Here is a 144,179-nt window from a genome sequence, read left to right as displayed (position 1 = left end):
TTAATATAAAGACTTACTTCTTGTTATACAAAAAATACAATAAATGTTTTACTGACCTATGGATATTATATGAAAAATGCTCCGTACAAAGTTATAATGAATTAGGTAATCATTTTCCGGAGATTTGGCTTGTTAAAAAGTGTCTTATTTTTTCTGGAACGCCTGTAAAAAGAACGTCCCTTACAATTTATTTACAATCTCGTCTACGATTGTGACTGAAACAGTTTACGAGAATACTTGACTATTGTTTTGAAAGGTTATTTTCTTAAGGAAAAAAGTTCAGTGATGACATGTGATCTTATCTTTCAAACTATTTGTTAAATTACTTCAAAATGCGTAGAATTTTGAGGTGACGTCATTTCGTTGGGCAGCCCTTCTCACACTTTTGCAGTGATGACTTTCATTGCGGAGCAAAGAGATATGCGAATGAGAGAGTTTGATAAAGACGATCACTGAGCTTGTAAACAAATCATCTTGTGTGTATATTTTTGTCCTGGATATAAGGTTTTTAAAAAAATATGACTTTTTTGAATAAGCCTCCTTTCAGATTGGCAAATCTTGTTGTTGGTTTATAACTACTGCAAAATCCGCCATTTTTGCGTCTGCGGACGTTGAATCAATGCAAAAATGAAGGATTTTCCTGTCAAATACTTAATATTTTGTAAACAATTTCGAAGACACAGCGACAACACTCTTTCTTATAAATATTGCATGATTCAAAACTAATGAAGACTCACATCGTGTTTAAAGAAATTGTCTTGTTTTAGAGATTCCTACTATACATGTGAATTTTCCTTGTTTTTATTTAATAAAGGTAAGCAAGCCCCTCTTACGAGCTAACAAAGCGCAAAGCGTTTATGAATTTCACTCGGAAATAGATGAAAATAATGTTTTCTTATTTGTTTTGCGAATAACAAAGAGACAGCGCAGAAAAGTGACTTTTTTCCAAGTGACCGATCCAGAAGTCAGAACGATGTTTAGGTCTAGTGATGCGCCAAAGAATGAATCATGCCCTATAAATTGCAAACATATCTTGTAGCTATGGTCTTTGAAAATGGCGGCAGTGTGGTTATTCAAACCTTTAACTTATTTTGAATTCATGACTATTAACAGGACAGTTTCAATTGTTTTTTAACTTCGGCAACAAAATGACTTTCCACTGACTTTAAACCACAAAACGCTTCAACTTAAATCATGGGACCAAATTATTGTACGACATCTTTTAAACGACGCACAACGTGACTACTAGCCTACTAACGCAACAAATAAGGCGAGGCTTTCCAGTCCTTATTCGACACCCGAATTAAGCTGGTTGTTGATGGACACTTCTATCCAGCGTGTAATAAATTGGGTAAACATGCAGTTGCGGAAAGAAAGGCATCAAAAAGAGCGTTCACCATGCTCTCGTTAACACCGATGATCAAGAAATTGTGTCTTTAAAAATATCCAACACACGTAGTTAGCAGAGTTTTTTTGAAGTAAATGATTAGATTAGATTATTATCTACTGAAATCCAGAGCTAGACAAATTCTAATTTTCAACTGTTTATTTCGTGGATTGGTTTTTTACTTTTCTGTGTAGACGAGTCAGGCGTCGTTGTGTATTATTAACTAATTAAGGGTCACCAAACTACGGACCTAAACCGACCCAAATGGTTTGTCCACCAAACTGTGCGAAGAATGTGATAGTAACTGAATAAAGACTTATTTAAAGTTAACGCTGTGTGAAGTGTATAAGTATTCAAATTTCAGTTTCCCGTTCTTACAGTATTTTTGTGTGATAAAATATTGAGCTTTTTTCTTTACAATCCTTTTGCCTGCAACAACTGAACGAGTGAACGTGTCATTGTCACTTACATCTGAGTAAATCACACCCACTCTGTTAAATCACCATCATGGCCACCTAAAGATACGGCCTAATTTGTCACATTTTGCAGAAATTTCCAGGTTTTTCTAACTTTGGGCGAACGTTTAAATACATTTTTCTAATAATTAGATTTTTTCGCTTTCTTTATTCTTTTCTACAGATGACACAATAGGTTTTAACATTCTCACATGTTGAAAAACAAAGAAAATTTGATTTCGAAGATTTTAGTCAGACTGTTAATTTTCAATAACAGTCTGATTTTGCGTTTTTCAACTTACTTTTTCTCATTTGCTACTGCTTCCCCAAGGCAACAAAAAAGTTTTATGTCATTAGGAAACCGCAAAAAGTAAAAACATCTCAAAAAATGTCAGTCAAGCACTGGCAGTAGCTGTAATCAAAATCTGCAAAATGTGACAAATCAGGCCGGATCTCCAGGTGGCCATGTCACCATCCATATCACCACCACAAGTTGCAGACTGTTGAACAGAATGATTATCCATCCACGAGTAGTCTATCTCTTTTTACAGTTATACCTGGCTCTTTTTCAAAAAAGTTTGTTGACTTCTTGTCATTGACTATTGTCATATTTTGTTAAACCAATTTAGAGCAATGCAAAAGTTTAGTTTTTAGACTATACTGTAGCTAAATTACTAAGCTCATGACTGAGCTTCAGAATTTGCAATGAACAGTAAAAATTTATATTAAATTACAGAAACAGCCACGTTTGCAGTTAACGTGCCTTAAGGTGACAGCCATTTAAGCTGTTGTATTTGTCTAATTTTGAAAGCATTGAAAACTCCTTCTCAATACGGCAACCATCAATCAGAGCAAAAACACAGGTCAAATCCGTGACGCTGATGAGTTTTGATGATAAGAATAATGCTGTTTGACATGTTTAAATTGACAACTTATACAAATGTTGCTACATTGTTGATTGCAACCTTACAACCTTTATTGATTGTAATAAAAAGTCAAAAAGGTGGGAAGCATTGATTTCCCAACAGGCTTTTTGTTGAAAACACACGCCATCTTGTTCTAGCCTGCATCTTGTTGACGGTTTTCTATTTTGTTAACCATAATGATTGAAGACAGGTTTGCAATTAGTAAAGTTCGTTTGGATCAATGGAATCGCGGAGCGCATACAAGTCAAAGATGATTTAAGCGGAGTTGTCATTCTTCATTTTGGATTCGTCATAACGCGTTCATTCAAGCAACAAAAGCGATGGTTTTTGTTGAGCACTTACTCTTGATAAAAGCACTCCAAGCAGCGAAAGGCTGTTGTTTTGCCAATGGATCAATGCTGAAAAAATATTTTAGCTTTACGGAGACGTTTATAAGAGCGTCAATTAGCCTACATACTTTCTAGGCCAGGGCTTCCCAAACTTTTTTGCTCGCGACCCCTTTTAATCTCCTAAAATGTTTCGCGGCCCCTTACGATTAAAACGACGAACAGTGCGAAATAGCCTATGCATTTGTGATATTTATTGAAAAGCCTAAATCAAACGAAAAACAAAAACAATTTACCGTTCTCAGTTCAGTTTGTTTTTATTTATTTCTGACCATAACAACGAAGCCTATGGGCAGCCTACTGGAAACAAAACAAAAAAGCAAACATATTTATTCAGTGTGAACAAAGCAAGTCCAGCCGTGGGTCAGTGTTTGTTAATGCAGGTCTCAAGGAGGTTTCAATGTTGTTTAGGTTGGAACGGTAGGCGAAGTGAGAACATTTCAGATACCGGTACCTAAATCATTTTAAAATATTAGTTTCCAGATGTTCCATTTTTTGATGAACGCACCAATTTTAGATTTCAATGCAAAATATTGATGTTTTCTCGTAGAAGGGACAAATTAAATTCGTTTAGTTTTTCAAGAAAATCTGACATTTGACATAATTTCGAAAGCTAGATGCGAAAATGGAGTACCAAGACCGAATTTTATTCTGTTGGAAAAGTCACGATTTTGGTTTTCAACTTTAATTTGCTAGCCATTTTAAAGCTTTGACTTTTGAAAGCCACCTCACTTCACAATGCAGTAAAATAGTTTTTAACTAATTTTTGATCTAACTTTGTCTATCTATGTAACACTGTACGGTCCTATGTTTTCCATAACTACGCTTTGGTATAAACCACCACCGTAAACAGCACTAATTGTGTTGCAAAATATTAAGTAAAATCAAATTCATACTTAAAAACAATGTTACGGCGCAACGTACAAGAGTTTGCTTTATCTAATTTCGTTTTACCGGTTTGACATTGTAAATGTATTGTATTTATTGACAATAAATGCACAGCAATAGACTGAATAGCCTAATTGTTTTCCAAATCGAAATTGAACACACTAAAAATTAAAAAAATAAATGTTGCTGAAAAGGACGGACTATATAAACATCTTACTGGACACTTTCGATCAAAATGTGGTCGTTTCAAGCAATGAATAAGTAGGCTAATGAAGTCACAAAAAGGAATATAGGTCAACATTTGTATGGAAATATCCACACAAAAAATATCTCTACTGGAAAATATCCTTGTTTTTTGAGAGAGAGGATATTTTACAAGTGGATGTTTTCCTGGTGGATATTTTGCAAGTGGGTATTTTTCAGTCGGTATTTTTTTCTGTATGCATATGTTTAGTCAGAATATTTTCCGCGTGGACATTTTCTAGTGTATATATTTTCCGTATGGATATTTTCTGTATGAATTTTTTCTGTGTAGATATTTTCCATATGGATTTTTATTGATTACCCACAAAAACGACCATCTAAGAAAGAACGTTTTACTGAGCAAATTTCAATATCTTGCTCGTCAGAGTGACGATTTATCAACACTGTTAATACATAGCTACTCTCTTGCTTGTAAAGCCACAATAATAGCCCACAGAAAATTTCCCATGCTAACGGCATATAAAGCTCTGGAATTAGCAGTCCGTCTAGTCCAATCTACTTAAAGAGTGAAGTTAGCAAGCACTTTGGTTTTGTTTTTATATAGCCTAATGAGCCTACTGCACAATAAGCTACATAACTCTTTGATGAATGAATTTGATATTTTACGGCAGTTGCGCTCACTTTGCTGCCAACAAATTAAAATCACGATTTCATAGATGTCCAACACTAAATAAGAATTTTGAGTTTCGACCTTGTAGTAGGCTATGTTATTTTATGCCTCGTAGTTGTTCCATAGGTGTATCTTCTTTTTGTCTTAAACGTCTTTGAGTGGCTTGTAATGACTCGTTTAGAATCCCGCACAAACTGCTTCGTTATATGAGCGCAGGTGTTCACCAAGTTGATTTGATATCATAAGTTTTTACGCCTAATTGAGAAAGAACATTTTTTCCTCCATACAACGTTGTATTAACTCTTACAACAGTCTGATAATGTACCCGACAACAACATTTCAACAAGTGAAACTTCTCTCTGTCAATCTTGGTGACTGGGCCTGCGTCAGTGGTTCAAAGCCTCTACACCAGTGATTCTCAAACTTTGTCTATTTGCGTACCATTTAGCAGCCTCATTCAATTTTCATTTAGCAGTTTCATCAGTATTCGCGTACCACCTGTATCCAGAAAATCTCCAAAATATACCATAAAAAGCAAGACATTTTAACGAATATCAGCACAGGGCTCCGAGACAAAACGACTATTAATATTGGACTAAATGTAATTAAGCTGTTTAGCTGTCGCATGAATAAAAGGTCAGTAAGTCAGCTGCACTTCGACTACCAGTACCATCAGTAGCAACATTGAAAACTGAAAAGTTTTGGGGCTTCTGTTGAACAACCTAAGTCAGAGGTTCCCAAACTATGCGTCGCGACCCCCTGGTACTACGTAGTTTCAATTTTTTTAAAGGCGTCCTGCAATGATTCCGCTTTGTATCTAAACTCAATTGCGGTAAGAAAACGCTTAGATATTATTATCTCTTAACATCTGTATTAGAATTCATTACTACAAAACTGTAGCAATCGGTTGTGATTTAACAATTACATAGCTCAATTCATAGTGAAATTCTATTCTAATCCACTTCGTTGCAAAACAAATGATACCTGGAGACATAAGCAAATAAATTAAATGACTGAAATTCTTATTGCTGGGTGCGTCGCAAGTCCAACAAACGTATCCTAAGGCGTCACAATGAAAAAAGTTTAAGAGCCACTGATCTAGATGCTGCGTCATAAACGCATGATTCCCTTCCACCTAATGTTAATTATGACACAGTAATAATACGTACACATTGTGTAATCTGAAAGTTCGTGCAAATTCTATTCTTTTGTTTTAATTATTGTCAACTGTGAGTTTCTCGAGTACCACCTGGAAGACCACATGCGGTACGCGTTCTACAGCTTGGGAACCACTGCTCTACAAGCACAGCATGCAAAACTGCTATGATCAAGCTCTCAAAGAAGCTTTCCCAGTCAGAAGATAAAGATCAAATCAATCAATCAAACTTCTAATTATTTTTACAGGTCTAAACATTTCATGTGTACGTGTGACAATGACGTATGGACAATGCTTGTCTACAAAAAAAATGTAATAATTAGGGCCATTTAAAGTCATTAAAGTCATATTTTTTTCTATGCATCAGTAAGTCGTGAAATCAATTTTAACGCAAAAACCGCATCCCTATGAGGTATATTAAGAAAGTTATGAAGTCATATAAAGTCATATTTTCCTGGTTAGGTCATAAATCAGCTTTTTAAGTTATATAGTCATATTTTTGAGTTATAAAGTCATACCGTTGTACACTTTAAATAAAAAGTACCAATTTAAGCGGTGAAGCAATTAAGCACTAAGAAAGTAAGGCAATTTCTGATTGAACGAAGGCAAACTGTAGGATTGGCCTACATAACCCTTACAGTCACAGACCTATATTTTATGAGGTCACACATTGCATTGTGTTGCAACACAATCTGTTCTACTTCTGTGCATTATTTATGTACAAATACAGTACAACTAGTAGCAAACTGAAGAATATAACAGTTAAATATATACAGAGACTTAGACATAGAGAGAATATCTGGTTCAGCATGCCAAAAGTGAAAGAATCAAATGCAGCGAAAGTCAAAGCGATTGTAAAACTTACTAAAGTCATTTTTACGTCCAAATCGTAACTTCAAAGACTCTAACATTCCACACTACATGAAACTGTACTACAACAGTGGTTTAAAATAAAAAATGGATGTGTATTACTGTTATGTTGCGTATGTTTTACTCTTTAGTTCCGTGAGTGACGTTGTTCGCATGTAAAAATAAACGATTTTCACATAAAGTTATATAAAGTCATATTTTCCAAAAAATAAAGTCATATTATTGATTTTTTAAGGTCATATAAAAATGGCCCTAGTAATAATAATAAATTTAGTGATACCTGCAAAGAAGTTAAATGAGGTAACCAGTATTTGAGTACAATAATTTTTGATACTTCACAGCACTGAGCATGCAATTTCAACTTTTTCGTGTGTGTAGCAGACGTCTGGTATATCACGTAAGATTGTTGACAAAAGAATGTAATAACTTTAATTTAGGACACACAGTATGTAATTGTAGCTGTTTTACAGTAGCAGCATAACAAAAGCGTTGTTGTAATTTTAGATGTAATGTTGTCAATGAGTGAAACAAAGCAACTGTACGCGATATCAATTGCTCCATCAATGGTTCTTTAACAATTCCTTTTAATTTTTTTCGAAACCAGAGGGACAGCCCACAACAAATGTTGAAATGCTGCTTTTGGTTGTATCACTCGCTTTGATGTGACGACAATACCAAACTTATATTCGATTTCTCGAAGCGATGTGTACATAAAGTATGTTTGCAAATTGATTTTTTTAATACGTGTGTTTCATGACAAGGTTATTTGATGTTACCCTTGTTATAACCAGCAGAATATGTTTACAAAACATACCATCACGCTTCTTTTGTTACGGTTCAGTGACGCTTTGGTGTCATTATGTTTCCGTTAACTTGTGTAATCTCGCCATACCTTCAAAGTGTCACAGTTGTAGCCGAAGCCTAGTGAAATCTGGAGTTCAAACTCAATGCAGACATTTTTCGCAGCGTGTCAAATCAGAAAAATGAGAACAAGTATATTTCGAAAGTTGCCACGCAGATTTGCTTTTGAACTTGGCAGCAAATTGTAAAGATGTTGAAATAGGAATATTTGTTTTTTTGCTCGACAGCGCTGAGGTAGGATACCTGAACGAGCCATTCTGTACTGTTTTGTCCGAAACCTATTTCAAATTGATCTGACTTCTCCCAGCAAACTATTGAGCATGAGTGTTCCTTTCTCAAGTTTCTTATGCAAAAATTTCTTCAACGGATTCTATGTTTGACAATGCGATGATCTATGATAGGAGCACAGCACCCGTAGTGTATGAACTAACTTTCAAGCATTAACCAGCGTAGGCCTAATGGTTGTGCCATGGCTGTAAGCTACAGCATGGCTGTAACATGTAAGCTACTGTTCAAAACAACAAGAGCGTACTCAGAGTGCAAGTTAAAGAGCGAGTTGAGATTTTTGTTTTAAGTGCCATGCAGTCAATGAGTGACTAAACTTATAACATGTTTGTTTCGCAGTAATAAGCAGCTGATTATGGTTTTATTCGTTTCAGCAAACAGAAGAGCATCAATGTTAAAAAGTTTATTCATAGTCTAACACTTTTCTTTTATCAAAAAAGCAAGCAAAAATCGGCTTTTCTGTGACGAAAGCGTTGGCTTTGCATGTCGCGCGATTCAACGTCATCCTACATAAATTATGTGCCTCATTTCAATAGTAATCGAATCATTTTAAACGTATAGTTTACAAAAAAACAAATTAGACAATTTTCTGTAAAGAAAAAACATGTGGTAGTTAGAAATGAAACTATTATTTACCAGCGTAATAATACATTTTGTAAGTATTATTTCAACTGTGTATTTGATCGGTAAGCCCAAAAGCGAAAGAGCGTATAAACTTTAAGTAAAAAAAGGCTATAATGTAAAGACAGAAATATTGTTGATTTTAAAAATTGAAGAAGAAAGGTAGCAATAATTCTCTGTGGGACATTATAATGGATGTTGTTTGAAACCCATAGAAAGATTACAATGGCCATTGTTTCATATAATTGGCTTGCACGGTTCAAATCTACTGAGAGGGTCTTCCATGTCTGAATCGCTTTGAGATAGCGGTTTCAATACAGAAATGGTATATTTGCTTTTTATGTTCAGCGAGCGTAAAATTCTTTTTAATTTGAGCAAAGCATTGTCTATAACAAAGTGAATCAAACATGTCTGCATCACTCGCTGTACAACCGGCGTACCGTGCAAGTAAAAGTGAGAAGACGACGGCAAATCCGGATAGAACGATTTTCGGCACAACTCTTGACAACTACGGAAAATGTTGGAATCTTTTGCAAGATTCTAAAGGTATGTTGCTGTAAACGTATAACATGTTTTTCCTGAGGTTCATATCGCTATAAATACTGAAATAAAGCTGCTTTAAAGATTATGTAAGATAAAGGGATTTGGTGTTGGATGGGTGGTATTCGGCTTTTGCACAAAAGCTTGCCAAAAAGTAAGATAAGAGTACAACAAAATTTTTCTCTCAAGCTAAAAGTTTTAAGGATATTTAGGTCACAGTATTAACACCGTTACGATGCTTTTACAATAATCCCCAAAAAATAAAGCCAGTAATTTCTTTCTTTACGTGCGCATGTTGCAGTATTCTTATTCTTGAAGTCAGGAAATACTTCACTTTTACAATTTTGTATTGACCTTTCATGACTTTGAAAAACCTTCTACTTATGTATAGGTCTAACTCAGGGGTTCCCAACCTTTTTTGCTGTTTGCACTCCTTTGTCAGGTCAAAGCATTCTTCGTACCCCCAAAAAATTATGTTTGAATTTTTCAGGCATATCTTGTTAAATTAAATTGCTTTTATAGCTCAATTAAACGTTAAACCGATATTTCACACAAAAATGCAATGATCGAAAAAAATTAAATGTCAGTTATTTTGTTTGTCACTTCTCGGTGAGATATTTGTTGCTGCTTCATTGATAAAATCCGCTCAAACGATGGTTCCATTTTACTCAAGGCGACATCTGCATTCAGTTGCAGACGATTTCTGTGCTTATTCTTGATATAAATCATGGTCGAAAAGCCACTTTCACAGTAATAAGTTGTTGAGAAGAGAATGAACACTGTCATGGCTTCTATAGCAAACTTGGGAAAGATTCATAGCAAAACACCAAAAATCTTTTAACTTTGATTTTTCAAATAGCAGTTTCAGTTTTTGGCAGCTTTTCATTTCGATGACGTTCTCCTTCAAATTATCCTCATCCGACAATCAAAAAGAAATGGATTTATCATACAATGCTGGAAATAATTAAATTCACCAGCAAAAAAGTAACTATCGAAAGAATCAACCAGCATCTTTAAATAGGAAATAATTTCATTTTTGACATTTTGCAGCAAAGAGTTATTTGCAATTTGATCAAGACAAGAAAAATTAGCAAGGTTTCGATTTTCATTTTCAGCAGCAGCAAGTAAAAAAACACATTGTTATGAGACAATGAGGCTTCTTAGCCTACTAAATAACAACCATGATTTGTAGATAATTTTTGTTTTCTTTTTTGAAGCAAAGACGGTAATGGCATGATATCATCTACAATTCCAAAATAAAACTGCACTTTGAAATCTGTTTGAAAAGCTGCTTTGTGGCATAAGAATCTTCGTACTCCTTGATGTTTAATCTCGTACCCCCAAGAGGTACGAGTACCCCCGGTTGGGAACTCCTGGTCTAACTTGAAGTAACTTTTAATTGTTTTATTTGAATAAATCAATAATTACAATTTATTTGAACAATTCGAGAACCTTTTTTTTGAAAATGTGTCTTGTTAACTAGGTCTACTGAATTTTTTTCGTTTGTGAAGTATTTTTGTTTTCCAGCCATTCAAGCAGCCTCGGACTTACGCAGCAGCAAGCTAAAGTGGAAAAAAAGGAGTCCCACTCCTCAACGTATGGTGGATAAAGCCTGGGGATTAAGAGATTATAGACAACCTGAGATAGGAGAAGAATTTGGAAGAGAATATTATAAATTTTCTGACAAATACCTTTCTGACAATTTTGATAAAAGCGCTGAAAAAAGATTACCATTGAAAGAAAGTGTGCATGAAATTGCCAGCAGAAGTGGCAGCAGGGCTTGTTTCTCAAATACTTCTGTAGAAGACCAAGAGAATCGATTTTGTAAAAGTGCACTCGCCAGTGCAGACGTTGAAAAGCCTATCCCTCAAAGGTTTTTTTCTGCCCAAACTAACTCTTCTATTTGCAACCACAACTCACTGAAGCAACGACCAATGTCGCAACCGCCTCAAGGTATTTTTTATCAAGTCTTTTTAGTTACAATAAATTCCCAGGCGTAAAACCAGTTATGTGACTAAATCGATATCTCAGTATAATTATTTTTTTAATTTAGCTATAAAAATCAATTATGACCTGTGAATTCAGCTACATCTCGCTGCATATTGCTTTACAATTTCACGATAAAAAAAAAAACAACCGAATTTTTTTACTTGTTGCTTGAAAACGTTTGATCTGGCAAAAAAAATTCTGTAATTTGTCACCTACCCATGTTGCTGCATTTTTTTTTTTGGTTTAACTGTTTGAAGGTTGGGGGGGGGCTGTCAATTCAACTTTTTTGCATCAACAGTTGTATCTCTAAAACCACTGAGGCTGCGACTATGAGATTTCTTGACTTTTCCTAACTTTCATTCACCTCTATTGAGCTGAAATTTTGAGCGAATAAAGGTTATAAATTGAGAGATATAAGGCATTTCTCAGCACATCCTCTGAAATATTTCATATTCTATTGTTCAAAATTTTCCCACCAGCTGGATGAAAGTAATTAATTTGGCCCATGTCTCGTTAATCCTAACTGCTTCACAGCGTGAAGGAAATTGACAGTATGCGTGGACCTTTTGTTCTCACCACGGCTTATAAGCGACGTCGATACAAGAAAAGCTTCAACTTTGATACGATGAGTTACCGTCGCTTGCGGTTGAAATTGCGTAAAATTAAACATAAGACTTGGTGCCAATGCATCTAGAGCGAGAATAGTTTTTCGCAGACAATTATGTCCTTTCAATCAAACAAAGCATAGGCTACAACGTTATTGCCTACTATAGAAGCTGCTCTGTAACATATTATGATTTTGGTTTCAAATCTTTCCTTTTGTCCGACACACTATCAAAAGCAGAAAAGGCGTCGATGTTCCCAAAGCTTCTCACATATACTTGTAAACATTTATTTCCAAGTCGACATGTAAAGATTTGAAATGCAATACGCTTCTCATTTGTGTAGGATAAACCAGAACATCACGCTTTTGTGAAAAGGACGATCGTTCCACCACGTTTATACGTGATGCAGCTTAGTTGAATCAATATATTCGAGGCTTCTTGTACCAGGTTCACTGTCACTGATAAACTAAACCGCGATGCAGTACCTCGCAAAGCAATTGTAGCGTAACATTTCCATGTGCTATAACTCGTCATAAATTGTGAAAACTTGTGTATTTACTTGTCAAGTTGTCTCATGTGAAGTGATAATTACAACTTGCCTGAGTAGGCCTACAGCAAGGGACAATCAAAATAGATGAAACCGCATTCATGGTAATATAGACGTTTTGCAAACTGCTCTTTTCGTTTTCAATATAATAACAAGAATGACAGCTTATTTTCACTAAACATATAAACAAATATCAAAAATTATGAATGAACAGCGCATCTATATTTTTCGGTTTAGGTTTAACAATGCATTCTAGCCGTCAAAATGATGGAATATTTGGTAATTTTGTTGAGACATACCATTGCCCAATCGTTGAATTTACATCAGAGATAATTTTATTAGATAGATTATCAGTTTCATGCACATGGTTTCATTCAGCGTTATAATGTTGTTTTTCAAGCCACGTGGCGTTCATGGTCATAACGCAACATTGCAGAAACAGCCAATATTGATACCAGGTAGGCCTACTAATTATTACGCCGCTTTCGTCGAATCTACGTCGCTAAACGACGATATTGTGCAAACGCCTGTTGGATTTCCCTTCTACGTGTAGTTTATCATAAACGTGAAGCATTGCTCAAAAAGCTAATCTGAATCACCATAGATAACCATAGCATTCATATAGTTTCATCATCAGTAAATATGTAAAGTGCACTTCACAATTTTTAACAACGGTCTGACAATTTATTATATTGCAAAGTTTTGATTTATTCTCGATTTTTATAATTCTGTGTAACAGTTTTTTTCTAACTAGTTTCTATGGGACTAACAATTTGTTTCATTATACATTTTCTTTAGTATTTCAACGCCATTATTAAAAAAATTACGTCCTTTTCACTTTTAAATAAAACATGGCAAGGCAAGGATTCAGTGCTGAAGAAATATTGCAACATGTTTTACTGGATTCTGACGACGAAAGCCAGGTGGATGATTTGGAGGATTTATGGCACTCCGATTCAGATGAAGAAGCGGATTCTTCTCCGTCAACTTCCGCAACAGCGATTCCGATCGAGATTGACGACCAGTTACCTTCCATGGGCGATGTTCAACCGGAGTTTGCGCCATCAGGACGGATTATAACATCGAAAAGACTGGTGAACAGCATAGATTCCTATCTCGACATGAACAACTACGATGCTGTTGAGTTTTCCTGACACACTGAAGTCTTATACAACTTTTGTAGAAAAGCCAAAGAACAGACAAGAGGGCGGCGTCAGCATTACTTGGTCTAATGCGAGACCGGTGCACAATGGGAGAAGGGGCCGGGCTAACATTATATCTGGCCCGATTGGTGTTAGAGGAGAAGCCAAAGAAGCCAAGACCCCTCGGCAAGCATGGGAACTATTTTTTTCTTTAAACATTTTGAACATTATTGTTCAAGAAACAAATAGAAAAATTGCCACATTCATTTCTCAATTGCCAGAGAGAATTTTAGATGACAGCAGGTACTGCTATTTTGGCCCAACCAACAACGAGGAGATGCTGGCCTTTGTTGAATTGGAGTATTTTCGGGGGCTTTTAGGACAGGCTGGTCATTCCACGGATGTATTGTTCAATCAACTGCAAGGACATCCCGTGTTTAGTGCAACAATGAGCAAGAACCGCTTTAAATTTTTATTTTCGAACATTTCGTTCGACGACCAAAATACTAGGCCGCATCGTTGGAAGAATGACCGGTTGGCCGCATTTCGAGTCGTTTTCGAAATGTTTAACGAAAACTGCGGCAAACATGTCATTCCAGGTGACTACTTGTCGTTGGACAAAACGCTATACCCCATGAGGACACAAATTGCCTTCAAGCAATATAATCCAAACAAGCCTGCGAAATATGGCCTTCTGTTCAAGTCGGTAAACGCCAGCAGATTCCCATACACATTTGCGGCATCGGTCTATTCAGGTAAACCGAAGGAAGAGCCATTTAATTTTTACGTTTGTGGAACAGAAGAACTGGTAAAAGGAATGGTGATGAGCCTGGAACAACACGGTGACCTTCAAGGTCGGAATATTTTGTATGACCGCTTTTACACCTCCATACCACTCGCGCAGTGGTTGCTTGACAGGGGTATAACGTCAGCTGGAACCCTCAACGCTATACGTAGAGGAATACCCCTGGAAGTGAAGCAAGTGAGTGGTAGGGAGAAATCTTCGTACGAAATTTATTGGCAGACGAGTGAGGCTGATCTCAGCCTACATTCTTATGTAGTAAAAACGAAGAACTCTGGCATGCGGAATGTGTTGATGTTGACGACCATGCAACCTCTATTGGGGATTACCAAGGATGACGGCAAAAAGAAGCCAGGCTTGTATAAGCTTTACGACTTCACAAAGGGTGGCACCGATATCATCGACCAAAGGATGGGTTGGTTCATTCACGTGCAAAGCGAAGTCCCCACGGTGGACAACTACTGCGTTTGCTTATTGAGAAGGTGCCAAAGCCACAAAAAATAAACTACCAAAAAACCGTGGCCAATGTCAATGCTGTGAAAAGCCTTTATGCCCTGCACATTCCATACGAGTATGTCAAGTTTGCTTTTGCGCAGAATAAACTATTTGAATGATTGCGGTTTTATAAACTTTGGCTTCAACCACAGCCTAAATAAAACGCGGAGCTCAATGAGAGATTTTCCTTTTTTCCTTTTATTAGACAGATAGCTATTTTTACGTTGATTCAACATATCAAGACGTTGAATACTTGTAAACATGTGCGGTTTTGCAATTAGATTGCTTATCAAAATCATCTATCCTTTTTTGTATAAAAAGTGGGTCATAAAACTAATCGTAATACTCGATGTAAAATTCAGCATTTTTATATGCTGAAACAGTATTGTATTCATATTTTATAAATCCATTTTATATTTAGAAAATATCAATATAATGCGGTTTGAGCATAGCTGAATTTTAGCACGGATACAACGACTGATTTTATGACTTTTATACAAACAAGGACAGAAGAGAAGTAATCTAATTGCAAACCCGCGCATGTTTACATCGTCTTGCAATGTTGAATCCACGTCGAAATGATTGTATTAGCGTTGTATTCAATTTCTCGTATTATCGAACTGTAAATGTGCAGCCACTTGTAATTTCAATGTGCCTCATTGCATATTCTTAAATATTTCTGAATTTGTGTGTACATAACCTGACAGAACACAGGTTGCTTTACCATTGAATCAAGTTGAAAAACGTTGCTGCAAGAGCCTTGTGCCAATTGCTGCAGTCCGGTATTGCTGTAACCAAATCAAAATACTTATCAATATTTTGCTGCCAAACTGACATTTTTATCGCATAAACGCCCATTAGGCAAAAAAAAAAGGCAGCTAATTCTTTGTAAAGTATTTCTCCAGGTTCACAATGATTTGACGCATAATAAATACTACTTTGAATAAATCTAAATATTGTTTGGATTTTAGTGTGTGGCATATGAATCTTAGAGAGCTTATTGAATCCACAAGAAAATGACCCGAGGCATTACAGATTTTCCTTTTGATGAAAAGCGTTGTGACGTTCTGTTAATTAATGAACCGTAACTGTTTTATTTTGAATTTCTTTCTGACTTCTGTTTATGTAAAGCATCATCGACTTTATCGGGTAATCTTACTCCTAGTACTAGCCTTGTATGTAGCCGAGTTCACATTGAACTTACATTGAGAGACGCTGTTGCAACTACAATACATTGCATTTAAACCGCTTTTTTTGTTGCATGATCTTCCATTCGTTTCGTGGATTACATAATAGTATTTGATAAACGCCACCCTGCTTCTTCAGCTGGTCTACATTTGTTAATAAAGCGTAGGAGTTGCTGTTCTTGGAACCGAGGTCACAAGATCATAATCCAAATTGGTGTGACACGCGTTCAGAAATCTCATTACTGCATGTAATTGATGAAGCATTGTTCTTTTAGTCAAGAAGCGAGCTTTATTTTGAGCGTGGGAAAAGTTATTATTTTGCATGAAAAATATAGATTCAAATTGAGATTATGTAAAAAAAATTTAATCACAACATGGCAATGCATGTTCTTCATTACTCTACCAAAAAATAATGTGTAAACTCACGCTACAATTGCTTTAATCGCAAAATAATCCAAAAGTCATAAGTCACCTCAACATTTCAACGTCTATGAGCAGTTCTAAAATTCACATAGGTTTAATTTTCGGATATGCTCAGCGTGAATAATTTTACAAAGTGAATCCCAAAGTTTGAAGCCGTACCTTAAAAAATAACAGAGATATCACTCCTAAAGCATAAGAAGAATCGACAGCCCCCCCCCAAACTGAGCAAGACTCCAGAGAGCCCAACCTCGTAAGGGTTAAACTAGGCCAATACAAATCATTGTACTATTTACACTATGCTTTGTTGACATCTTGTGGCAAAAATATTTTAGGAAACCGCGCGCAAGCAGGCGCTAGCAAAATTCAAGTCCCTAAGTTTCGTTTGCCACCTGGAACAACAAACTTTATGAAAGTAGCCAGCTTAAAGATCACCGAAACGGGAGCCAAAGATCTTCTAAATGCTGAACCAATGAATAAGGTGGTTTTTATAGTTTGTAACATTCGAATGATCTAAGACTTTAAACTCTATCTAATGCCAGTTTCAGTTCAATGTTTTCATACTTTCTTAGTGGTTTTGAAGTTAAGCCTAAATGTGCTTATACGATGAAAAGAATAAATCAGTTCTGTAGTCTGTATCATGAGGCAAGCAGTAATACTTCATGTAGTAGCCTAACTCACTGAAATTTTTATACCTTACTTCGTGGAGAAAATAAAGTGGTTGGGCATTACTCTACAATCTACATCTCATGCATTCAGCACTCAGCAGTGTCACAGTTCTCTCTATCTTTCACAAGTAAAGACACTTTGCAAAAATTGATAACGAAGTTTGTTGCGATATCAAATGTTAAACAGTCAGTTAAATTTCGAATAAGGTTAGTTTTACTTTTGAGATTGTAGAATGTAGATTGCTTCCAAGTTCCAGAAGTATAGCATACTTATTCGTCGACTTCAAAATAGATATACGCCACTACTTGCAACAGCAAGTTTACAATAATTGTCAATAACTGCCACTTTTACATTCTATTCAATATCGGCTAGAACTGTACAATCGTTTCCAACCTACTTTTCATTACAACTTCTCAACTTCTAATCCTGATAGCCTAATACACAACTCTGAAAATCATACTCAAATCACGCGTTATTTACAGCATAACAGGTTTTCTTTGACCAGAAGCTTCTAGAAACTATGGTAATATTATATCACAAAAACTCATTCTTCTGGTCATCAAGCCATAGACGTTTTCAGAATCGCACGAATACAAAATCTTCTAGAAGCAAGTTTCATAATAAAAGATTACGTAATTAATCTTCTGACAAGTGTCAAACCCACAACAATGCTTGGTATGAATCGGTTACATGTCTTGTGATACAAACGAATTTCTTTTCACACAAGTCAGTTCAATCATAAACAGCCAAAAAGCGATTTCGATCAGCTAGCAGCTAGCTCATCTTCAGTTAAGCTTATTCAAATAGAAACTTAAATAAAAAATAACATAAAAATGAAATAAAAAACAAAACAAAAATGGATTCTATTTGAATAAGCTTAAGTGATTTAGCTGCTAGCTGATCGATATCGATTTTTAGCTGGTTATGATTAAACTGACTTGTGTGAAAATAAACTCGTTTATAATATTCAAAACAAAACAAGTGTCAATTGTAATTGTAGGACTATTATCACAAAAAACATTTTATTTTTTCTATTTCTCTTCTAGGTTTGGTGGCTGTACAATTTTAAGATAGTGGTAGTTTAGCTAGGACTGTTTTATCGATGTATATTTTAAACTTTTGGGTTTTGCCATCTTTCCCTTTTGTTGGTGTCAAATTCGTATATTTACTTTGTCGTTCTGTACATATTTGCGCCAGCAGCAAAAAATAAAATTGATTGATTGATTGAAAACTTCGTTCCTAAATATTACGCTCGTTTATATTACTTTACTTTAAAATTATTAGGCTACATTATGTGCGTCAGTGTATCATAAACTTGCTTGTGACGTAATAGTTAATTTCATGTATAGATAGCCGCTAAAAATCTTGTTGCAATGAATCATAAAAAAGCTAAACTATCGATTTAGGTCGGACTCGGCGACACTTTACAATATGACTACCAAGCGTTTCAGCGACAACAGTCGCCACAGTTCTATAAACACAACGGTCACGTGTTACTACTTGGTCAGCGTTTCACGGACGACACAACAAACGGACAGGTCACAGCTCCGGGTGGTTTCTACAAGCTCAGCACTCCGCAGAGAAACTTTAACGAACGATTTCGTTATGTGCAAGACAGACAAGCTGAAACTACCATGACTCACCACTACAGAAAAAAGCAGAAAGGAAAACATCAAACGCACGAGAAAGTCAGTTTAAGTTGGCTAAAGTATTTCATTAATTAATCCTATCTCCAGTTGGCCTACAATCCTACATATAGTGAACTGTGCTTTTGCTTTGGGGGAGGTTTCATCAAGATATAAGCTGCAAACAAGAAATTTCTTTTGTTTGTTTTTTTATAATAATATTTTTTATACAGTACTTATGTGAAATAAACTTTAGATGGCCAAATCACCATCAAGTCAAAACCTAATATGCAAATTTTTTTAATGTTTAAGTTGCAAGCAGATAATTATTTAAAATTTTTCGCTTTGTTTTGAATTGCTTATATAAGACCTTTGCATTTTTTTTAGCATGAAAATATCTGGTCAGAAAAGTTCGATATTGCTGAGGAAGAAGTTCCTTTGAACATTCTACATAAATATGGAAAAGAAAGCGTTTCCAAAGTTTTAAAGGAGAACAAAAATGAAGTAAGGTTTAATTCGGTCAATTGATGCAATCAATCGATTTTTTTAATTTCATAGCAACGGTTGTTAAAAATGTGTTTCTTTTTCTATAGCATTTGATTGCCGGAACAAATTTAGGTAAAAGGAGCTCTTGGTCAAGTGGCCTAAAAAAATAAAAGAAAAACATGTTGTGTTTTCCCAATTTTCACTTGCTTAACAATATTACATTGACTTAGCGGGAGGGGGAGCGCAGGCCACGGGTGTTTTAAAATAATCAAATAATCAATTATAACTTATCTCATGTGTCTACCAAACGCTGACAGATGGTGCAATTCTCCAAAATGAAAACATTGCTCACCGGACTACGGGCTACATTATGTTATCAATTAGAATAACATTTTTCAGTGTTAGAAGCTATGGTACCCCCAAAAGTATCTTCAATATCCTTTTGTTTTTCATCTTGTGTTTCAAGAAATACATGTGTGAAGCATGCCTATTTCTATGTCAATCTGAATGTAATGTACTTTGATTTTCAGTTAATAGAAGCACTGAAAAAACCAACTGATCTGCGGAATACAGGTACAGTATACAAAATGATTGTAAAAACACAGCCGTGTCACCTCAGCTTGATATATAAAATACGGCATTAATCTTATATTTTGTAAACCTTTTGTAAAGTGTAAGTCATTTGTCACATTCGATGTAGCGATTCACTTTCTCATCCAGGCGATATCCTCCCCGGGGTAAACGCAGAACTATGTTTTAACCACATGCAATAATTTAACGCACAAGGTCCAAACTCCTTTTTTTTTGAATGATATTGTTGAAAGCTTCAGCGAAAATGCTCAGTAAGCTGCATTATCAAGCTATTCCACCAGATAGCGATATAGTGTCATTAAAAAACTCTCAAAAACAGAATTTTTGCTCCAATAAAAATAGAATAGACCCATGAATAGACCAAAACTTCATGGCTATGTTACTGTTAGCAAGGATATGAGACAACTTGGGCAATATCCTTTTCTTACATAATTTAATGAACTGGCCTTATGATGTGCTGCAGCATTAGTCCCACCACGAATGAATGTCAAAGAATTGAATCATCCGATCGATCCTCCACCATGCTACTTCACCCACTTTGGAGAGAATTTGAAGTACGACAAATTCGAAGGTAACTACCGTTGTATTAGCATACCTTACTTTACTTTCTTTGATATAATTTGCACGTATTACTTGTTCTGATCAACATGCTGCCATTAGGAATTTCAGATCATGAAAATGCGAAACTACAGTGTATCCGCTGTTGGCTTATCCGCAACATTACAAGGGTTACGTTTTTTTCTGATTGGCAAAAGAATGTACTTTTGATAGATTATACAAGAGGAGTGAAGTTGGTTTGAAAGTAATTTGTAGGTTTTTTGTTGAAAGCAAGCTACTGTAGTGGTGAGAGATAAAAAAAATTGTCAAATTGACCCTTCTAATGTTGTCGAAAAAGCGGAACTGCAAGTCCCGTAATGTAATGGTTGATTCAGGTTGGCTTTTGTATAGCTTGCTAGGCAATCCGCTATAGAGGTGCTATGCATCCGTAACGCAACATCATTCCAACAGTTTTTCTACATTGTTATTTTTCTTCATAAAATAACAAATCAGATTCTTGTTGTTTTTATTTCCAGGTGGCCTACATTTGTACATCAAGTGATGTCGATACAACGCTTCTATGTGTGACCTCCTTTGCATTTATGCCATAGTTAGAACAAATTAAGAGAACGGAATAGAAAATTGTTAATCACTGCAACTATCTAAGCGTACAACCGTTTTGTTTTTATCTGTTTGTAAGAGAATAAAAATGTTTTTCCACTTTGTTTGTACTGGCGACTACACGGTATCGTCTATTTGCAGTCCATAGTCTTTATTCAGTGTAGGCCTACTGCGTCAGAGTATGTAGATTGGTACCGCGAGATAATAATATTTGTAAAAATGAAAATCCAGTACCGTAACTATTCATCAAATTTGAAACGCCTATGTTGTTTTTAAGTTTTGGCATAACCTGCTGGTGCTGTTAGTCATCTATAGCTGCAATTCTATAAAGCATGTTTTCTTTTCAGCATTGTAGTCTATCAAACAATATTGAGCATAGCTTGAGTGTCTGACGCTTTAACTAAAGCAAAAATAGTAGGAAACTAACAACACTTGAAAACACAATCAAATCACTAAAATTCTTTTATTTTAGACCAAATCGATGCGCATAAAGGCCTAACCAACTAACAGATACAAGGATAGTAAAAAGTAATGAAAACAATGCAATTGCATAAAAACGCATAAGAAAGCAATACAAGGTCATTTGTAGCAAGACCACGCTCATGACACAAGTGTGATCGTTGTTTATTTATTTTTGTAAGAAGTGTTCAGGAATCAGCGTTGAACTTCTTATACGAGGCACAGTACAGCACAAAGGAACAACTAAAAATTAAGATTATATGAAAAGTAAGACAGAAAAAATGGCGTTGTAGTAATTAGTTCATTTATTGGTTTTTAAAAAGGAACTTTTTTACACAAAAACAACGTTTTCTAAACATTTGATGTTTGAACCCGTTGTTTTATTGGGCACTTTGACTAAAGCACGTACTGTACTCAATAAACTGATGTAGGCTATCATAATTACCTCGTAGTCTAACGATATTAAAATAATAACGCTCTATTATTTCTCTTGTTTTGTTAAAAAAAGTACTCCATCTTATATGCGATACCAGTTTTATTCACTTTGAGAATCCAATGAATCTCCATTATTCCAAGCGATTGGAAAACATCATTGACATTTACAGTAGTTTGCCGGGTGCTCGTTTACTAATACGCATCGTATCACCAAACCGTGGATGAAACAACAGAAAAAATAGCTGCAATGAAGGCTTTGATTTTTGAGTGTGGATAGTAACGTCAGTGGCACCCCAAACAGCAAACAAGTTGTTTTTACAATGATCTGCAGATGTTGAATCAATGTAAAAAACGACTGATTTTCTGTCTGGGACAAGTTCTATTGGGCCTGAAAAACACGAAGTTTAAAAACAACTCCGCAATCCATCCATCAATGCTAAAAATGGAATGTCAAGATAAAGCTCACTCTTGTACATCAATTCGATCAACTGTGATCATAGATATCTATACTTGGTTATACCACATTACTACAACATATTAGAATGTTTAAACTCATCAGGTAAACGAAGTAAAAAAATTGTTAGTGAGCCATCAAGTAATACACACAGGTAACACTTAATTGTACATTAGAATATTTAATGAGTTGTTGTTTGGCTTTTCACTTTTTGCTAGTGTATTCTACTTGCATCAACACCTCTGCATGATATGGGCTAAAATTCGTCATCACAAAATTTTTTTTAAGCATAATTGACTTCTTCATAAGCAGCTTTATTGAAACACTTTTTTAAATAGTTTAACCTTTTGTTTTTTTGGTCATCGGAACCTAAAGCCGACGATCACAGAGAACAAAGAAAGAAAAGCAGTGAGTCAGTGTTAAAAAATTTTGTGAAAAATAGCTTGCAGTAGAAAAAAAATAAAAATTTAAAACAGATAAATAAAGAGCAAACGCTACAGGTTACAATGACGGAGTTTGATCTATAGTGACAAGGGATTTAAAGAGCCGTAGCCTAGAGGCGGCAAATCGGTATTAAAAGATTGAAGCTGGTTAGTTTCAAAGTGCGGCGATGAATAGAGACGATGTTGATATTGACCAGCTGCAGCGCCACCGTAAGGAGACTGATGATTGTACTGATGGCTGGCCGGGGATTGTCTATGCATGTATGCTGCTGCCATTACAGACATTCCTTTGCCTGAAGACACCACAGGTTGGGGTAAAGAAGATGGATATCCGTTAGCTCCGTCGTAATGTTGTGTTTCCATCTTTAGATCCTTACTTCGAACCCTGAGCGATGTAGCAGACCTGTCCAAATTATGTGAGCTTCCGTATACGTGACTTCGCTGCGTATGTGTGGTTCCTGGGTATGCTGACATCATTGAGTTTTGTTGTTGAAGATTATGCAAAAATGGATTCAAGCCTTGCGCTTGCTGACTACGCGAATATTCCTCCGAATATTGCATGGCCCCGCAAACAGCCGTGTCTCTGTAAGGTTCAGAAATGGGAATAGTAGTGTCTCCGCTTGGTAAAGCGCTGAGGTCTTGTGGCTGAGGGATCATCGGCCGAAGGTGGTTGCTAGTTTGAGGAGGACTTAAAACGTCATCCTGAGGAGACAATTGACTACTGTTGGAAGATGACAAGTCCTCTATTTTTCTAGATGTTGTCATTGGTGGATTTGAAAATTGAGATTTTGTGGATGATGCCATCCAGCTGGAATAAGACATCATGCTAGCATCCGAATTGTATGGCTCACAAGCGGAAGACCCAAAGGAACGTTTGTAATGTTTTTGCAAAGAACTACTAGGTTGTTCGCTGAAAGTTTGTAAAACTGTTTCTTTGGAGTCCGATTTGGATTTATAATCTGTTGAAAGTTGAAGAGAAGGGTCTTCTGGTTTATTGGATGATCTTAAGGTTGCATCTTCAAACAATTCCTCATTGTCTTCTCGATGTGTTTCGTGCTTCTTTTTTGACTTTTTGCGCTTGCGCTTTTCTCCTGGTAGCTTATCACTTGTGACACATTTACCGCCTGCATCTGAAACTGTTCCATCTGTGCCATCACAAAACGTATCTTCGTTCATCTCTTTGGGTTTTATCACCCCATCATCGTTTGCGTTATCAAGAGGTTGGCCGTTGTTGTCATCATCAACTTTATCAGAGTTTGCTTTGTTTGATTTGCTCTGCATTTTCAACTGGCGACGAAGTTTTGCGCGACGATTTTGGAACCAAACCTGAAAACACAAAAAAATATTTTAGTAAATTGCCATTTAGGTTTTTGTAAGAAGCTTTAAAAAGTTGAGCAAATATCAAAACAAGCTCTAGATTTTCAAACTATCTTTGTTAAACCGCTCCAAGATTTACCTACTCGTGAAGAAGATTAGCTAAAGCAGCTTTAACTAAAGTTACCAGTCCAAATCTCAACTGAAGAAGGATCACCAGCAATTCCGATTAAATTACATAATAAGTAAAACTAAAACACAAGACAGTTTGATCCGCTTAGCGCTGGCTAGCCGTGAGAAGTAAAGAGTGTGATGCATTAGCTGTGGACTTTGGGACTCGGTGTCGCCATTCCTTCTCATCTCATTCTAGGTCTAAGGTTGAACTATTGACGAAAATTCAAAACTTTTTAAAGTAAAAACCCGTAAGTTAAAAAAATAATGCGTCTGTCCTAATTATGACCCAGAGCCCTTGCCAAAAACGTTATTTCGTAACCAAATAACGGTGCTCCGCATACCACTCAAATGCAAGATAAGCGCGTGTTGTTTTGTTAGAAGGAGATTGTGTTTGTGTTGGGTGATGAGACTAGTTTGATCTTATGTCTCCCGCTACAATTTAGCCAACAGTCGTGCTCACTGGGGTAGAAATATCAAAGCAGATGGTAATAGCTTTTTTTCATCCTTCGTTTACCACTTTCCTTTACAGATCGGTGAACAAAATCCCACAATTTTACAGCAAACCTCCTTATCTATAAACATTAACGAAACAACAGTTTACATCTTTCTTGCTGAACCCCATGTCAAGGATTGTTGCTTTTTTGTGTTTGCTTAGTAAAGGCCAATCCGTCAAAAAGTCTTTGGAGAGTTTTGTGTTTGCAAAGTAATTCATAAACCTAAGTGACTTAAGCCGACTGCTTCTCTGATAGCAGTTAACGATTATAAATTTGAACCCAAGTGAAGTTTTGGCAAAACGATACCTGCTTGAAAGGAGCCGTTTGTTTAGAAAACAGTTTGTATCAGCTAGAATGAAGTAACTCTTTAAATTAATCAAAACACAAAGGGAAAAAAATGTTTCCAAATGATGTTTGAAAAAACTAACAAAGGTTTGTAAGGGACTTTGCGCAAACTGCAAGACAAAATGCCGCGAAATTACTATGCACAAGTGAAAAAACTTATCCTCTTAACTATTTTTCAAACTTATTGTTTCGTAAATAAATTCATACTGGTGTAACAAAAACCAAAAATGAGGAAAGCTGCTGAATAAAAGTTTTTTTTCTCAACTTAAAAATATAGAAAAGTTGCAGACAACAAGTATAATAACAATAATAACAACAGTACAATAATAATAAGATGAGTTAAGTTCAAGTATAATAAAATCCTTTTTATTTTAGTCTATGTATATACCTTTTGCAGTAGTTATTGATACGTGTATTGGTAGAACAGTAAAGCTGATAAAAGGTTTAATAATAAACAAAAATACGCAAACTCAAATTTTAAGCTCGTGGATTGGGCAGTTTATATTTTTAAGTTCGGTTACTTTGAATCGTGAATTGTCTGAATAATGATCAATGTCTTGAAGTGTTGGACATTTATTAATACGAAAAGTTATTTTCGTTCTGCTTGTTCAATATGTGAATTGAATAAAGAGCCCTAAGTGTAGATACTAAACTCATGTTCAGCAAACATTTTAAAAACTTTACTGTCTTAATCTTTAGTGCAGTAAATGTAAGCTATCGCTAGTGCCCCCCAGTTTCAAATTAGGTTGCGGCTGACGTCACAAAGACAAAATGACTCAAAGCTTACAGTTATAGCACTGAAGATGAATACAGTAGCCTATAGCTTTATAACATGAGTTTAGCATCTACATTGAAGGCTTTTTACCTTTGATTACAAAAAAGCTTGTTTTACAAGATGAGAAAAAAAGGGAAATTCACCCTTTCATTTCTGACTATTGGAAGACTTCGTGTTTGTTTGTCTTATTTTATTCTTCTACATATTTTTACAATTAATTAAACAAACTACACTTGTGTAATTATAAAATGCTCAGTAGGGGTAGTTAATTAATTTGCCAGTTCATTTTTATAATACGTAGGTACACTCATACATTTGTTTTAGAATTAATTATTTTGCAACAATATTGCCAATAAATCGAAACGATGCAAAAAGCTACACAGTGAGCAATCATTGAAAAATCAATTTAGTACAAAAATTATTGTGATCTCTGTTCCTTTCCAAATGATCAAAAATTTGTTAAAATGAATAAAATTTATAAAAATGGCGGTAGACTATAATAATATATAAGCTTATTTTGTAATTGAAACTTTTTTTAGAGAGCGATTGAATGAAAAAGACTTAAAAATGGTATAAATTTACAAGTATTTAATTAAGTCTCTTCACAATTGATTTCTTTTTGATTAAGCAAAATCGGTAGCTTACAAACAACCTTCAATTGAACCAAGAAATATGAACTACCTATAATGTAAACTATTTGCCGTGGCCCGTACCAACAAGGGTCAAGTGACTGTGATAACAAGTAAATTATTTTGTTACAAAATCACCAGAAAGGTGTTTGCCGTGATCAAACCTAATCAAATTTAGAACGTGCTGCAGAAGTTGCTTAATTTAAAACCGTAACATTAACTCAAATTATCCAACACAAAATCAAGTTAGTTGACAAATCAGGATAATCTTGGCCTAATAGAATTTCTTTCAATTATGAAAGCTGTGAAAGAGATAATCTTGCCATCTTCTAAGCTAAAGCGCTGAATTGATTCAATGTTGCGTTTGTCATCAGTGTCTTATTCTTTAAATCAAACTGTGTAACCTGGTTGCTTTTCAATTAGTCCCAAATTTCGTCTTTAAAATTACACTTCATTGTACTGTATTGTCAAGTCATTTTCGCTACAGCGATTTTATGCGTGCAAAGATTTCTGTTGAGCCAAAATAGAAAGTAAACAGTGCCGGATATTGCGTTTAACCTTTTTTAAAGTACCTTTTCTTTCCAATAATAGATTAATTAAGTCAAATTAACGCGCTGAGATCTACAAGGGGAGAGAATCGTTTTAACAGTCAGCGACACGCAACGTTCCAGAACAATAGAAGTCGACCGAGAAGCGCAAGTAATCCTGAGGGGGTTGCCAGTCGCGTAGGAACGTCAGAGAGCAATACGCTACATTTGATATCTTAATCAATCAATTGTGATTACACAAAAAAATCGCATGAAACAAACCTGGTCTGTCATGCTAACCAAACTAAAGTTTCTGTTGAAAAAACGTCCGATTACGTTTGCAAGCCGTAAACAAAATTGTTCTGTAAAACTGCGACAATTTTTGAAAATATTCGTTGTTGGTTCCGCGGCAAACGGACATTTATTAGGTTTTTAAACAAAGGACACAAAAAACATTGGAATGAAAATTGATGTAGCAAATTAATCAGTGCAGAGTCACAGCTTGTTTCTCACAGTCCACAAGTCTCAAGGATTTTTTGTTCTTTAATTTTCAAATCAATTATGTCTCTTGAATTACAAAATTGAAAACGCTCTTGACATAAGACGAAGAAGGAAAGCAGCTTGAAGCAGATGATGTGCGATAAATTAAATTTGAAATTGCAATTTAAACTTTCAAATTACCAAATTATTTACAACTTTAATTCGGTTAACTCTCAATTAAGTTAAAGATTAACTAGTTGCTTCACAAAATTAGCAACTAACATCACACGCTTTCGAAAATAAACTCTTCTTATTTGGTTTCTGTTGAATTAGTTTCTCTCAAGTTAATGTGGCATTTGTTGTTTTGGCATGAAATAATAATGTTGGGTGTAGACTTTGGTTTTCAGATATTTATTTGTTTGGGAGGAAAAAACTAATGCTTGATGTAAAAGAAATGATATTGGGTATTACATCAACGTAAACATAATTTTACTTTACACGCTTGAATGAATAATGATTCTACAACGTCGACAACACTTCAGAAGCAGTCTGGATTGACACATCTCAATGGCGGCTCTAATAAAAGTGAAAAATATGTTTTGGCTGACAACAGTACTTAAAATTTTTCTTCTGTGTTTCAAAGGTTGTAATTTATGAATTGCATTGAATAAGACAAATTAGTCTTGTCAAAGTAGACCCCTATGAAAAGCAACCTTAGCTTACAATAACGTCGATAACAGCAACTAAAAAATCGCACATACTGAGAAGTCATTTGCTATCTCGACGAGATGAACACGAAAAAGATTCCTCTTTCTCAAGGACTTGACAGAAAATGTTAAATTAGTGTTTATAAAATAAATGAAGACGAGAAAAACGTTGAAACAGTGATAAAGGTTGTCGTTTTATTCTGGAAAACTTTAGAAAGGGCACAAATTTCTTCTAAAGGTATTCATTTTTGCATTCGTCGCTTTGGTTCTGACTGTTATTAAGCATTTGCACAAAATGTAATTCAACATGATTTGGAAAAGAAGCGATTTTGCTGCGGCCATATAGTTTTTCGGCTTGTAGAAGCGAAAATATTTGTTAAAAATTACAGGAGATGTGAAAAATTCAATTATTTTTAGTCAGAAATTGATGTTTAATTTGGGTTTATAGTCTCGCCAAATTTTGTCTGGCGAGTATGACGTAAAACAATTATACAAAAAGTGTTGTTGATTAACCTATAAACAGTACTTATCGTTAAAAAACAAAACGAATCCATACAATTAGACTCACGCTTACTTGCTTACAACCATAAAGTGACTACGAGTGTATGGGTTCTTTGCCAATAAAAATAAGAAAAAGTCAATGACCTTTGAGTCTGCGTCAATGCGGTAATCGGTGGGGCTCCATTTTAATGGTAAATTTTAAAGTGTTTTTGACAAAAAGTTACTTTGCATTTTGAAAAAGCAAAATGAGTGTCAGTAAATATTGATGAACATGTTAATGAGTTTTTGAAAGAAAGTACACCCAAACAATTAAACCAAAAAGTTTACAAAAAAGATAAGTGTAAATGCGGTCGACATCCAAGATTTTCTTGTGTTTATGAAACAAAAAACGACTTTAAAGAACAAGGAGCTCCAGTTTGAACGGCGACTCTGCTGGCGCCTTCTTGAGTTCAAGTTAGAAAGTTCAAAGAATCTTTAAAAGATCCAATGTTTGTGGACGTTTGTATGGGACCTAGTCAGGTGGAAATGGGTCCGTCTCCCGACGCCCATCTTTCCAGGCGGTTTCTCAACTGGAAACTCAACGAAACCTTCTAACATTGTTTCTACATTTTAAGATATCAAATTAGCAAAGAAATGATCTACTGTGCTCAATGAATTGTGAATTTTTTTCGGAGCCTCAATCACTTTTAACGGTTTCACCCTCACCTGAAATGAGTCAATGAACTTTTTATTTTTGAAGTCTTATGATATTTTGCTTGAAATTAATGAACGTGTCAACGTTTCCATTAGTGATAATGACGCTGATGATAAGTTTCACTGACATCATCTCACCACTAAGCTATTTTTGTAGTCTCTGTTTCAAAAATCAAAAGATGTCTCCGTGATTCATTATTTGAGCTGTGAAAATTTTATTTTAAAAGACTTTGTTGAATTTACCGCGTTATAATTAACACAAGCGACAGTGCGTTGCTGCTTTAAACAAAAATAGCAAAAATAAGCTCAATTATTTAAGCCAAAATAACAGGTTTTTATAGTTTCAAAATAACAATCTTATAGACTTCTTTGAAGTTTTAGGTAATTTTCAAGTTATGTATCTTTGTACTGCAATCATCGTTTTGGTGAACTCTGATGCCAAAATTAGTGCTATTGATAAACCTGCTTGTATTTGTTTGTTTTATTTAATTACTTGAACCCGCATACACATCTGATTAAGTTAAATCAAGTCAATATGTGAGATAATCAAATTTACATTACCTTTACAAACCAACACTGAAGTAAACCGCGGAAATCAAATTACAAGTGATTTAAGAGTAGAATATGCTGTGCCTAAACCCCACTTAACCTACAAATGTTATACATCCAAACAGCTAATCTGGCTATTGCTGCCTTTGCAAGGTATGGTAGTTGCGTGGAAAATCTTTTGCATTTCATTGACATTTAGGTAATATGATTAATGACATTTAGGTAATATCTCACTGAACAAACAATTAAAATTAAGATGGCGGATGCACCTAAAACCATAAATGCATGTTGCTGGAACCACGGTATTCAGCCGGCCAATCCCCCCAACTATCAAAGCCAACTGTGACGAACTTCAATTTTGTCATAAAAATCAACTTAACATTTGAACATGAGTACATACATTCGACCATAAATGAAAAATTTCATACCTTTTTTATGTAGTAAGCTAAAATATTGTCTAAATTCCACTTCTCTTATTTTGGTAGTGTCAAGGGCCAGAGTGCCTACACACCATCGCAAAGAATAAACATATAGGCTACTCGGCTGTGGTTACTTCAGTGATTTATTTCTTTTTTTTTTTCAACAATTTTAAATTTTGTTTACCTACGATTTTGCTTGTGCTTTTTGTCTTTCATGCACTATTGCTTGGATTTTTTAACAAAATTTTTTTTTATCAATTTAACAGAAGGAAACTTTTTTGAACTGCCGTGCTAGAATTTTTTTTTTCCCAAAAACAAGCGTCTAAACTTGGATTGTACTGAACTTAACATACTCCTAGGAAATTGTGGAATCAGCATTATTAATTAGTCAAAAGGCAATTTATAAACATAAAAGATTTTATGTTAGTGGCCTTTTAAAAGCTGTCCGCTTGGTCAACAAAATTAAATCCATCGGGCCACACCAGAATCACGTATTCTGTAGTGAACGAGCCAACACTGCGTCAGCATGAAGGAGTTGAATGCATTGCTATGAAAAATAGGCTCACTGGCGACATTTTTCAAAACAAATTTCGCTATTTTGAAGAAAGCTATAAAAAAGAGATTAACTTTTAGCCTACGTTTATTTGACCGAGTGGAGTTTTGGATTTTAAAAAGTCTAGAAAGATCGAAAAAAATGTTTTCTTCGTTTGGTAATAGTGGTGTTCGTGATTGGTTTTCTACCAAACTTGTTTTATTCTTCTGTCGCGCAATTCTTGTTTCCGAACTTCGCTTAAAAGGTTGTGCCATGATTTTTGACTTCTTATTGCATAGATGCTTTTATTTCTGCTTTTTCGTTTGTAAGCTACTGGTGTAAACCAAACAGGAACAACAGCTTGTTTTTAGTTGTGAGACATTAAACACTGTTACTTGCAGCAAGCGAAGGCCAATGCTTTCCTTTGTTCAAATTATAGCCTGATTATATCGACGAGTCCAGGCTATACCTTACAGAAGAAGAATCAAATTATGGATTACCTATAGGACCTAGGTCTAAGAATATTTTAAAAGCTTAGTTACTTGTATTCTTGCTTCAATCAAGTCCAACCGCAAAGCTAGAGCTTCTCTCATGAAAATGTCAGGATAATGCGTTGTGTGGAAGGCTCTTTCTAACTCTTCAAGCTGCCATTGACTGTAGTTTGCTCTTGCCCGTCGTTGTTTACTTGGTTTACTGTCATCTGAAAATACAATAATATCAATTTCTTTTAGCACACAAATTTTCGTTTCTAGTCATACATCATTGTGCCGAACATGTCCATGGACGGAGATGTCTAATTGTGCCCATTTCAGGCGCACATTTTGGAAGAAATTAAAATACTGAACTTCAGTCTTCTTTGTTCAGAAGGAGTGGTCAAATTTAAGTTATCAAACGAAGTACAACAGCACACATACTGTTGTAAGTTAGTTTATTATAAAAAAAAAAACTTTTATCAAGGTACTGGCCATTTGATACTAATTACTGTATACTGACACTGATATCATAATCGCGAGCAACATTTTGGTTAAGAAAAAATAAACATATACAATATACATTGATATAGTCAAATAAGCAACGGATTAGAGTGACAGAAACGTTTAGTTTTTATAACTAAAACATAGTTTCTCGTAGGTTTTTATCGGAAACTTTAAAAATTTCCAGTACCTGCGTTGGACTTTCACAGTAGATTTCATTAGGCCTAATTTTATGTTGGTGTCAATTTAATTTTGCACATCCAGTTCAAAGGATATTCACAAAAATTAATCCAAATAAACATAGGTGTCAAAATGAAGCAGCATTTAATAAAATCATTATAAAATGGAATGGTTACATTTTGTAAACAAATCATTTCATTTTGTACTTCCTTATATTTCGAACAAGAATAATAAGCTAATATGTTTTTTGTTAGTGCTGCATGTCTTCGCAGATATATATTGATCTCAGCTCTGTGCAAATCAAACAGCAATGAAAAAAGAATATTAAACATGTCTTCCCGGCTATACAGTATTGTAAATTTAAAAATACAAATAATGTAAAATTAAGAATCTTTATATCTAAAATATTCAGTACACTTCTAAGTACTGGTATAATTTTTTTTTCAAATGTTAGCACATGAAAGCAATCACTCCGTGACGGCTCTATTTTTACTCTTAAATTTTGCGCCTTTTCGAACAAAATGGCGGGTAATTATTTTAAGTCATGATAAAATCCTGCTGCGGTATTACAATCGTCTGCGATTTTGATTATTATTCATTGAGCATCATAAAAAGATTTCCGACTCCATTTTTGAATGTTGACAAAATAAAAACAATGAGTGGTACGTATTTGACTTAACAATTGAAGGAACATGTCCAACAGAGTGGCATTGTAATAAAATTGAAATTTTCTACCAAAAGGTGACATATTTTTGTCCTGGAAATTTTATGGCACAGGTAATTAAAATTGAAAAGGAGGATTTTTGCCTGAAATGATGTTGTCAAAATATGGACACGAAGTGGGACATTGCCCGAGATATATCTTTAAAAAAAAACTCTGTGTTCACATCCACTTTTTTATTGAATACTTTAAGACAATAGGCTCAATCAAACAAAGATACTTAGTTATTTACACAACGATTGAATAACCGAGTGGTGTGAAAGCCATGATACAATGCTCGAAGTGACGTCGGTTCGACACCGCTCAGGGGACTGTTTCTGTATCTTCGTCAGGACACTTAAATCGTGTCAGAAAACTGATACGAAGTTTGGCTTTCTTTTCTTCTCGTCAACTTAATCTGAATGTTCAACTCCGGGCGTAAGCCAGGATTCCACAAAATTACTTTTTGTCAAGTCTGTTTTATAGTATGTTTCATCATAATATTAAAAAGAAACCCCTCATAAGATTGCCAAAATATGTAACAGTTAGGTCATACCACAGTGCCTCACCGGGCACTGACTATACGTTTGATGAGGTGCAGCTGGCATTATGGGCCGGTTTGGGCGTTTGCCAGATGGAGGTGTGTTGTCTTCATTATACAACTAAAAGGCTTTGCCATATAGCCTAATAATGCTTGTTTCATTGTACACAAACTTTTGAGTAGGCCTATGCTAATCGTTTTATAAAAAAATGAATGAAACTGATCACAAGGCATTTAATCCAATAACATGATAGGTTACGCTCTTTTGGTGTAAACTAAGCTAAAACTGTCACAAAGTGTTTCAGTCAGAATAAATGCCAATTCTCTCTTGAAACACTTTGTCTACCAAGCTAGGCATAGTTTACACCAGAAGAGCATGTCATGTTATTGCGTCTTTTAAAAAGTTAAAAAAGAGTAAGTTTCTGCTGTGCTAATTTTTCAAGTTTAATCGCAAAACAAAGGTTTGCATTTCTGTACAGTAATTTTATAGCTACTGCATGCCTTAAAATTGCTGAAATTGTTCCTTTCACTTACTTTGTGATCGCGTGATTTCTGTACAACAGGTGTTGAGAAATTGACAATGGAGCCCCGAAAGCACCAGGTTGCTTTCAAGGACATTTTCACTGATTCTTAGATTTAGAACGTAGCAAAAGATTTAAGGTCGAAATATGTCACAAACACCTTGTGCTACTTAATGTTGCTCCAAATCTTGTCTTAATCAAACACAGTAGTTTTCAGCTTGGTCTTACGGACAGAAAAAAAAGTCTAGGGGACCTACGAATTTACATGTGTTTTGCGTAAAAGTGCTAACAGTGAAGCACAAAAACACATATGTTTGACACTACTGTATATTTTCAACATTTTCACACAAGGCTCCTTGCAGAAGGTTTGAGGTGTGCATGTCTGATAATTTTTGGAAGAACAATCTTGACTAAAAAAGTTGGGAACCACTGATGCACTATAAAGTGGTCTTCAAAATAAAAACAATTTCCGATAAAACGTGATACTGTAATACTAATAGTAAATTACTAAACCGTTTTAGTCACTTAGGCTTTACCCTTGTGACATTGTACTAGACATAAAAAAGCAAACAGGTTGTTGAAACAAATGAAACAGACAAAGCATCAGGATATCCACACAATAAACATCTCTTTAGATAGAGGTATATATATGAGTGTACGGTCTTTTTGTACCACCAACAATTTATTAATTAATAATAATAATAATTTTAGTTTTTATATAGCGCTGTATCCATCGCAGAATGCGTTGCTCCACAGCGCTTTACATAACAGACAGTGTCAATGCAGCCGTATAGAGGCGCAACTGAGTACATTATTACCCGAATCCACTCCATTGCTCAGTGCCAAGCAGAAATTAGATTCAGTACCATTTTTAAAAAGTCTTTGTATGACCCGACAAGGTATCGAACCCATGCCTACCGCTTCAGAGGCGGGCGCACTAACCACTAAGCCACTGATATTGCGTAAAAAAACTCAGCCCTAACGTAATTTCTAACGAGCAACTGGTAAAGTTAATGGTGATTTCAAGATTTCATTGAAACAAATGTCATATTTCCATAACCACAACAGAACATATTAAAACAATCATTTGCGGTAAGGGTAAATTAATCTAATTAAAAATATGTTGATATTTTTTGGTTCCCACGTTTTATCAATCAACACTTTGCTTCTTCAAGATAGAGGCAAAGTTACCAGGACTAGTCAAAACACCTTCCAACGCAGGTGACGACTGACATCTTTCAGCTAATCAGTGGAACAACTGTTGCTTAGAAATATGCGTGGCAAAACGTTTAAGCATTTCTCTTGGTTCGGCCATCAGTTGCAATTTTAGTGTTGCAGTTTTTTCTGGCATGCCTACGGTATTTAGATCCTTTATATTGTTGTAGCATCTACAGAAAACTGTTTTCGGATTGGTTGTTCTGCTTCGGGGTTGTTTTGGCCATCAACAAAATACCAAATAAATCCCAAAAATCAAAACATAAAATAGTAAAATGTTCAATGCATCATAACATTCATAAGACCATTGTGTAATTATAAAAAAACAACTTGAAAGTTCGTTTTTCTGCAAAAAGTAATCGTGATAATTTTTTTGTTCGGTCTCACCACTATGTTGGTACTGCTCAGTTGATGATTCAAAGCGTTCAATTTAAGCAAATTTTTAATGCAAACTACATGATAAACCGTACGTTATTTTATAAACTTTTCAACCTAAAACGAATTATTAACTATTATGCACTATTGATCTACTCTTGCGGGTAAACTAGCATCGTTTGTTTGAGTTTTTAACTCAAACCATTTCATAGCTGTTTTTTTCTTGAAAGATTGTTTTGAAATTTTTGAAATTAGTTTTTTATATTTAGATATACAAGCTACAGACGACTTCTGCATCTGTAAAGTCAAGTAACTATTGAAAATATTATTTTAAAGAGCAAGAGAGGGTGGTAAACCGAGAAGTATATTATGCTCAACAAGGACGCGAGTGAGTTTATACTTGTGGTGATAATACAGCTATAGTAGGCTATGCTTCTAACTTACCAAAATTGTATTCACCTCCAACACCAGTAAACCCAGCCGCTTGTGAGGCCATCATCAAGGCTTGCTTGCATGGATCAGACTGGACGTATCCTTGGAGAAAGCCATCGTACGTGCCGTACATAGCAGCCGCGGCCGCTCGGTGAGGATAATAATTTTGAGGGCATCCGGCAGTCCCAGATCCCGCTGATGGTGAAAGAGAGAACCGGCCTGGCCGATGATAAAGCGGTGGTGGATAAGTCATCATGGAAGACGGGACGAGTGATTGTGGTCCATACATTTTGGTTGTAAGATTTCAATACAGGCTGAGTGCTTTGATGAAGTTTCAAACTGACGAAAATACGTTTTTGCAATTTCTGAACAATACTTGTACAAATGTGGCCAAAATGGCGAAAAGAAAAACAAAACGTTTTTAGTTTTTAACACTATAATCAGCTGCCTAAAGAAACATAAAAAAAAAACAGTTTTAATTAATTATTATAAATATTTTTGACTGCGTTACAAATTGCACATCAATCACTTACTTATATCTTTGAATAATGATAGTAATCATTGTTAGCCGCCTCAACAATTAACATATCTTCTCCTGCATTGTAGTATTCGATGTCTCACAGCTGACATACCAATCAATGATGCAATGTCTTTTGACAACTACAGAGCATAACGTAACTGGTTTTAAAGAGTTTCACCTAGAAAAGAAAAAAGTGATACGTCATTCAACTAGGATCGCGTTTTCATAGTTAACTCGATTTGGAAAACGAGAAATCACTTGCACCTTTCTTTGTTTTTTATTGTCGAAGTGTGGTTGTGCTCAGGGCAATAACAAGTTTCAACAAAATTTAAAAAACATGGGACGACGATACGCTTTGCTTGTGTAAGATACGATAAACTGTCACAAGATGTTGATAGTGATAATGCGCATTTATTTCGACGTTTTCTCTAGTTAAAATATGTTTTACTGTAATCCACTGTGCATCGCAACAAATGATCGATTTAAACAAACTAAATTTATTAATAAACATACAGTATATACTGTATAAAAAAAAGGTATACAAATTTTCTTTCAGATCGAAAAAAAAAATGGTCAATTTGCAGAATTTGTTACTTTCGTTTTCTCAGCAAGCAAAAGTTTGACTTTTCACCAATTCTTTTATTGCAATACAGTAGGCTACTTGCATTTTTACGAAATACTTTAATGTTGATATATTAAACCATAGACATACATAGGACGAAGCCGAGCAACGTTATCAAGTTTAACATATTCAAGTATATCACGTTTACAGCAACACAAAACTACGCAACAAATTAAATATCGAATGTTTTTGACATCATAAGATGTCCTCTTCAGGAATAACATCTAGCCTACACAATTTAACTACGTACATCTGCATATAATACAGTGGTTTATTAAATCTATAAACAGGAAAAAACAAAAACTGCCCAGTACTTTTGACTAGCTCAAACTCAACGATATAGGCTCCACGAGAATCAAAGGTAACTGCATCAAAAAGTATTGAACAGATCACATGATGTGGTAGAAAGGCAAGGTGCGAAACTGATTTTAAAATACAGAGAGCAGCAAGACTTCTCATGTACAGAATGCAAAAACAACGTTTCTATCAAGCAATTTGAGATCATATCCAGAGGCAGGTCTGAGTATCAAACCAAGATCTTAGAAGCCTTGTACGTAAAACGTAACAATCAGTGCTGTATTCGTAAAAAAAGCACAGGGTATACTGTCAGATTTGCCAAAATGATAAATAATACACAACTTGTAAAATACTAATCTTTATTCTATTTCTACCATAACATGAATTACCAAAATTGGACGAGAGGAACAAAATTGTTTATTTTTCTATAAATACATTCCAATTAGTATACATCTTTAACCTCTTTACAAATTTGGGATCTAGTATTCTTAGCTTGTTGTTGTCGCATCCAGGCTTAGACCTGGTGGTTGAAAATTTAGGTTAAGTGGACGGGAAGACAAGGAAGCCAATCTTCGTGTCCACCTTCAAACATGCCTTAAATGTCCTGCCAAAGACACAGCCGCATGCTCGTAAGCGGTATCGAACCGGCGCCTTTCGAGTGCCGTTCTAGGGCTCTCACCACTCGGCAATGCAGCCAACTCAGCTATATATCGTTCGCTGATCAGTGGTTTAGCAGCCAGGATCTTACATATTTTTTAGCGCTAAATTGATAGCCACAGGTAGTTCATTGCAATTAATAAACATCAAACAGCTCACATTATTAATGGTCCTCAAAGGGTTAAGTAGTTGGTTAGTTAATAGTTGTCAAGAATTAAGGATAGCATACGCACTCTCTTTTGAAAACCAGAGGGTATACTCATAGTTGCTCGAAAAAGCAGAGAGTATAGGCTACTGCGTATACCGCCGTATACCCTCGAATACAGCACTGGTAACAATCCATCTTTGAACAGACAACTGTATGCTTGTGGCTCATTTTTCTTGCTCTCTGTATTTTAAAATTAGTTTTTTCGCACCTTGCCTTTCTACCACATCATGTGATCTGATCAACACTTTTTGATGCAGTTACTTTTGATTTTCGTACCAGCTCAGTGGCCGAGTGGCTTCGCCTTCGGCTCTGGTGCTGGTAGATCTGAGATCGATTCCAGGTCGGGTCAAACCGAAGACTTTAAAAACGGTACCGATTGTGTTCTATCCTGCATAGCGCAGTGAGAATGAGTCGGGTAATAATGTGATAACATCGTAAACCTGATATAAATTAAAAATGAGCCCTGTCGCTAAAAGACCTTAGCTGTTGTAGAGCGACAATAAATAAAACCATAACATTATTATTATTTTGATTTTCGTAGAGCCTATGTCGTTGAGTTTGAGATAGCCAGAAGTACTGTGCAGTTTTTTGGTTATTCCTGTTTATAGATTTAATAAACCATTGTATTTTATTCAGATATAGTTAAATTGTATGTATGTTATTCCTGAAGAGGACATCTTGTGATGCCGAAAACGTTCGATTTTTAATTTGTTGCGTAGTTCTGTGTTTCTGTAAATGTAGTAAACTTGAATATGTTAAACTTGAAAACGTTGCTCGGCTTCGTATGCCAATGGTTCAACAAGACAAACTCTCTACCGAAGCTCTATCATCTTATTGATATATTAAGTTGCAGAATCAATCAAGCGTGATTTATTGAAATAGATGTTTGTTTCACTTCTTGAAACAATTATCTCATCATTAAACACCAGGTTTCTCAATTGAATACTTTGCTAATTTCTTTTTGATGTTATCATTGCAAGTGTTAGCACTTTGGTTGGGGTATTCGTTGAGGTTGTAAAATTAACAAAAATTTTGAGACAAAATAAAATGTATTACTGTAGGCTACATTATGTTTGTTAATGTTACTCCAATTAAATTTTCCTTGCGAGAAAAAAACTTTTTGAATCGTTGGCGTAGCGTAAAATATTGCTTCTTTGCAATAAAAGTTGTTTCAAACGCACCAAGCTTGCACGACTATGAGAGACCGAGACTGATCTCTGCGTTATTGGGTTTTTAACGTGCTACAGAAACAACTCGAACAACAGAGCAGATCACTAAGCCTGTTGTGCAGAAAATCAGTTATGGAAAAAGTTTGGTCAATCATGTGTTGATAAAATAACGAGCGCTGAATAATGCATATCAGTGATTTTTTTCATAAAGGAAGTAAGGCTTTGTGAGAGATATTCTTGTAACTTTGATTTCTACTTGGTCTTGTCTCAAACCAAGTCAAATCATGTTTCAAAGGTGTCACTGTAAATTATGGAAATTATAAAAAAAAATTAATAAATTTTTTTTTTTCAGAAATAAGTCTTAGAATGCAAACAGGTTTCATTTGACTCCATTAGCTCGAAACAATAAGCACTGCTATCATGAAATGGTGATATCAAACAATTAAGTGACTTAGGCAGCCTGAGCACTGAGCAGGGCCAAGTAGATCATATACATTGACTCATTGACTGGCCTATAGATCATGAAACCTTGATTACAATCGATGATCTTGCAAGGTCCACCTTGGAACTAAAACAGATGTAAGCGGTTTAGAGCTTTTTTATTGTAAATATGCAAAATATTCAAAATTGAAGCTCTTGGATGAAGGATATTTTGGCTACCAATTAAACTTAAAACATAAAACTACAAAAGCACAGTAGCCTAAGCTTACCGGTACAACTAGTAAGTGGTATGTGCGAGGCGACAGGGACAAGCATAGAATTTGCTAAGTAAAAGCATAGATGGTAAAAGTGCGGTTGTAACTACTACATTGTAGTCGGAAGACGTGATGGATAATTAGACCTATAATGATGATGTACCTTTACACTGCAGTCTACAGTACAGGTATAATCGTATTTACAAAACTAGCATTTTTTTCAAAACAATTTAATAATTTTCGGCGGAAAAGTCCTAGAATTAATTGAAATTATTTGTGATTTTGTATGGAAGGCTTACCCATCTACAAAACTGTCTTTGTAGAAAAGTGCTAACCAAAGAAGAGATCTATCATTGGTGAGTGGTAAGCTAAGCTTGGGCGCCAACAAATAAAGAAGAAAAACTTGTGTTGTTCTGAAATCTTGATCAAAAAATCAGAAATCTAGCAAGGAGGTAAAATCAATGACGTAATGGTGTCTCCAACACCTCAACGATGCCACAATGGACAGGCGATTTGTCACAACAAATTCAATAAATTGTTACATTAGGTACTTAGACCATTAAGTACCCATTCAATAAGTCATCCCCGCCCAACCTCAGATTGAATTGCGGGATTTTTGTCACTTTCGTGAACAAACAAACAGACAAAGAAACGACACCTATTCACCATGTAGATGTTGTAATGTTCCATGTTAACCTGTAAAGTCTTGTTTCGTTTATTTACGCAAGTTAATCCGTAACTTGGCACTTTTCAATAACTTAGTCTTCCTAATTGACAACTTATGATGGGCTTGTATTATGTTTGTACAACGTAATATTGTGGCTAACTTGCAAAAGCAGTAAAACTTCATAAATTGCGCATGCGTGAGAAACCCCCAAAAAAGTCCGGTTTAAAGTTTCCGTTCAGATTTTTAGACACTTTTAATTTTAAATAAACAGACGTTTTTTTTTGTTTTCTTTTTTATAAAAATTTCCTATACTGTATAAACTTATCATTCGGCCATCTTGTTAAATGAATAATGTATTGCCACACTTTTTATCATTATTCATCTTTGCCATCAATATTTCTTCAAGTCGACAAAATTTGTTTGTATGGCTCATTTTAAAAATCTTAAACCATTAGTTTGTTTATTGTCTTCTCAGCTTTCCATAAATAAAATGCACATTCAATTTACTTTACTTATCAGTTTTTGCTACTTTAAGACCAAAACTAATGGATTTCTTTGATTTCTGCTTCCAGGTATCTTGTAGTTAACAACTGCAATATTATTGCACTTTACTAACCGGAAAAGCTTATTTTTTAACTGAATAATTCGTCACCTAAAATACTCAACAAATATATTTATTCTGACTAGAAGCAGCAAAAGTTCTCTAAATTACAACGAAGCGAGCAAATCAATCATTCTTTTCATTAAGTTGATGTCTGCAGATGTTGAACCAATCCAAAACAGGCTGGATTTCTTATAAGGTACCTTAACTAGAAATGCAATTCCACAAAAACTTCGAAGTTGACGGCCCGTTGTAAACACACAAACATCCACAACAGGCGTCTAAGTGGCTGCAAGCTAGCAGGATAATCTATCAGAGTGGGTGAAAAGTAGACGGGTGAAAGGGTCTTATCTTTTGCCCCCATGCTTGAACTCTGATGGGAAAAGTAGGTTATTTTCAGAGTAGATTAACGTTTTCGAACGTTGAAGTTACGCAAAGACCACAAAGTTGCTCCAGGCGAGAGCATAATGCAATAATTCATTTTCGAAGCTATGCTGAGATTGTAACGGATCAATGGGTTAAAAAAAACTAAACTGGATGGGATAAACGTCAAGCTTGGAAAATGTTTCAAGCCATGATAAATCAAAACGAGGGGCAAGAATTTAAAATTTCAAATTTTATTTGGTGTATATTTAAAATGTAGGCTCAAGTAGATTGAATCACTGTTATCAAAGTAACCTTTACAGCCTATATCACCCTTTGCAGGATCCTGCGGAAATCATGCACAGCCTAATGCTGAAGACTTAAAGTCTTTGACTTTTCAAAATAAAAACCGAATAATGTCTTGCGACATTCTTTCTGCAAAATTCTTTGGCATTTGCAAACGAATTGATTTCTTTTGTCGAGTTTTGATAAAAGTGTGAAAGGAAGGCTTGAGACAAACGTAATGATTTGAAATCAAGAGCGCCTGGTTTTATCCCAGAAAGCTAAATATTAACAAGCCCTATTAATGTCTATACGTGAATGACAATAATGTACTGTAATAAAATGATGATGAGAATGTTCAGTTGTTCACGAGTTTTACTATTTCCACAATAAAAATAAGTGCAAAATATATTGCCACGCTTTGCCAGGCAGTAGATCTACGCTTTAGGTGACGAGGGAACCTTATCTTTCACACCCAGGATCGTGTTGGGACGACCTTTACCCTTTGCGTTGCTGCAGGCGTTAAAAATGCCATTAACTCGATTGTGGTTCTTGCGTCATCTGCGCGTGTGATTGTCTCTTACCATACGACCCCACGTGTGTCATTGACGATCGATTTGTCCCCGTTTTATTGTTTTGGGGAAATGAGTAATTTGGTTGAAGAGTGCTTTCACATTGAAAAACTGCCATGCATTGTTCTATTTTGTGCTTGCTTTTTTTGTCAAAATGAAAAGGAACTTTTCATGATTTTTAAGTGAAATTATCTCACGAGATTAAGCCTAAAAACTCGCTCAGTACTTTCTATATTTAGAAAGCAGATAGTTTTCTTTTGAGCCTTAAATTACATCCTTTATATAACGCATAATAGCTGACATTTTAAACCTCACACCACTAAGTTTACTTTTAAAATATCAAGTTTGTTTGGTCAGATTCGCATTCAATCAATGAATGTAATTGCTAGTTTTTAGCAGAAGAACTTGAGATTTTGATGGGTTCACAGCCAAGGTCACCAAATGCAAACATTAGCGAAAACTAAACTTTAAATTGCAACGCATGGCGGCCAAGCGTTGACTGAAATTCTGTGATGTGCGCTTTTGGAGGCTTTGCAACGTTTGGCCAATCTTTGTTGGTACAAAATGCAACAAAAGTTTGAAGGTGTTTTGCCTCAAAAGCTAGTGATGACAAATGACGCACTATAAAATTGCATACTGCTTGAATATTTTGCCAGGCAAGTCAGTGAGAAAAGTGCTGAAGTTTGTATGTAGGTTATGCAAAACGCATAGCAGGCATTATTCAATTGCAAACAGCCCTGATTAATAGTCATGAGTGTCAACAGACAAAGGGTTTTTAACTGCAAATTACTTCACTAAGCCTCTAATCTGAGCCTGGAGTTCATTCGGATCATTACGTTTTAAAAGTGAAGTATTTTTATCTGGGCTTACTTTGGCTAAAAGCCACAACCTCAAGGTTACAGTTCAAGAAATTTCGAACATGAAAACAATAGTAAAGATGACAGATGGCTCTTTAGCGTTGCGCTAGATATGTAAACCTATTAGCCGATGATATATTAGACATACCAATCACTGTGTCTGGTTCATCTGAAAACAACGTTTTGTGTAGGCAGTGTTTAGCACCTTTCTTAAATTTTCCAACACCAATATAATGTTGCCATCCGATTAAAAGACTTCGTCTGGAGTTTTTTTCAAATATTTTATTAATTAAAATTTAAGTTGATGATTTATCTGCACTCTATGCAGAAGCAAATTGACAAGCAGCTTATTGCATTTTAATGCTTTGTTTTTGTTGAAAAAAGTTTCAAAAACGTACCAAAAAAGAAAATTAATATATGGAAAAGCATTGAATGCATGTCTAAATGTGATACATGTTGGCCATTCCCATTCTGTTTTTCGTAAAAATGTCATAGCAAGAAAACAAATAAATAAGTAAACTAACACGATAGCGGGTTCAAACGGGTCGGAAACAATACGTTCTCATGCTTCCAGACCATCTATTAGCTCCATGTTTCTACAATACGACACCAATATTTCAAAAAACTGTAAAGCTTTTGTTTGTTGGAGAGATTTTTGTGCATACCAGCCAGCTTATTTCAGTCATGTGTTAATTCATCATTATTTTTGGTTGAGCAATAATAATACTTTTGAAGTCAGAATTATTTTCAAAGCACGATGTCTAGTTGAATCCTTACGTTACTGAACGTTGAAAAAACGTTAATATTCAACTAAACTATTTAGTATGCTCATGAAAGTGCGATTTTATCTGTCCAATTCTTATGATTCCGTAAAATTATACGAGTGCTCGAGCGTATATTCGCAACCGCAACCTCATTAGAATCAATAATTGTCAAACAAGAACTCGAAACTCGGTTGAAAGCAACACTTAGTTATTGATGAAGTGTAACCAAATGTAATCTTACGCCATGCTGGCATCTTTCTCCTAAAAGAAGCAGAGAAAAATTTAGAAACAACTATGACCGAAATTTTGCTGACAACTATCTGAAGCTATCCAGAATTAAGAAGCTTGTTGCGCTGTAGGCCTAAACAAAAACTTACAGGACTTAGAGTCAAATTATGGACTATTGTAAGCTGGGTAGACCATGTTCGGATAGAATACGGTACTCCACTTTTCTCTTGTGTATAGCCTACTATTATGCCGCATTACATTATTGTTATGTATTTTAGTTTATTTGCATTGAAACGATGTACTTGGTTTTCGTTTCCCCAGGTCTTCTCTTTTGCTTTGTATTCATCCGCATGCTTTTGTTAATTGGCACTTCTCGTTTTGGGCTTACTTTGCAGGTTTCACACTCAGGGTTGCCATATTGGCCTTTTTACGGCCAAATGTCAGAAATTTGGCCTTTTTGAAAAGTGTTTGGCTGGACAATTTTTGTTTGGCCGCTTGGCCTTTTTTAGTTTCCCGATTGGCATTTGTTTGGCCTTTTTTTCTTTTGGTTTTCATAGTTCTTTTGGGTATCCCTAGCAACAGTGAAAAGTTTTGGTGTAGCGTTTTACATCATGCCCATTTCAAAGACCTTGCTAGCTATGCTTTAACATGTCTCTGCATCCCTGTCAGTAATGCAATAGTAGAGAGGATTTTTTCATTACTTACTGCAGTAAAAATAAACACGAAACAAAATGCAGACTGAGCTTTTGGAAACGATTTTGCGAATACAAACGGACATGCTGCTGAATGGAAAATGTTGCACAAACTTTGATGGCAGTGCCATAATAATAAGGCGTTTCACATCTGATATTGTTTATGGTGAAACTAGCAGTAACGAAATGGCAGAGGCGCTAGCTTTCCTAGAATAAGGAGTGTTCATTGTGGAAAGATGTTGGACTTAAATGCAATTGATTTCTCTGATTTTGCAGTGTTGGGTGTTTACTGTAGCCTACAAGTAATTATATTGGGTATAAATATTGTATATATATACTATTTCATATTGCATTAAGTGATATGCCAATATTAACTCCTTCTCACTAGTCACCTGGGTCTCACTGGTGGACGTTAATGGCTTTTTAGTCTACAGGATGATGCTTAGCCTAATGTTGTATGCATATTTCAGCTGTATTGTAATTGCAGTGATGTACGCGCATACAAAAAATATTGACGCCGTCAGCGCAAACGCAAACGTTCGAAAAACTATTCGCCGCATGCGTCAACGCAACTTGTAAAAAAAGTTGGCGGCGTCAGCGTTAGCGCATAGCCTACACTAGCGCAAACTCATTTTGTTTGTTAGGTGCCAAACATTCACACGGTATAAACCACTCGAAACAAATAAGTTTTATTTTGAATTTCCACGAAGAAACACAAGCATCTGAAAGTGTTCATCTGACATTTTGCTGCGTTTTGGTTTCAATATGTCTTTGCCCATTGAAAACATTCTTTCCACCGCAGCACTGGAAGGTATTGGCGTGTTGTAGCGAAAACAAGTATTTTGGAAATCTTTCGTTGGAAAAGCGCCCACGGTTAATGGTCCTTTGTGTGGCCTCGCTTCCAAGTACGTTTTTACAACCTCGTCTATGCTGTCTTCGCCAGTGTCCTCATAAAGAGCATGGAGTAGCCCACGGGGTTCGTTGTCGCTGGCTTCCTTCGTCTGGTTGCAGTGGCTCTCAGCCTCAGAGTTTTTTAACAACTTTGATATGTGGCGAGTGGCCATTTTTCGAATTTCCACTGGATTGACATCAGGCAACCAATCGAGCCACCGCGAAAGCCTGTAATTCGGATGTGTGGCGCTGGCGAGTATGGAATCCGCATCAGTAAACAACCGTCCAAACCTGTAAAGTCAATGGTAACTTTTTCACAAACGAAACTTGCTTACATTAATTTTACAGTACAGTGTAATTCTGTTTATGCAATTTAATTGTGGATTAAAACTATTGCTCAGTACTCACCTGTTTTTTATACCCTGCACAAGGCTTTTATGAAGCGGAGAACAGTGTTCGAGGCCACTTATTCCAGCAAACGCATTTAGCAGACTTGCTATTGTGGGCAGAAGAAGACCCATATATGCTCTTACTACGCTACATAGCCTACAACAAGAATAACCGGCAAAGGCAAAGTAATGTACTACATATAACATACAGAGTACAACATCATGCAAGCAATCACGGTCGGAGACCAAATATTTGAGTTTGTTTAGATACATAGGCTGCACTGCTCATTGCCTGAGAAGTTTCTGATTTGCCCCAAAATACAAGACTTAACTAATATAAATTAAAGTGCTCACGATTGCTTACAAACGCCTTCAACACTGCTTGACTAAAAATACTTCACACTACGAAGCCAAGTCATTGTTTACATTTTACATGGATGACATTACCAACCTACCTACTTGCTTGCTTACATTACATTCCTGTTCTGACCCGTAATTTACTAATTTCTCAGTAGGCCTAAGTTGTTTTAACTAATTCTTTCTTTTTTTCGGCAAGGCTTCAGTCTCCACGTGGGACTCTAGCGTCAAAGGCAGAAGTGCGATATACAAACAAACTCCAGCTGACTGAACAATAGATGACACTGTGACACAACACTAGAACAATGGGCAATTGCAAGAGTCAACATATCGCAGTTTGACAAAAAAAATTGCAAACAACAACCAAAACATTAAAAAGTATGCGTTGACGCTATGCGCTAAAAAACCGCGAAAACTATACGGCGCAGCCTCAAGCGCAAACTATCCAAAAAAATGTGGCCGCAAGCGTTAGCGCAAACAAAAAGTCTACGCCGCAAATATGCGGCGTAGAATTTGCGGCGCATACGTACATCTCTGTGTAATTGTTTCCATACCTATCTGTTTGTATTATATGGATTGCATTTTTTCAGGAATTTTACTAAGCGATTCTTCTTTAACAGATAACATGTAAGTTAGAACAATAGAAACTGGGTAAATATTATCTAATTTGTTGTTGAAAGTAAGTGCAAAAACACCACTGATTTCAACAAAGAGAACAAAACCTCAGGTTTGGCCTTTTTTTCTATAATTTGGCCTTTTTGGGGGATGCATTTGGCCTTTTTTGTTTTATCAATCTGGCAACCCTGTTCACACTATGTCTTGGTTGTGCAATTTTATAATAAAACAGAATTCCAGTATGACTCTGATTGAATGAGCTAAGTACACAACAATTATATTAATTATTTCAAAATTACACAACAAATCTATTCTGTTTCTCGGAAGCCGATTTGTCAATCGCAACTGCTCGCTGTACCAGTGAGTGCTCAGCCTTGTGCTGATAGCCGGGAAGCAGTGGCGTAGCCAAGGGGGGGGTTTTGGGGGTTACAACCCCCCCTTTGGCACGCGTGTGACGTCACGATATTGAGAATGATGCTTTCAGTCTAAAAAAAAATTGCCTAATTTTAAACAAAATTGCATTAAAAGAGCGAGTTTTGCCAATACCAAACATTCAAACATCTCAGCCAGGAATTAGCAACAAGAAAACACAGAGACTTAGCTTTTTTTTCCGAAAAATGCCGAAGAAAACATGATCTTATCCTTTTGCTATGCTACCGGACAGCACCATTTTACAGGAATATTCGTACCCACATTTTTCTTGAAAATGCTCTCAGAATGCACCAAATTCAAAGTAATTTTTTGAAATTTTCTGGGGGAGGCCCCCCAGACCCCCCGCCGTTGGGTGGTCAAAACCCCCCCTTTCAAAATTCCTGGCTACGCTACTGCCGGGAAGAACGCCCCTTTCTTCACAAATCTATTCTGTTAAGCTTTTACTGCAATTAAAGTTAAATAACTCAATTTAAAAAAGCATGTGATTTTTTCCTCATCAACAGTAAACCAACAAAATGGCAAAATTTTCCAAGATTTGCGGAACACTGATGCTCTAGGAGTCCACAGCTCAACCAAAAAGCCAACAGCGCTGTAGAGCAAAGGTTCTCAACCAAGGTTGATGTAGCCTACCCATGACGTACTCAACAGAGGCCAAGTCATCGTGCGTGCTGGAGTCTAAACTGGAGGCGAACATGTTTTCATGACTTTGACATACCATATTGAAAAGATATGTATAAAAAGTTAAAGTGAACGGTTTTCACCTTAAAATATTTACCTTATAAGAAAAAGTTTGCTAGAAAATCAATTTTTAATTGTATATTCATTCGCCATTGCGCAAGCATACTAAAACGATGCAGAGTTGCCAGGTGTGAAAACCTCAACATATATCTGTGTGCTTTAATCGGTACTGTCCCGTTGTTCTGTTTTTGAATTCGCACAATTGTTTTAACATACCCTTCTTTTAACAGGAAAAATCTACAAAAACTATCTTTACTTTTCAAAAACGCAGAAAAGTCTTAGTTTTTAAAATACTCTTTTTTTTTCTTTCAATTTTAATATAATTCCTATGTGATGGAACTTTACTAAACGTTTCATTTAGCAGCTTTGTCTGCGGTTTTTATAATTTATATATATTGAACAATTTTTGAATTTTACTCAGCTTTGTTTTGAAAATTGCTCTCCTTTTCATGACATTTCCTTTAAAAAGTTAATTGTTTTAAACTTTTGGCAACACTGATATTGTGCTGTTCAAAAATTGAATTTGGTTTTGCAGTAGTTTTTAAGGTGCTTGCTGTTGAAATATTACTTAGGGTTGGATACTTGGATAAATGAAATGTTGATTTATTGAAATACTAGCCATGCAAACACATATTGAGTACCAAGGCTGAAGGCTAGCTAGCGAATGCCGGTAGCCGCGTCGGTTTTGGTAAAATAATGTTAGGCTACTTGAGGGCACACCAAGAAGTGTTATGAAATTGTGTGAAAAGTAACTTACTGTATGGTACCTTTGAGAATGATGGGAATCGTTGAGGCTAGCTTTGTTTTTTTTCCAAATTGGTTTAGCTGTTTTTATTTTTAGTAGAGGTGTAGTATATTAAACGCACGATTGCAGGGTCAGCCTTCAGCTCTTGAGCCTAAAATTGCATGGTCAGTATTTCAAGGTCGCTATGGCTCAGACAAATCTAGAAATCCTATGTAGCATTTTGAAATTCTACTTTAGAAAAATAACTACTTAGTCTGGCTGGACTTGTGCAGGCTAATACTTTGCTGCACTGTAGAACAGTAGGCTACAGCAAAAGTGTGGCATGAAGGCACCCAGGAATTAAGAGACACTCTCATTTTCGAACCTGGTTTTAAAAATTTGTTGCAGTCTAAAATACCCGATTGTTCTATACTGTGCATGTAGTATAAATAGGAATAGTCTAATGTTGTATAAGAAGAAATAGTCTAACGAACGCTTTTAAGTTTGTGTGCATTAATAAAAATTTAGTCTCCAATTTTGAGACCAGCAAAGTTTTTTTTAAAAAAGCAAAACGTCAACATGTTTAGATTGTTCTTATAAAAACTATGCATTTAAATTGTGCTGCTTAAAGTTTGATAAGTTGAATTTGGTCAGTTCATGCGGTCTCAAAGCATCATTTGTGACCTTAATTTTGTCAAACTTGTGCCATTGCAAAGTGTAGCCTATAGTTAGTGCAGGCATAGTTTTCATTACATCTTCATTTTCATTTAGATTTCTAAGTATGTTAAGAGGTTATTTGATATATATTTAAATAAGATGGGTAGAAAATGTTGTGTGACTAATTGCCATGGAAATTATGATGAGGCAAACAAAGAACAACTTTTAAAAGTTTTAGAGTTTTGGAAAATTGTCAATGTTCACAGCCAGCATACTGATGTGCGAATGAGAGATCCTTTGAGATCTGCAATTTCCTCCTCATCAGATTTGAATCTTCAACGGCTGCTTGAATTTGGAAAAATGGCTGATCAAATGCGCATGTCTGGTACAAAGAGAGTGAAGTCATTAACCAGAGACACTGCATCGTGCTTGTCCCACACTTGTCAAGGCCTTGTGGAGCTTGGAAGGTATTTATTGGAGCATAAAAATTTTGAATACGTTTTGTTTGGAAATTTTACTTCAGATCCCATTGAGAAGGGGTTTAGTAACTTACGGCAAGGGTGTGGAGGTACCTATTTCATTACAGTACAATAGATTCTAGAAAAAGTTGAAATTTCAAAAACAAAGCTAGCCTACTACTCTAGTTAAATCCGGAAGTTGACTTGTCTGATTTTGAACCAGGTCATTTCTGCGCCAAATGTGACTTTACTATGACTGAAAACATGTGCAGTATTTTGGACAGCCTTCCTGATTTGGAAAAGTCTTTATCTGTTGATACAATGATGTCTTTGATTTACATTGCTGGTTATGTTATCAGAAAGGAAAGTGAAGTCTGCGACGACAGTAGATTGTACTACGATAAATTTGGAACTTTTTTGAAAGACATGAATCGAGGTGGACTGCATATACCAGGTGACACAGTTTGCCAATGGGTACTTTATGGTTATATCATGTTTCATGAAGTTGTTAACCACTGTTGCAGAACCTCGTTATGTCGTGTTTTTCACTCTATATCAGATCAATACCAGTTATCTGTCAACAGAAAGTATGCAGCTACATTGGCCAATAGTATGTTTAAAAATTATTGTTGTCTACTTTCACCTGTATCAGAAAAGGAAGTAAAACAAAAGATTTTAAAACTTGTGCATTAAAAACTTGTTTTTTGTTTAATTGTTTTTCTTTGTTGTTGAGACTTCTGTAAGGACTCCTATAGAACTTCTTTAAACGTCCATTTTCATTCCTGAGAAGTCTTTGCACTGATATTGTTTGAAGTTGTCGTAACAGATAATTTTTTCGTTCATTATCTGAACTAAAGTAGCACCACAGTAGTTGCGCAACTAGGGGGGCTTGGTTTAGCCCCCCCCCATTTTACCAAAATCCTGTTTGTGCCACTGGCCACAGTCCTTTCATGTAGTAGTTTTGACCATGTAGGTAGGCTACATTGTATTTTTGTGAGTCAGCTCTATGCAAAATAATAACTTCAAAGTTAAAACCTTACACATCTACTGCAATTGTTTTTATTATTGTAACACACACGGGAGCAACTATTTATCCGAATAGACTATGTCAAGCATATGAAATGCCATGGATGAAAATGTATTTTACATTTTGAAAGCAAAATTTTCATTATAAACGTTTTAGGTTTAAATATACTGTGTTTGCAATGCAATATGTCAATGAAAATGTTCGCCTCCAGTTTAGACTACAGCACGCACGTTGGTTTGGCCTCTGTTAAGTACGCCATGAGCCTACCCCATGGTATATTTTGTTTATAAAGAGGGTAGGCCTACATGTATGAAAAATGAAAAGATGGGCAACACGATCAATGCCCACAATCATCTGAAAGCTTAATGAAAAATTCGAAGTAAGTTTATTTTTAGACAATCTACAAGGGTTAAACGAAAATAAAAAGATTGAGAACCTTTGCTTACCAGAAACCACAAACGACTCGAGGGAGGTAGTGCTTCTGAAGTTTTGCAACCTTTTTGTCAAATTATTTGTAACATTCTTTAATATTTGGTACTAAAATAGTGTCAAGAAGCTTTCCAGCGTTACGGTACATTAAAATCAGCTTTACGTTACCGATACGTTAAAACTGCCAGGGTTAAGGTCTCAAAGAAGCTTTCTCTGTCCAAAAATAAGATTTCCACAACCACCATCAATCCACAGGCTAATAAAATCAAAATTTTTTTTTTATCTTTTGAATAAGTTTGTTCTGTCAATAAGTTAGTGAGTTACTTAAGATAGCAAAGTGTTGTTTTGAAATTTATTTGTTGCGTGAAATTGCATTAAACTTAAACCATAACCATGATAACACATATTTATTTTACGTCACAAACAAAAGTAGACCAATAATGGGTGGCAAAAGCCAATGATGGGTGACAAAAAGATCAATGATGGGTGACAAAAAGATCAATGATGGATTGATGGGTGACAAAAAGACCAATGATGGTTTTTCAAGCAAATATAATCCAGGTTAGCTCAGGGTTAGTTATCCGCCCGTTAGCTGAATGGTTAAGCGCCCGACATTTTACACGAAGAAATCTCAAGATGAAGTGGCGCTGGTTCGGCTCTCGGGGTGTGGCTTGAGCAACGCATTTCAAGACTGCTCTCAATTCAATGGCACCTAGTGGATGAAATAATTCTCAAAAAACAACTTTTTAATAATGAGAAACTTCACTCTGCCAATCTCGCTGACTGGCCCTGCGTCACTGATTCAAAACTATCATAATTATGCAAAATTGCCAGGAATAATAGGAATAATCTATGACAGGCTTTGTCAATCCGAGAATAAAAATTCAAAATCAACGATTACTTTTGGTTTAAAATTTTTGATGTTACAACAGTAAAATGCATGTTTCAGGTAAGCTATGAGCAGTGATGTACGCGCATACAAAAAATATTGACGCCGTCAGCGCAAACGCAAACGTTCGAAAAACTATTCGCCGCATGCGTCAACGCAACTTGTAAAAAAAGTTGGCGGCGTCAGCGTTAGCGCATAGCCTACACTAGCGCAAACTCATTTTGTTTGTTAGGTGCCAAACATTCACACGGTATAAACCACTCGAAACAAATAAGTTTTATTTTGAATTTCCACGAAGAAACACAAGCATCTGAAAGTGTTCATCTGACATTTTGCTGCGTTTTGGTTTCAATATGTCTTTGCCCATTGAAAACATTCTTTCCAACGCAGCACTGGAAGGTGTTGGCGTGTTGTAGCGAAAACAAGTATTTTGGAAATCTTTTGTTGGAAAAGCGCCCACGGTTAATGGTCCTTTGTGTGGCCTCTCTTCCAAGTACGTTTTTACAACCTCGTCTATGCTGTCTTCGCCAGTGTCCTCATAAAGAGCATGGAGTAGCCCACGGGGTTCGTTATCGCTGGCTTCCTTCGTCTGGTTGCAGTGGCTCTCAGCCTCAGAGTTTTTTAACAACTTTGATATGTGGCGAGTGGCCATTTTTCGAATTTCCACTGGATTGACATCAGGCAACCAATCGAGCCACCGCGAAAGCCTGTAATTCGGATGTGTGGCGCTGGCGAGTATGGAATCCGCATCAGTAAACAACCGTCCAAACCTGTAAAGTCAATGGTAACTTTTTCACAAACGAAACTTGCTTACATTAATTTTACAGTACAGTGTAATTCTGTTTATGCAATTTAATTGTGGATTAAAACTATTGCTCAGTACTCACCTGTTTTTTATACCCTGCACAAGGCTTTTATGAAGCGGAGAACAGTGTTCGAGGCCACTTATTCCAGCAAACGCATTTAGCAGACTTGCTATTGTGGGCAGAAGAAGACCCATATATGCTCTTACTACGCTACATAGCCTACAACAAGAATAACCGGCAAAGGCAAAGTAATGTACTACATATAACATACAGAGTACAACATCATGCAAGCAATCACGGTCGGAGACCAAATATTTGAGTTTGTTTAGATACATAGGCTGCACTGCTTATTGCCTGAGAAGTTTCTGATTTGCCCCAAAATACAAGACTTAACTAATATAAATTAAAGTGCTCACAATTGCTTACAAACGCCTTCAACACTGCTTGACTAAAAAAACTTCACACTACGAAGCCAAGTCATTGTTTACATTTTACATGGATGACATTACCAACCTACCTACTTGCTTGCTTACATTACATTCCTGTTCTGACCCGTAATTTACTAACTTCTCAGTAGGCCTAAGTTGTTTTAACTAATTCTTTCTTTTTTTCTGCAAGGCTTCAGTCTCCACGTGGGACTCTAGCGTCAAAGGCAGAAGTGCGATATACAAACAAACTCCAGCTGACTGAACAATAGATGACACTGTGACACAACACTAGAACAATGGGCAATTGCAAGAGTCAACATATCGCAGTTTGACAAAAAAAATTGCAAACAACAACCAAGACATTAAAAAGTATGCGTTGACGCTATGCGCTAAAAAACCGCGAAAACTATACGGCGCAGCCTCAAGCGCAAACTATCCAAAAAAATGTGGCCGCAAGCGTTAGCGCAAACAAAAAGTCTACGCCGCAAATATGCGGCGTAGAATTTGCGGCGCATACGTACATCTCTGGCTATGAGTGTAATGCACATGTAGTGGAATAAGTAGACGTTGTATAGAATGAGCTACCCGCTCATAGCAGGGCCGTCCCGAAGGACGACGACACCCCTGGACACTTTAGTGGCAAAGGGTGATCCGGGCACGGGATCGTCGTTCGATTATCGACAGTGCAACGTTTATTCAGATATCGCAAGGATACAGCCAGAACTGGTGATAAAGGAAATGCAAACGATCGGCAAAGCGGCAACTATATTTGCTCGACTCTCGGGGTGTGCGCTTGAGCAACGCACGTTAAGGGCTGCTCTCCATTCAGCGGCATCTAATGGATGGAATAATTCCCCGGCAACAAGCCTTCAACAATCGGAAACTCCACTCTGTCAATCTCGGTGACCGGGCCTGCGTCAGTGATTCAAAGCCTCTACAAGTATGCGAAACTGCCAGGATTAAGCTCTCCAAGAAGCTTTCCCAGTCCGAGGAATCGAGGATAAAGATTCAATCAATCAATCAATCAACTCAGTCACAATGAGAACGACACAACACGTCCAACTGAATCGGAAATCAGAAAGATGCAATCGTCTTCCACTGAGTAAAAATAAGAATGGAAAAATTCGTCTAGAAGCAGCCACTGAACTAAAAGGGCACGAACCGCATGTTTTAAAATCTGCGACTTTTTTTGTCTGGATCATGAAATGTAGGCTATAGCTCTCTAGCAACAATGCTGTTAAAAAATTAAAACGGTTTTGTCTTAAGCTGTCCAGTTTACTTCACCAAATAGGCTGGTTTGGTTTTGAATCTTTTTCTTCGGACGGACAAAGCCTTGATTAGTTATTCTTATTTCCTTGTAGTTTCGCATAGTTGTATAGGCTTTTGACGCCGAGCCGGTTTTCGAGATTGACAAAGTGACGTTTTCCAATTGTTGAAGTTTTGTTGCTAGAAAATTATTCCATCCGTTAGATGCCGCTGAATGGAGAGCAGTCCTTAACATGCGTTGCTCAAGCGCACACCTAAAATTCGAACCAACGCTGTTTGGTCTTGAATTTTTCTTCGTTCACGAAGTCACGTGCTATCCAACTGAAATATGGGGGCAATTAGCTGTGTCACAATCAATGTGCAAGGCCTCGCGTCGGGCTGCTTTGCGTCTTGACAGAATGTGCTGTTTTCATTGTGGAATTTTGAGTGATGTGTTATTATCGGGTATTGACCTGAAGTAACCTTTGAATGAGAAATCTGTATTATGTAACGTGTATTCTAAGTCATTCGATTGCTACGTGCAGTTCTAGAGTCTTCTTTAAACTTGCTTGTTTATGCCGCTCAATGCAACGTGACCGAACGATGAGTTCGAGTGATGCAACATTACGTAACCTTCTCGAAGTTACTAGACCGAACAAACCTTTTATAAATAGTGGTGTAATTTGCGTAATGATTTATTATGATGATTATTATGAGTTGATTATGAGAGTTGTGTTATGAGTTGCGGATTGGTAGTTGGTGCAGAAATTATTGTTGATTGAGAATTGAAGAAATCGAATACAAGTAGATGAGAATTGGTGCTGATATAAATTGTGTTCGAAATTAGAGTTATTTGAGAAGCCGTTCGTTAAAGTCCTTCAAGAAGTTAGATTATCATCTCACTAGTAGACCATTCGACATTTAATTGACTGCTTTTCGGTTTGACCCATTAAACTACGTCATTGAACCTTTCCAAGTCTTTTTCCTGGTAAGAGATAGAAAGAAATCGTGACAAGCTGCAATGAGCTTGTTAAGTTAGTCAGTTAGTTAGTTAGTTAGTTAGTTAGTTAGTTAGTTAGTTAGTTAGTTAGTTGGTTGGTTGGTTGGTTGGTTGGTTGGTTGGTTAGTTAGTTAACGCAAACAAGTCGTAACCTACTTGTTGCGTTTACCTTGAAGAATGCATGCTGAAACACATTTTAACAGTTGTTACTAGTTCAATAATTTGTACAAACAAGGAATTTTCCAATTCAACCAACCTCATGATGCACACTTGTTTTCAGCAGTAGATTTTTTGGGATAAAATTTGTGTATTCCAAAAACTGAGAAAAAATGCAATAATCTGAAGCAACACATTGATCACTCTACAACTCAAAAATTGAATTAACCAAGAAGAATTTGAGTGCTGATGAGGTATGGGATGAAATATGCTTCCTAAAAGTCCCCTATCGAAAATAAACGGAAAAAGGTGGGAACATCTTGGACGGGTTTTCAACTTTTTTTTAGGAGTTGAGACTATGTAGCATCATACAAAACTTCGTCAAAACGTTAATTTGATTTTTAGCTCCACTCTTGTTGGAGGATAATCATCATTTCACATTTTCTGTGGTTTTGAAACGTTTATAAATCTTAAATGTGGCAAACGAACCATAATTTGCTCCGCTTGAGTGCTCTCGTCTCGCCTGGACAGTAACGCATCTCTGGTCTCCACAGCTGAGTGACCACAAATAGCAACAAATCAAACGTCATGTTTCTGGGCAGCTGATTGTAGCAAGAATTGACGCGGTTAGACACCATGTTTCGCCCGAGTCTACTGCAAGTCAGCAGTTGTCAACTGAGCTAGCAACATTTCAGCAAGTGGCTGAAGTTGTTAAATGATGATACCGATTGATTGGGTTAGTAACAATTGAGCAAACCAAAACTTAGAATGTCACATTACAAGTCAGCAAAATGAGTTTGACAAGTTGTTCTTTCTTTCTGATAACAGCTATGTATGAACTGCTATCCAACCTGTCTTCTTCGTAACTTTCGACTCAAGTTCCACATGTGTTGAGTGAAGATTGATTGTATATTGTTAACAAGAGATGGGTTCAATTGTGATGTGGAATAGTCACTTCACACTCTTATTACGTCCGTCCGTTAGATTCACACATCGTAACAGAAAGACGAAACACCTTTGGAAAACACAAGTTAGAAAAAATAGAGAAAGCTTGACGAGAGATTGTCGCTCAAGCGTGACAGTGCATCGCAATGATGACATCACGATTGCGCGACAATCTATGTCACAATACGGAGACAGATAACTTGGCCATAATTTCGTGAACACAAGTGATGACCCAGCAAGTCTAAGTGAGCATGTAAATTTTATTTGCTGACTTGGCAGTAGCTGAAATGAACTTACTGAGTGGTCGTATGCTTAGTAGTCTGATGACCGTTTTACCCATGAGGCTGGGATCTACTGACAAACCCAGCTTCATGGGCAAAACATGGTGTCTATACAATTGACTGCCAAGAAACATGCAGTTGATTGGATGGTCTAAGTAGCTAGCATGGAAGCTACACCATTATGATTAGCAACTCGCAATTGCTCACTGTACTAGTGAGTGCTCAGTCTTGAGCTGATAGCCAAGAAGAACCAATAGCGTAGTTGATTAGCGCTTGACTTTGTGGACAAAGAAGCTTCAAGATCAAGTGGCGCTGGTTCGACTCTGGGGGTGTGCGCTTGAGCAACGCATTCTAAGAACTGCTCTCTATTCAGCCGCACCTAATGGATGGAATAATTCCTCGGTAACAAGACTTCAACAATTGGAAATTTCACTCTATCAATCTCAATAACTGGCCGTGCGTCAAAAGCCTCTACAAGTATGCGAAACTACCAGGAATAACCTATCAAGGCTTTGTCAGTTCGAGGATAAAGATTCAAAACCAACCAAAGAACGTCCCCTTGTTCACAAATCAAAACGCTGATGGCTGATTTTAGTTTCAGACACAGACTGCTGAGTGCAGCTGAAATTAATTGAAATCGAGCACAAGTTTTCAAATTCTTCATTCAAATGAAATAATATTTGAAACAATAAACTAATTTTTCTTATAACCTAGTCTAGGATATCCTTTTATTCGAAGCTAAATGATAGCTGAGTCATTCCATTATAATTCAACAGATTTTCTTCAAAAAGTCAACCCGCCCCTCTTGGAATTTTTTTGTTTTTAAATATGTTGATGTGCATGAAATTCTGAATGAAGCAGTCAGGTTAGGAAAGCAGTCAGGTTTAAAAGAGCAGCCATTTTGAACCTCAACTAACAGGCTGATTATTAAGAAATAATAACCATTATGATGTCATTGGTGTGCCTATTATTACATGACACAAGAGCAACAATGTAAGGCTTGGAAATGGACAAATTCTGTAAAAACCACACTTTACTTTAAAATGATATTAAAAAAAAAATAACAAAAATCACCTCTAATTTTTTTCTTTTTTGTAATAAAAGACATCTTTGATTATCTTGCAAAAAAAATTTTTTCACTCTACGTGGATTCCCACAAGGCTTTTTGGGCGTCTTTTTGCGACGACCTAAAAACAATAGAAGTTGCTATAACTTTTTTTGTGATAGAAATACACAGAAAACAGTTGCATTTTTGGAATTCTCACCCTTAAAAATAGTGAAATCGAATGTTTGATCACCTCTCTATCATCAGGGGGCGCAACAAATGACATTTTTATGTATAAGAACTCATTAGCACCACCAAGTGATCAATAAATTTCAAAATGGCATATCTAGTGAACCAGTTGATCAATTTTCATAATTTTTTTTTTGTTGCACTCAGAAATTCCTGCACATCAACATATTTAAAAACAAAAAAATTCCAAGAGGGGCGGGTTGCCTTCGCTTGTTGAATTATAATGGAATGACCCAGCTGCTTTTAAGTTAGAGGCCAAAAATTATATTTTAATGCCAATTGATAGCTACTTTGTGCAAGGTTTGGCATAACAAGTATGACTCAATCAAGCGGTGGTGCATTGGGTACTATACTGGGAAGGCTGCTGCATCTTATTTGCTAAATTAAAGATACATAGGCTAGATATGTTTCTTCAAATGAAATCGATGCCTTAGAACAGTGGTTCTTAACCGGGGGATCGCGCCCCCCAGAGGGGCGTGAAGCATCTCTCAGAGGGGGCGCAAGCTCTACAACAATTTCAATTTTTTTTTAATTGCTTTAATGTCCTAGGACCTATTATGCTGTTCGTCATATTTTGTATTTTATCTTATTTAATATTGTATTCAGTAATTCTTGCTTTATTACTATTAGTTAGACCAGAACTTTACAAAACTATTTTGCGCTGAAAGAGTCGAGATTGGAAGAGTCGAATTGAACAAGGAAATCCAGCGAGCTTCAGTAACTTGGATTCTGCTCTCAAAGATGGTAACTTTGAGTCTGAGTTGAAGAAACAAATAAAAACCCACCTTAAAGAATTGAAAGCGAAGTTCATCAAATACTTTCTGGATCTGGATGCGAAGCGTAAAACCTGGAAGTTCATCAGAAACCCGTTTCAATGCGAAGTAGTTGATATTTTCGAAGAAGGACAAGAGGAGTTTCTTGAGATGAAGTTCAACTCCAAAGCTAAAGAAGACTTCAAAGAACTGGAACTTGAGACGTTCTGGGCCAATTACCTTCCTGTTTACCCTCTTATCGCAACTCGGGCTCTTCGAATTCTAAGGATGTTTGGATCCACGTATCTTTGTGAAGCTGCATTTTCTGCTCTCGTTGCTTTTAAGACCAAGTACAGAAACAGACTGAGAGTTGAAGGAGACTAACGATGTTCACTCTCTGGAGTTAAACCTCGCATTAAAAATTTAGTCGCTAAGAAGCAGTGTCAAGTGTCTCACTGATGTGTACAATAAACAGACAAAAATGCAATTTTTTTGGTATGATACTTATTTAAAATCTAGGGGGGCGCGAGGCACATGACCATTATTGAGGAGGGGCTTGATAGAAAAAAGGTTAAGAACCACTGCCATAGAATATAACAAAGCTTAAAGTTAAAGAATTAACTTGGAAATAAGCATGAAATAAACTCTGGCTCTGGCAATTTCTTTAATTTTATGTACCGTACAAGCTGGGTGTGTGAGCAGCTTGTAAGATCTAGGCTAACTATATTTTTCTAATTATTTTAGTCGGCCCCAATTTTAGTGCATAGCTTGTTGTGTGAAGTGGCTTGCAGGTTGTTATAGTAACTAAAAAATGATCTTCAGGCTGTTGTTATTACTGCCTTTTCATTTTCTGTTGAAGACTTCCAATGCCATTGATTCTGGTAAGAGTAACCGAGGTTTGATTAAATTTTCTGTTAAGGCCAGTGCCTTCCAATATTTTTTCAGCTCACAATCCACTTATATTGAAACTTTTGGTTTGGGGTCCACTTTGTGAAATACTGTGATGTCTGAATTGACTTAAACAGGATAAAAATGATATTTTTTTCTTTTCTTGTTTGTAAATATTGTATATATATGATACTTTGTATAGTATACAATATACCGGTATACAGTTAACCCTGCTTAATCGGGCAAAACTGGTCTGATTAGGCGGGGAGAACAAATTTCTATGAATTCTGTTTAAAAATTTTACAATTTTTTAGTAATTAAGTAATTGATAACCTTCTAATGACAGCTAACTTCATTTTTGAAGTTTATGAAGGTTGGATTTTTACTATTACAAATTTTCTACTTTTTTAAGTGCTCAGTCTACAGGACTTTCTGCAGTCATTTTTATTCAGACGCCAAAACCAGTTGTTCATTTTACTGCATGGTACAGGTACTGGGTACTGCAACAGTTTTTGTGATGCATTATTATGCACTAGTGTTAAATTGCACTGTTAGCATTCGATATACTAGCAGTCACTGCCTAATTGATGCATAGGCCCATGAATATTGCTTTACACCGATAAATATTTGGTTTTATTTTTGTGTGTCTTTTTACCTACACACACTGATATTACATAACTATTTACTTTTGCGTGTGTATGTGTATGCTGCATGTGATTGAAAGATGAATAAGCTCTCTGCTTTGCAACATCTCATATGTTATTATTATTATAACTACAGTAGGCCTATTCACTAGGCCTATATAACAATTCATTATAACTTATATGTAACTATTCTCCTTAAGATGCATTTCTTTCATTGCCTTCAATTGGGGGATTTTGATTCGTTTAATGTGGTAGTGGTCCAATTTAGTGGGAAAAATTGGACTGAAAAAAAGATTTTGATTCAGGACTTAAAAAATGGTCTGAATAAGTGAGTGAGCCAATTAATTTGAGGAGACTGTACTGCCTTTTTTGAGCACTGAGAGTCTGGTTATGGAGATTGGCAGAATAAAGTTTCTGGTTGTTAAAGCGTTGTTGTTTGTGAATTATTTCATCCACTAGGTACCACTGAATCTTAGCATTTATCATGTAAATATTTGTGTTATCAGCTGTGGATGTGGATTTGTTATATGTCCATCAGCAATTAGTGCGTGCTTATTTTGCAAGTATTGACATTGCAGTGTAAAGTTTTTTGCTTATCTCAGCATAAAAAAAGGTTGCCAGATTAGGAATTATTTTTCTGTCAAATATTTTAAAAATTTGCTAAAACAATTTTTTAATTTTTTAATCAAACATTTTTTAGCCTTACATACAATGGCATAGTCAAAACCCATTTTATTTAGGTAAATCAAAGCAATATCACTTCCTAAGCATCTTGTCAAAACAAATCAATTATTGGTGAGAACAAAAGAAAATTGTGTTTGAATAGCTGCATCAGAAAACCATATTTTTTGGATTTGCCACTCTGTGATGCTAAGTAATTCGGATTAAGTTGTACGGTAGGCCTACATACGTATTTGCAATCTGAGGCAATTAAAAGTTATATAAAACAAGACAGAACGCAATTTCAAATGTATATAATACATAATGCTTTTAATAGATAAATTGAAGGTATCTGAACAGTTATTAAAACATTATCAGCTTCATTTGCCGAGTACATCAATCCATTAAACCACCGACTGTTGCAACAGTCGGAATCGTGGCATCGTTGGAATCCTTGAAAAAAGAATTTCATATGACACTTTTCTAGCACACACATTTTGTAAACTGGATGAATATAAGATAAGAACTGTGATGGCACTTTTACAACTTTAAATCTTAAAATATTCTGCTCTAAAACCTCTGCAAATACGTGACAGGCGAAAAAATATGAATTGTTATATTGTGTAATTATATTCTTGTCTACAATATATATGTCATCCATGATGTCATAATGAATGACACGCACATTAAAAGTTCGCTCTATTCTTGCGCAGGTTCTGCTTCTCATCAGGTTTTGGTTCAGTTTGATCTTGTTCAGTTAAACGACTGGCCCGATCATGTCGTTAGAGAGTTACAGACATCCATTGCTCAATTTGTCGGTGAATTTTGTGAGTCGCATTTGACTGAATGTAACATGGCCAACTTCAGGTAAGAGCATGGGCGCCGATCGCTCTCTAAAATTGGTGGGGACATTTACTAGGAAAGGTAGGAAGGGGCGACGAGCAAAGCGAGCTAGAAAGATCGGGGGTCTGTTCTGACAAACATACTAATACAGTAGGTACAAGTCTGATGCGATGTGTGTAGGCCTATATTTTAATTGGCAGTGTCAGCATTGCAGCAGACGTCCCAACACTCGGCAACGAGTTTCCGGCAAATTAAAAACGAAATCCTTGGAGAGGTCATGAAGGTTGATCGAATTCAAAACCTTGTTGTGCCATTGCATGATTTAGTCGTTTCTTTCTGTGTCATGGTAGATCGTAACCAAGTTTTGACACGTCGCAAAGTTGAAAATGACCGTTCAGCTAAACACAAGCTGGCTGGTGAAATGAGCAAAAGTCGCACAAACAGTTCCACTTTCGGAAACATTTTGCCGACCAGCGGATGGCATCTTCTTGAATAGCCTATCATTCAAAAATCTTCCACCCACTTTCCATTGTACTGCTTTCGAAAGAAGCATAACTTAGTTCTTGTGCAAGGGATTCTGTGTCAGAGAACTCAGAATAATCGTCTACCACATGTGATTGTATCTTTCCACTAAAGAGTGATTCTTGTAGAGTTTTGTAGTGCTCTAGAACGGTCGACTTGAAACAGTCAATAAGATTTTGCTGGGCGCTGTCAATGACTGCAAAATACTCTGACCGATATTTCGTCTCTGGTGTTTGTAAGTTGAGGAGGTCAACCATGTCCATGATGAACACGATTTGGGAGCTTTTTGGGACGTGACAGTTTCAATGACGCAGGGTTGCAATCTTCCATTAGCCTCTCAGCATTTACAAAGACACGATGAAATTCTTCTTCATTGCGTAGATGGCGGAGCAGTACTAAAAAGTTCAGCACCTTCAAGCATGCCAGCCACAGTCACCGTGCAACCCTGCAAGGCTTTGTTAAAACGTTCCATACACTGAATGACAGACAAATGCTGCTAATAACCTATAAGCACACTTGACCCACGAGAAAAAGGTTTCAAAAGCCAAATAGCAGTTGTTGCTACATTTGAATCAAATTGACTCACGGCTGCTTCCAAGGCTTCCAATACTGACTTATTATTATACTGACGTTAGAATCATCAAGCACTGCTTTTACAGCAGCTGCACGTGTGAGCAATCTGGTTGGACAAATTGGTTTCAGTTTTGATGCAGCCTGAGGCAAAGACTCTTTAGAATAAAGATTCAGGTACATATGCTTGAATTTCCCAGAAACCTTTTAGCCTATATAGGCCTAGCTTTCCAAGTTCTTGTGTGGAACTAGGAGCATCTCCAATAAACGGCGAAGCTACAACAGCTTTTGATACAATTAGATTAGTAAATATGTGCCCCACAATGCACATATTTAGCAAGAGGTTGAGATTTTTTATTTTAGCTGGACAGCTACGGGGTTTACTTGGTCGGGGTTTCCTCCCATAGAACAAAAATGTTGTCCCCTCCTTTCAATAGATTTTAAACGTCTGACTAATAAAATTGTGACATTCGATTAATATTTTCCCTTTTACGTTATAAAAATAATGAAAAAAGATGGTGGGGACATGTAAAAAGATGGTGGGGACATGTCCTTGTTAAGTACATCCTTGTTAAGTTCTTATTAAATCGTTAAAATCGTTCAGTTAAATTATTTTATCTCATGTAACCTCGTATTTGTGTTCTAAAACGATATGACTCATTATATGCTCGTATTTTCCCAGCTGGTCTTGATTCAATATTCTACAAAACCTTATATATTCAATTCGATTTCGAAGCTACTGTTCCATCCATCATTATGTTTTATTGATACAGTTATAATGTCTGATGCTGCAATGTAAGATGACTGATGACAGGCAGCACCTTGACTGGTTAACCGCAAGGTTGTTCGGTGCTGCCAGACCTTTCTATTGCCATATTTTGATTTGTATGTAATTGTGTTTCTTTATATCGAGTCGTATTAGAAAGGCAAATAAAAACAATATCTCTCTCTCTCTCTCTCCTATAGGGATCGGCGCCCATGGGTAAGAGTAGTATGATGCTTGCTATGCATTTGTTTCCGATACATCTAAGTTAGGTTGAAATATAAACTTAGCATTAAAGTATATTTTAAATTTAGTATCTCCACCAAAAACTGGGTTTGAATAATTCCATTAATATCTTCATCAGTTTTTTATATCAATAACCTTAAGCAAGCAATTGTTTTCCTCATATATCTGTTGACTGGCAAGTATTAGTGGTGAATTCAGTGATAATACCCTGAATTCAGTGATATGAATTCAGGGATGGACGACAAGTGGCTCCTCGTGCCCCATCCTGTGAGTAACATCTGCACCCAAGCAGATGCCAAACGAAACTTGTCAACCAAGAGCCTCCACCCGGACGGCACAGCTGCAAGGGGCAATGGACAAGTTCAGACGCCCCACCATTCTGCAGCTCAACATAGAAGGCTACACAACAAGCAAGATCAAAGTTGTGGAGCAGCTTGCCCATACCAACCGGGCACTCGTCATCCTCTACGAACCATCTTGCCCTCCTATTCAACCCAAAGGAACCAGCCAGTTTCCACTCCGGCCGCTGGGGAACAGGGACAAACCCTGACTTGGCCTTCGCGAGTGTCGACAGCTCTCTTCCAGACAGACGTGTGCTTGAGAAGTTCTCGCGGTCCCAACACCGGCCGTCCCTCATCATCGCCCCAAAACTTGTGGCTCCTGTCCCGAGTTCACCGGTGAAGCGATGGAACTTCAAAAAAGCCGATTGGAATCAATACAGCCTCCTGACCAATGAGTCTGCTGCAAAGTTACCATCACCTGAAACATGCAACGCAGACGAGGCATACCAGGACTTCTGCAATGCCATAATAACTGCGGCAAAGGCCACAATACCACGTGGCCATCGAACCAGCTATACACCATGCTGGGACTCCGAGTGGGAAGCTCTTTATCGCTCATACCTAGCCGCCACAAGTGGTGCTGCTTCTAACATGGCCGCCACCAGACTACTTGAGCGGCTGGACACAAAGAAGCTTGAGCGATGGAACGAAGCTGTCCAAACCATCGACTTCTCACACTCAAGCCGCAAAGCATGTAGCATCATCAACAACCTCACTGTGCGCTCAGCAAACTCCCCTCGTCAGTGCCCCGTTTCTGAAAATGCCATCGCTTCCCAGCTAGTGCAGAACGGGGTCTACAAGACAAAGGACCGCAAGGCATCCCGCCTTGTTGCCAAGGAAGTATCTGCCCTTTGGCGAGTGGAAACACCACAAGAAGAACCAATCTCTGGAGACTTCACCCCAGAGGAATTCGCCACCGCCATCAGCCTAGTGAAACCACACAAGTCTCCAGGGCCGGATAAGATCTGCCCTGAGCTTGTGCTCCATGCTGGCCATGCCCTAAGTCCTGGTTACGTAGATTCCTCTCTTCCTGCCTGCACCACCTCACAATCCCAAAAATCTGGAGAAGAGCTTTAGTAGTTGCGATCCCTAAGCCTCACAAGCCACCAGAGGACCCAAGGAGTTATCGTCCGATATCCCTTCTCTGTGTTCCTTTCAAGATCCTCGAAAGACTGATCTACGCACGCGTCAACCCAATCATCAACCCGCTCCTTCCAAAAGAGCAAGCTGGGTTTCTGCGCGGAAAATCCACCGTAGATCAGGTCACACTCTTAACCCAAGACATCGAGGATTGCCTTGAGGCAAAAAACAAGGTCGGCGCTGTCTATCTAGATCTTACAGCTGCCTATGACACCGTATGGCATCGCGGTCTTACTTGCAAGTTGCTTCGCCTGCTTCCTGACCGACATATGATTCATATGACTATGGAACTTGTCAGGAATCGAAGCTTCACCCTCACCACCGGTAGCTCACGGCGAAGCAGACCGAGACACCTGAAAAACGGCGTCCCACAGGGATCGGTCCTGGCTCCACTTCTTTTCAACATCTACACCCACGACCTGCCAACTACGGTCTCCGCAAAATATGCTTATGCGGACGACCTGGCAATTCTCCACTCCACAAAGTCGTGGGAAAATGTAGAAGACACCTTGAGCCAGGACATGAAAACTCTCTCAGCCTATCTCCAGAACTGGCGACTGAAACTCAGTGAAACCAAAACTGTGGCAGCAGCTTTCCACCTCCATAATCGGGAAGCTGATCGTGAGCTACACGTCCTGAACAACGGAAAATCTCTCCTTCTGCCCCGAACCAAGATATCTTGGGGTGACACTGGATAGATTGCTCACATACCGCCACCATTTGGTGTCACTGCGCAAGAAACTCACATCCCGCGCTGCGCTACTCAAGCACCTGGCAGGCTCTAGCTGGGGGGCGAGGGCTGACACTTTGCGTATAGCAGCCTTAGCCCTTGTCTACTCTTCAGCAGAGTACTGTGCACCTGTTTGGTGCCGCAGTGCTCACTGCCATAACATCGACACTGCCATAAACAGCACACTGCGCACAGTGACCGGATGCCTGCGTCCCACACCCTTGGACAATCTCTCCATTCTCGCTGGCATCCAACCCGCTGAGCTTCGTCGCAAAGAACCCACTCTGTCCCTCGGTCGACGGGCATTGGGGCCTAACCACCTTCTCCACCACAAGATCTCTGCTCTCCCAAACGAGCACCCCCGTCGACTGAAATCAAGACACACATTCGTGCCAGCCGCTCAACTTCTTATCAACGAAGCTGATGTACAAGACATCTCTGCGGCTGCTTGGGCGGACCATAAATGGAGTTCTGAATGGAAGTCAACAGCCACCAGACTCTATTCGTTCATCCCCGACGCCGACACACGCCCCATCGGTCTAACACCACCAAGACAGGCATGGGTGCGCCTCAACCGTCTCCGTACGGGTGTCGGGCTTTTCCGCTCAACCATGCACCAATTGGGAATGTCCTCTTCCTCCTCCTGTGAATGTGGTGCCGAGGAACAGACCTCAGACCACATCATCAATGACTGCTTCATCTTCAAGCCACCTAATGGAGTGGAAGGTCTGCGTGTCATGGATGATGAAACCAAAGACTGGCTGCTCTCTAGTAGCCTTCCAGTGTAGTCCGGGAACATCGTGAATCTTGGGTAGTAAAAGGATAGACCCTCGGCCCCAGACGCTCACACAACGACGACGACGAGTGATAATACGGCTCAATCATGGCCTTCATAATATAGTTTTTACTATACATAATAAACTGAAATTGTCGGAGTGCGAGAAGTGTCTACACAAAACACTTCAATTCTCTCTCTTTCTCTCTTAATCTTTCGCATCTTGATTTATTTTTCAGCGACTTTTCCCCGAATGACGTCATTATTGCGAACGGTTATCCTAAAATCCAGGATGTCAATTCATTGATGTTATTCCATGTCAATCTCCCTCGATTCTCTTCTGTCATTGTTGGAAACTCTTCAGTTTTGAGACGTTCTTTGCTGTCTGGTAATCAGCTGACAAACATGTGGTTAATTTTGAATTTTTATTTCTTGTCATTATAGTTTAATCATTCAAACAATGTGCAATTTCAAGACAGCCTAGCTCCCAAGTACAACGCGTCGTGATGGCCTTCATTTTTAAAAGAAGGATTTTTTTAACTATATTTGTCATTGAATGTGGAAAACTTATAAAAGTTGTTTCAACAGCGCAAACAAGAAGGGTTTCTTGCATTTCCTGCTTCTCTTATTTAAATTTGATGAACAACTTTCTGTTTTGAACCAAAAATGACGATTGTTAATTTCTACTGATCCAATTCCAACAAGAATTTGAGCCTAACTTTTGGATCTACCTTTTCAGAGATAGTTCTTGTCAACCGTGCTACCATTCAACGAGCACTTCTATCTGCTCATGAAGAAAACTATGACACTTCTTTCAGAGTCTCCTATATTGATAATGTTTTAGTTTTGGAGATGCCAGATCAAACACTGAACCAAATAATAATTCCAATCACTTGCGCTGCTGTGGTGGTGTTGTGTTTGGTGGTTATTGGACTGGAAATTCACAAGTACGTTATTGTTGAATTTTTACACAAGCAGAATAACTGTGATAGTTAGCTGAGGTTTATAACGTAATCTAAAAAATGTTGCCGGATGTTAACTACTTTCTCAACAAGATCCCAATTTAATTTTACCAATTTACATTAAATTTAAACAAACAAAGAACATGTTCAATTTTCGATCCGAGGTGCTTAACGAATAAATTAGGAATTAAAAAATTGAAAAAATGCATAGTTGGCCAGGAGTCACGTATGAGTGATAATTTCACAGTCCGTTAAATGCTTCAATTTTAGAAATTTAGTGTATTTTTGCTGTCTGGCAACACTAATGTCAGAAGAACGAGGAAATTAATTAATCAACGATTGAAAAGGCTCTCAAACTTTTTTTTTATTAAGTTGATATTTTTTGATAGACAAAAAATATAAATGACTGTGCAGTGCAACAATACCTACAAAATGCGCACAATATAAAAAAAAAATGAAAAAATGTAGCAACACTGAAGCCGAAGTCGGCCAGTTATAAACCGATGAGTCGGAGTCGTATATTTACCGCCTGACTTCACAGCCCTGTGTTTAACTTCGTACAAGTTCAACTCAGGATGTATTTAAGATAAAAAGTAATGGGAATTGCACAAAAACGTTAATGCAACATACATGCGCATTCAGCTGCGAAAGCCAGTAGGCCAACAAAATTGTTTATACTTTGTGATTCCATTACCACGCTTGGATAAGATTTTTTTTATTTTGGATTGAGTATTCATTGGGTAGTTTCTCATCAGTGAATACAAAGCTTGAAGTTTATTGCAAGTTATTGAACACGTGACCTTGATCATTGATTTTAGACGAAGGTCAAGAAACGCTGCCGTGAAGAATTTACAAAAAGAACGAAACCAAACAAACAAGTCCGATCTGGTTTTATTCGGTGTCAACGATTCCTCTCGTCTATAAACGTTCTGTCAAGTTTCCTGTTCTGTCTTGAGATGTTGCTGTGAAGCTATTAAAATATATTTTAGCTGCAATAAAAAACTCATGTGCTATTAAATGTTTGCACGGTGAAATGTTTGCAATATTAATTAATTGTTATTAGTTGCATGTCGACTGTTGATCATACCAACCAAGACAGAAAAATCCGTCATGTTTACATTGATATAACGTCTACAGACGTTGAATCAATGTAAAAATGACAAGTTTTGCTATTTGGAATGCTTTTTCAACTCCTGTGCCACACCAGCATGGATTAGGGAAGCGGTATCGTAACTCTCACAGCATCTTTTAGTGGACTATAACACACTTCACGTCGGTAATTTTGAACAACGTTGTTCAGGTTGAAAGCGCTTAAAATCTTAAATCACGAGTGTTTTGAAGCCAATCTTATAGTGATATGCATTTTTGGTATGCATTGTTCATAAGTATATTGTTTATAAGTACATGCATTGGCAAAAATGATATTAAAATTCGCTGGATATGTTCGCTATATGCTAGAAGCTTGACTGCAGCGCAGAGACATAACAACCAGGCTGTATGTTCCAGGATGATCATCTTACTTGCTCGCTTCAGGATTCACAATTTTTGTGCACTTCAAGCTCAATTACGATACGAAGTGTTTCAAGATTTTTATAGTTGTTTCTTGTTGCTTGGAATATCGAGGAGTTCATTTTATGTTATTTGTGAACTTGCGTATGGGGGTTGTTAGCTTTATGGCGACATTCAATCAAAACGGCTTGGGAGCTTCACCATAGACAAACGGAAAATCTTTGTTCCTTTATTATGATGTTCAATCTCAGCCCAGACAGCAAATAAACCGTTTTTTACATTGCTTCAACGTCTGCAGACGTTGAATCAATGTAAAAAAACGGCTGATTTGCTGTCTGGTAGGTTGAATCTAAAGAAAACGTATCCTATTTATTGACACATTATATCAATGCTTAACTTCGTTGGCTCAACGTTAAACGCCACATTTTGGATTGGGATTTATTTAAAGCAACTTCATTGCTTAAAATTTCTCATTTATATTTTGTATAGTTTATTTTAAGTGTTTTACACATTAATATTCATGTAGCCTAACGTTGATGCTCTGTTTTATATATCGATCATCCGCTAATTTTATATCTATTGATCTGATATGGCAGTGTGCGTTCTTCAACGTTGTTATTTATCTTTTGCAATATTTTATTAGTTTTACCTTTTCGTGTAGAGATTAGTATCCTTAGAGAGTAATATTGCAGCTATTTTTTATATATTGTATGTTGCACCTAATGAATGCTTGTTTATTTTATTGCTTCTCTGCAAAAATGAGTTATTTTATAGTGCAATGCTTTCTAAGATTTCATACCTGCGTGACTGTCAATTAGGCTTCATGTTTATGTGTCAAGAACCTTTAAACTAAATCAACGCCTTGACTTAGCTTGTTATCGTTCGTGAATGCTGTGTTTAAAGGACACAAAAAGACCTGCACCATTTCACGGAATGTGTTTCGGTTTCATATACAGGTAGAGCTTAGTCGTTTTGTCCCATTAGCATACATAGGTGATACCATACATCTTGTAAGACATTGTTTTCATGTGATCTTGCGCTGCCCCTGCCGGGTTGTAGCTTTACAATGGTTGGTAGGTACGTCGGAGTACATTGCATGCGTCATCGTAGATGTTATGTTGCAATCGTATAGTGGACGGTTTTAGTTGTCTGCTAAACTTGCAATTTAAATCAATAAGTAAGTAGTGATTTTAACAGAGTAGCTGGCTCATTTTTAACTTGCAAAGAAAAACCATTCGACTTGAATTTTTGTTAGAATCGTACAACCGATATAGGAATTTGTTTCTTCTCGTCTTCACATGTTTTGTGTATGTTGAACAGCTGAGGTGACTGATAAAAAGTGTGCGATATGTTCACAACAACAACTCAAGCAATTAAAAATGCGGTTGTTTTCCCGGAACTCGGTTTGTCACTAACTGTGTTTGTTCATTGCACATCAGATTCGTACAAAGCACATTAAAAATTTCAGTTATTTTTTTCTGATCCCGGTGCTGGTAAGCATTCGATACCCATGCTGCAGCTATCAAAGTATATATGTTTGACATTGATTGGATATCTGCAAACGTTGCAGTATAAAAAAAGAACAATTTTGAGGGTTATCATGGTTTGACCACTTTCGTGACTGGAAATCGCAAGACCACTCATCTTTTGCATAACTTCGTTTGGCTTTTCCTCCGCGAGTTATTCCCTTTCTCCGCCAATCCGGGCTCACCTACTCATGTCGCATTTCATTTGTCGTTTTAACAATTTCCTGGATTTTTCGAACGCTGTGCACCACCTTGTTGCCAGCCAGCTCAGTTCAATGGAATTTCAAAAAAGCGAAAATTGTGAAAAAATATAGGGCAAACCGGGGCGTGTTGTCCCAATTTTTACAAATCAGCTTGTAACTCGTACTGTATCAATGGTATCAAGATGTTAAATGGTGCAATTAAAAGAGATATCATTCGACCTATTTTAGCTTTTTCTAGGCTATTTCGTTTTTTCATAAATGCATGCTAATGCAGATGGATGGTCTGTGACAACACGCCTCACCCGGGGCGGGTTGTCACAAAACTTGTGTACATGATTAATGATTAAAATATGACAGAAACCAACAAAAAATGGCTTAATACAAGTTGAACGGAATTTAAAGAATACGCGGAACGCAAAAAAATAATTTAGAACCTATTGGTAAAGAGTCTACGCTCATTGTCCAACACAACAAAATGTCATCCTGAGAAGTATGTGTCACTATCGAATATATGTGTCTATCACTATTTAATACTAATTTTTATTTCCTAAAAAGCGCTGTATATTAACAAATACGCATATCACCTTTTTGTATAGGCTAACCAGGGGTTCTTAACCGGGGTAAATTTACCCCCTGGGGGTAAATTTCACCTACCGAGGGGGTAAATTTATTGAATCATAAATTAAAGCAAACTTTATTTGTTCAGTTATTCAAAAACTGGTGGTGTTGCACTCGAAAGTTTAGAGACGTATACCAAAGCGGTTAATGTTCTGGAAAAAATGGATAATTTCTTTTAACAAAATAAGATATCCTGGAATCATGTGGGTTCACTTTGCACAGGCGGTGCCCCTTCTATGCTCGGTGCTAAGTCTGGCTTTACAACTCTGGTGAAAAAACGCGCACCGCACATCATTTCTACACACTGTGCCCTTTATCGACATGCACTGGCAAGTGAAACCCTTCCAGTAGGGTTGCCAGAGGTTAATATAAAAAAGAGCCCAAGCTTATGCAAAAAGTAGCCCAAAAGTAGCCCAATTTTTTTGGGGGTTCTAAAATGGAGCCCAAGCAAATAGATAGGCTAATATACAAATTTATTCTGGAGCGCTTGATCATCAGTCCCAAATTTTAAGTGTTTTTCCAGTTCTTCACATCTTTCAAACAGATTGGCAACCATGCATTCACCTGATAGCCCAGTTAATTGGTACTTTACTTGGTTAGCGCATAGCGCGTGACTTCAAGAACAAAGAAGCTTCAAGATCAAGCGGCACTGGTTCGACTCTGGGGGCGTGCGCTTGAGCAACTCATTTTCAGGACTGCTCTCCATTCAATGGCACCTAATGGATAGGATAATTCCCCGATACTTCACTCTGTCAATCTCGGTGACCGGGCCTGCGTCAGTAATTTAAAGCCTCTACAAGCATACGAAACTGCCAAGATTAAGCTATTCAAGAAGCTTTCCCAGTCCGCTGATAAAGATTCAATCAATCAACTGTTTGTTAAAATAACTACAATCAGGTAGGTACCTAAACACAAAAAATGCCTTCCCTAGCCCTTTTTTTCTCATCTTTCTACATTTTGTAAAAACTTTATTAAGGTGTTGCGACCATGCCATAACTGATTGTCCTGCTTTGGCATCATGCATGTTATACTGTCCGTGTTTTGTCGCTTCTACCTTTTTCTAGACCCCTGCTATGTTTGACATACATTGCTTTTCGTTGCGATGGTCAGAAATAAAAACAAATCTGAACTGATGTCCACTCACTGCATTTTCATGAAAACCTGGATGACTTAAGTTGCCAGGATTGCCAGATATTAAAGCCTAAACATGCACATTTTTGAAAATTGGCATGTTTAATGTTTATAGCCTACCAAATTGGTAACCCTGCCTGACCGAGGCCTCCAAAAATGCTCCTCCTCAATGAAATAACTACGAATTAGGTAAAAATCTTAAACATAACACAATTTTTACATAAAAAGTTATTTTATACTTTAAAAAAAAGTAGCCCAATTGGGCGCCATCTAAAAAAACGCGCCCAACGCGAATTTTTGGCGCCTGGAGAAATCAAAAGTAGCCCAATTGGGCGTAAAAGCGCCCAATCTGGCAACCCTACCTTCCAGAATATTTGAAAGCAGTATTGAAGCATGTGGTTGAATGTGAGAATTTTATCAGGGCACGTGCTCTTAATCATGGTCTTTTCAAAGTGGTTTGTGAACAGATGGGATCAGAACACTTTGTTCTCTTTTATCACACCGAAGTTCGGTGGCTCTATAGCAGGGGTGGGCAAACTTTTTATCTCGAGGGCCGCATTCAGAATCTGAATTTGTTCGAGGGCCGCAGTATAGTACAATTAAGATTATAAACCAAAACATCAAATCTAAACTAGTCAAAACACAAGCTTTTATTTATTTTTAAAGTGACGAAAGAAAAGGAGATTTTATATACAGATAGCCTACATGTATTACATAAAAGATCTAAAAAAAATGTTTGTCTCAGTTATTTATTTGAATACAACCCACATCAAGATAACACTTCGCCAGACGCACTTTGAGCGAATTAAACAGAATACATCTGTGAGCGAATTTACATAATCAGAAAAACTATCTCAATCGCCGCTTTTCTCTCTACCAGCACCAAGAGTCTTGGCCTTGATCCAAGACTAAAACGACAAAGAAAGTTTCATGATGCGACAGGCTGAAGTCAGAAACTTCGATTGTGACGTAGGCCTCATCGACTGTTTAGCAATGGCTGCTTTGACACTAATAATAGCCATGCATTCATGCAAGATCACTATGTGGCTGGGGAAACAAACCACTACAATGTGACAAAAAGACTATAATTTATCTATCAAGACGAAATTTATAAAGAAAAAGTTTAATTAAGTCATTGTAGTAATTAAAATTTTCAAGCAATTTTAGGATTATTTTTTTATATAATTGCTTCAGGTTTTCGCGGGCCGTACAGAAAGTTGTTGCGGGCCGCATGCGGCCCGCGGGCCGTAGTTTGCCCACCTCTGCTCTATAGGGTTTTGTTTTGTCTCGAGTTTTTGAACTACATGGTAAAATCGAGATTTTTCTTCGAGAACGCAAATCCCCGTTGAGTAGAAGAGTTTAAAAAGGAATTTACGCAAATTTTCCAACATTTGATGATTGAAAAGTCAGTAGAAGTCGCAACGAGATTTCTGACCTCGAAGTCGAAATATGCCAGCACCTTGCCGTCTTAAAAAAGAACTTTGACGGTTACTTTGAAGGTGAAAGTTTTAACTGTAGCCTACTGCTCTTTGGATAACTCATCCAGGGACAGTAGAATACCGGGACGACTCACTTTAATGATTTTTCCTACGAAATGGACAGCTGGAGGGTCACTAAGAAGTTCAAAAATTAGCAGAACTGCACAACGTTTTCTTTGCTTTTAGGTGAATTTATTCTCAGCAAATGAATTGCTATATTTAGTTAAAATTTTGGGTGCTACAAAATCTGCAAAACCTCACTACAGCAGTTTGAGGCTACCTACCGTTACCGGTGTTGCGTGAAGTCTACCCCTGCATTATCATGACACGAATACTATTAAATAAACATATCACATATTAATCAACATATCACATATTTCCTACATTTATTTTGGTGATACACACTTTGTACACACGTGGGCAGGTCATATAAACTGCACCTGAGTATGCGACATATGGCAGTAGACCTCAAGCTGTAGTTGCATCGAATTTTGTCATAACATTGTGACTCTCCAGTTGTCCACCTCACTTTTGAGTGAGCAATCCCCTACTTCTACCATCCCTAACTCATCCCTTCGAAGCCAATTTAGAAAGTATTGCTGACGATGATCTTTGCAAAGATGAATTGATTGATCTTCAATGTTCAACAACGCTTTGTTTCAAATGCTTATCGTGCAATGGTGACTAAGTTATTCCAAGTTTTGGTGTGGATTATTCGAAGAGTTTTCTACCCTGACTAAGCATGTATTTGAAGCTATTATGCCTTTTCCAACTACTTATCTGTGTGAAGCATGGTTGACTGGACACGATGACATCACAAGGGGCCACAAAAACGGTGGGGGTAAATTTTACTTTGTTTATTCGGCGAGGGGTAAACGAGACAAAAAAGGTTAAGAACCCCTGGGCTAAGCATAAGTGAATTTTTATGTTTCTTAATAACAAAAATATATACCACGGGGCGTGTTGTCACGGCTGTTTAAAACTAACGAATGGCATCTTTCCTGATCAGTTATGACCTAACATTAGTTTGCCAGACCATTTTTTTGTTTAGTTAGAAAACCTAACTTTGCCTAAAATTCAATGGCAGCCTACTCTTCATGATTTCTGCTATGGTGACAAATTTATTAGCCTTCACTGCTTGTACAAAAGAGAACTGAAAACTATGCCTTCTACTGAAAACTCGTGGTTATACGTTTAGGTTATCACGTGGAAATCGTGCTGTGACAACACGCCCCGGTTTTCCCTACATGTAAAAGTCCAAAAAAAATTAAGTATTTCAGGTAGAGGTCTGGAGAACTTATCCGCCAAAAGTTTCAAAACAACTTTTACCTTATTTTGGTAGCTTTTTGCTCCACTGCTGTTAAAAAGCAGGCGCCTTAGCCTATCCCCTTTTCCAGCCCCATATGTAGCCTAAAAATCAGTGTGATAGAAATAGACGGAAGTTCATTACTTTATTCTTCAGCGTTCTCAGCTTTCATAAATAAACCCACGAACGTTTGCAGAGTCTTTGATTTTGCGTTGTTATATCAGGTCACGCAGCACGACCTGGCGTAGTCTGTTCATAGTAAGGTTACATCTAGCCTACGTATTATTGCTTGTGTTCAATTGTTTTTTTTTATGAAATCGAAAAGATTGATTTTGGAAATTTTTTAACTTATAGGCTACTTTTAGAACCTTGGAAACTATTGACATAGTGCACCGAGATAGATAGAGTGATAACTTTGATTGTTGAACCTTTGTTAGATAATTTTCCAAACGCTTAATTAATTGAAGGAGACGTCGTCGACTAGGTATCAATTTCGGACACCGCGACCAAGCATTTTCTGATGACACTTCTTTGTCACAGAGAAGTCTGTCCATCTTTCTTTGGTGGTCTGGTGTAGGCCTTAGTCTACGCGATACTTTCTCTTATTTGGGTAGGTGACCTAGCCTGTACCAGTAACAGCTAAAAACTTTGGGGTGCGATTTCCCTCCCACCCGTGGCTGCGACCTGGCCTCTGCTCCATGCGAATGAACACGTGTCGGGTTGCTGAGGTCTTCGGACATGGGCACGAGGATCTCAACTTGACCTCTTTACCCTTTTATTTTTAGGTAAGTTGGTCTTGTGTTGGTGCATCTTTAGATTAGAAAGGTGTTCTAGTGGGCGAGCAACGAAGCACCCAGACCGTACGATTTGTTCTCTAGTGTTGTTTTCTGTAAATTGTTTTATCCACTAGATGCCGTTGAATGGAAATCTGTTGTTGCGAATTGTGATACGTTGCTCAATGGCACACTTGGTGGGTTGATCGCTTGCTAAACCAAATGAGGGAAATACAAAATTGTTAAATAAATTTCTTATTATACATTTGAAAGTTAAGCTTATTGCCTGTAGTCTACTACCTACTACGGTATCTATAGTAGGCCTATCTCAATAAAGACATTCATTATTAACAAAAGGGTAGACTACTTGTATAGCACAGTTAGCAGATAACATTGAACAAGTATTAATAAGTAAGACTGCAGTGTAATGGCCCCGTGTAAGTGCCAATTGCTCTGCAGTCCTAAGTTGTTTTTTTTTGTCAGTGTCATTCATTTTTTCATAGGGTTACTACAGAAAAGGGAAGTTGAATTGAAAGATATTAAAAGATTACGATTTTGAGAAGCTTGGCGGTCATGAATTAAATGCGGAAAAGTGTTAAAGCAAGATCAACTTCAGATTTAAATAAAGAAAATAGATTTTTCGTGATTGAAACAGACGCAAATGAAAGTTTCACGTGATAGGCCTAGCTATTTCAGATTAAAATTTTAATCTGAAAGACAGCAAGATTGATTTATTTCTTCCAAAAACGCAATTGAGTTCAACCATTTGGCTGTGCACAAGGGGAAAATGAAATCGTGTCTTTGTTTCTAAAATACGATTTTCCAAAATGTTAGCCCATGTAAGATATATCAGACGTAGGTAATTGTATTGAATCACGCTACCATTTTCATGATTGATTGATTCCAGAACTATTTCTCCTTAGACTAAGAAAGCTTTTTGGAAACTTAACCCTGGCAGTTTCGCATAGGGTACTTATAAAAGGCTTTGAACCACTGACGCAGGTCAGGTCACCCCAAGACTGAGAGTGTAAAGTTTCCGCTTGTTAGTGTTTGTGAATGTTTTCCATCCACTAGTTGACGCTAACAGTCAAGCAATCCTTGAACTAGTTTGCTCAAGCACATCCGGAGAGTTGAACTTGATGACATGAACTGGCAGTTTCCTCCTCTCCGGTTTCCTCGTTCAAAGAGTCGGTCGCTAATGCAAGCGAGTTATTTCTTGGGCAAACACTGAAGGCATGTTCATACTACTAATGCAGCTAAATGATTCTCTACGCGTTCTCTCGGTGTAGATTCTTTTGTGTAAACCGTGGGTGCAAAAACTGAGAACCTCCCGAGCTACGAGCCTGATTAGGCTTACGTGTATTCAAAAGAAATTTATAATAGTAATGCTGTTGTAAACACAGTAGTGTTGTTTCACCTTAAAAATTTCGTTTCATTTTTTTACAAAACCTTGTTTTGTTTCGTTAGGTTCCAGCTTACGTTTCTTAGTGAATAATTTCATACGATAAACAGACATACCTCAGCAACAACACTACATTCAACATTATAAAAACAAAAAACAATCAGCGAACGTTTTCGGCTAGTCATGCAGCCCTTTTCAAGACAATTACATTTACTCTGATTGTTTGTTAATATATGGCGCTGTTGAAACAAAATAAATTGACTTGACTTCTATAAGAAAAATAGCCAAAAACGTTCGCTTATTGTTTTTGTTTTTATAATGTTAAATGTAGTGTTGTTGCTGAGTTATGCCTGTTTATGGTTTAAAAAAGTTACCTCTCTACCCAAATTGATTTTCATATGAGGCTTAGTAGCTTACAAATGCAAAACTGTTTCCCCTAAATAAAATGAGATTCGAACAGCCCTTGTGTTGTATTTCCAGACGTTTAATATAAAATAAGCAATAACAACAGTAGTAGCCAACCAAGTGAGAAAACCATTTACCTCTTGTTACTTACTGATTCAGTGTATCAAAACAACGCAATAAATAGTATGAAAGAAACGCAAAACAATCAACTAAGGAACGTGGTACAGAACGCTTAATTGATTACACGCGTTGTGCGGTGGTAATCAATTCCAGCGTCTGTACCAGAAAACGCTGAATGTTATTATGTAGTGAGGCAGGTCACAAGTTACATACAATCAACGTAAATAAAATGACGACTATAACACCTCGCAAAAAGGCGACATCGTCTACACTACAATCTACAATGTCTACATTGTTTCTGATGGCTAGTGGGTTTGCCCACAAAGCCCTGATCTTTACCAAAGATGTTATGCATCGTTGCTTCAAAAGCATTGTGAGAATATGCCAGATGTATTGAGGCGTCGCAAAGCTAGCATTGAACAGTTTGAGATTACAAAACTCCCTAGCCTATTACCTTAATGCCAGAAGAACGAATAAATAAAAAAAATTTGACGTTGAATTTACTAAAAAAAAAAATTCACTAACGTTAGTGTTGATGTGGCTGCATCTTTACTTAATGGCGAGTAAGTATTTACTTTCGTTTCACTGCGTCAAAGTAACAGCTTCCAGGGACATCACTGTGACTGATACATTCTCGAAAACACTATGCTGGGTCATGTTGGACACTTTTGTTTGAAAATAAACAGAAAAAAAAAGAAATTTTCATTCTGACGAAGTAAATAAATACTTTAACAAGGATGACGTCTGGTTTGATGAACTCTAAACGATTGTCTGCTGTTACAGGTAGGCTATTGAAGCCAATAAATAGATAGTAAATAATTAACAGTGCAAGGAAAGATAAACGTATTTTAGTTGACAGTTGCGCAACTGCAGGCTACGTGTTAGATTTGACAACAACTTAATCATTTATACATAGGCTACAATTCAGAAGCTAGATAAGAAACGAGGTAACGAAAAAGCAGTTAAGATTTTCCATACAATCATGTTAGTTAGCAATTCGTAAACAAACTGAAAAATGAACTGATTTCATCAACAATATAGCCTAATACTCTTGGAGAAGATTAACTGAATTTGAAGGCACCATTTTGTGATTTGAGGTGCAGAAAGCAATTAATTAAAACAATCAGAAGTGTGTGTCAAATTATATATTTATTGAACATAGCAGTCATAAACTAAGAATAACAAGCCCCAAAATATGGAAGCTACGCACATGTTTCAACAAGCATTTTGAAACGTAGCCGACCTTGAGGATAAACTGCTGTTTATTTTCAGTGCTACTAAAATTCGATCATTACTAAAGCGCAAGTTTAGCTTTTCAGTCTTAGGCTACATTAGTTTTACGCTGACAATGCTTTTTAATCTAATATAGATACGAGACAGCTATAGATTTTGTGACACGTCTTCTATGAGATTTCTAATGAAAGCCCACTTTGCCAATACAGTTCAAGGTTTTCATGCCAAAATGCTAGTTTATGACATGTCAATATTCACAAACTGCCAACCTGAAGGTGGTTGTGCAAACAACTGCACAACAAAGTTAGTCATACAAATGCAGACAAACTACATGAAACTGAATCATGATCATAGGACCAACAATACACTATGATTGTTGAAGCAAGACACATGTCACCGAAGTTTACTGATTGTAGCCTACACAAGTTAGGATAGATTATGCAGTTTTAACTTACTGTCATTTGTTCAAACCGAACTTGTTTAGTTACCACTCATAGCTAGCCTAGGTAACCTATGTTTGGTCTAAAAATTATATTGAAATAATTAATTAAACTACCATTCAACGTTTTATAGGCAGAGAAAACTTTTTCTCAAACCGTAGAAAATTTCATTATCAGATCACCGCTTCAAGTTTTCTCTGCCTATAAAACGTTGAATGGTAGTTTAATTAATTATTTCTGAAAGTTCCTTGGTTTCATATTATCTAAATTATATTGAGTAGCTTACCTTTAATCATACAGGTCTACCTTTTTCGTTTCAGGAATATTAGCTTTAAAATTTATAGGTTTAATAAGCCACTTCCAATGATTGAAAATGTTTTTTCAGCATCGCATAGTAGCCAACCCCCCCAGTCCAATTGTGAGGCTGCAAAATATCTTTTGGTAGTTTATGTATTTTTTAGTTGTTTATTTAATGAAGAATAGCGATAAGAACGTTTACTTAGTATCGCCGACAGAAGAGAGCAATCGATTTTTTTACTCTGGTGAACCATAAAAATGAGCTCTTGCGTGAACGCTTGGAAATCATCCAACAGATAAGCTATGTTATAAACAGCCTACAACAAATAATTTAGAAAACACATATATAAACTATGCATATTCCAAAATAATTCCAAAGATTTGAGTTTTTACAGCATTCCCGCTTGAAATGATGTTGCTTTACTACTGCACAAAAAGTAAATGAATTTTATCAGCAGGTATTTCATTTTAGATCGTGTGAATAAAGAATCAATAGCTTAGCACTCTCTTCGAATTTTACAATCAGTCGTGGCGTTCCCTTGCGTCGTTTCCGACAGCATTCCTTAAAAGTGATCGTGTGTTGTAATTCGAGATTTAATTGACAAAGGCATTATGTAAATGATAGCCCACATTTTTCATTTACCTTCGCTATTCAACCATATAGGTTTATCTCTTCGGTCTTAAGGATTTAAGTCAACCTGTGCTGCTGGGACAGCTCTTGACAACAATTTTCAACATATTCCTTGCATTTAACAACCACGAGTGTCCTAACTTTCACCCTTTTAAATCTAACCTTAGATGCTTGATATTGCACAGTATGGTATGCAAGGTTGCCTGAGGTTCTTTTGGATAGTGATAAATGGTTATGTTTTTATTACAGAATATTTTGTTTTGCTTCGGTAAAATACTGCACCTACACGAAAAGTTTATGTCTATGATAAGCTACAGTTAGAATTTTGGCAATATCTATCACCACCTTGGCCTGTCGGATTGTGGTTTTTATATAAGTTATTTGGCTGCAATATGCTGCAATATGCTTGATTTAATTCTTTCTGAGTAACAACAGAAAATTGGCATGCCAAACCGTGACGGTCTATTAGTTTATTTTTATAAAGATCACGTCATTCACTCTTAGAAAACTGTTTTCTGTGGGCTTAGAGATACAGTCCTATCGAGTGTTTAGGTCTTAATGGGGCTCTGGACAATCAATTATGATCAAATGAACGTAAAATTTCCGCAAAAAAAATGAATTTAAAAGTTTTGTTTTAAAACTAAATGTAACTTCAACAGTAGTTTCCATCTTTGATTTTTGCAAGCAGTTAACTCAAATACAGATGAATTTGTTACTTATGACAAAGTTTTTAAAAGCAGCCGCTTGTAGATTTGGTACTTCCTTGTTGAATTGTTAGTATTCCTCCGCCAATTGTAATGAAGAAAGAGTCTATTCCGTCTCCATGTAAACAGAATTGTTTCAAGCGCTCTTCTCGTTGATTGAAAAAACAATGTTCCAGTGATTTCTTAACAAAGGCTTCTCAATCGAAAAACGTAGGCCACTGTTTGTATAATTTACTGGTGTAACAAAAGCTTGAATACTCACTCTGAAAGACTGGAACATCGCAAGGCAACAAATGCTGTTCACCAAGCGTTGTAATTGCGAAATTTTCGTTTCATCTGTGTGTGAGAAAGTTCAAAATGAAGTGTAATAAAATAACCTTGCAGTAATATGCTTCGCAGCTTTCTGTTGAAGATTTTTTTTTGCTTTTCTGCCTATAGTTCATAACAAGTAATAAGGAAAGACAAGTCATCGCACCAAGATTGTTTGATGTCTTTTCATTTAATACGCACTTGCTCCGATTGTGTGTGAACAAGCTGGCGAGAAATTTGTTTCTCTCCTTTGAAAAATTTGCATTTTTATCTGCTTTTTGAGGGGCACGATGGCACGGGACCAAGTTCCGTCAATCTAGTGTGCTTCTTGTATGCAGTTGCAAAATCAGCATTAGGCTAATAGTACGATTTGAACAAGCTATTATAAACGAGATTGTGAAGAAAAAGTGAAAACTTGTTGAATTCTGCCTCTTGTCTGAGCTGATTGTACTTAAACAGTCCAACTAGTTATTTGGTGGAGATTGTAAGTCATGGGGATGCGAAACTTTATCCGCTTTTAAATTCTCCGCTACGACGTAGAAGATTTATGTTTTTTTTTCTGATTTACAAAGTATTGTACCTTTTATAGATTATAAAGAAGAAGTGAGGTTAATTCACAAGTAGTTTGAGGTTTTTTGTTGAAAACGAGCATGTAGCGAGACATAAGTTGTCAGATCAAGATTCTCGTTTCATCAAGTGCACCGAGAGAAAATAAAAACTACAGTGCCTGATAATTATCATCACCGTAATCTCTTACCTGTTTTTGTTGACAAACATGAGTCCAACTAAAGTGGATACATTTTACAAGTTTTGCTTGTCGTATTTACACGATTGCACAAAATAACGATGATAGCTTGTTTTCGAGTGTATACTGTGTAGCCTACTGTAAGTGCAAACACGTGTATATGATAGTATTCTCAGATTGTAGCCTTTCGTCTAATACAAAATGCGTTTCTCGTATAGCGCAAGTTGTTACCAATCATGTAAGCTTGTTAGTTTATTTTGTCTGCAAACTATTGCCAATAATTGTGGTTTTCCTCTTTATTCTTCAACTACAAGCTGGTATGGTGGATTTTTGTCGCTTTACTTAGGTTTTTGGCTACAGGGCTCACTTTCAATTTTTGCACGGTATATCTCATTATTGCTTGATTTATTCTCACTGCGTTATCCAAGAAAGAACTCAATTTGTACTGTTTTTGAAGTTTTAGTGCCTGTGAGTGACCAGACGTGAAGAAATCAAACCCAGATCTACCAGCACTAGAACTGGAGGCGATAACTGCTACTGGTAACTTTAAGCTTTCAAAACCTGCTTATTGTAAGTTGGATTTTATTTCGGTTCAACGTAAACTAATGTAAAAAATACAACGCTATGTTTTGCTTGAGTGCATTGTGGAGGTTGAAAACTACATTATAGCTCACACGCGCGTGAGCAGTGTACCTTGGTGCGTACAAAAATGTGAAATTATTACTTGGATCAACTACTTCGGGACTTTTCGCTTCAATGACACAAACGTAATGTGACCTTTTGGTTCGACAGGGTAAGCTTTCTTTGTATGAAAAATACTAAAAGCACAAGCTTCTTTAGCCACCAAACTGCAAAAGCATGATTTTTTCTTAGCAATGTTCTAATATTGATTAGCCCCCATGCAAAGGACACTGTTTTGTCTATTTCAGATATAGACAAATATCGAATGTAAATATGTTTGTTGGTTGTGGTGAATAAACCAACAGAGAAGCACATTGTTTACCATAGTGCTCAGCAGTAAGCTCATTTTTGAATTGCTACTACAAACTCCGAAGTGCAGCTAAACAATAGTTGTGTTCTTCTTCTTCTTTCGTATGAGAGGTTGTTTTTGGACTACATTTTATTGGGGTCAAATGTCCGGGCATTCTTCGAGCAGCCACTTGATTGTAGAGTCCTCCAGCGTTGACAGGCCAACTGCCCTTGGAAGAGTAAACGTCGGGCAGTGGTAGAGGATGTGATCTGCTGTCTGTTCCTCTGCACCACAGTTGCATGCCGCAGATGTTGATAGGCCCCATTTGTGCATCAAGGAAGCGAAGCGCCCAACAGTCGTGCGGAGGCGATTCAGCCGTACCCAGGCAGGTCGTCTGAGCTCCTTTCCTGGTGGCATGGAAAGGAGCTCAGACGACCTGCCTGGGTAAGTATAGTACATAATAATAGTTGTGTTGATTGGCCTAGACAAAATCTGCAAAGGTTTACCATATTTCATTGGTTTAAAAAACGTTCTGATTTCATAAAATTCATTCACAATGTAAAAATGGGACTGGTCTTTTTCAATACTGGCCATTTAACGAACATTTTAGAGTTTGCTTCCAAAATTCATTGTAAAGTGGCACATGAGTGGCATAACCTACGATATTTTTAAAGCAAACATTTTTAGAAGTCCCATTTTTTGACCACACATAGTTTTGCAAGAAAGGTTAGCGATCCAGACAAGTTTCAATACGTCGTTGATTTACAAGTATTCTAGGTATCAAATATGTGAAGCCTTTAAAGAAAAAAATTTTTTTAGGCACATAGTAGCCTATAGCATAGCCAATAGCCATGTCTACAAGCAGTAATAATAATAATGTTATGGTTTTATTTATTGTCGCTCTACAACAGCTAAGGTCTTTTAGCGACAGGGATCATTTTTAATTTATTTCAGGTTTACGATGTTATCACATTATCACCCTACTCATTCTCACTGCGCTATGCAGGATAGAACACAATCGGTACCGTTTTTAAAGTCTTCGGTGCAGTATGATTGGCTTCAGTGCTTCCACTTTTACAAAGCTAGATTACCACTTGTATTACCACATTTGTCCTCAGATTACCACATTTTTTACTGTGATTTTTTACCCGATCTTAACTGTATTTCGACTTACTTTTACATTAACACAGTGGCTATTTTTACCCACTTGTTGCCATAGTTACTATCAGGTGTTGTCAGAGTTAGGATTAAAGTTAGTAAGGGTTAAGGTAAGACTTAGGAATAAGGTTAGGGTTTTGATCTTTACCCAGAACTAAAAAAATTTCTAAAATGCAAGTTTTTGCTTTCAACAGCTTTAAACTTTTCTCAAATTACGACAGAATTCCTTATCCGGCAACGCTATTATTTGGTTATATTTACACTATATAGTGTAAAATAAGGCCTAAAACAACTACCGTACTCAGTTTATTAACAGAACGTCCGAATTAAGAAAGCAAAGTACCAGTAGCTAAGCCAGGAATTTTGAAAGGGGGGGTTTTGACGCCCGCCGGCCTCTTCGCCAAAGGCGACACCCAGCGGCGGGGGGTCTGGGGGCCTCTCCAGAAAATTTTGAAAAATTACTTTAAATTTGGTGCATTCTGAGAGCATTTTCAACAAAAATGTGGGTATAAATATTCCTGTAAAATGGTGCTGTCTGGTGGCATAGCAAAAGAATAAGATCATGTTTTCTTCAGCATTTTTCGGTAATAAAGCTAAGTCTCTATGTTTTCTTGTTGCTAATTCCTGGCTGAGATATTTGAATGTTTAGCATTCGAAAAACTCGCTCTTTTAATGCAGTTTCGTTTAAAATTAGGCAAACTTTGTTTTAGAGACATAGAGACTGAAAGCATCATTCTCAATATCTTGACGTCACACGCGTGCCAAAGGGGGGTTGTAACCTCACCCCTGGCTACGCCACTGCAAAGTACTGTACTTGACACCGCAGCTAGAATCTGAAAGACATATTGACTATGAATATGATCACATGGTCACCCTACCTTCAAAGTTAAAAGTCAGGACGCATTCCAAAATCAAACCGAAAACAGCGGAACATGCTAGTCACATGCAATTATAAGTAGTTTTTTGCATATCTGTTCGATTTTGGAGGACAACAGTTTAAATGCTCTTATTTATTGATAGTATTTTATGTCAAATTTTCAAAATTTATAATTTCCACATTTTGGCAACACTTCCACACAAAATTTCCATATTACCACATTTTTACCACAAATTTTTCATTACCACATTTTTACCACAAGCATGATGAAAATTCCACAATTGTGGTAATTACCACAAAAGTGGAAGCGCTGATTGGCTTCTGATTGACACTGCAAAGGTCATCTTATCCTGAAAAGTGATCAGTGAAAGCGTAGAGCAAAAGAAAGCGCAGTGTGCTACGTTTTCAATATTACAGTCCAAAGTCTAAAATTCCAAAATATGAACAAACTTTTTCTAGATTTCTGCAGGCTACCACTTGTAAAAAAAATGTAGGCTTACACTGTAAATCTGAAAATGTTTTAAAATGTCTGAATAAAGTTATGCAATGAGCAAAGAACAAAATATGAAAGTAAAGTAGCTGCTTGGGGTGTGCATGCAATTTAACTTTAACTTTTTTAAACTTGTTTATTAATGCTGCCTTATCATTTTGGCTCATCAAAAACTGTTCATATGATTAACTTAACTGAAAGTAATGATAAATATCGAAGTCTTGTATTTTGCAACGAGAACTGCTAATCACAACCGATCAAAATATCATGTTTTTATTCATTTCTTGAGTTTCGAATAAAAATAGGCTGCGATACCAAAGCAGGTAGGCTGCGATGCGCAGTTTCATGGGCGCATTGCAGTCGCTATTTTCTTCATTGAAATAATGTTTGTAAGCTGTAGCCTAATGCAGCAGCATAGTCGGGCCAGAAGATTTGCTGGATTGTCAGCGCCGAATGACATAGTTAGTTATAGTAACACTTATATGTGTAACCGTGACGTATCGAGCAAGGCACGACTAAGTAAAGACATAGGCCTATACTCATAGTTTTTTTTTCTTGACATAACACAATACATATGATTACGTGAATTTAAGAAGGGCCCAATTCCAACCAAGGTGTTGTGATAAATGCGTTTTAATTGTTTTGATCATTTGCTTTTGTAGTGGAATTTCGATAGTGATTATTATGCTTATTTGGATACTGGTAAAAAGTAGCCTGTTATGCCTGAAAATTTCACTCGGTGAAGATTCTGTGGAAAAACTATAAAAAAGTTGAAAGCTCAATAGCTGGAGTTGGGCATTTCTTAAAATCAATGAAAATATGTATTTTTCATGCGTAAGCTTGACAAATTTGGGCGTTTTTTCAGGTATAATTTAAAAAACACTGAAGAGAATCGTAAAACCACAAAAAGTGAAATTTAAAAAAGTGGAGTTTGCCGTTTTTGAATTCACGTGACTGTTCATATATTTTTAATGATTGCAATCCCATAAAATGTTCGCTATTCTTCAGACCAATTTTTTGTGTATTCTCAGGTTGCAATTTTGATTAGGTTTGCGATAAAACTTCAACTGAATGATAGCTTGGCTGACTTTAAATTTGTTGTAAACAGAATTTTGTACCTTTGGCTCTACACCATTTTCAAGTAAATCTTCTTCAGAATGAGCTTTAGGCGATTTCTTTGCTGTATCCATAAAAGCATGCCGTTTTCGAAACTCACATGCGTGTAAGTATATCTTTATTTTGTTTTTGTAGTGACTAGGCATATGCCTGATGGGTAAAAATTTAAATTAAGTGGATTGGATGGCAAAAAGCCAATCCTTATGTCATCTTTCAGTAATCGATAGAATCAAACAGAATCAAAAATTAGTAATCTACTGTATTTACTGATTTAATGTTTTTTTATAAATTTTTCTAAAATTAATAAGAGTTTTTGTGATAGGCCTTCTATAGTTTCGGGAGAGAGTTTGCATTTTTTTTTCTTTCTTCATTTGCAGTTAATATTTCGTTGTAATCACAGTCATGACAAAACTGTGAGTTCTGATAGACTGTCGACCAACGTTTGCATTTCTGAATTAAGCATTGATCTATAATATGTTTCAAAAAAATTAAGCTGAACATACAGTGCGTTGTCTTATAAAAAAAATTAAACTATTTTACACAAAAGTTGTTTGGTTAAAAAGCCGAACTTTTGTTCGACGCATTTTGAAATTTTAGAGGAGGCATCATCGCGTAGCGACGCACAGTGGAAAACACATAAATAATGCACAAAAAAATGCTTAATTGTCGTAATTTATCAATTATGCTGCAACTTCGCAAACTTTCACGGACCCTCTGAAAACGCTTTGTGGACCCCGGTTGAGAACCGCTGTTTTAAGCGGATGTGGCTATCGGTTCATCATCATCATCATCATCGGCCATGTCTGAATAAGGCGTCGACTACCGTGAATCTCCACAACGATCCATTGTGCATAGTTTTTATTAGGTTTTCAAAATTTTGGTTTGTCCAGGCCATCGGTTGCGCATGTTAATTAGACAATAGCCTTGAACTTATTTTTAAAAGCTAGTTTTAAAGTAATCTTTGAAAATGAAAAATGATATTTCAAATGACATGAATACATCACCTGTGTGAGTAGGCTTTGGGCACCATTGGTATGGACTAACCAGTACAGCGTAACTTCAGAGTCACGTACCGGAAAATAATAGGCCTGTACTAGCAGTATTACGTCAGAACTTTGTGGTAATCTATACTTTTAGCATTATTTTCAGATGTTTTGTGTCTTCTGTAGCGCACAATTTTCAAAAATACACTTTACATTTCAATTATTGTTACCAAAGCGACAAAACAAATCTAGTTCAATTTTAAAATTACTTTGCTTCTCATTTTTGACTCATTTTGGATAATGTTCAATTTTAGGCTAATTCTAAAACATAAACGTATTTCATTAGTATAATCTGCAACAATAATAAAGAATGAAATACTATTAAGATGATCATAAAATTTAGTGAAAGTGTTAAAAAAGTAGGTAATATTGTGTGAAAGAATAAAAAAGATCAAATATTATACATATGGTAACTATAAGACTTTAGGTCAATAAATCAGATAATAAGATGATAATAAACATGTAAAAATCAAATCTATTAAAATTGTAATTAAAGAGAACTTTTAACTATAAAACTAATTTCTACGTATTATAGCTCCTATCATTTGTCTGACTTACATGACTTCTAACGATGACATAGCCTACACTATTTTTCATCGTGATAGTAAGGAATAAAAATAAACTGAACCCCTAATTTAAACAGAATTAAATTCTAAGAATGTTGAGATGCATTGACATTGGCATAGCAACGATATGTTAAGTTAACCTATCGTTGCTTGTGTGGCGAAAGCTCTGTATTTAAATAAACTGATTCTTCTGATTTGGTGTGATATTGTTTACTTTATTTAAAATGTTTTGTCACACCCAGCATCCCAGTGGATCATCAGTTAAATTACAGGAAAATTTGATAAAAAGTTTAGAAACGAAGTTTTATTTTGGTATTTCATTAAGTTGCTTATAACTATAAATTATCACTTATTAGCATTTTTATAGTGCAAGTTAGAAATGGATTTTAATATTGATGCGTAATATTTCCCGTCAAACAATTAACCATAACCTATAAAAAAAAAAAAAATTTAACCTACCTGGTTGACATTTTGGTCTTTTGCTGCCATTCCACATTGCAAATTTGTCATTTGTGTTTATTGCGTTTGTATAATTTTGTTTTATCGCCAACAAAACTAATAAACTGAAATGAAGTTTATGCCCCAATGAGTTAGCCTAAACTCTAAAGTCATTGAGGATACGAGGTGCAGTAGACCTATGTTTGTTGACAACCTAACCAATCGTTTTTTAGCCAGTCCGCCACGGAAGGTGTCCAGATGCGCGGCAGGAAAATGGAGAAACATACATTATTTTATTTGAAATTATTGCAATATTAACAGCTTAAAAATTATTTGTCTTTCGGCTTTAAAGATTATGCCAATTGTGTAGTAACAATATGAAAGCAATTCAAGAGAAATACCGGTAGCATAAAGCCAAAAAATTTTACGCTTGTTCCGCTCGCTCAATGCGCGATTACCAGGGCCTCAGAGAAGTTTTCACTAAGGGTACGAAGAGTCATTCCAGGCCCCCCTCTCACTCCGGGCCCCTTCGTCGGCAAAGCGCGTGATGTTTGCTTAGGCGTATTTCACACCATACAACATTTTACTGCAGAATTAGACATCTGTGCGAAATAATGGTATCAGGCTGCAATAACACTATTATTTAATTTTAATAGGCTATGCACAATTATATTGAGTGAGAGAGAGAGAGAAACTAAATATGTCACCTACCTCATATGATATAGGCCTACCCTGCTCTGCTGCCAGATAAGATAAGACTGAACATCACAAAATACAAGTTTATAAGAACAGAGAATGGGATTGGCCTATTCTAAATTAAATTGGTACAACAAGTCAAGCTCTCTACCAAGGCTCAAACATAACATCTAGTTAAAACATAATCAAATTAATCATCTGACCAATAACCTTTCTTCAATAACTTTTGCATTCACCACATGCTTAGCAGAGGTGCATGAAGTCACTTTTTTTACTTCGGCTCCGCTCCTGCTCTGACAGTATTGACTCCGGTTCCTGCTACAACTCTTAAATTCATTTTGAAGTGAAATAAGCGTGAAACTATCTTTTTCAAACAGTTTTTAAAAAACACAAAAAAGCCCGAAAACACCCGGGCATTTAAAAAAAAATCTGGTGGTTTAGGCAATCTCAACCCTGCTTTTGCTACACTATGCCCCCCGGACATGAGAATAACCAACTTTTATGATTTAATTTAAGGTGCTTTTAACAAAACATTTTTGCACGTAAAGCATTAGATCACCACTTTGGGCACCTAATTGACGCGCAATGCACTTAGTTACCTTTCCGGGCCCTCTTTCTACATTACGCTTCCCCCCCTCCCCATGACTAAAGAATAACAACTTTTATGCTTGAATTTAGTCGTTTAGGATGGTTTTAACCAAACATTTTTGCGCGTAAACTATAAAATCACAATTCCGGGCCCCCTAACAATCACAGGCTTGGACCCTCAAGGGTACGCCGTACCCTCCGTATCCCCCTCTCATAGGCCCTGGCGATTACATATTTAAAAGTCTGCAGGTGGCATCGAGATAAAAAAAAAAACGTTAAGAAATACTGCCCTAACTACTTGTAGGCTATGTTGTATATGCTGTGGCTCGTCCATGTTTTGTTTAGTTATTGGCAATGCTAAAAAGATCCAGAAAGTTCTTTTTTATCAGGTAGGTTTGAGAGTTAAAAATGCCACTGGACTAAAAATGCAATATTAGAAAATCGACTGAGGGTCTTTTCAGATTTTTTTTCTTTGCGTTGCAACTAGTTCTAGTCTACTTGTGTTAACCAAATGAGAATAACCATTTTATACAACATGACATAAGGCATCAGTTTGAACCAATTTTGCACCTTTTAAAAGCATTTATGTTTGGTGTTATAGCCTAGCTTACAGTACATTGACACTAACTTTTGGCAGCCTTTAGTCAAATCAGTTCTTGACAATTTCGACTTTTATTCTGTGAAACATATTTTACTTAAAATGTACGTTTTTGATTGTTGCAAATAGCTTATTGAATGTTGTTTGACTTTCGTCTTGTGCCGTCTTCCGGTCCAGTGCCCTCCTATAGCAAAGTTTGTTTTGGGTAATACCAGAGATGGTTATACATCTGAACGGTGATTCAAACTGGAGGTTTTGACGTGGAATTTGACATAGTCCACTGCGTAGGCCGATGTCAAATTTGACGTTGCAATTTTGAAGCCATGTTTGAAGGCAAGCGAACTTATCAGCTCAAGAAGCTTTGAGCTAGCTCATAAAATAAGTTAATGGCGCTTCATGAATGAAGTGTTTCAGCACAAAGCGAAAAAATGCAGTGCCGAAAGTAGTTAGAAAGTCTTGACCAATTTCATTGAAAAGATAAATGATGTGACGAACAAATTCGCTATAAACATTTATGATGTACAGTACACAATGAACTTTAGATTCACAGTGTTTACAGTTAAGAATATTAAAGTTTTATCGTTTTTGCCCCCACCTAATACAAAGAAGAATTCAAAGTTTGGATTTTCCGATACGGCGAATTGTGCTTTGTCTCACGTTATCATTGTTATTTAGTGACGCAGCTAGGAAGAAAGTTTCAGAGAGGAAAAGGCAACTGTTGGAGAGGCAAACAATTTAATATCTGAAATAAAAAGTTTGTCTGCATTCGGTAGCTATATTTTTAAACAAACATTTATGAAACGTCGTTCAACAAGTAATGCAATGTCATTAAAACATTGTAATAGCATTAAACCCAGTTTTGTTTCTCGGCAGCCGATTTGTAGCAAGAATTGACAGCGATAGACACGTGTTTCGCCCATGAGGCTGGGCTCATCAGTATCGCACCGACCGTATTCTAGCCACAAAGTATTCGACCGCCGGTTTACCAGTCAGTTTAACTCTTGTTTTTGTGGAAAGAAAAGCCACCAAAACCAGCAGGCGCCAAGGGAGGACATTTCTTCACAAAACCAGTTTTGTGAAGAAAATGTCCTTTTCTTCACAAACCCAGTTTTGTTGGGTGCAAGAAAAGAAGAAAAATGTTGAGAGGATGATTGCTTCTTTAAAGCCTCCCTTGGCTACCTCCCTGTTGCTGTTGTGACTACCCAACTGCTCTCTCGTATTCAGACTTACGCTAGGTGGATGAAGATTTGATTTCAGATTTAAATGAGCAGAGACAAAAAAGTCAATTGTCGTTTCCACCTTATAAATGTCTTTCTAAAGACACCGCCGCATGTTCTTGAGCAGTATCGAAACTGACGCCCTTTCGAGCGTCAGTGGTGCCATGGCTCTCACTGACCGGCCGTGCAGTCGATCAACCTGAGAATTTTCTAAAGCAACATACTCTTCGTTTTTTAGAGTAATGTGTTTTTAAATGGATAAGTTCAATTTCCGCTTCCATTTCAATATGTACAAGTGAGTTTGGCTCCCTCATCGGCCTGCAAATGCGGCGCAGAGGAACAAACTGCTGATCATGTCATTCTTGAATGTCCCGTTTACAAGACACCAAGTGGAATGCATGGTATAGCAGCACTATACGAAGCGACACTCACCTGGCTTGCCATCACCTGCCCTGAAATCTAAACAATCCTGTCTCACACAAAAGAAAACGACAGATGATGTCATTTTTAAGAATTAAACGGCTGGATACGGTTGACGCTGTGCACTCTTCCATAATAACATAACAACACGTTGCCCAACAATTCAATGTTTTCCCTATTGTTCGTCAATGATTTGTAGCAGTCCTCTCGTCATTAGCCTATATTGGGAGAAACTATGCCAGAGCTAAACATGAACACTTTTACGAATAGACGTTGAATATTATTAAGTTAAAACTAGCCTTTTACGCTAATATTTTGGAGTCATATTTTGACAAGGTCACATTTTGACAAGTTTCGGAGACTAACTGTGTTTGCGGTTATATTATGAAACAGCTGCAGTGCGAGAATTATTGTATTTATTTTACATTATCTAGCAAATTTGTATTTAGTTTTTTCATTCGATTACGCAAATGATTATTCCACCGTGCATGTAGTTTAGTTTTAGCTTTTAGTTTTATGAGCAGATATCGCTGTTAGTTAACTCTCGTAGGAAGTCAAGTGTTGTGTGGTAGAGAAGTTCAACTGAGTCAATAGCTTATTCTGCAGCTGAGCGCATGATACTACAACAGAATGTATTTCAAGGTGATAATCTGCAGTTATGCCGACGTTTCGTCAATCAAACACGGCTGACTTCTTCATAGGGATAATATCATGTAATGGCACACACAGCCATGTTAGTAAAACAACTAGCCTAAACATGCAAAATGAAATAGCCTACTTGATATACTGTGTGGTAGTTTAACTTATTTTACACCAGAAGCACGTAATCTATCATATTTTTAAATCATACGCGTGATGAACAGTCCTATTGGGTTTTTACTTTTTAACTCATCGATGTTTTTGTTGCACTATAAAATGAAACTTAATAATTAGCCGAGAGAGTGTTGTTGAAAGTGAAGCCAAAGATGGAGAATGTCAAGGTTTACAACTACACGTTAAAGTAATACTACTTTATTTACAGTACATTCATTCAATCAGTCAACTTTTATAGTCCGTTAATAACAATTGGAAAAATTACATTCATAGAATTCAAGTCAGTCATTCCTTCACGGCTAAGTAGAAATGCTGGCTGATTTGCCACACAACTAGACTTTTCTAATTTAGCCAGCTATTTCTGACAATCTGACTGGGACTTTTCTTATTTGTCACTGCCAGAAAATGTAACAAGCTGTGTCGTCGTTTAGAAAGACTAAAAGATGCGGAACTATAATTTTTAGAACCTTTTGGTTAGGCTTGTAGCAACAATCAGTAAAATTAAATTTGCATATAAGACAAATCAGGTAACAGGTTGCATCTCGGTGTTCATAACTGTAACTTTACACCTTCTCTCTTGATCAATACAATTCTGGGAATTTTTTCTTTCTATTGTCAATATTCTCATAACTCAACTTCCGTTATTATCCTAACCTTTCAGGTCAAGTAGTACAATTTATGCTTAAAAGAATTTTATTTATTTATATCAACTATTTTGTGCCACTGCTTGAGTCGACTAATCACTGTTTGGAGCTACCACATTGTTTGATAAAAGTTTTTGCATTTTATCAACCACGCTTGAATTTATTTCAGGTTGATTGCTGGAGTCGTGTTGGGGTTTTTGATTGGTTATTCGTGTCCACCTTATCTGCTTTCCAAAGCTTTCAGTCGTACCTGCGCAAGGCATGTCAGACCACTTCCACCGATCAAACCAAAATACGCATTGAGACCGACTGAACAGCTTTCCAGCAAAAATATGATTTTGATCAGTAAGTGTTGGTTCCGTAGCCTACGGTATGTAGCCTACGGTATGTATCCTACTCTACAGCGGATAGAAAAGATTAAAGGAACAGTAGACATTTTGCTCCAATGTTAGTGATGTCTTAAATGTTTTTATTCAGATTTTGTTACGAGATTCTGCATCCTTTAAAAATAAGTCTATCAACTTGGTTGAAGTGGATTGGTTGGAAAGGGGGTTGAAATCAAGAATTTGTACTACATTACTGTAGTAGAGCTGTGCAAAAGACAAAAAAAAAACAATTTCATATAGTCTTGAACGCAGCGAGTGTTTCAACTGTTTTAGTAGAACTCATGTGCGTAGTACGCGGTGTAACTACTTAACATTTATCTTGTACGGATTTGATTTACATGAGTGGGCACTCCTCCATGCTTCTTTCAAGTATCTCTTTTAGAATCTAGCCAAGACACAGACAAGTTCAGTGGGTGCCAAAACGGTAGGCTACGTTTCTGCACAGAGCATCAGGCAGACACTTTTTCCACACGACTGTATGTAGGCCTACTGTAGGTCTCTTTTAAAAAAAGATTCAGCAAATAATGAGTGAAACAAGAAGTTTTGAAGAAGAATATTAATGCAAAAAATACGATTGTGGGTTTGAAATTAAGAAAAGTTCTGTTTGTATGCATATATCCCAAAAAAAATCTTTCTCCGCTGTATTTTAGGTATCCTTGTTGCGGAAAATAACATGGGACCACAAATTGAAGCGATAATCAACACTTGGACAAAGCCATCAAACGTTAAAGTATTAATTTTTGCCGAGAATAATGGGAAATTTAATGACGACCAAATTTATTCTGCTGAATCAACCTCCATGGCTGGTATCAATGTTGTCGAGTTGCCAGAACTCGCAGAAAGTAACTTTCCTCTGCATAAGAAAACGTATCTTGTTATGAAGTATGTTCGAGACAAGTACTTGAACACGTGAGTATCAAATTTGTTCAGTGAGAAATCTATGTAGGGTACGTTATGAACGTATCCGATGTTTGACTTTCTAAACAGATTAATTGCAAAATGTTACTAAATTTAACGTACTTATTACGTTTAGATTGTAACAAGTTTTTCTTTAAGCATTTTATAAATTCAAAAATTTACCAAACAAAGCTTTCGCAATTTTAAATTTTTTCAGAATTAAAGATATGTTTATTTGTGATTGATAGCAGTAAATAGCTTTCTTGACTTCCTGACAACGGTTTACTACCTTCATTCTATTGTTAGATATGTGCATACATTCAACATTCTATAGTGACATGTTATAATATCGTAAATTTTCTTTAACAACAAGTTGTCAACATAGCCTACTGTAAAAAAACAGACATTCCTCCGGTCATGCTTCATTGCTTCAATCGCTTACAAGAATCTTTCATCAATCACGTCGAGAGAGCTTTGAATTGTATTTAAAGCAGGAAAGACTTATTTTTAAACATGCTTGGCAAGTGTATAAATGAAAATATCGGTATCTAGCCATGACCAATTGACCATATACATCTACTGATGAATTTATTTAACGTAGGTTATGTATGTGAAGAGAGGGGCGTTCTTCCCGGCTATCAGCACAAGGCTGAGCACTCGCTAGTACAGCGAGCAGCTGCGATTCGCTAACCATAACGGTGTAGCTTCCACGCAAGCCATTCAGACTTTCCAATCAACGAAACGTAGGCTATGTATAGTGTGTTAACTTAAATATGCTTTGTTTTAAGAAGCATTTTAAAATTTCTGAAGCTAAATTTTATGACACACTTATTGATTGAAATTGAACTTCTTTCGTGCATTTTTTAGCTTCGGCTGGTTCATCTTTTTAAAAGACAATATTTACGTGGATATCGACAAACTGAAATGCGTACTAAGCAGAATCAATGCCTCAAAGTTGGTCTACTTGGAAAGCACTAGGTCAAAGAATGAAGATGTTAAAAAAGATGGAAGCCAATGTGTGGTAAAATAATTTTCTTGCTAATGATGTTGAATAGCTTGACGAAGTAAATCAATTTTGGAGTCTCTATCTTGCACTGAGCCACAGTTGGCTATGCTGTTTCTGTTTATCGTTTGATAATTTTGCTTTCACTTGAGCGAGATGAGAAGATGACTGAGTAGGCTATACATCAACGTTTAGTTTCCAACCAAGACTTTATCTCAGCTAGAACTAGCCACATCCCAGTCAGATACATTGACTTTGTGACAGGAATTTTGATAAAAAGTGTTGTTGAAACTGATAATTAACGTTCTACACGTATAGCTAATGTTCTGTAATTCTAAACTCCGAACCTGATCTTTGATTGAGATCCTGTGGATAATGTAGAGAGGCTTTATTGAACTCACAAGATTGGCGACTGACCAGAACGCTAAAATTTATGCTTTAAAAACTAACTACCGTATCATTGGCTACTGCTGTGATAAATTGGCTTGTTTTACTGAATATAAAGAAATCACCGCAATTAAAGATGGCTGGGATTGTTTGGACTAACTTTAGTTTAAAAGGATCCTAGAATTAATTCCCCTTTTTAACTGACCTTCATTATTTTAAATGCCTAACGCTTCATTTTCACGCTACACGACATCTGGGCGATACCTACTAGGGCGAAACCAAGTTTCGGTACACGACAACCGTCATTTTCACGTTGTTGAAATTCCAAATCGTTTTAAAAAGCATTTTTACATTAGCAGGTCTGGCTGCTTGAAAGCGTAGCTTGCAAACTAACATGCACTTGCACATCATTGCCACGTATACATTGGAAGTAATAATGCAATTGTCTTGTTAGATTTACAACTATTTTGGATGCAGAAAAATTTTAAATTTAACCACAACTTAGTAGAGGAATTTTTAGTGCAAAAACTGTTGAAGGTCCATTGTCAACTTTATGTGGAAGAAATCAATTTGTTTTATTTTAGAGTGGTGATGGAGTTGTACTGTCTCAACAACTGCTTGAAGAGACATTGATTGATGCAGAGAGTACAATGTCTATAAACAAGGATTTTGAATCTAGTCCTTGCGCAAAGGCTGCATCAGGGAGCATGTGGACCTTCGATTTTTCTAAATTCTTTCTCAACCGCCCTATAGAACCGGATACCAAGCGTTTAACTACAAAAAGTCAGGTTACATTTGGTAATATGATTTATGAATTTTAAACAAGTTCCATGAAATCTTTATTGCAGTTTACACTTTGGTTTCAATTAGTCTTGTTTTTGTTTGTACTTTTGTTTTCTTTGTTTGGGCATTTGAGATTGAGAACTATCCTTTTACCACGTCATGCTTCTAAAAACAATCTATATCATGCATATCGGTGGAGGACTATAGAAGATGTCAAAGTAGCAAACAGCTGTTTCAGAAAATTGGTACTTACTGTACTTTACTACATTACAGTGCTACTCAAACTGTGGTACGCGCACGCGGTAGCGTAGACAGGGGGGGGGTCCAGAAGGTACTTTTAGATTCTGGCCTGGGATGATGTTAAGGGCCTGAAACCTTTCCAAAAGGCCCGGAAACTTGAAGTAGCCATCGTTATTTATAGGGTATAGTGCGTTTTTCTTAAAAGTGTTATGATTTAGGCCCAACAATTGGTACCGGGCCCAAAAATCTTCTCAACGGCCGTGCGGGTACCGGTGCCGGTGCGCAAGCACTTGACTGCCGGTACGCTAATAGTTTAAAATAATTTATTGAGTATTGGTTTGTTTTAATCTGGATGTGTTTTTCACCATGCTCAGGTTGTTTTTTCTCGGCATAATTTCCGTACTTCCTTATGCAGTTAAAGCTTAGCCCTACAGCCTATCGTAACAGGAATGGTAAACCACTGACCCGTTAGTTACGAAGTGCTTATCACAAATTTTCAGCGACCAGCTTGTTTTTAAAAAATGACGTTAAAATATTTTGCAAAAGAAAAAATACTTTAACGAATATTTGAAATAAGATCACCCTATTTTCATCTAATATAGCTTGCAAAATTGTCATATAGCAGTCTGACGCAACTAACGCCTTTAGTGGTACATTATTCTATCAAGTAACTTGGTGCTTACAACGCGATGAAGCTATTGTGCTCTTGGTCGTTAGAAGATCATTTTACAGTGACTACATATAGTACTTCTGTATGTACAGTACATACGATACACTCTCATATAAGTGTCTAATCTTTACAGTCTATCCCATGAAGCAGCGCTGACGATTATAAAACCTGGAAAACCATACAACGTTAGCGAAATGTTAATGAAAAACTGTGTATTTGTTCATTGTAGGCCTGTAAAGTGTAAAACCAAGATTGAACTTGTTAACGTCAGATTTTTTTGTTTTATTTTTTAAATGTGCGACTGGTACGCCGAATCACAATCATACCTCTTCAATACGCAAAATTAAAAATTTTGAGTAGCACTGCTATAATGGTAACCAACCAACTAATATTTAGCTTTCTGTTAGCCTCGCTAAGAGAAGCGCTCTATACAGAAACAACAAAGTTATATTATATCACTGCATGACTTACGACGTACAAATCTTCCCATCCTGTGCCCATTTTTGCTCAAAACAATTTATTGCAATATAAATTTTGAAAATTCCTTATTATAGTCAAAATTAAGAATAATCGAAAAAATGTTGTGATTTGACTAGTTAACTATTATTTGCAAGGTCTGGCTTTTAATGCCAAGAAAAACTTTTATTGATTAAAGAATAAAATTTAAACCATGATCAAAAGAACTTGAACAAACATTCAATTTTTTAGTCTGCATTGCAGATCAACAGCTCTGAATATGAAAATCGTTTATCTTTCAGAACGTTTGATGAGTGTTAATGAGTTCAATAACCACATTTGGACCTTTATTTTTTATCAGGCTGACGGGCTATTCCAATAATTTGGAAATTTGCTTTCAAGTTTTATTTCATTACAGTATTGTTAAATTGATGCCATTGCAGATGAAGCAATCACTTTTCAAGCCAGCGCTACTGCGGAACAACAATACAATTTCCATATCACGCAACTCAAACAAAAGATTAAGAAGCTAATATTTGATGTAACTCAAATTGAGAAAGAAATCCGACAGAGTACCGCGACCGAGGAAAGCCATTTGGATTTGGTGAGCCACGTGGTCAAGCACTGCAATGTTTTAACTCTGAAACAAATTTTTACTTGATGTTTTTCTTTTCCCTATTAATTCTTAACTTAGTGCAGTGGTTCTTAACCTTTTTGATTTGGCACACCCCTTTAGCTGCGTTCCAAGCGGTCGCGGACCCCTAAAAAATTTCTAAATTTTTGATATATCGAGTCTCCTCATGGAAACAAAGGTTTCATAAGCTTTAAACCAACACACTTAGAAGAATTTGCTGAAATTGTGACTCACTTATGACGTTTGGTAAAGTTATGTTATTATTGGTAATGAGAGATTTTTTGTTATCTGTTCTTTATTTTAGTAACGGCTTATTGCAGTCCTGCTATCCTCACCTCACAGACAAACCAAAAATAACAACATGAGTGGTTTAATGGTATTGTCCGATTGAAATCATAAAGTATGCGATCATGACTTCTAATTACTGGCTGATTTGATGAGGGTTTGTTTGTCGTAACCAGGCTTACGCTCGGTGATTAAGGATTTAGATTAAGTGGACGGGAAGGCAAGGAAACCAATCTTGGTGACCACCTTCAGGAATGCCTTTAAGTGTCTTGCCAAAGACACAGTCGCATGCTCTTGAGCGGTGTCGAACCGACACTCTTTCGAACATCGTTCCAGGGCTCTCACCACTCGGCAATGTAGCCGACTTGGTGAGGGTAATATATCCCACTACCAAATAAGATATATTACCCTCACCAATATACTATTGGTGAGTGTAGTATATCTTATTTGGTAGTAGGACCTTGGACTACCGTCTGCACTTAACCGTCATACAAATTTACATTACAACGGTACCACGAAAAACCGTTCTGACAGCAGCTCATTCTAACGAATACTTATGAAATAGTGGTTTCGTGTTTTAATGCAAAAACAAACTTGTTCGGACTCCTTGCTACGACAAATATTTACACAGGGCATGTAATTAATTTAACTATTAAATGAAACTTTATCATCTCATTGAGTACCTATATCAACCGGATCAGTTTACAAAGGAAGAATGTAGCCTCATCACGTAAATAGCAGTTTAGCCAATGTTTGCCTTTAGGGAAGTCATTAAAATAGAAGGATTAAAAAAAACGATTATAAACTTGAATGTAGGTTTATGAACTATCTCTTAGTTTACACTGTCTGATATAAATTTGATCTTCATGCATGTTGCATGCATCTTTATGCAAGAAAAAGTAAATACATGTTGTGGCTTTTATACATACATTTATTTTACTTCTATTTGACGTGCGTCAATGTTGCGTCAATTTTTACGTGGCATGTTGAAAACACTTGCTCCATCCAACTAGCAAAGTTTGTCCTTTTCACTGTGTTTAATCATCATCTATATACAGTACAAAGACGGATTTTGTTATACTGGCTGGTATTTGGTATTACGTTGTGCAGACTAAAAAAAACTTAGGAACAAAAGCTAGGTATCGTTTTTACATTTCCTTGTGAGATTGCCCATTATCAACAGAAAAACATCAAAAAATACAAAACATGTTATTCCATTTACTTCAGTTGTTTGCGTTTTCCATCGGGTTAAAGTCGTTCTATTGATTGGTAAACATTTATCAGTATTGATTAATGATTATACCACTGTAAAGACAATTTTCAAGCTAAAAAAATCCAAGCAATGGTTGAAAAACGCTACCATTAGATCAAGCTCCTTCACACTTTTGACTTTTCAATAATGCCTGAGTAGCCTAATCAACGAAGGCACTTGTCTTGTGCACTCATAGCGAGCGATTTCATCAGAATATTTATTGCCAAACAAGAGTAGTGTTGTTTTTGCTTCACTAATGGGTACTTTTTGAATGAACTAGCTTTCGGAAAGTAACTAAAACACACGGCAGCTTAAGAAATCGAATAATGGAATAAAAATACCTTTTCTTAACAAGATGAATTACTTTAAAGTAAAAAGCTTTATTTATATGACTTATTGAAACACTCAGTGAATGAACACCACCCCCATCGGATTTCTGTTGGCTTTGTAATCAATTTTTATTCTTTCTTTTTTTTCTTGTATATTAGTAACAGTGAAAACTAAAAGTAACTATTCAACCTACACCGTTTTGCCTTTTGCTAAAACTGCAAAAAAGTTCAAAATGCGCAATAAGTAGTTCCGTCTGTTTCTCGGCAGTCGAGTGAAGCAAGAATTGACAGCGATAGACAAGTGTTTCGCCCATGAGGCTGGGCTTATCAGTATCGCACCACTGATTCATGCCACATAGTTCTCAACCACTGCTTTTGTCAGTCAATTGAATCTTTCTTACCTTTGTGGAAAAAAAAACAACTAAACTAGCTGTTGCCAAGGTTATGCACAGTTGAGAAGAAGCGATTTTCCTGGCGTTAGCACTACCTGACTACTCACGACAGAACAGCAAGCATTGTGTTTCGCTAACCATACCGGTGTAGCCTCCACACGAGCCATCAAGACTTTTTCCAAGTATGTGTTACACTCGACTGCCGAGAAACACATGTCTATTGTATAGTGGGTAGTCGGGTAGTGCTGATGCCAGGAACATCGCTCCTTCTCAACAAGGAGTTTCGTCCATGCTTTTTAACTACTCGGAAGCAATCTTTTCCTTTTGTACACGTTTTAAACAACCCACTAGGAAAGTATAGCTGGATATCGAATTTGAAAAACATTAAACGATGCTCACCAAGAAATATAATCTGATTGGTATGTTTGGTTATACTTGGCTGTTGAGTGTTGATGCCTTCTGTAAGTTGCCAGTTGACGATCCATGACTTAAGTGATTCTACAAACTACTGTATATGTTTGTGTGTGTAGTAGTCTAGAATCTTTAGACTGCGCAGTAGGCCTACTATTGAAAACAGCTTCTTTTTTCAGGGAACAAATTCACGTTCGGAATTTCAATGGAAAACTATTCTTCATCCTAGTTTGTTCAAACCCGACGAAGGATGGAAAATCAAAACAAAAATTCATCTTACTATGAGCGAAGCGTTCAAAGAAACCTTAAAGAAATATGTCCGACAAGGAAAACTTGTAGATGAATTTCATCTAAAGCAATTTAGAAGCGTTGCTTTGATGTCCAGTTATTACGTTTTAAATCCTATCTTTTCAGTAGACGCTATTTCCAAAATTATCTCCACACATGACCCTGTCAATTTGAACTTAGACCTGAAAAAGCAAAAGACAAAAACGCCAATTACTGAAGAAAAATACATTCATCAAAGACAGTCTTTTCCGACTAGTCTACAGTTTTTCCGTGAGGTCACGGACATCAACTTGAATTTTATCAAAAGTGGCAGTTTGGAGAAAGACAATATGCAGAATCGGGTTACAGTCAATTTTTTGGTTGCTCTCAGCGGAAGACCTAACAATTTCGTGCGTTTTTTAAACAACTTTGAATTGATGTTTTTAGCTCGAAACGAAAAAGTGAATCTGATTGTTGTGTTCTTCCCCCAAGCAAGTAATTTAACTGAATCGGGTAACGACGCTAGCTTCATCACGCAGCAGATGGAATGGGTGGCTAAACGTTTCCCTGAAACCCTAATCAAGCTTGTTGTTCAAAAAACGGGAACTGAATTCTCGCGAGGCGTCGGCTTACAGGTTGCAAGTGAGCAGGTCAAAAATCCAGATGAAATTATTTTCTTTTGTGATGTAGATTTGGTTTTCGGTCCTTCTATAATAACCCATATGAGAAGAAACACTGTCAAAGGAAAGAGAGTCTACTATCCAGTCTTTTTTAGTCAGTATGATCCAAATATTGTGTACTCAAATAGGCCTAAACCAAATACACCTTTTCACTTTGAAACTGACGATGGATTTTGGAGGTATTTCAGCTATGGAATGCTATCGATATACAAAAGCGACTTTCTCAGAACAAAAGGATTTAACACTAACATCCACGGGTGGGGATTAGAAGATCAACAAATGGTAAAAAAAAATCTTTCTTTTTGTTTACTGTAGCTAGTACGGTAATGCAAGTCTGACAAAAAAGCGATTGATAAAAGCTTAATTTTTTGTGAGCTCAATATTTTTTTGGCACTTTTGTCTGTCTTTCATGAACTTGTAATCAAGATTCTTACAGTAAAAGTACTAAAAACTTATTTGATTCTTGGTATGATGAAATGGTATAACGAAACTTTTTGTGTACCGGTAAACTTAAATAATATTTATCAGTTTCATCATCAAGTGTAGGCTATTGTGCCAATGTCACTTATTTGGTCATCTTAACAAGATCATTTTCAATGTTTAGTTTGATGCTGTGGTCAAAGCAAAGTTGGACGCTTTTCAATGCAATGAGCCTGCTCAAGTCCATATTTACCATGACAAGTACTGCGATCCAAGTACAACTAAAGAACAATACAAAAACTGCTTGGGTTCCAGAGCCTCTCATTTTGGTTCCAAGTCATATCTGTACCGATTGTATCAAACTAAAGCAGAAGAAATGAAAAAAGAAGCAGAACTGAAACGAAGGAGTTCTTGATATTAACTCACCAAAAACGCTTTTATCAAATAGGCTTTATGCCGCTTTGCAGTTGTCTTACCTAAAAAGTTTTACGTTTGATGCAACGATTTGCTATGCATTTTAACTTATTCAATTTCTTTTTTGATTTATAGGCCTAAGCTACTCCTCTTTTTGTGATTATCGTTTTTATTTTATAAAGATAACTAACGATTTACGTAGCCTACACATTACTGACAAAGAAAGACAGCTTTTAGTAAAATCGCGAAGTTTTATTGCTTTTCATCTTAAAATCTTGTGCTGCGGAAAGATTTATAGAAATATATGGAATTCAGGTGCTGGAAACCCCAGGGTTAAGTAATTTTTTCGACTTTTTTAAGTTTTACAAATAACGTTTTTTTAGGAATTTTCTATAAAACTTTCCCTATGATTTAAGTAAAATGCGCAAAACTTGTTAAATTTTGAATTTGCAAGCACAATGCAAAGTGAAAAATCTACCAATGAATAACTTAGAAAAACAAGTTTATTGGTGCTTTGCTTGTATGCAGTCGTTTAACGACAAATGAGTAAAGCAAGCCTGGCTGCATGCATGTATTTTTACTGAGTTGAATTTTTAGGTGTAAACTTTGCCATTTATTTCTCATACATATCATTGTATTTGTGTCTTTCTCCTGAAAATTTTTGGCCATGAAAATGCACCTTTTCCGTTTTTATGAAGTGTCTTGAAAATAGGAAACTTCAAGGTGGAATATTTTCCTCGAACCGTATTTTTCGCTTGAGGTTATGCATTGAGCCAGTTTTATATAGCTATAAGAGCTTCACACAAGCATTACAAAGCCTGCGTTCCGTCTACCTATAGTTTGCTTATCTTGTAATTTCTTTGAAATGAAATTCAAGTTTTGAAAAAAGCGCACACAATTAATTCTGACAAATTTAACTCAACGGATAACTGAGCAACTATTTATCTCACCTCATAAGCAGCCACCAAAATTGAGACGCTTAATGCTACGAATGAAACCATTTTCTTTGGAAATCAATATCAGTGTACTGTCATGCTGATAATGTTAAACTTTTCAGCTTTTAATCAGAAATCATTCATGAGAAGTTGGTAATAGCTTTTGTCCTTGAGTTAAGTGAGACAAGAAAAACAGTAATACTGTACAGAAGAGATGTAACTTAAATCGCATTTGGCAACACGATTATTTGTCATGATTTTTTTGATATTTTTAATTTTGTCTAAAGTTGTCAGCAATTTTTTGGAAGTACTTCTATGCTTCGAGTGCTGTAGATTTTAGATTTTTATGCAATTAGTCACACAGTGAACTCGGCAAAACGTTCGAGATTTTTTTACCCAATAAACGCACTTCATTTACTTTCACTTTGCTTTCAAAAAGTCAACATTGAAAACAGGCAAATATAGCTTTCTCAAGTTTCAACAGTTTTTGACAAAGATGTTTGGACACGTTAAGGAGGTCAAACAACACTTTTGAGGTGTAGGTTTATTAAAGGGCGTGCTCGTATTATAAATTGTTAAGAGAATGCAGTGTTTTCTTACCGTTAATGCTGTAATTGTTTCTTACTCACTGGTTGGTTTTGAATCTGTATTCTTTATCCTCGGGCTGACAAAGCTTTTAGTTACTTATTCCTGATAGTTTCGCATACTTGTAGAGGCTTTTGACACATAGCCGGTTATTGAGATCGGCATGGTTAAACTTTTCAATAGTACAAATGTTTCTGATCACTGTATTTCAATGTGGAGATTTGTGATATTGCAGTAACTAAAAATCGAACTGTTTTCAGCAGTGAGCTACTTTGCAGTAATTCTTAGAAAGCTGAAGTTACTAAACATTATCTACAATAATTGGTTGCCGGGTGACTTCAAAATGAGTGAAAGTATCCACCTAAGTTTGAGCTCGACATTCACGCCTTAAAAGTTTACACTGTGGAGATTGTTTGCACTTCGTGACTACCAAACCATTTTTAATGAGTTACCGTTTTCAATAAAAACTTCAGAAGCCTTCGTACTAATAAGCCTATCACCAAACTTTTTTACCTATTCTATTGCCAACCGTAAATCTTTAAAATAATTTGATGACGTTAAATGAAGAGATTTTATTAGGAAGCAGTTTGTAGCATATTTTCTTGACTGATTCTCAATTTTTGAAGTCACGAGACCAAGAAACCACTCTCCTATATTCGCCACAGTAGTAGTAGTAGTCCAGTTTTAATCCACAGCTACTAAGAAAATAAGCATTTGGTGCATTTTGACTGCAAGGTTGGAGCGAACATGCAAATTGTGAATGGTTCTTTTTTTTAATGCTGTGCTTTTGGCAGCTACACAACCGTGACAAATTTAACCATGACCACTCAGCCACAACACCAATCTTTCTTACATTGATTTAACATCTGTAAAAGTAATGTCACTGCAAAAAAACGGATTGCTAACTGGAAGGCGATTACTTCAGGTCAAAATTTTGTAAAACGACGAATCATAATGTCCAGGTGATGCTGGTCAGTTTAACTTATTTCTTTAAACGGTTAAAAACTTTAAGACTTAAAAACCTAAAACATTTCTGACAATGAATACAATAGTTGATAGGGTCAGAAAATATAATCGAATATTTACAGTGCACTACTTAAATACGCGAACACCTTATCTGAACTGGCCTTAAAAGTTTATAGTTGCAAATAACGAAATAAGCAAACAATAGCCAAAGCGTTCATGAAATTCCCCAGACTTTCTCATCAAAGAAATCCTTGCAATCCCTAGCCATAAAACATCAAAAGATGTTTGATGAGCAGTGAGCACAATCATGTACTTTTATTAGTTTTGCTTTAACATGAAGGCAAAATTTTCTGAATATGCTTACTTGGATCGAATGTGTCCAACCAGTTAGCAGCAGTTTATCGGCTGGATTAAGAAATATATTTTTTGATTCTTTATTGACGTTTATTTGTCTGAAAATGTGTTTTGTACTAAAAAAGTGAGTATCAAAGTTGTAAATCGACTGTTTTCGCAGGTGACACGTTTTTAATTTAACACAACCCTGTATTTTCGTTAACAAGAAATGTTTTTGTCAGCCCTTCTAATAGCTGAAGGTCACGGTGTTTAAGCATTCTAAAAAGTTAATATGGTTAAGAGAAAACTAATAAAGACCTACTCTTTTCATCCTCAATAAAAATAAAATGGAAATATTTTCGTGATCATGTAACTGAAAATTTCATTGTGTGCACACATCTTTTGCTTCACATAGTCGTGAAGTGGTTAAAACGATGATGACTTTTAGCCAGATTTAAGGAGTGGTTTTCTAAAACCATCATGGGCTGTCTGAAACTTTCAAAGCGCGTGGATTACTATCTAATCTGGGGAATCACCAGGAGGTTTGGCAATACTAGCAGATGGCCTCGAGAGGTTGGGTATTTGAAAAGTAGACTTTAGGTCAAAAAAGGTTGGGAACACTTGAATTAGAATATTCCAGTTTATAAGCTACATGTAATTCATGGCTGATACGAAAAAGTTGTTCATATGCTATCCCATCCTGTGACTGCTGGGTGATAGGTACGAAGTAGACAAATGTTTTTTCCCGATTGAGGTTGAAAACGACTTTTTTTTTATCATAGCCCGTGGAGTGTAGACTATCCTACGCAATGTGTTCAAGACACTTCGTGTTTACTGTTTTCTTAATTCACGTAGCCTATATGCTCATTTGCTTTCAAAGGCCCAATGGCCTCCATTTGCGTACTTCTCTGAATATGAGGTTATTCCAGCTTAGGCTACCAGAAATGATTGCTGAGCAAACAGATCTTATACACAAATAAACAAATGAGCAATCACGTGATATGTCACGTGTTTGGTTCCTGGGAAGTGTTTGCTGTTTGCAGTATAATTTATTTAAAGTAAACGTCTTTGTTTACCGCAACTCCAATAAATTTTAAAATTTGATCAACTCTCCAAGGTCCAAAACTTTTCTTTAAGTATTTATCAAGTTTACCTTTGTTTAATATTTTATTTCCGACCATCAAAGGCATAATCCATAAGCTTCTTGCCATAAATAACAGGTTTCTAGAGAAGATGGAAACATCAAAGCGTGCTCGAAACCGAAATGACTTACGTAACGTTTGACTTTGGCACAATTGCTACATATTCTAATCAAAATCACACAAAAAAAATTACGAAACTTGCAATATTCTGTTTAGATGGAAGGCGACTGTAAACGATCATCGTTTCTGCATTGCGTTTTACAAACGTACAAAGCCTACTGTAGCCTACGTATGTTCGAACATTTTACTATATAGCGAGCGTAAGGTTGGTGACAGATTATATTTTAAGGAGATAAAGTAGAAGATGCAAACACAAATGTTGTGAGCAGTGAATAATGTAATTCCTGAGGTTCGGTTAGTCAATGATTTCATTGCAGTCTGTGTTCAGTGACGGTAAGGATTGCATTTGTGACTAGGGTTAAAAAAAAATGAGGCTATCAAGAGGCGAGACTTTCTTTGACGAAAAGTTCTTTAAATTAGAATACATTTTTTTGTATTATGACATTTCCCGTTCTGTTTTAATTGAGGGTTTTTCCCTTTTGTTATGCAATCTTGATCATTTAAATAACAACAACGAATCATCATGCGTGTAGTCGGAGATCCTTACAACAAGCGTTTTTAAACGACAGCCATATTTGATAAGGAAACAAAACGGAAACTGCCAAATGAATGCAAAACTGATGCTAATGTTTTGGCTGACGACTTCTGTCCAAAAATAGGCAACAACAGTCATATACGCTTTCACGCGACAGTGATTAGTTTATTGACGACATTTCTTACATTTTAAAGAAAAAATTGTGGCATTTAAATTAAGTGTAGTTTTAATTGGTTTCTTGAATTGTACATAAAAATACTTCTGGCACTATTGTGATTCTACTTTCCAATTACAACAGAAAGGAAAGATAACACTCTTGCTTGATTTGGAATTATCGACTAATTCAAAGCTAAAGAATTACTTACAAAACATGATCAGCGATAACAGTTTGGGGTTTAAAACTTAATTGATTTGTGAATACAAAAAGATAAATTGAATTAGAAATAAATTTGGCTACAAGAAGCAACCGTCATTTTATGAGGGACGCTTTTCAGTCATCAAATCATTTTTTTTGCTTTAATTGAACTTCTCAAAGTTGAAACAATGTAAAAAAGATTAATGAATGACTTGGCTAATTGTACAAGAACAAGCTGAGCTGCTGTGTCCAATTATAGACATTAAGCTACAGTATTACTTGTTTTCAAAACCGATATTACAGTCTAGATAGCATAAAAAGCCAGATAAATAACGACTGAACCTACTGTATTTCATTGTAGACCTAAGCTTATGCGTAAGCAGCAATAAATATACGTAGATGATAAATAATAATAATGAAAGTAGCAAGAGTAGATCAGTGGTAGCTGGTACTTGATCGTAAAAATCAGTTTATCACCACCTCCTCTTTAATGGAAACAAGTTAACAAACCTGTTGGTTTTATGAAATTTATCAAAATCTAACCAGAACCAGGTCAACAGTACAGAAAAAAAATTAATAAAATTTTCAATAAATTATAAAACTTAAAAAAAAAACTAAAAATTTATGTTCGTTTTCGGGTTTCCATCTTGAAGTGCTTGAGACCTAAAAAATAATTTTGTAAATGCAAAATAGTCAAAAAAATAAAAAAAAATATTTCAGAAATATAATGTAGGCCTATAGTTACATCTCGACTTTAGTAAAGAGCTAAAAGACACAGAAGAGCTTACAACTATGCACAGACATTTTTTTTATAAGTTTAATACCGTTTGCTTTGGTTTTAAACACACATTTATTTACAGAAAGCTATTGCTTTTGACAACCCCGCCACGAAGCTTTCAATATCTTTAGGAAAATTACTATTTCGTTTTGTTAAGAGTCTTCGTGGTGTAGACTAGTATATATTTCTCAGTGATCTACCGTGACAACACATTTCGCGCTTTTACAAACTACTCTGATAAAATTGAATTGCGGCCTGTAGAATTGAAACTGTTTCATCCCCTACAAGTTAACTTCGACAAACACGCGCATAGCTGGTTGCGCTTATTCAGCGTCCTGCCAGTGTGGTGAGAAAAATCAAACTTTTGAATGCCCCACTCTTACTGGATACTCTTTTTACGACAAACCAAATAAAATCTATGCTTCAAAAGCATCGAATAAAACATTTCTGATCTGAGTTGACACAAGTCTTCCTGGAATGAATGCGATACAAAATGTTTTTCACGCCTCATCATCATCGATTTCTCACCTGCAAGAGCTCCTTGGAATCCTGCGTTGTAATCCGTGGCGACCTCGTTCGAAACGTAATCTCCGCGATTGTCAACAAAAGTGCCATCCTTGGAAGGTCCAGCAATGAGAGCTCCGTACAAAATCTTTGGGTTGTCTGCTGGGCTGTGAAAACCTTCAGTACCCCAGGAGCATTCACTTGGTGGAGAACGGCATGAGCTTAAAAATACAAAATAAAATAATACGAGACCTTTTGCAAAATTACAACTATGGTTCTTCGACACTATAGATTTCGTTTCAGAAAACTCCATTGTCTTGCTTTAACACTTTGCTCCTCAAAGGGAGGCCAGATTTGGCCCCCCCCTCATATTTCCTTTAATTATTTGAAGCACAGTAACGCCATGCACTTGGTTTTTCTTGACTTTTCCTAAAATTGCCAGGCGGATCTGATGATATTAAATTTGATGCTAAAAGTTGTGTAGTTTTCTTGTAAATTCAAGATTTTGGTGAATTTTTGCTATTTCTAGCTCACTTCCAGCAAAGCGTGAAATGGATTACATTGCGATGACAAGCCATAAGCTCATAATTGCTTCGTGCATCGATATGCGCGAGCAGAGAGAAGCATCCTCTTGCTTTCCTTTGTTTGGTTTGACCTCAATAATACAAAGCGCGTTATTTCTTATGCTACAAAGAAAAGCCAGTGATCGTAAAGCTGTTAATTAGAAACAATAATAGCAAACGTTTTTTGCGTTATCAGCTCTACAAAGAAGAATAGCAATCCACGATCAAAATAGGAGGCTATGGAGGCCACAAACTATTCAAAACAGTTGTTTCAAGCAGATAATATTCATTGACGAATAAAAAACGTTACAATAAGAAATCTTCTCTTGGATAAAGACACGAAAACCTGGTTTCGAAATAAACGTTCTATGGAAATGCTCTCATTGACAAAACTTGCAATTGAGGAAATGTATCACTGCAAATGCTTTTGGGAGAAGCCGGAGAAATAGCGTTTATGCAAACAGTAATTGTGAGATGCACTCAAAATTATGAGATAGGCTTCATTTACACGTATCAGCTAACTCGATGGCGTCCCTTCAATGCTTTATGTCGCCTACTTGTTGTTATGTCCTGCATTTTTGTTTCACAGTGCACTGTGTGTTGTTCCAAAGAGCGCAAAATAAAGATGATAATGCCTCATCTACATTACAAAATATTTTGTAATGTAGGCCTACAAACAAAATGTAAAATGTACACAATGTACATTACAAAATATTTTGTACTGTAGACGAGGCATAAAGTTAGGCGTCACATAAGACAAACAACAAATCAGCTTTCTTCATCATTGATTCAACATCTGAATACGTTGCGCCAATGTATAAGAGGCCGGCTATTGTGAAGACCTGCCATTTATAAACGATCCGATTATACCAAAAGTGGGACAAACTAGTGTATCAAAGAATGAATAAACAATGCTGAGAAAACTAAATCTAAGTGACGAACAATACCGATGTCTTCATTTATCTTGGAAAAATGCTGCCTAAACTTATCAACAAAAAATACCGTAAATAACGGCAAGGCTCCCGAAAGCAGAATTTGCTCGACTTTGGCATGAATTTAGTCAGACATCTACAGTAATAATTCCACACATACAATAACGGGCTCTCAACTGCTGTAAGATACATAATAATCAACCTGGTTCTGGGCGATTTGTGTAACAGTTTAGGGGAAGACACTACTTGAAATGATGCACCACACAAAAGATTTTCAATGAAGACTGAGTCTAAAAACCGATGTGGATTGTGCTGCACAATAACTTCAAGTTTAGGACAGAAGAGGCACAAAATATCACGATAAAAATAAAGACCTTGTGGGAAATTTCGAGAATCATAACACGATGCAAATACCATAAACGCTTAGTTTGCATGCTGCTCTAAGCTGGCCGGCAACTACAAAGGTAGACAATAGCCTACAGGCAGTTTATAATTCGATAACAGCGCAATAAACATTATAAATACGTAAACCGACAATTTTCTTTTACAAACGTATTACGTCTAATAGTAAATTTTTCCCCAACAATTTTTTGTGAAGCACTTGCAAACCACGGTTTTGTAAAATAATTCATCATTATTATTTTTTACTTCTCGGATATTGTAAAACGTCATCAGCAAAATCACAAAAAAAATTTCATTACTTCAATGTAGTAGGCCTAAGAATTTTTTATAAAACTGTAGCCACGTTGTTTCAACAAAGAAGCCATTTTTTAGCAATATAAAGTTATGGAAAATAATTTGCAATCCTGCAAATGGTTGGAAAGAATCTAGGAAATCTTCTCACAATCTGGCACAAAATGATTATGTTTATTGTATCTCTGTAAAATTTTTTACGACAAACTTTGAAGCTTTGTTATAATCATGTTTATCTTTGAAGTCAAACGTTATTTTTTTTTTGGCCAGAAACATAATCACTGCCTTGCTGATGTTGTCGCCTTTACGCGTATTTTTAGTGCTTCAAACAATAAGAACCCGGTCAGCAATCCAGTCCTTTTACATTGATTCAACATTTGTAAACGTTAAATTTATGTAGATTTGCTGACTGTGGGTTATTTCACATTTCCTTTGTTACGTATGTTCCTCAATTCGCTGTTGCATTATTACGACGCTGGCGGACTAAAAATGTATTTTCAAATTGATTGACACAATCTTCAATAAAAAGTGAGCTTCCAACTTAGCTTTGTTGATGTAAATGCTGTATTTTTTGTGGATGTAATTTATGAGTCATGTTTATAAACACCCGTAAGCGAAATGACTTATGCCTGCATGATATTTGTGATGCGACTTGACACAAATCCACAATTTCAAAAGCACCTAATTTGAACTTAGAAATTTCAGATAATTTCAACAACATGTTCAATTGTCTTCTCTCTACTAAAAATATTCATACTACGAACTCAATTGTAGACCTAAAATACACAAACGAAGATGTAAACAGCTATTCAAGCAGGCTAAGCTGTTAGCCTGTTACTTATGAAAAATTTGGTTCCATAAAACTAGAAGCTAGCCATGAGTTTCGGAATGCATTAGTTTAGGATAAAAGTGTAAGACAACAAACGCAGTTTTGATTTTTTTTCAAATTCGTGTAACAATGTTACTCTGATTGTAACTATTTTAGAATCAGTGAGTAGCTTACAATAAGATTTGCTCGCAAGTCGTAAATTCTAATCAATGCAATGATTCGGCACACCGCACACACACTTCGTGCGTTCGATCGAGCTCTTTGTTATTTAGAAGTTTGCATGAAATCGGATTAGCACGGTAATTAAATAGCGGCAAGTTAAATCAAAATTGTCGTTTTTGGGTACCTTTGCAAAAATTGAAATATCAAGTTTAACATATAAAATTTTAAAATAATGACTTTTCAAACTTATAGACAAATGATTTGCTTTCACACCAGTGCAACTTCTGTTGAAATAGCATCAGCGGATAACACGTAACAGCTGATTGAATTTGATCCAAAAACGGCCCCCCCTTGAGCAGTTAACTTCCAAAAAAACGTTGAAAAGCAAAGGGTTAAGCTAAATTCAATCTGTGTTTAGATATTTAATTACAAGTTAATAGCTGTCGTTTAAAATGTAGCACAGCACGCTTATGCCATAAACCAATTTAGCATATCAGTATTGTTTTACTATTTGACGTCTACAGACATTGAAACAACGTAAAGAAGGACTTGTTTTCTGGCTGAAAAGATAAGTTTCGGGAATACATTCTTTCAAAATAATGAACTTAAACAACGTTACAACTATAACGTACAACATTACAATAATGAGGTTGAAGTGTGTTGCCTATCATTAGTTACATGATAAAGTATTATGATAAAAAGGCAGTTAGAGTGTAGTTTATACTTTTTAGAAATCCATTTTAAGAAGTTAGTTCTCTGGAGAAAGGAACCATGCACTCTTTTGAAGCAAATTGAAATGAGATCAAGGAAATGAAAAACAAGTGAAAACGACATGTGAATTAATTACCTTGATCTGTGATGAGGTTTAGCTGGTGGATTTTTTCCATATCCAACCACATAGCTTCTACCTCCACTTCCAAGCATAAAGTGAATTTGAGATTGAGCGTAATTGATATAAGATCGTTTGTTTGGCATACCGGGCACTGTGGCAGCAGTCAGGGCGATGAAAGCTCCATTTGCTGGTAAAGTAAGCGCAGTTTTAGTTGGTTCTGTTGGTGACAAACTGTGCAATCATCGCTAAAACTATTAAAATGGACTTTGCGCAACAAAGATGGCACGGAAAGACCAAAAGATCACCAGTCAGCTGCCACCCAAGATTTAAATATATAACACTAAAAATTACTCATGGAACTTAAAATAACTAATAACAATCAGTAAAAACACAAACATGAATAGATGATGAGTTCCAAAAGTGGTTATTATAAAAATTCTTGAAGATACAGTCATATTTAAATTTAGAAGTATTGTAAAATGTTTTTTTTATTTGTTTTTTTAGTTAAATTAACTATAGTTTTCAGTTAAATTAAAGTAAAAGAAGCAGGTGACAGACGACATGCAATATTAGTTATTCTTTGAAAGGGCGACTATCTTTGAATGCCTCTGGCTTCACATGTCATCTGTTCACTTTGATTCATGACTTATATTGATGACAACTGACAACATTGCATATTATTTTGATGCACTGTAGACTACTGTTAGCGCTGTTTTATTTTAGGACCCGAGAATGTCATTGGTACAGAGCTTTCCTCATTTAATTTAGAACCTAAGTTAACTTTTTAGAGTTTTTTTGAAAAGTATCAAGCATCTAACCAATAAAGCTTCGTTAAAATGCGCCCAATCAGCAAATGAAAAGGATTTAAGAAATTATACATTTAAAAAGTATCTATTACCGTGTTGACTTAAAGACCTATTTGCCAAAAAACAAACACATGCTCAGAGACATCGAGGAATTCTCGTAAAACCACAATCCATTGGGTCAAGCTTCAGTACATGTTTATCTACTGACCTGCGTATCGATTGGAGCCCCACTGGTCGAGCCACGTCAATCCTCTTGGTGTTTTTGCGACTCCTTGCAAAAATCTTTGGTAAGCCGCAACATGGTTTATGTATCTTTCTTCTCCAGTAAATTTGGCCATTAAGACCTGAATAAATCAATGCAATATAAAGTTTAGAACATCTTTAAAATCTCATTGCAACACTTTAGCATTTCTTTGCAATAAAAAGAGAAAAAGGGAATTTTACAAAGCGCCCCACCTGTGAACCCGCCCGTTTGTCGTCCCAAGAAAACAGCTTGGGAGTATCACCACCTCCAAATTCCCTATATTTCCTTTTCGCGTCTTCGAGGTAGTGTTCTTCTTTAGTAGCTCTGTAGAGCCACAAAGCTCCCCAAACAAGCTCGTCGTTGTAACCACTGTACGACCGGTAATACGCTGTCACATCAGAAATGGATTTGTGGTAATCTTGTCTGTGAAAAAAATACAGGTATAGGTAAACTATAAAATTTGAATTTTATTAATATTACGAATACCTACATAAAAAGCATTTGAGTGGTGCGAATCACTGATGTATCACGTAAAAACAAACTAATAGCAACAGTCATTACAACAACAAATGTAACAAGTAAAGACCTCGTTAAAACATATTTTAAAAAACATTGGCAAAACTTAGTTTTGTTTTCAATGTGAAATAATGAACCCTCAGCTTATTATGTTTGAAGGGTGTTAATGGTTTCTTTTATTTAGATTTTTTAAAGACTTCAAGCACACCCTTTTTGTGAGCGACAGATTGTTAAAAATCTAATTTGCTATGACCTTTACAAGTCAGCAAATTTGATGAACACCTTAACAGTTCACCAGAAGTCTTTTCAAGTTCACCTTAACAGTTGTACTACCTGTACAAGTCAGCAAATTCATAAAGATCCTTGGCATGGCGTACTAAGATATTGGCATATTGCGGATTCGAGTCTCTAAAGATAATAGAACAAGCCGCCATTGCCGCAGCTGTTTCAGCAGCAATCTCACTGCCTGGATTGTTGGTGTCAATTTTGTAACTAGGTCGGTTCATGGTCATCTCTTCTGGTCTTCCCCAGTAGCCGTGGTCCGCCTGGCCATTACCGACCTGATGAACAAAGCAAAGCGTGAAAATAACTTTGTTATTTTGAAACCCGGATGAGTTAGGCAACGAATTTTCTATAAAAGTCAAACACTTGTTGCTGACTTCGATTTACGATTAAAGTAAATAACATCTGGTAACTAGCCTACTTTTTAACAAACCATTGTCGTCGTAGATGAGTTAGAGTGAGTAGTACACTCCAACAAGTAAGCATGTAAAGAGTGTACGTAATAAAGCTAATGAATTCAAAATAGCCTATCAATTATTTACTGATACAAAAAAACAAATCCAACGTTCAAATCAGTTAATTACATTGTGAGCTGCGGTACCAAACATTTTGCAGCCTCTTTGCGGTTTTTGTACAAATAAATGCTACAAACAAAACAGATTATTCCCCGTTTCTACAGAACGCTATTACCAAAACACACTTTCTACCAATGATCATCGATCCCTGCGTTTGTATTTTCTTATGCTTATACTAAGACATTGTTATTATGAAGTATTAAAGCAATGTTTGACCTTCATGAGTCTACCTAAACTAGAGAACCAAAACACACAGGGCCGTTGAGAGGATAATTTGGGCCTGGTATCAATGAGATTTTCGGGCCCTAAACCAAGATATTTATAGAAAAAACCTACTATATTCAATGAATACGCGGTGGTTTCTTTAAGTTCCCAGGCTCTCTCAAAAGGTTATGGGCCCCTAAATCATCCCGGGCCCGGGTTTAAAACTACCACCTGGACCCTCATGTCAAAGTTACTGCTTCATTATGCTGTAAATTGGTAACTAGCTTAATCCATTCATGCTTCAACTCTCACCTGTCCGTACAATTCGTACTTTGAAGGATGAGCTTTAATGAAATAATCGGTGACCCATTTAAGAGAGTCAAAGACATTGCGGTATTGACCCGCATCCACGTAAGCATCTTTAAACTCAATCACTCCCCAAGCCAGCGTGGTGACTGACCATGCCATGGGAAAGCCAAACTTCACGAAATCACCAGCTGAAATGACAAGGATTTCATTTTAAGATTATTCTATATACGATATATAATTCGGCTATATGATTTTTTGCATTAACAAACAAATAAAAAATTTGAGGTATGCGTATTAAAAGCCTAAAAAGTCCAACAGAACTCGCCATAAGAGTCACTACTTTGATTTATTCAAACAGAAACAGTTTCTTCATTTTTATAAACTTTGAAATAATCATCTTTAAATAACCTACAGCAATAAATCATCAAGCTATGGCCTCACAAACCTCATACGATAGCCTCATCAGCGCGATATGGTCGAGGCCTACCTCTCCAAACTCCAAAGCCAACTATCGCTGCAAACTCGTTTCATTTTTAACTTTCAAACACATCGTTGATTATAGGAAAATTAACTACAAATTTCATCAAAAGATGACATAATTTTCAAAGCACACTGACCTCAGTAGCTGTGGAATCAAGGCGATGACTGCGTCAAGCAAAATATAAACTATTGAGAATTTAAAACTTACCATCATACCATCCTCCAGTAAGATCAAGTCCAACATCACATCCATCTCGAAGAGCAGAATCGCCTCTCCACGGGATTCTGTTATTTACTGGCAACTTTCCTGATCTTTGGGCCTCGTAGAAAAGTATTGACATGGCAAGTACTTCGTTGTAATCATAAGGACGTCTCTCTAAAAAGGCGTTTGAGAAATAGTAAATGTTTTCTCCCTCTATTAGCCTATAGGTCTTAAACTAAATTTTGCAAAACTTCTAAACGTCAGCCACCTTGTGCAATAGACTCACTAAACGTAAACGAAGAAAAATCTTTCTTTTTACTCACCGTTAGGTGGGGAGGGTTTAAAATTGACTACAGTTTGACCTGGCCTGGTTGCAAGTCTTCCTCTTGGCCCAAAACAACGCCCTCCAGCTGATGGCCTGCAACAATTTCAAGAACAGCATCAAGATACCATAAACGAGTGATCAACAACTACATAAGAAAGAAAATGTCCAACTATAAAGTATGGACACTTTGCCTATTTTTATAAGATAGAAATTGAAATAAAATTCTTTTAAAACTTCAATATAAACACTTTTAATGTTACCTCCTAACAATTGAAGATCTTCCAGGAGGAGACGGTCTTCTTTCTTGGTTATTGTTTTGATTATTGTTGTTGTTATTATTTTGATTTTGTTTGTTGCTTTGGTTTCCATTGTTGTTGTTGTTGTTATTGTTGTTGTTGCGATTGTTGTTGTTACTGTTTTTGTGATGATTTTGATTGTTGTTTTGGTTCCTATTGTTGTTGTTGTTGTTTTGGTTTCCATTGGAATTGTTTCCTCCATTTTGTTCTCTTTCTCGTTTTTCTTGCTCCAGTTGTTGCTGTCTTCGCCTTTCTTCTTCCTGTATCTGTTTCTCGCGTGCAATTTGCTCTTGGCGGAGTCGAAGACGATCCTGTTCTTCTTTCGTATTGACATTATCCTGTCCATCAGTTTTTGAATTTTCTGCAAATAGAGTGTTTGTTTTTGTAAATACTTCTAACAAGTCCTTTTTTTGACTCGCTCCTGCTAATAGTTGATGTTGATTAGTACCTTTTTTCGCTCTCATAAAGATAAAGTTGCAATTATTCAAAGTTGATAAAGAAAAAGATAAAGTTGCAACAAAAATATATGAATATTGTTTCGTTCAATAAAACCTCTCAAAAAGTTTTTACTCACGTTCTTGTTGATCTGAAGATGACTTGAATATTCCATTCCAGCTGAAGTCCGGTGTTTCACCGCTTGGACACAGATACATCACAACTGTGAAGAATAATAATAGCGAATTTAGGCACGGCTTGTGGTGGAACTTCATGCAGATACCGGTTGTAAACAATTAAATAAGACACTGTAGTCTTTGGAAGAGCAGAGCCATGTTTGCCGTATTGACTAACCAAAGAGTACAAGATACTTGAAATCAGCAAATAAAATTCGTCACAATTAGACCTCGTTGGTATTTTGTGTTCAGTGCTGTTTTCAACATTAAACGTGAGTTTGTCATAATAATAATAATAATCATGCTTTTATTTGCGCCCATTGCGATAACGTACAGTTCACTGCGATCACAGATGCGATACAACAGACGACAGGAAGCAGCGAAGTGACATATCGTGATCAAAAGGACTTGATCTAGTCTCAAACGAAAGAAGAAGCGAAGTGACATATAGTCTTCGAGTCAGCTGCTTCCCTTAGTTTGGCTTGCCATTTAGTGTTTTTGCCGAGACACAGCCGCTGGCTCTGTCATTTAATTTCAGAGCAGAAAAGTAAACAAGTGATAAATATTCAGTGTTTAATTATTTTTTTTTACCTTGAGGGAGCGGTTGGCTTAACATTTCTGGAATTATTAAAAAGCTAAAATCTTCTCTCAGCTGAGCATTCCAAGATAGTGGACGGAATATGTAAACGTGATCATCAGATGACTTGCGTTCCATTCTAGCTTCCCAAACCTACGCAACACAAAGTTTAGGTTGAGAAATGTAGATATTTTTTTGCACAAATGTATACGCAAGCCAAAATATGGAAAATCTTATAATAAAGCAAAGAGATGTTTCACAAGAATATAGAACAATAAACTGATATACAAAAACACACGATCGACTGGATTGTCAAGAAAAGGCGAAGGTTTCGCTCAGCAGTGGGCTACCACAATTTGATGATGTTGATGATGATTCTCTGCTAAAACAGTCTGTTTCACTCTTGGCAAAATTATTAGAAGGTCTTTAGTCAAATAAGATTCTTCTTCAACGATGAAAGTTTTATTTACCTCAATTGAAGTTATTCGTTTGGAAAAAACAACTTTTAGCGTCCAATCATCGATAAAATTGTTTCGTCCACTTATAACAACATCCGCGTTAAAGCGATATCGTTGTCCGCTATTTGTCGTTCCAACAACTTCATATCCTTGGTTCTTGATTCGAAGTGCGGTATTCAAAACTAAGACAAAATCAAAAACATTAACTAGCGGGTAAAATATTTTAAATTGTGCACATGGAACTGTAAGTAATATTTTAACCAATATTCATAATCAATAACAATTTACAATGCGTTGAACAATAATGAACATCAGCATTCAAAAGATTGGATTTTATTGCACTTTTGTCTTGTGAATCATTAGCAATGTTGTTGTGTCGTATACCGTACATCTCCCCAGCCCCCCAATCATTCCCAAATGTGTCAAAGCTACTTACTATTGCAATTCCCTTGATGTCTTCGCACGGCTGCTTTATTGATCTTGATGTCACTGGTGGGTACATTTCCGGCATAGTTTTGAGTATTACGTTGCGGAGCAGGAAGATTTGTTGGCCTGGATGTCGGTGGTCTGGGGATCCTGGGAGGAGGACGATTAGTATTTCTTTGAAGAGGAGATTGGGTGTTTCTTGGCCGAGGAGGTCTAACAACTGGCTTCCTAGCAGGAGGAGTCTGTGGTCGTATGGTTGGACGTTGAGATGATACATGGGTAGGCTTTTGCTCCTGGAATCATGAATTTCAAATGTCAAGTTTTAACTCTTTGTTCAGTACTAATTTTAACCAACTCTTCTTATAATACATACTATTGTTTTATCTACACCTCCAGTAACTGACTAAATTGAATGAAAAGAATACGTTTCATGATTTCCAAATAGTTCACAACACATTTCCCGAAAATATAACATTAATTGAACAAGTCGACAAGTTGCTTCCTTGATTACAATAATATATTTTAAAAAAAACTTACTGTTTCATCTGTACCACCATTTGCATAACCGCCAAAACCAGGGCGTTGAATATAATATCCAGGATTGGCATTATTCGCTGTAGCGAAACAAGATGCATTTTCCACTTTTTCAGGATAAAAGCCAACAAGAGCTGAAAAAAGTAAATTTAACAATTAAGTGTTTATCCCGAAATTATATTTGTACTTAAATGTGAATTCCATAGGTCGACAATAAACAGTGATAGCCTTAGGCTACTTTACTAAATAGCAAACTTAAGATGACAGTCACGACACTATAAAAATACTATTTTTTTGTTTGTTATATTTGTTTCATCACTCTGTTCTTCATTGTTGGGTACAATTAATTCACGTCAATCCTTTGACGATCGATTTTGAGTATTAAATTAGTCTAAATATGAAAAAGTAATGGATAGGTGTAGATTTGACAAGAGATTGAATGAAGCTTGCGTTGTGAGCTGGTAATCTATAAATTACAATCCTTAATTCCTATTAATTACGTACTTTGGATCAGACATGTCCTTACTACGTTCAAAGCAATGGAAATATCCAACGATCACACCCGTCTATCTGTTAAAGAACTATATTCTACGACTACGTGCTCCTTATAATTGAAATGGGTCATTAGTGTCAACAGAACTTTTTTTTATTAGCAATAATTTTGTGCTCTATGTAAACGTGCGACATTCGCTGTATTCAAAAAAAATTATGTGCTTAACTTTGTATGTGAAAAAGACCCTCATTGTAGTTAGACAAGATAAGATTGCAAAAAAAATAGTATGGCCGTTTAGACAAATCCTGCGTTATTATTTTAATCCAACTTGTAAACATTTTAATGGCAATGATGAAATTTGAGGTTTTTACTCAAATCGATTAGGATCAACTTTTTTCCGCCAGCATCTTTCTTACTTTAACGTTTTTATCATGATGTAGGCTGTTTTATATTTAAGCTAATTGTATTTATTCTGTAAATAATTGTGCATATTCAAAACATATGTGATTCTGAGAGCATGCGGCATCATTGTACGTAATGCTGAAGTCTGCAACATTTTTTTACCAAAAACGAGCCTGTGACAAAATAAGGAAAAAGTGGCGTACCATTATTTTGGTAGTGGTTTGGTTTTCCACAAAACTTACCAGTATATCCTGCCATTTCCCTTATGCTTGTATTTAGAAGTATAAGAGTGAAAGAAAACACATCATATCCCGTTAGGTCGCCGTTATGTTCCGCGCTTAACAAATTTAAGTACTTTCCATCGGCTGATACCAGTTCGGAATTCCAAGACATTACTTTGACATCATTAGGAAGAGATCTGAAAAGATTTTAATATGATTGATATGCGCTTGTTATTAGCCTGCAAACTCGCAAAACGTTTGAAAGATTAAATTGAAGCGATTTTAAAAAGACGCCCTGACATTTGATTGTTTTATTTTATTGATGTTTTCTGGCAACAGATATCAATGCATTTCAACAAGCACTCTAAATACGGTTAAACATTTGACATCATAAAAGACGAAACATCAAACAGCGAAATGATTTTCCATATTCGGTATCGGAACTTTGCCAGTCACTTACAAGTAAGTCTATTGCTGTATTCAAATTAATGTTCGCTTTTCTTCAACGGAAAATAGAGCGAATTTGATTTCACTGACCTGGTAAAGCTAATGATGACTGACCAACCCTCCTCGACCCGTAAATGCGCCTTGTTGATCACCACACGAAAAGTGCCGCCTTTCGGCCACGTGTCGACAACCTTGATAAACATGTTGCAGACAAATTAATAAAAAAAATGTATTTTTTAAGTCAGATCAAATAATATGTCACTTAAAGTTATAAATTATAATAGATTCTGATCCTAGTTATGCCTACAGCTTGAAACATCTGTTTTCTGAAATTTCTATGAAGCTATATTAAGCTGTGTATAACTTATGCACCTTATGTATCTCATTCCGAACAAAATATATAAAACTTAAAACTGAGCGAATTAAATCAAATATAGTTATTACTATCTGAATCCTTAGTAATAACTATATTTGATTTAATTCGCTCTGCTCTGCTCTTTTTGCTGAACATTGAACACTTTTTGTAGTATTAATAGTTTTCATTGTTTTAAAACTCAAAACTAATTCTTATTACCTGAAAGGAATGCCTTCCAAAATCTGGGACCGGGCAATCATTTTCCACAGAATATTCTGCGTATACAAGTTCAATGTTATCATTTGCAAATTTCTGGTTTTAGATGGCTTACGTAAATACAGCACTTAAATAATCGCCAGCTTTCAAATTTGTGGAATAAAAACTTATCGTCTTTATGTTGTAGACAGATACTTTAACCTAGAGTGGAAGATGTTCAAAATGTCCAATTCACTCCCAAAGTAGTCCTACCAAACCATTCTGCTCTGTTTGTCATGAAAATTAGTAAACAGAAATTGTCGGTTTCAATACGCCTTGTTTACAAGCATCAAGCAACATTACTTTTACAATAGTAACTGCATTTTTGAAGGAAACTAAATCTTTATTCGGATACAATTTTCAGTTTTGTTTTCATGACTCAAAAATCCTTAATTTATAACTTGCCAAATTTAGAAGCTTTGGTTAAAAATAGATTCCAATAAAAATATTGTGTTTAGTATCAGTTTCTGCCAAATATGAATTGATATAGTCGAAGTTTATTATTTCAAAAGTTTGCGAAAAAATCAGGAATTGGAATTATGGAATTTTCACAAACTTCCCACAAGGAAATAATGTCTAGTCTGTAAATAGCTTGTAAAGTAATTCCAAATATGTATAAGCTCTAATGCAGTTAAAACCGGAAGAATAATATGCATCATGAGAGTATTATAACTACGAAGCAGCCTCGCTTCACGCAATCGCCAAAAAAAGTTATTATACCGTTGAAAAATTCGATTCACCTGGAAAAGAATAAATTCTCCTTGGTGCTATTACACGTTTTGTTGCGATAGTAGTTGACGGAAGTGGAGGCCTCGTTGTGAAGACTTTTCTAATTGTGAAGGGTCGTCTAGTAGGTTTCTTAGTTGTACTGGGTCTTCTGGTTGTGTTTGGTCTTTTTGTTGTTCTTGGTCTTCTGGTTGTGTTTGGTCTTTTTGTTGTTCTTGGTCTTCTGGTTGTGTTTGGTCTTTTTGTTATTCTTGGTCTTCTGGTTGTGTTTGGTCTTTTTGTTGTTCTTGGTCTTCTGGTTGTGTTTGGTTTTCTTGGTCGTTTTGGAGTAGCAGGTTTTGGAGGGGTCCTTGGTCTTGTGCTTCAAAAACAAGTTATTTTTTTACCATTTTGAGGTGTTAAAGATTTAAACAACATTGCAAGTTGGTTGTTCAAAGACCAAAGATGTCAATTTTGAAAAAAAGTGACTTAAAGAGGACTTCAAAAAGGTCAGAAATACTGTATGTAGTCCTATAACACACTTATCTAGGTTTTGCTGATAAACGCACTCATACTGCAATTCTTACCGTACGCAATTTGCCGACGGACCTGACCACTTGCAACTCGCACCAGAACATCTGAAAACAAGCATAGATGCCTCGGATTAATAATGGTCTTCACTTTCAGCAACTATAATAACTTTAACAACGTAATGATACAACCGTAAAAATACATATTTTCTGGCTTTTGTCATCAAACGACAAAAATCATGAAGATGATGATTTTTAAACTGATTTTTCTTAATATTTCAGTGTTAAAGTTCAGTTCAGTTTCAGTTCGGTTCAGTTTATTTTTTGTTTTGTTGGCGAAAAAGAAAGACACAAAAAGCAAAAACACAATAAACACAAATAATTCGCGCAACAAGGATGGCAGCGAAAGACCAAAAGGTCACCAAAGTCAGCTGCCACCCAAACATTTAAACAAAAGACCCAAAATTAAGAAGTTTCTGCCAAATATGAATAAGGTTAATAATATGAATAAGTTCTGCCAAATATGTTAAAGGTTAACACGATTGCTAATTCTGAAAGTTAGTCCAAACCTTGTAGGTTTTCGTTGTTCTCTTTGAAATAATTTTTCGCCAAAATTACTTGAACGAGTGATGGGATGATTTTGTAGTCACCAAATATTGTTTTTTGTCTGACCATATATCCACGATTGACATGCAAGTGCCGCTTACCTGCATTGTTTACGTATGTTACGCTGGCGTTGGTTTGCAAGTCTGAATCCTTTTTTGCAGCTTATCGTGCACACAGAGCGAGAGCGTTGTTGTCTGGTGCACCTGAGTAACAAAGATTGATTGTTAAATGTTCAAATGAATTTTGAGTTTAAACAATCCAGCTTGTTTAAATGGTCATTCAAGCTTGTTTCGATATGTGATTGCGACGAAAGTAATAAAATCGGTAAAATAAGATTTGGCAAACCTAAAAATTTTATATTGCACGAAATTTGAAACTTTAATAAGCGACAAACAATAAATGTTAGCCTTGGCAAAGTTTGCAGACATCAGATACACTTTGCGTCAAAAACGTGATGACTGTTTCTATCTTCACGCACAGATAGACGTATTGACGTCAGACGACCATTTATGAACGAAATTCGTCTCAAGACAAAACAAATCTGCTGACAAAACTTACTGAACTCGACGGCCATTGATTGGAGTAATGACAGCACATCCATTGGATCGAGCTGAGTTACATAAAAATAAAAATTAATTATTGAAAAGAATAAAGTCAGAACTCAAAAGTCAAGATTAACTTTCAAAATGAATTAATTATAAGACAAATAAAAAAACTAATCATATGCCAGATCGTGACTGTTTTAACAATTTTTACAACCTTTGCTTGTAGTTTTAAGCTAAGATGTATTTTGTGATTTCTATTTATTGTACAGTATTATTCTAAAGCATGAATAGCCAATATACACTCTCTACACAAATACCTGGCTCAAACGTATAAAAAATCCGACAACGTGTTAAACAAATGTGTTAAACGAAAATCCGACAACAAAATACACTAATATGTTTATTTGATATTAAGAGTAGTATTTAAACCAACAGTCAATGCAACACATCAGACATTGTGGCGAGGCAACCAAAACAAAAAAACTGCAACACATGGTATGAATGCTGAGTCATCTCACGAAATTGCATGATATGTTGAAACAATTTTGAAGTGAAGACAGTTTAGTTTTGTGTAGCAGCCAAAGCAAACGCACCAGCCAATAATCCGCGAAATTAACACATTTTTGCCAATAAAGGCGATTGGAACCATCTCTAGGCCATTAAGCGTGGTATTTTAACTTTCTTATTTGGATTTTTTGCCACCCTTCCATTTATGAGAAGTCCATATTTCTCCTCTCCCTCTCTACATTATTGGTTGAGCTTACTTGGTTTAGAAGGACGACGTGTTCTGGGAGGTTTTCTTGTTGTGGTTATGCGGCTGGAATACAAAAACATGTAATGTGTGAATAATAAATATCCAATGTTGCATAATTGTGAAATATGTTGAGGAATGCAACTGAGCATTTGTAGCCAATAAATTAGAAAACTAATCTGATAAAATACTACAATTATCCGCAGTCTTCAGGCTATCATTGTTGAGGTTTGGAGAAGATATTTTTTGGCTAATTAAAAATATTAAAGATTTATTCTCGAGAACATATAAGATCTTTCATATAAATAAAAAAAAAGCAATTGTTAACCGTTGTTGCCACAAATAACATAGCTACATCTTGACTTTCTGCCTTATTATCAAATGTTATTAATCAAAGAAACTCATTGATGGCCAATTACAATAAAGGAAATTACAATATGGGCATGGCGCAGAATGATTAACGACACCAAAACACGAAGAAAAAGTTTCAGGTGATCTTGAGAAAGAAACTTGCTTAAAAACTTTAATCAAAGTGCAGCAGTAAATCCGGCTTTAATTTAAACTATGCATCTTACTAACGTATACCTATATTTAAATAAGCGAAGCCATATGAACTTAGGTAAACAGTGCCATTCCCATACCTTATGAATCTATTTTAAAAAATATTGTTTGGATTAGGTTGCTCTCCGCTGTAATCTATATTTCAAGCATCACTTACGACCGGCCTCGGACACATGTCGCTGAAGGATTGTTCCATCTACATCGGTTGCGGGTACATCTGTCAGAAGTAAAAACAAGATCACCAACTTGTTTGTCAATTACAGTCTCTCTTTTATTCCTAACGTCAAAAATTACGTTTTATATAAGTGTGGCACTATAGAAGACGTGGGCATATTGAAAATCGATGGTGTAACCATCTGCACTAAAATAAGATCAAAGATGAAATCATTATTCTTATACAGTTTTAACACCCTGCTAGAAACTAAATATACAGTAAGTTATAAGTAAACAGGTAACTCTTTGTGTTCTTATTTTTTAAAGATGATAGCCTAGCGCAGTGGCAACTAAACATATCTTAAACAAGTAGTCCAACACTTCTTTTCGTGTTTTTGAACAAGTTTTATGTTGTTCTTAGCAGTACCGTTGACAAGTGATTCAGAGGGTGCTTTTGAATCAGGGCCAAAGATGATTTTAGGGGTCGTAAGTTAACTTTTCAAAGCGACCCAAAAACTTGAAGAAACCATCTCGTATTTTTTAAATATACAGTTGTTGGCCTTTTTTAGATGTGTCTTGATTTGAGACCCGAAAATCTTGTTGGTACCGGGCCCAAGTTTTCTATGAACGGCCCTGTCCGGGATTGCTAGTGTTCCGGGTACTGCCAGCTAAGGGGAATAACCTCATATAACTAAAATGACAGGCGTAAAGAAAAGTCCTCACTGGTCAGCCTTGGTTCTTAATTACAAACTAGTTTGTTTTGTGAGGATGTTACCTGCAGATTCTCACTTCCGACTTTTGGTTAGCGAGGTTGTAACCAACTGGGCATCTGAAGAAACAACGCGAATTCTTGAAGATTCCCCTCGAACATCTAAGCGAAAAATATGTTCAGTTTTCTTTTTTTTTGTGGTTTACGTCAGAACTACAGTAAACAATATTATTGCTCAGTCTCAATACCAACATTCAATGGACATTTATGCAAATGTCAGTTTGAAGTTTAATTTAAAGTTTGCATCCTTATTTGTGGAAAATATTTCTGAAGTGAAAACGTCACTTGTGTACGTGATTGATGTGTTTCAAATACATTTGCGTCAAAGATTTCGAAAAAACATGAACGAAATGGTTCAGATAAACTTTAGTACATCTTCATATGGAAATGTGATGTACGATGGAAAGCAATAAAATTTCGTCACGAAAACTTTTAAAGTTGTTGCATTTTCTAATCGTTGAATAAATCAAGAACATTCTGTGTCAATTGTTGAAATCATTGATTAATTTGTAAGGAATGAGTAACTATCCACGTCACACTTACGTAACTATCTACGTCACACTTACGTAAATTGCACTTTATTGGCTTTAGGAATGCTTGCACATCGCTGGCCGATAATTTCTGAAAATCAAGATAAAAAGTTTTGAAATTCATCAGCATCAATCAATGTGATTTGTCAAGTTGTGACGTCACTGTGCTACGCTCACAAGAAAAGAAATTGATATTGGCGTTTGAAAACTCAATCTAACTACAACTAACCAAACAAGCCTAATATTGGAATTGTGTTTTAAACTATTTTGCGTTTTAGCCAACCAAATTTAATAAAGTGCACAGTGTACACTGCACAAGTGTTGTTTAACAATATGGCATTTTTGCTGCGGGCAAAGTATACAAAAATACAGACCTATTTGTATACAAACTATACATCAATGGGAATGGAAATACAAAACAACACCTCTAAATACGCAAAACATGGGTTGTGAACCGGGAACAGTAGCGCTGACAGGAAGGTCCAGAGAGTACTTTTTGGGCAGGGCCAGGGATAATTTCAGGAGCTCGTAATCTTTTCAAAAGGCCCAGAAACTTGTAAAAACACCAATATTCTATGGATAAGAAGTGTCTTGATTTTGGGCCCGATAATCTCATTGGTACCAGGCCCAAATTATCATCTCAACGGCTTTTACCGGGATTGTTAGTGTTCCGGGTACTACCAGGTAAGAGGATCAACCCACTATTATTAAAATTGCAGGTGTAAAGAAAAGTCATCACTAGTCTCTGTTTGGAAGAGGAATGAGAATCGAAATTTAATCGCTCTTTATCAAGCGATTTGCTTTGAAAAAGAGTCAAGCATAGATTTGCGTTTCTCTATTCATTTCAATTTAAAACTTAAAAAGCTTAGCCAACTAGGCTGTATCGCAAAAGAGTCCGTACAAAAAGAAAATAGGTTACCGTAACTATTGTGGCGATAGACTACATAAAAAAGTTTAAGAACTCCAACTTTAGAACTTTAACATTAAAATGAATTATTTAAGACTGTTGGAATTTAATTACGCCTTAATTCATCAATAAAGTTATAAAACTAATGCAATCTCACCTTCAATATAAATAAATATTAACAAAACAAATAATAAACCTTTTAAATTTGTCATCATAACGTTTTCGTTGTAGTACACTTTTAATAAAAAAATATCTGCAAAAACAATATGTTGAAACACAAATTTATTATGTCAGCTGCATATAATAGCCGAATGTTGGGAGCCACGGTACGTCATGCCAAAAGGTGGCGGTTCGTCACCGCTCAAAGGCACGTGGCTGTGTTTTTGCCACTTAATGGCATATCTGAAGGTGAACATAAATATTGGCTTCCTTGCTTTCTTGTTCAGTTAGTCTAAATCAGCGTGGTCCAACTGTAGGCCCACCGGCCAAACTTGGCCGCGAGCTCCGTTTTTTTGGCCGCGAACTGATAGGTAGCTTTGCTTTAATCTAGCAATATCACTTCAATTTTTGTTTCTTTGTTATTGCAATTGACAAAAAAAAAACGTTTTGAATGATCCTTTGTGACGCATAACAATACCGCTTTGTTCAAAGATTTTTCCCATGGGCGTGAGAGCTATAGTACACAGCCCCCAGAGCTTTAACTTCAATTACGTGAACTTCAGACCGATTCGTTTTTGCTGTCAAAGAAAATGGAATATCCTGCAAGGTTTTGAAAGTTAGTGTCGAAGGAGAAGTTTCCCCTTTTAAAAGATACTGTTCTGAAAGTGTAGGCCACTCGACGTTTGGGAAGTACATACATTTGCGAATGAACAATATTAAAACCAAAAATCAAAATCAACTTGGAAACGAGGCTCTTTACGCTTGCATTGGCATGGCCACAACTACGATTCTCGTAGATACCAACCCTGTTGTCTAAATATAAACTCTAAAGTTGATAAGGTTAAAGATGATCCCCCTTTTAGGGTAATACCAGCTAAAGAGGTTTTAGAGAATAATAACTATATGCCATAGGCCATGTAGAATATGCCAGCAATAAGCCTATGAATCGTTGTTTGAAAATATTGGCCCGCAAGATAAAAAAAAAGTGTTTTTGGCCCCCGATGAAAAGAAGTTGGACCACGCTGGTCTAAAACTTCATCTTCCGCGTGTGATGGCCTAAACACGACAACAATTTGTGCTGGCTACTTTGTTAGTTTGATCGGTTATTTACCGAGTGGGCATGCTTCTGAGCAGCCCATATACATTGAATCCAGAAAAAAAGCTTTTAAAATAGGAAATCATCACTAATCTTGACACTTTTTATTTACAAAATTGATATAGCCTAGTTCCTGTAGGTTATGAGTCGTTTAAAACGCAGATTTATGTTGTTTTTTTTTTAACTAAAAGACGATCGTAGAGCTCACAGGAAGGCAACCTTATTGCACTGTATCTTTTACTTCTAGTCACAATCACATTGGTTTCTAAATAGCTTTGACATCTTGTGCTTCAAACTAATGAAAGCTAAAGTGATCTAAACGAACTCAATCAGCGATTGTTGCAGCACGAACAGCCGAGGCTTTATTTATATACGACAAGCTTTCATCACAGACAGGGACTTTTTTGTAAAACCAAATTAGCCTTTTCCGTCTGGATGCGCTTTTGTGTTATTGATTTGTGGTTGTCTAGCGTTGCATTTAAAACAAAGAAAAAATGTATGTACTTCATAATGTAAAAGAAAAACCAAAAATGATACCCAAAACATTAAAAAAAAACATCAAAAATTACTTGGGTGTATTGGCTGATTCAGCCTGATTGATTATATTAGTTCGAAATATGTTTCATATCGAGAAGATAAAAAAAAAACTTTGCAATAGGGATAAGATGCAAAAACTGATCATGTTGGTATCTACTTATTGAATATAATTTAAAAAGAGAATCACTTAAACTTTTCACACTTTATCATCAGTTTTTATTTTGCCACCTGGTAAGCCTAATTGTTGACGGTTGTTTGTATATAACTTTGTTACCAAAAATAGACATAGATGGTCCATGATTCCATGACCTTCTTATGAGTAGCGATAACTTTCCAGCTGGCTTGCATAGTGAGATGAGCAAGTAGGCTATTGATGGGCATGTTTCCGATCCGATTACGACATACCCTTGTATGGAAGCGGAAAAATCAAGGCGGAAGTAACAGTTTGACTTGACAGATTTATTTTTCCTTCTGCGTCACGCTTTAATTCATCACTTTTGTCCAAGTATGTTGTTGTCTGAATGTCTAAGTTGCGAAATTTTGTTGTAAAGTCATAAAAAATTTTAACAAGCAAATTTTTGCTGCTAAGTTTTCAAACGAAAATATGTCTGCAAGCTTGAACAATGTAGGTGTGAGAAAGTTGAGATAGATTCATTCAATCAAAAATCAATCAATAGTGAAATGTTCAAAAACAAAAACGACGGAAGCTTGAGAGCATGTAAATTTTTATTTCAGCAAGGAGACAGCAACAAGACCATTCGATTTAATACCACGGTCTGCAGACGTTGAATCAATAACAAAATATCGGAATTTTTAGCTCATGATTGCTTATGATCGTCTGCGCACAATTAATGTCATATTCGCAGCCATAATGATTAACCGTAATAGCATCTCCGCACTCATGTAGCCTACACTGACCAATGCCCACACTAAAAAAGCTTGATCTCAGTCTCATTGGCCATCTTCGGAAATGAAGGGCGAACATCTATGCCGTATTATTCTGTCAATCTATTTTCCTTCAAAGTTCACGTTTGCAAAGATTGCAAGTTCCAAGTTTAATTCAATTTTATGTTATCATGAAGACTATCTTAGACTAAGATTAACTTGGGCAACAGTTTTTTAGTAACCTAGTCAATTTTGCAGATTCGATAACGGTGATTTTCTATTGCTATCAATGTCGTGTTCAACAAATTGAAAGTTGAGTAACTGAAATGTGGAACAACAAACGTCTTTTAATAAATTTGTGTCTTAGTTTTTATTTCTAGGCTATTCAGTAGCGTTGACAGAAAGATCCAGAAGACACTTTTCTACCAGGAATGATTTTGGGGGGGCCTGAAACCTTTCCAGACAGCCCAGGAAGATAGAGAAAACGGAGCACTAACGTTTGCTATGTGTAGTTTTTAGCGACGTCTTGTTTCTGGGACCTGGAAATGTCATTGGTAGGTAGGGTGTACCAATTTGCAAAAAGTGTTTAGAAATTATTGCGGCTATGTATTACGGGTTTCCACTTTTGTTAAAAAGTATTTTGGTAGAGTTTCAGAATTTTCCCGCCAAACCTGTGGTTCTGCCGCCATCCTGAAATATTCTCAAACTGTTGAAATAACAACACGATTCATTTACAAACAAATTGAGTTAATCACTCTCAAACACGATCCATCCCTGTTTCTTCTGCATGCTATTCCTTATGCTTCAGTCCTGATTGATTTCAATTCCCAGTATTTCATCAACACTATAGCCTACCAGAGTTATGCAAACACTCACTTCACTGAATTTTTGACAAATTTCTTTAACAATTGAGTTTAGCTAAGGTAGCTTTTTTGTAATTTTAGAACTGTTCTCTGTGCCTTTGCACAACAAGCAAGAGAGCTTGCCGGTGGCTTTCGTCAGAACACCTGTCAAAAAAATCAGTGATTAGCTTAATCCCGCGTTCCGCAATATCGTTGACCATCCTTACGTTCAAAACGAATTTGCTTAGTTTCTTATAATCACTGAAATTTTTCCATTCTGATACTGGCATTTGTTGCCACTCTTGATTAGTAAGTTCCAAATTGCTTTCCCAATTGTTGCCTCCAGCAATGTAGCCTACAAGTACCTTGCCACTTCCCTGAATTGACGGCAGTCGTATCAAATACCTCCATCAATGACACCTTTCTCTCTCCAGTCTTCCACCAATTTTATAACGGCCTGTTCCTGAGTTGATCTGGTGTGCCGTCTGGTCTCATGCACCCCCAGAAGCTTTCATTTCTGCATTACCTTCATCATTAAAACTAACGCCAGATACATATACACAGCACTGTTCTGATGAAACATTTCCTCTCATTTTCAGAATCTTACCGGCCCAGTGAATTATTGCCAAATCAGGGGCCTGGAACTCATCTCTGATAATTAATTTGGGAATGAGAGTAATGAGCTGCTGTGACTGATATTAGTATCTTCGACTTGTATGCCGGACGCTTGAGCCACATAGCGAACATTGTTTTTTGCCGATAGCTCATCCAAGTCGATCAGATGTTAAAGGTATTGACTAGGCGACGTAATACCCATTTTCTTTTCCATTCAGGAGTTTTTCAGTTGTCACTGTCACTTTCTGTTTCTTCATTTGCACTTAAGTCCAACTTCACGGTTTTCAGATTGTCAGCAACATCCTTTTTCTGTTTCCTTTCACCAGCTGCACTGTGACGTTTTTCTCTAGCTCAGTCCCGTCTTTTCTACAGAGCATCTCTGCCCAATGCGCAACCTAGCCTGCTTGATCTCTCTGGAGCTGATTTTTCAGATGTTCCAAATCTGTCTCCCAGTTAATAATACCGGAATGCATGAGAATTGATCGCGAAGTAGTCTTACATATATTCAGAGGATTCTTGAGCTTTTCTTCCATATCACGCAAACGTTTTTTTAAATGAATCACTATTATTCCTCTCACGCCTGGAATCAAGTTCTAGATACCAAGTTTCATACAAATTCTTCAGATGCCGGTCTATATCCGCATTTTTAACAATAACCTTTCACGATTACTTCTCTTTTCCAGATTGTTTCTCGTTTTTCTTGCCAAATACCTAACCCACGCCAAAATGATGTTTCCATACCAGGGGAATTTCCTCCTTGCTATCACGATGGATTGGTTGATCGTTCTGTGACTTTCGTCTCTGAGGAACAACAGCCTAGCAAGAACGTCAGAGCCTTTAGGAAGCTTTGGAACACCTAGTCTTTCGCTAGTGTTCCAAATGAGGAAGAACTTTCTTTTTGGTTTTTGTGCCAGTGAGCGGTGTCATTTTATTTCACCGGCCGTCTCATTCAGTGCCATTACTGATCGGAATCTTGTAACTTGCGTACGATCACTAGCTACTCTTCGAGTCGCTAAGCTAATGATGATCTTCGTCGTGTAGAAGTAAAGCATTTACCCAGTTGGGAGAGTTCACTTCGGCTTTTCGAACTTTTTGGTCTGCCGTGGGGTACTCTGTTGCCGTCCATTAGTTAATAAGCAGGTAGGTTAGTAACTAAATACAGGCTATAGGCTATACTGTGGACTAGTTAGTAGATTTTCATCGGATGTGAAAGTACACGAGAAAGTACATGTTAATTTTTCCCTCATACTGATTGATATAATCACACCGACTAGAAAAGTTTATGCATAGCCTACATGCATTGCAAGGTTAAAATGACAATAAGATGCTCTTTTCATGTAAATCTGCAGTCCAAAACAGTGTGGTCACATCTATATGTCAAAATTCACTTTGCAAAATTGTTGCCGTTGAGTGTTTTTAACTTCAAATTCGAGTTCTGCGACCCCAAAAACCCCGTAATCAACATATTATATGATCACATTGCGCCAGTTTAAGGCTGTAGAGTGTAGACTTCCATAATATCCAGAACCACAGTTTTGACGGGAAAATTCTGAAACTCTACCAAAATACTTTTTAACAAAAGTGGAAACCCGTAATACATAGCCGCAATAATTTCTAAAAACTTTTTGAAAAATGGTACACTCTATTGGTAGGCTACCGAACTCTAATTAGCCTTTCAACGGTCCTGGTCATAGGCTACTATTGTTAATGGGTAGAGTTACCTTAAACAGCACAACAGCCTATAAAAAGATCTTTTAATCTTTTTCTGAAATTACAGTATTGATCACATTGGTGGATTCAAACTCAACCAGAAATTTTTATTCTTTGAGTTTGTGTTTTGTAAAACAAAATTCCTCGGCATGCTTGAGAAAATCAGAATCCGAACCAACTTTGTTTATTAATGATGTAAATAAAAAATACAAACTCTCCTGCGATGTAAACTGATTAGATATTATGAGTGCTCACTTTGTTGTTCTCCACCTGTTCTCGACAACGACAACACTGAAAAATAAAAATGAATTGAATTAAATAAAATTGAGAAAATTTCTCAAACCTTTGCACAAAAAATTCCACCCCTCACCAAACATAGGCTTAATGCTAGTAAAGTGAGAGACTAAGCAGAAAATCTCGAAATTGCCTTTTATTTTTGTCCCCTCCAAACATTAGATCAGTCTAGTTTTAATAAATTGTACAACGCCGGCAGACGTTCGAGAAAAAACAACTCAATTGCTGAAAGTTTGATTTATCTCATGTTTCAAAACTTTAGGCTACTAAAGAGGTCGCAAACATTAACAAGGCTGAGAACTTATTGTTTGAACCTTTTTAACAATTTTCTTTCCCTTAATCAACACAAATTTTTCAAAAAACTGCAGACCAAATTTATTGTACAAAATTACGTAACCCACAATTCTTATTTTTTCTTCAACCTCGTTTTAAAAGGGAAGTCACTTTAACGTGAAGAAATTCCGCCACATCCCAATGACCGCAATGACACCGCCAACCACTCAGAACATGTTATAAGAGGCTACCCTCCAATCGTGACCCTTCTAAAACTCAGCCACTGTGCTGATCCTTGATTTGGACTTTGTTTAGTACCGTAGTTACAGAAGAAAAAAGAGTAATGGTAGGAGTGGGAACCAAACCAAAGACATCTAAAGAACCACTAAGCCAAGCATCACTTAATTTGCTTTGTACCATCTGCTTTTCGCGCTATTTCACCTCACGGAAAACGTAATTTATGATTGGTTGGAGGTTTCAATGGCTGTGGCAGAATTTTGTCATGTTAAAGTGTCTACCTTGCAAAAGTAGCCCAACTGTGCTGGAAAACAATATCACTGGACACTGGACAGAGGTGTACGGATCCAAAGTTTTAAAAAAAAAACAATTGGATCGACTCAGATCTGATCTCCAACTTTATTTTCTTCACGGTACTTACTGTAATTTCCATTGCAGTCTGATACAACATTTTTAACCATATTTACAAGAGTCTGAACAAAATAAAATCAAGCTACTGCAGCAATCAAATAAAAACGTATTAAGACGTAAATAAGCCTATCTATTTTAAACTTTTGAAAACAAAATTTGAGCGTTGATGAAACGTGTTCGAACAAGGGTAAAAAAAATTTCCAGGAAGTGACCTTAGTCTAAGCCTGCGTTCGCCCAGAATTTTGACTGCCTGAACGCAGTGATAGTAATCTGAGACGTAAATCGTGTCATGACCTTTTTATTAGGACTGTCACAAAATTGGGCCGTTTAACATTGAGACTCAGCACAACTTTTCGATTTCAAGAGAAAGAGGGATTATTCTATAATACAAATAGACGTGCACACGATTATACAAATTAACGGTAAGTCTGAGCTTAGGACAGGGCTTCCCAAACTTTTTCGCTGGCGACCCCTTTCAAGTTTCAAATCATGCAAAAATTTTGCGGACCCGCCATGTTAATTTACTTTCTTTGAATTTCTATTTTCTGTAATATCAATTACCAACGGAGCATCCCGGTTCATAGCTCATTACTGGTAAGATAATTGGAGTACTGGGGTAGTAAAAAGATTGACTCTCCGCCCCAAGAGCTCAAACGATGGCAAACAATTTAAATAACTTAGTTTACGCTGTTTCGAATCAAATCATCCACAGAGCCACGAACGGACATAAGAACAATCATATTGTTACAACCGGAAAGCAGCTTACGATGCACCAGAACTGGGGTCGGAAAACTCTTTGTCTGATAAATGCGAACCAGGGCCGAGTTAACCAGCCCGGGGGGCACGGCTGTTTGAGGGCCCACTCATTTTGTGCTGTTCAATGCTTTTTGACTGTTTAAAAAAGGAAAAAGCTGCTACAGAAACTCGATAATGGCTTAAATCATGACAGGCCGCATTTAGGGGAAGGTGGTGTTAGTTGAGTCAGTGGGTTAGTTGAGTCACCATTGTTTTCTGACTAGCCAAGCATGACTTCGTGAAGATTAATTGCTAGAAACAATAAGCATTATGGGTAACTGCGTCCATCTTGCTTTAGCAGCCGTGCAAGTTATACAGGTTATACAGTCAGAAAAATGCCATTTTTTGGACTAAAAAGTAAATATTTTCAGCTCAAAGTTGATCGGGATGCTGAAGCTATGCTAGGCGTAACCGAAGATAGCGTCAAAGTTTCATATAGTTTATAGCTATCTTAAGCATAGTACATTTGTGTAAGACCGAGAAAGCTTTACGTATAGATAATATGTTCAATAATTGTCACGAGGAAGGATTGGGGTTGGTTGAGTCAATAGCTACAGGGCTAATTGAGGCAGTGACTCAACTCACCCTACCTCAAGTTGCAGGCTGCTGAAATCTTACTTCTGAATTTGAATTGCTAAACGTGCATTATTAAATCAGTTACTTGGACAAAATGAGCTATTATTTGATTAAAATTATCCATTAGGCCTACTTTTCTATTTTGTTTTACACCCTCAGGCTCACACATCTCATTATTTACAGCCTTTGGACAGGGCTGTGTGCCTGTGTATGGCCCGTTTAAGGCCTACTACAACAGAGCATTGAGTTCCTGGCAAATAAATAATCCTGGAAAGGTTTGTAGTATATATGATGTGTCTGGCATTACAAACCAAGCCTATGAAAATGCTTTTTCCCACAATATTGCTGCCGGTTTTGAGACAACAGGGATATATCCTGTGTACAGAGACATTTTCACTGACATAGATTTTGCTCCATCAGAAATGACCAACCGACCTTTAGAGTTACGTGTTGGGATTCAAGCTGAAAACTGTGCTTCAGAAATCAATGAACACACAGATCAGTTGTCCGCAACCTTCGAAACACCCAACATTAGTGCTGCACATCAAGCTTGTTCCAACGTAACTCCTGCTGGGAATTCAGCTAGTTCAGAGACCACTATGTGTCTCCAATGGAAATACTTCCAATTTTGCCAAATTTGGTTCGCGAAGCAATACAATGTGGCCCGCGGGAAACGCATGAAAAGTATTAGATTTCACGTCACTAATTTCGATAGAATGTGTGAAATTTGGGTCTAGGCGGTTTGAAGACTTTTTTAGAGAAATGGCATGAAGTAGGGCAAAATCGAGAGAAATTAGGGCCTGGTTGCAGTAAAGATCTATTTTTATTTTCTTAGAGAAACGACATAAAGTCGGGTAAAATCACCGAGGAAAATTTGGGTCTGGTTGCAGTGAAGACTCTTTTTTCAGGGAAAGACTGTGGAAACGAGCAAATTTGGGGCCATGTGGCCCACAGTACAAAGTAGGTTATTCCCCACTCCTGAATACAATAAACGTTCATTGATGGAATATATCAGAGGTGCCAGATGGGGGCGGTGCCCAATATAGACCCAAAAAGTTATGCATCTCATGAATGCCATTGCGCCTCAACTAACCCCACCCACTGACTCAACTAACCCTGCCTGCGGGGTTGGTTGAGTCAAACGGTACTCTATGTTTGAGGTAATAAAAATGGCAATTAAGCATGAGATGGCATTTTGATAAATGGGTAGTAGCAAGCATACTTCATTACCTTTGTTTCACTTAGAGTTTCATAGGTGTATCTACAATAGGTAAAAAAATATAAGGAAAAATCTGAAACATGACTCAACTAACCCCACCTTCCCCTACTGCTTCCCAAATCCCCGGCTGGTGGCTCACCTCCGTCTAGAAGCCCACGCATATTTAGTTTGGGCAGCTTTTTTCGGCTTGTAATTTTACAATGAGGCTAACATTTAATATGTACTTTCTTCCATATTTGCAAAATTTTCTCGCTTGCTTTACTCGCTTAATCACATTTTATTCACCAAACCAGCGATGTCGGGAAAGCATAGTTTCAGAAGTGGATCAAAGGAGTGAAAAGCTTTATGTCCCACTAACAAACTAACAAAATAATGTAATATTCCAAAGTAAACACTGCTCACTCAAACAGCCTAGTTAATTAACAGTTAAATTTATAAATTTCAATGTTAATGGAGAAAGGTTATAACGTGCAATGTGCTTTGAAAATACTGTAGCCTAGGTCAGTGGCTCCCAATGGGGTGCCGTGGCACGCAGGTGTGCCACTTACAATACTCGGGTGCCGCGAGCTATTTTTTATATTCATTTTTGTCTTCAAATGGTTAACTATAGGATCATTGTTGCTGACAAAAATTTCATGCACGATTGTCTTTTTTAATATCATTGAGGGCAGTTTTTCTCATACCGTGTTGTAGACCCTATGATGTTTTGTGGTCACAAATTCTAGGTGTGGCACGGCGCCCTTATATTGTTATGGCTTTGTGACTTGGAAATAAGTAAACTTTATTCTGTTTTTTCTTCTAATGCCGTTTCAAAGTGGCGTTCAATCTCGTGACTTGTACACCGGGTCACCTAAGTCGTTGAGCGCCCGACTCAAGATCACGTGGCGCTGACTCAGCTCCTAAAATGTGCGCTTGAGCAACATATTTCAAGACAGATATCCATCCAGCCAGAGGCATCTAGTGAATAAAATAATTTAGGCTACAGACTACATCACTGTAACATTCAACATCACGCAGAAACTTCACTGTGTCAATCTCGGTGACCGACCCTATGTAAGTAGTTTAAAGTTTTTATAAGTAGGACCGTATAGCCAAAACTGCCAGAAATAACCTATCATAGGCTTTGTCAGTCCGACGATAAAGATTTAAAACCAACCAACTTACCAATTTCCAAGTAAAACTGTAGTGCTATCTTCGTCCGTAATATTATTGTGTTGATTTCTGGTGTTAGACCTATTGTTAACTGCATTCCGTTAACATACAATAAGCGAACCCGCCTATAGTTAAATTTCTCGACACTGCATTCAAGCTGAAAGTCAAGCTATGACATGCTATTTGTATGGTCTCTGGTATGAAACAGTTAAGGCTTGTTTCAACAACTTGCTGTAGCCTATTCGAGGTGAAAGGTCGTTGGCCTGCCTCGGAGTGCCACAAACTATGCTTTTCTTCTGTAGGGCGCGCGTGAGTCTAGAAAGATTGGGAACCACTGGCCTGAGTGAAGCGAAAGTGGAGACACCTTAGAAATATTTTCGAAGCTTTATCTTGCTGAAAAGCTACACATTACTAGGCTATACAAATTTTCAAGAAATAAATTATTGAAATGCTTCTGTGGTCAAAAAGGATTTTTTTTAAATACAATAGGCTAACTTATTTTAAACCAAACGGTTCAGTCAAATCTAAACCTAATTTCATAAATTTGGTTAGGCTACACACACATAGCGACCTATAGTTTCATACAAAGTGTGCATCTTAATAAAAAAAAATTATTGCGCCAAAAATGCCTAAAAAGTGAACAAATCAAGATTATATTTGTCAAAACTTCTTGAGGACAAGCCCCCGGCAACCCCCTTTTTTGGACATTAGGTTTTGCATTGTCGATTTTTCATAAATTTTGCTTTGTCAAAATTCTGATCTTTGCCAAACTTTTTTCCAGATCCGCTACTGCATCGTCAAATGCAAATTTTTTTAAAGAGTTGAGCTTAGATTGAAAGAGTTGGTGGTTATAACCTAACGCTTTCTCTTCCTGTTTGTAAAAGCCACCACTAAGCATAGGGGCTAACTAGTGGATTTCGGAGGGGCCAAGATGGTGATCACACGGCTCTGATTCGAACTGTCCATTTATTGGAAGCATTTCAGAAATAAAGGTTAAGGAGAAGCCAAGAAAAAGCAATAGGTTAAGGAGAAGGAGAAGCCAAGAACAAGCAATATGCTTCAAATCAATACGAAATAACTTAACAAAAAAAACGCCGGGAAGTGCAAATAAAAATTCAGTGAACTCTCGATTTAATAAACAAATGCGGACCAGCAGCAGTTCGTTACTGAAAAAAGTCCGTTGTTCTAAAATACAATAAGCTCCTACTCTTTAGTACAGTTACGTAATGTAGACTACTTTATTACTGTTACTGTCAACCAAAGCTATATCTGTGCCTCTGTGGGTAACAAGTTAATGACACAATACTGCGTTAATAATGGACATAATATAGATTCAACGCTAAAATAGATGGAAAGTGAAACTCCGAAACCGCCTATCTAAATGGTCCATACAATTTCTCCAAATAAACAGAACCGTCGAAGGATTTCGAAGAACGTCTGTAGGCCTACCGAATCGATTGTGTCCGAAAAAGGCCGTTTCCGAATTGTCACAGACCTCAAAAAAGCTTCCGATTTTGGTCAGACTGCTCTTCATATGTTGTTTTTGAATGATAAGCTCCTTCTTCTTCTTGATGCTCCTTGATGTTCCTGAAGTACCCATGTTGATGTGCCATTTCAGGTAACTGGCTCTAAGTGGAATAAACAATGAAGAGGCGATGCGATATGAGTCCATAGAGTTAACAGTTTCACTTTGAGGACGGCCATAGCTTCTTCCTCATTGCTTCTTTTTTCACCATCTACCAAAAACGCCATTATTTCAGAATTGTGTCCAGATCTCATTCATCCATCCCATCTGTTCAGTTAGCAATAGTAGTAGGCTAGATACCTCCCGACCACACTGTGACACACCATCAAAAAAATCTTGTACTTCAAAAGCTTGAAAGTTAGCCTCCGAACCTTTATTCTCCAGCAATTTTTCCAAGAATTTGCAAGAACTAACACCTTTTAAAAAACCCTCACTGTGCCATCAGTGTAGCCTACTTACAAGCTTCTCTTCATTAGGATGCGCTGGGGTATTGTCAAGAATTACAACCTTTAGTACTTCGTCGTGGCAGTGTTTTGTACTTCTTGATATTTTCAAACCGCAGACATGACATACGAAAAAAACAATTTATGAATATAGCAGAATTCAACTAAGCTTTCTTAGGTCAACCAGTTGCAACAGGCTAATAAAATATATAGGTTGATACTTAGTCCTTCAGGTCCCTTTAATGCCCGTGGTTTTTTAAATTTTCCTTCTATGGCTAGCTTGTCGGTCTGTTCCTGTAGCATTGGACACGACCAGAACCAGAAGCCTTCAGTCTACTGGTTTGACTTTTCCCTTTGGAATTTTTCTCACCTCAACGTACTGGAGTATTCTTTGGATATAGGAATAAAACACCAATACATACCTGTCTCGTCTGCATTGTAAACATGAAAAAGGGTGAGGTCTTCATCGCTAATAAGTATTATCTGCGAAAGTGAGCAACGCTCACTATGTCTGCATCACCAGCGTCGTCATGCAGCACTTGGATAAATATAATCCATGACGATTTCAGAATCGCCAATACCACCCAACACTCCCCTTAAAATTCATAATGCCAAAAAGAGCAGAAAGTCTGGATGCAGCTGCCATTAACTCTATCCTTCGGACATTCACTCCACTGTGTTCACTCGCGCTTAAACACTTGCTTAGGCCATCTTTTGGTCAACTTTGAGAAAAGCACGTCGTTGTCAAACCAGTCCGTTAAATTGAGGGTTGACTGATATTCGTGTTGTATCTCACAGAAACTGATAGCCTACAGAAACAGTTTGTTTCACATTTTCAAACTAGTAGCCTATCAGTATTAGTTCATTTCAGTTTGTTTTTATTTGAGCCTAGCCTAGTAGTTTCGTGTGGCAGTTTTATACGTTCAACTGGTGATTTCATACATAGCCTACAAGCTTCAAAACTGTTTGGTCAAACCTCTCCGGGTCAAACAGTCGACCAGTTCATTGCGTTCTGAGATTCTCCAGTTTTTCACTTTCGTATCGAACGCATAACAAAATAAAATTGCTTGGATCTCG

The 144,179-nt window shown here is 36.5% G+C and overlaps 8 protein-coding genes across 10 annotated transcripts; 4 read left to right on the top strand and 4 right to left on the bottom strand.

Moving 5' to 3' along the window:
- The first annotated feature begins 9,094 nt into the window (after positions 1–9,094).
- LOC145784579 (uncharacterized) lies at positions 9,095–21,069 on the top strand. Of its 2 annotated transcripts, none has more exons than XM_082596428.1 (8): positions 9,095–9,255; positions 10,777–11,202; positions 16,772–16,917; positions 18,614–18,793; positions 19,118–19,234; positions 19,747–19,789; positions 20,271–20,378; positions 20,881–21,069. In XM_082596428.1, exons 1-8 carry the CDS (start codon positions 9,117–9,119, stop codon positions 20,904–20,906), a joined length of 1,185 nt encoding a protein of 394 aa, XP_082452554.1. In that variant the 5' UTR covers positions 9,095–9,116; the 3' UTR covers positions 20,907–21,069. The 2 variants fall into 2 exon arrangements, with proteins under 2 accessions (XP_082452554.1, XP_082452553.1); XM_082596427.1 differs by having other exon boundaries at positions 18,512–18,793.
- A 355-nt stretch (positions 21,070–21,424) lies between these two features.
- On the bottom strand, positions 21,425–36,206 carry LOC145784498 (uncharacterized). The gene is made up of 3 exons (XM_082596327.1): positions 35,846–36,206; positions 31,438–31,595; positions 21,425–24,082 (listed from the first exon to the last, which is right to left on the bottom strand). The coding sequence occupies exons 1-3, from the start codon at positions 36,120–36,122 to the stop codon at positions 22,835–22,837; spliced, it is 1,683 nt and encodes a 560-aa protein (XP_082452453.1). The 5' UTR covers positions 36,123–36,206; the 3' UTR covers positions 21,425–22,834.
- A 9,510-nt stretch (positions 36,207–45,716) lies between these two features.
- Positions 45,717–46,607, bottom strand: LOC145783932 (uncharacterized). The gene is made up of 2 exons (XM_082595693.1): positions 46,327–46,607; positions 45,717–46,209 (listed from the first exon to the last, which is right to left on the bottom strand). The coding sequence occupies exons 1-2, from the start codon at positions 46,578–46,580 to the stop codon at positions 45,717–45,719; spliced, it is 747 nt and encodes a 248-aa protein (XP_082451819.1). The 5' UTR covers positions 46,581–46,607.
- Positions 46,608–50,927: 4,320 nt separating this feature from the next.
- LOC145783931 (uncharacterized) lies at positions 50,928–53,637 on the bottom strand. The gene is made up of 3 exons (XM_082595692.1): positions 53,521–53,637; positions 52,963–53,403; positions 50,928–50,931 (listed from the first exon to the last, which is right to left on the bottom strand). The coding sequence occupies exons 1-3, from the start codon at positions 53,631–53,633 to the stop codon at positions 50,928–50,930; spliced, it is 558 nt and encodes a 185-aa protein (XP_082451818.1). The 5' UTR covers positions 53,634–53,637.
- An 806-nt stretch (positions 53,638–54,443) lies between these two features.
- Positions 54,444–59,924, top strand: LOC145783930 (zinc finger BED domain-containing protein 5-like). The gene is made up of 2 exons (XM_082595691.1): positions 54,444–54,593; positions 59,457–59,924. The coding sequence occupies exons 1-2, from the start codon at positions 54,444–54,446 to the stop codon at positions 59,922–59,924; spliced, it is 618 nt and encodes a 205-aa protein (XP_082451817.1).
- A 359-nt stretch (positions 59,925–60,283) lies between these two features.
- LOC145784825 (uncharacterized) lies at positions 60,284–72,074 on the top strand. 2 transcript variants are annotated; one of them, XM_082596665.1, is made up of 5 exons: positions 60,284–60,421; positions 62,446–62,599; positions 67,902–68,050; positions 68,402–68,609; positions 69,443–72,074. In XM_082596665.1, exons 1-5 carry the CDS (start codon positions 60,352–60,354, stop codon positions 69,546–69,548), a joined length of 687 nt encoding a protein of 228 aa, XP_082452791.1. In that variant the 5' UTR covers positions 60,284–60,351; the 3' UTR covers positions 69,549–72,074. The 2 variants fall into 2 exon arrangements, with proteins under 2 accessions (XP_082452791.1, XP_082452792.1); XM_082596666.1 differs by lacking the exon at positions 60,284–60,421 and adding an exon at positions 61,830–61,867.
- Positions 72,075–88,102: 16,028 nt separating this feature from the next.
- On the top strand, positions 88,103–106,346 carry LOC145784444 (chondroitin sulfate synthase 3-like). The gene is made up of 8 exons (XM_082596259.1): positions 88,103–88,171; positions 95,258–95,433; positions 96,125–96,383; positions 97,239–97,392; positions 98,346–98,559; positions 100,354–100,514; positions 103,393–104,442; positions 104,765–106,346. Exons 1-8 carry the CDS (start codon positions 88,107–88,109, stop codon positions 104,993–104,995), a joined length of 2,310 nt encoding a protein of 769 aa, XP_082452385.1. The 5' UTR covers positions 88,103–88,106; the 3' UTR covers positions 104,996–106,346.
- A 4,241-nt stretch (positions 106,347–110,587) lies between these two features.
- On the bottom strand, positions 110,588–142,734 carry LOC145783928 (uncharacterized). The gene is made up of 25 exons (XM_082595690.1): positions 142,584–142,734; positions 129,463–129,517; positions 128,903–128,956; positions 127,427–127,479; positions 126,676–126,727; positions 126,219–126,320; positions 125,017–125,363; positions 124,241–124,296; positions 123,757–123,857; positions 123,241–123,416; positions 122,107–122,237; positions 121,580–121,862; positions 121,156–121,325; positions 120,700–120,838; positions 120,068–120,155; positions 119,557–119,911; positions 119,200–119,293; positions 118,883–119,050; positions 118,198–118,382; positions 117,158–117,384; positions 116,521–116,731; positions 116,273–116,408; positions 115,274–115,445; positions 111,272–111,468; positions 110,588–110,628 (listed from the first exon to the last, which is right to left on the bottom strand). The coding sequence occupies exons 1-25, from the start codon at positions 142,732–142,734 to the stop codon at positions 110,588–110,590; spliced, it is 3,744 nt and encodes a 1,247-aa protein (XP_082451816.1).
- Positions 142,735–144,179: the final 1,445 nt, after the last annotated feature.

This window comes from Aplidium turbinatum, chromosome 15 (assembly GCF_918807975.1).
Source record: "Aplidium turbinatum chromosome 15, kaAplTurb1.1, whole genome shotgun sequence".
Lineage (NCBI taxonomy): Eukaryota > Metazoa > Chordata > Ascidiacea > Aplousobranchia > Polyclinidae > Aplidium > Aplidium turbinatum.
The sequence above is the reverse complement of the archived record's forward strand: the minus strand, read 5'-3'. Positions and strand labels throughout refer to the sequence as shown.

Coding starts and splice junctions, on each gene's coding strand:
- LOC145784579 (XM_082596427.1), top strand. CDS start 9,117: ATGTCTGCATCACTCGCTGTACAACCGGCGTACCGTGCAAGTAAAAGT. Junction 11,203..16,771: donor AATGTCGCAACCGCCTCAAG/GTATTTTTTATC, acceptor AAAATATTTTAG/GAAACCGCGCGCAAGCAGGC. Junction 19,235..19,746: donor TAAAGGAGAACAAAAATGAA/GTAAGGTTTAAT, acceptor TTTGATTTTCAG/TTAATAGAAGCACTGAAAAA.
- LOC145784498 (XM_082596327.1), bottom strand. CDS start 36,122: ATGTATGGACCACAATCACTCGTCCCGTCTTCCATGATGACTTATCCA. Junction 31,596..35,845: donor TGGAGGTGAATACAATTTTG/GTAAGTTAGAAG, acceptor TTGTATTTTCAG/ATGACAGTAAACCAAGTAAA. Junction 24,083..31,437: donor TGATTGAAGCAAGAATACAA/GTAACTAAGCTT, acceptor TTGTGTTTTCAG/GTTTGGTTCCAAAATCGTCG.
- LOC145783932 (XM_082595693.1), bottom strand. CDS start 46,580: ATGTATCTAAACAAACTCAAATATTTGGTCTCCGACCGTGATTGCTTG. Junction 46,210..46,326: donor GTGCAGGGTATAAAAAACAG/GTGAGTACTGAG, acceptor TTGACTTTACAG/GTTTGGACGGTTGTTTACTG.
- LOC145783931 (XM_082595692.1), bottom strand. CDS start 53,633: ATGGGTCTTCTTCTGCCCACAATAGCAAGTCTGCTAAATGCGTTTGCT. Junction 53,404..53,520: donor GTGCAGGGTATAAAAAACAG/GTGAGTACTGAG, acceptor TTGACTTTACAG/GTTTGGACGGTTGTTTACTG.
- LOC145783930 (XM_082595691.1), top strand. CDS start 54,444: ATGAGCTACCCGCTCATAGCAGGGCCGTCCCGAAGGACGACGACACCC. Junction 54,594..59,456: donor CAAGGATACAGCCAGAACTG/GTGATAAAGGAA, acceptor TTGCGCTGAAAG/AGTCGAGATTGGAAGAGTCG.
- LOC145784825 (XM_082596665.1), top strand. CDS start 60,352: ATGATCTTCAGGCTGTTGTTATTACTGCCTTTTCATTTTCTGTTGAAG. Junction 60,422..62,445: donor TTCCAATGCCATTGATTCTG/GTAAGAGTAACC, acceptor ATTCTTGCGCAG/GTTCTGCTTCTCATCAGGTT. Junction 62,600..67,901: donor TGTAACATGGCCAACTTCAG/GTAAGAGCATGG, acceptor TTTATTTTTCAG/CGACTTTTCCCCGAATGACG.
- LOC145784444 (XM_082596259.1), top strand. CDS start 88,107: ATGAGCTTTAGGCGATTTCTTTGCTGTATCCATAAAAGCATGCCGTTT. Junction 95,434..96,124: donor CAAAAATATGATTTTGATCA/GTAAGTGTTGGT, acceptor GCTGTATTTTAG/GTATCCTTGTTGCGGAAAAT. Junction 98,560..100,353: donor AAAAAGTCAGGTTACATTTG/GTAATATGATTT, acceptor ATGCCATTGCAG/ATGAAGCAATCACTTTTCAA.
- LOC145783928 (XM_082595690.1), bottom strand. CDS start 142,734: ATGGGTACTTCAGGAACATCAAGGAGCATCAAGAAGAAGAAGGAGCTT. Junction 123,417..123,756: donor GTCATCATTAGCTTTACCAG/GTCAGTGAAATC, acceptor AAATCTTTTCAG/ATCTCTTCCTAATGATGTCA. Junction 111,469..115,273: donor AAACCTCATCACAGATCAAG/GTAATTAATTCA, acceptor TGTATTTTTAAG/CTCATGCCGTTCTCCACCAA.